This window comes from Spinacia oleracea, chromosome 4, assembly GCF_020520425.1.
Source record: "Spinacia oleracea cultivar Varoflay chromosome 4, BTI_SOV_V1, whole genome shotgun sequence".
Classification (NCBI taxonomy): Eukaryota; Viridiplantae; Streptophyta; class Magnoliopsida; order Caryophyllales; family Amaranthaceae; genus Spinacia; species Spinacia oleracea.
The window spans coordinates 6,286,669-6,407,972 of record NC_079490.1 but is presented as its reverse complement, the minus strand read 5'-3'; the positions used below and the strand labels follow the sequence as shown (position 1 = coordinate 6,407,972).

General features: G+C 36.2%; 13 protein-coding genes and 1 pseudogene across 20 annotated transcripts; 7 read left to right on the top strand and 7 right to left on the bottom strand.

Moving 5' to 3' along the window:
- Window positions 1-9,221: 9,221 nt before the first annotated feature.
- Window positions 9,222-13,550, top strand: LOC110792934 (AP-3 complex subunit mu). Its single transcript, XM_021997754.2, has 8 exons — window positions 9,222-9,489; window positions 9,678-9,777; window positions 9,886-9,996; window positions 10,871-10,960; window positions 11,480-11,727; window positions 12,095-12,304; window positions 12,614-12,821; window positions 12,985-13,550. The coding sequence occupies exons 1-8, from the start codon at window positions 9,455-9,457 to the stop codon at window positions 13,228-13,230; spliced, it is 1,248 nt and encodes a 415-aa protein (XP_021853446.1). The 5' UTR covers window positions 9,222-9,454; the 3' UTR covers window positions 13,231-13,550.
- A 409-nt stretch (window positions 13,551-13,959) lies between these two features.
- Window positions 13,960-16,903, bottom strand: LOC110792927 (uncharacterized). Of its 2 annotated transcripts, none has more exons than XM_021997748.2 (3): window positions 16,736-16,903; window positions 15,645-15,876; window positions 13,960-14,581 (listed from the first exon to the last, which is right to left on the bottom strand). In XM_021997748.2, the coding sequence occupies exons 1-3, from the start codon at window positions 16,825-16,827 to the stop codon at window positions 14,177-14,179; spliced, it is 729 nt and encodes a 242-aa protein (XP_021853440.2). In that variant the 5' UTR covers window positions 16,828-16,903; the 3' UTR covers window positions 13,960-14,176. The 2 variants fall into 2 exon arrangements, with proteins under 2 accessions (XP_021853440.2, XP_056682685.1); XM_056826707.1 differs by having other exon boundaries at window positions 15,738-15,876.
- Window positions 16,904-17,792: 889 nt separating this feature from the next.
- LOC110792935 (psbP domain-containing protein 1, chloroplastic) lies at window positions 17,793-21,339 on the bottom strand. Its single transcript, XM_021997755.2, has 3 exons — window positions 21,139-21,339; window positions 19,605-20,039; window positions 17,793-18,142 (listed from the first exon to the last, which is right to left on the bottom strand). Exons 1-3 carry the CDS (start codon window positions 21,313-21,315, stop codon window positions 17,921-17,923), a joined length of 834 nt encoding a protein of 277 aa, XP_021853447.2. The 5' UTR covers window positions 21,316-21,339; the 3' UTR covers window positions 17,793-17,920.
- A 2,235-nt stretch (window positions 21,340-23,574) lies between these two features.
- Window positions 23,575-29,247, top strand: LOC110792936 (alkaline/neutral invertase A, mitochondrial). The gene is made up of 6 exons (XM_021997756.2): window positions 23,575-24,609; window positions 25,071-25,236; window positions 25,455-25,666; window positions 26,612-27,105; window positions 27,197-27,245; window positions 28,535-29,247. Exons 1-6 carry the CDS (start codon window positions 23,896-23,898, stop codon window positions 28,856-28,858), a joined length of 1,959 nt encoding a protein of 652 aa, XP_021853448.1. The 5' UTR covers window positions 23,575-23,895; the 3' UTR covers window positions 28,859-29,247.
- A 2,426-nt stretch (window positions 29,248-31,673) lies between these two features.
- On the top strand, window positions 31,674-32,726 carry LOC110792929 (uncharacterized). Its single transcript, XM_021997750.2, has one exon. It carries the CDS (start codon window positions 31,674-31,676, stop codon window positions 32,724-32,726), a length of 1,053 nt encoding a protein of 350 aa, XP_021853442.2.
- A 4,045-nt stretch (window positions 32,727-36,771) lies between these two features.
- LOC110792937 (putative pentatricopeptide repeat-containing protein At1g56570) lies at window positions 36,772-40,751 on the top strand. 6 transcript variants are annotated; one of them, XR_008918976.1, is made up of 5 exons: window positions 36,772-37,625; window positions 37,716-37,774; window positions 38,543-39,968; window positions 40,085-40,175; window positions 40,276-40,751. XR_008918976.1 is itself a non-coding variant. In XM_056826975.1 (3 exons), the coding sequence occupies exons 1-3, from the start codon at window positions 37,175-37,177 to the stop codon at window positions 39,755-39,757; spliced, it is 1,725 nt and encodes a 574-aa protein (XP_056682953.1). In that variant the 5' UTR covers window positions 36,772-37,174; the 3' UTR covers window positions 39,758-40,751. The 6 variants fall into 6 exon arrangements, 2 of the variants coding, with proteins under 2 accessions (XP_056682953.1, XP_021853449.2); XR_008918974.1 differs by having other exon boundaries at window positions 36,773-37,774; XM_056826975.1 differs by having other exon boundaries at window positions 38,543-40,751.
- A 945-nt stretch (window positions 40,752-41,696) lies between these two features.
- Window positions 41,697-44,006, bottom strand: LOC110792922 (pentatricopeptide repeat-containing protein At3g22690-like). The gene has a single exon (XM_021997743.2). The coding sequence runs from the start codon at window positions 43,984-43,986 to the stop codon at window positions 41,971-41,973; it is 2,016 nt and encodes a 671-aa protein (XP_021853435.1). The 5' UTR covers window positions 43,987-44,006; the 3' UTR covers window positions 41,697-41,970.
- A 1,352-nt stretch (window positions 44,007-45,358) lies between these two features.
- LOC110792938 (protein AGENET DOMAIN (AGD)-CONTAINING P1) lies at window positions 45,359-55,080 on the top strand. The gene is made up of 3 exons (XM_021997758.2): window positions 45,359-45,960; window positions 53,144-53,596; window positions 54,648-55,080. Exons 1-3 carry the CDS (start codon window positions 45,535-45,537, stop codon window positions 54,666-54,668), a joined length of 900 nt encoding a protein of 299 aa, XP_021853450.1. The 5' UTR covers window positions 45,359-45,534; the 3' UTR covers window positions 54,669-55,080.
- A 4,483-nt stretch (window positions 55,081-59,563) lies between these two features.
- LOC110792924 (uncharacterized) lies at window positions 59,564-60,386 on the bottom strand. The gene has a single exon (XM_021997744.2). It carries the CDS (start codon window positions 60,321-60,323, stop codon window positions 59,730-59,732), a length of 594 nt encoding a protein of 197 aa, XP_021853436.1. The 5' UTR covers window positions 60,324-60,386; the 3' UTR covers window positions 59,564-59,729.
- Window positions 60,387-66,029: 5,643 nt separating this feature from the next.
- LOC110792939 (intermediate cleaving peptidase 55, mitochondrial) lies at window positions 66,030-75,493 on the bottom strand. Its single transcript, XM_021997759.2, has 14 exons — window positions 75,298-75,493; window positions 74,563-74,637; window positions 74,173-74,436; window positions 73,893-73,985; window positions 73,352-73,558; window positions 72,858-72,961; window positions 71,795-71,861; window positions 71,611-71,718; window positions 71,055-71,147; window positions 70,133-70,229; window positions 69,909-69,979; window positions 69,734-69,789; window positions 68,553-68,613; window positions 66,030-66,422 (listed from the first exon to the last, which is right to left on the bottom strand). Exons 1-14 carry the CDS (start codon window positions 75,346-75,348, stop codon window positions 66,315-66,317), a joined length of 1,455 nt encoding a protein of 484 aa, XP_021853451.1. The 5' UTR covers window positions 75,349-75,493; the 3' UTR covers window positions 66,030-66,314.
- A 6,312-nt stretch (window positions 75,494-81,805) lies between these two features.
- LOC110792941 (rhodanese-like domain-containing protein 6) lies at window positions 81,806-93,116 on the bottom strand. Of its 2 annotated transcripts, none has more exons than XM_056842776.1 (9): window positions 92,608-93,116; window positions 92,363-92,427; window positions 88,871-91,734; window positions 88,192-88,390; window positions 86,925-87,006; window positions 84,672-84,754; window positions 83,863-83,995; window positions 82,917-83,094; window positions 81,806-82,721 (listed from the first exon to the last, which is right to left on the bottom strand). In XM_056842776.1, the coding sequence occupies exons 3-9, from the start codon at window positions 89,382-89,384 to the stop codon at window positions 81,997-81,999; spliced, it is 1,914 nt and encodes a 637-aa protein (XP_056698754.1). In that variant the 5' UTR covers window positions 89,385-91,734; window positions 92,363-92,427; window positions 92,608-93,116; the 3' UTR covers window positions 81,806-81,996. The 2 variants fall into 2 exon arrangements, with proteins under 2 accessions (XP_056698754.1, XP_021853452.2); XM_021997760.2 differs by having other exon boundaries at window positions 88,871-89,400.
- Window positions 93,117-95,104: 1,988 nt separating this feature from the next.
- On the top strand, window positions 95,105-100,593 carry LOC110792931 (dirigent protein 10-like; annotated as a pseudogene).
- Window positions 100,594-106,886: 6,293 nt separating this feature from the next.
- LOC110792942 (importin subunit alpha-4) lies at window positions 106,887-115,351 on the top strand. Its single transcript, XM_021997761.2, has 10 exons — window positions 106,887-107,281; window positions 109,083-109,179; window positions 109,312-109,403; window positions 109,491-109,622; window positions 110,028-110,213; window positions 110,303-110,466; window positions 110,605-110,683; window positions 111,726-111,854; window positions 112,304-112,431; window positions 114,558-115,351. The coding sequence occupies exons 1-10, from the start codon at window positions 107,060-107,062 to the stop codon at window positions 114,937-114,939; spliced, it is 1,611 nt and encodes a 536-aa protein (XP_021853453.1). The 5' UTR covers window positions 106,887-107,059; the 3' UTR covers window positions 114,940-115,351.
- A 655-nt stretch (window positions 115,352-116,006) lies between these two features.
- LOC110792943 (pentatricopeptide repeat-containing protein At1g07740, mitochondrial-like) lies at window positions 116,007-117,789 on the bottom strand. The gene has a single exon (XM_021997762.2). It carries the CDS (start codon window positions 117,678-117,680, stop codon window positions 116,274-116,276), a length of 1,407 nt encoding a protein of 468 aa, XP_021853454.2. The 5' UTR covers window positions 117,681-117,789; the 3' UTR covers window positions 116,007-116,273.
- Between the last annotated feature and the right edge of the window lie 3,515 nt (window positions 117,790-121,304).

Sequence of the window (121,304 nt, the reverse complement as noted above, 5' to 3'; positions counted from 1 at the left end):
TAGGAGTTTCATTTTGTTAATTGAAATTGGGCATATAAAATATTTAAGACAACCTTAGAGTTCAAGTTTGTTATTCATATCCGTATTCATTATATGACACTAATTCTTAGAAAGATGATAATATTATAATAATATAATTGATAGTACATGTTCAACTATTATAAGATTTTCTATATCGGTTATCAGAAAATGCATGCAAAGATTCATTGAATTACAAATAATAAATGATCAAAGGTAAACATTCGTTATAATTAACCGCATCCAGTATATGACATAATTTCTAAACAAAAATTGATACTATTACAGAGTACTATAGTAAAAAAAAAAATTATACACTCTTAATCACATATACTTGATTGATTTTCAAATTTATTTGTATTCTAATTATCCAATATCAGTAGACTACTTTTAAGTTTTTATAAAAATCCTGCTATGTATTCCATATAATGGATTATTTTTTTATAAAAAGATAATCTTATATTTGTCATATTTGTTACAAGATTATAGAAAATATAATTTACAAAATAATTCCCATGTGTAGAATGCTTTTTTTTTAAGGAAAATATAATCAAATATATTTATGAGTTGCAAGTTAACAAAATAATTATAGAGTCAAATACTTTCTTTCTTTTTTTAGTATTTATGTATATCTATAAGAGAAAATTAGAGACCGGCATTTGTCAGCTCCACATTGATTTCCTCTCTTTTAGTATAGTATATAGATTAATAGATAAAATGGTAGTATTATGTAAATATTTAGACAAAGTCAACAAAATTCTACGGAATCCATAACTATGTTCATCATACAGTATTAATAATCATCAAAAAGTTAGAAAAAGTATAGCGATGTGTGAATATAAAAGCTAATGTAAAAATTAAAGAGTTACATCTAAAAAATTGAGGAATTACGTAGTAGATAGATTAGATTACGCAATTTTTGCTCATATTTAAGGAAGTTACATACTTTTTTTAAAAGTAGTAAAATATTACTATCATATCAATGGCGGTGATAATTACCGAATTTAGTTGCTAAATATAATACGTCTATAATAAAAAAAATAGTACAACCATTGGAGGCTATAAATATCGAATTTAGTTGTTAAAATTTTATAGAGTACTACAGTAATTTTTTTATACACTCTATACATATTGTATTGATTTTCTAATTTATTTGTATTCTAATATATTATGTAAGTACAAATCGGTAGATTACTGTAAACTTTTTTTTATAAATATCCTACTACGTACTCCATATAATGGACTAATTTTTTATAAAAAGATAAGCACATTGGTTATTTGTTAACAAATATAGAAAAGATTTTACAAAATATTCCCCAGGTATAGAATGATATCTTTTTTTAGGAAAATGGAATCAAATACTTTATAAAGTGAAAGTTAACAAAATAAATTTTTTGTTTAATTTTTTTTTATATCTATAAGAGAGGCCAATCAATGAGTGACATTTGTCATCACCACATTGATTTCCTCTCTTTTAGTATAATATATAGATATAGATACAAACTCTACCAAGTGTTTAATTCGAATAGTACAAACTTTGTACCGTACATTGTCATTACCTTATTGCTACACATACTATTCGAACTAAACACTTTGGTTAATTATGACAATGTACGGTACAAAGTTTATAATAGAGTGGTATTATATTTGCTATAAAAGAGACCATGTATAGTACTGAGCATCACTTTGGTTATGACAATGCTAGTATTTGTAATCATGAATGTAAAAATTACTATCCCTAAAAGTTGTTTAATACCTTAAAAATAGAGTATAAACACTTGATAGACCATAATCAATAAATAAACTTTGTAGACCATAATCAATAAATACTTTGTATACATAATAATGCACGGCCACTTTCATTAAAGTTATGATGCTTAAGTTAAATTGCCGAATAAGTTAGTTAACCACATTGATTTCCTTTCATTTACTATAGTTTATAGATATCAGATATATATATTGAAGATCCAATAATGTATATATAGAATAAAATATAATGGAAAAGTAGTCATATACTTTGTAAAATGTAAAGAAATCCATGTTATATATAAATAAAATCAATAGTACATTTAGTTAATCGTATATGCATATATAGTTTCCTTGCATTTAGAAAATATAATATTATGTAGTCCATAATAGTTTTTTATTTAGAGATAGTTAGAGAAAAATAATATTTTTTTTGCTATGACAATGTACGGTACAAAGTTTATAATAGAGTGGTATTATATTTGCTATAAAAGAGACCATGTATAGTACTGAGCATCACTTTGGTTATGACAATGCTAGTATTTGTAATCATGAATGTAAAAATTACTATCCCTAAAAGTTGTTTAATACCTTAAAAATAGAGTATAAACACTTGATAGACCATAATCAATAAATAAACTTTGTAGACCATAATCAATAAATACTTTGTATACATAATAATGCACGGCCACTTTCATTAAAGTTATGATGCTTAAGTTAAATTGCCGAATAAGTTAGTTAACCACATTGATTTCCTTTCATTTACTATAGTTTATAGATATCAGATATATATATTGAAGATCCAATAATGTATATATAGAATAAAATATAATGGAAAAGTAGTCATATACTTTGTAAAATGTAAAGAAATCCATGTTATATATAAATAAAATCAATAGTACATTTAGTTAATCGTATATGCATATATAGTTTCCTTGCATTTAGAAAATATAATATTATGTAGTCCATAATAGTTTTTTATTTAGAGATAGTTAGAGAAAAATAATTTTTATTTTATTTTAAAGAGAGGCGAATCAATGAGTGACATTTGTCATTACCACATTGATTTCCTCTCTTTTAGTATATTATATAGATTGTCTTCATTGGGCCAAATTATGGTGGACCTTAAGAATCAACCCAATCGAGGATCTTTTTGCCCTACAAATGACCAATTATTATTGATGGCACTCTACTCGCGTTGTTAAACACCTAGAGCATCATCGAGTGATATAATTTAGTCCACTTGACTCAATGTTATGACACTACAACAAGTATAGTAGACAAGGGGTAAGTAAGGGTCGAACTCTCGGGGATCAAACGTTTTCTACACTAGCAAGAACACATGTAGCTACTAGCACACTTCACAACAAAAACAATCGTTGGTTGGGTTGTTTGCACAACTTGTCACTAAGTGCACAAACAGAGTATTCTATACCAAGGGATAGAACTAGGGAAGTGGGATTCCACCTAGTATATCTATGAAAAGTCAATGACTCTTTTACTCTACTGAAGCATGAATAATTGGCAAATTAAAAGTTACTCCGTAGTTTAGGGAGCATTGCACAATACTACAAACCATTCCTACCCGATGGTCACGATGTGGTTCAAGAGTCTAAGTTGTGTTTCTGATTTCCTACCTAGGTTCCTGATGGTCACAGTGACAACTAGGTAAATAGAAATGAAGCTAAGCACCCACTATAATCACGCTTTTATGGTCAACATGAAGAACAAACGCTTTCCCGTGTTAAGGAAGTATTTTCGGTGTCAACGGCTCCACGCTCAATGCCTATCAGATAACAACTATAGCACATGAATCACAACTTTTCCTTGGGGTTTGGAACAAGCAAACAAACAAGCCAGACCAACCTAAGTCCATCTTGCAGGCTCACACCCTTCACACCAAAATTACATTAAAAAAAAACACACACAGAGAGAGAGAGAGAGAGAGAGAGAGAGAGAGAGAGAGAGAGAGAGAGAGAGAGAGAGAGAGAGAGAGAGAGAGAGAGAGAGAGAGACAAACCTATAAATGAAAGCAATAAAGAGATTAAGCAATAAACAACCAAAATTACTTGAATTGAAAGAGGAGATCTTCTCATCAAAGTGCAGAATCCAAAAGATAAATTAAAGCAAATTAAAAGTTATACCAGAAATAAATAAAGTGGTGAGAGTGCGTAACCCAAGAGAAAATAAAATGAGAGAAAATAAAGTCTAATACACACTCCACATAAGTGGGTTTTAGGGTAACATTCAATTTATACTAAGGGGGAACATGTACCCAAAAAGTGGGGTGACTGTCATGCTTCGCACGGTCTTCATCAGAGTTGCACGACCCATGCAATGTAACACGATGGGGGAGGAGTAGCAGCGCTGCACGTTCCGTGTAAAATGTGCACGACCCGTGCAGAGGGTCGTGCACCACCAGATACTACACGATCCATGTCGAATCGTGCACGATCCTTGCACAATTATCCTTGGTTGAAGCTCCTCCAATGCGATACAAGGGCTGCATGGTTCGTGCAAGCTAGGACCATACCCTAGCTGCCTAGCTGCTTCACTTCTCTTCTACTTCTCTCCCATGGATAAATATCGTGCATCCTTCAAGCCCAAAGATCAGATTTAGTGCAAGATTTAACTCATTCTTTTCTTCCTTCATGAGAGCATGATAGTTATGAGGTGTGAGGAAGAGGATGACGCGAAACTTGTACTCGAACCCCATTGGCGTGGTTAATCTCTCATTTGAATTAGCGGGACATTCATACTCCGGTGCGTCTCTTTAGCTTGGATGAAAATAGAGAAAGAGAAGCTCTCCGTAAAAAACAAACAAAGAAATGCAATAGAGTAAGACAACTCAAAATGCAACTAAACTACGCTCAAATGTACAAAAACATAATGCTAATTGACTCCTAAAGATGTGCATATTACAAGCACATCGATTATATATGTTCCTACAATTTGAGTATTCATTAGGAATTTTTAGTCCATTCATTCCCGTTTAGGGTTGCATCTGAGACGGCCTCAAATAACCCTAACAATGCATCCAATAGTGTGGGAAACAATACTTGACAAGATTCTATCTACTTATACCTTTCTTTTTTTGGAGGGAAGTTCCCCTCCTATTCCCAATATTTTTAGTTTTTCTTGGAAATAGTATTTTTTTATATATATTTTCCTAAAACATATTTATGACAACACTAATCCGTTCATAGTATTTTAGGAGTTATATATACCATTTTTACCGTATTTGTTAGAGTTATATTTTCCTTTTTAATAACTTTTACATTAAAATATTACACCAAATGTCCTTACACATCCATTGTTTATTATTTTCCAATTTTTTTATGGTCTCATTGGTATTATAAACAATTGTACATGGATCTTATGCCTGTATTTTTGAATAGTAGTTGGACCACGCTAGCGCGTGCGGTCCCACAAGGGATGTAAAACTGATTAGTGAAAGTAAATTTGTAAAACTTGTATAGTAAAGACCAGAGAAAACAAAACATGAAAATCACAAATATATAAATTTTAAACACAAATACGTAGGTAATAGATATTATACATTAGATGTGCTTGGCAACCAAGATTCTTTAACTTTTACAAAAGGAGCAAAGGCAAAGAGTATTGGCCAAGAACATGAAGCATTGCCTTGCAAAATTCCTCAGTGCATACTACATTAAACTTGAAGAGTTAGGGTGATACAACATTATCTGCTAGTGCCAAACTACTCTGTAATTTATACATATAGAAACTGACACTGATGCTTAGCCACATAGACTTGGACATCATCTCCGAACTGCATTCATTCACCATCTTCCGTCTTCCAGAACAACTTGCTTGAGGGGCCACTACATAACATTCTTCCTCTAGAGTGATTTTGTGGTCCTATTTCAATCAGCAAATGCTTGGTGCGAAGCAACTCTTGGATAAACTTGAATGCCCCTTGATCATTGTACAATTTGATACAACTTAGTCTAGGGAAAACTCAAATATAAAAGCATACCGATATACTACCTCTGTTTCATAAAGATATTTACAGTTAGTATTTACATAAATATTAAGACAAAAGTGGAAAAGTTGGTTGAATATAATAAAATATGAATAAAGTAAGATAAATGTGTAAAAATGTAGGTGGGTATAAGAAAAAAAATGAATAAAGTAAGAGAAAGTGAGTGGGAAATGATAAATATTATGGGATAAGAAGGGTAGATAGTAAATTTTTATGTCAAAAAATAGAATAAAGCAAAGGGTAAAGAACATTATAAAACGGACTAAAACGGAAAATATAAAGATCATTTTTGAAACGGGGGTAGTTTAACATTGTGTTTAGAGAAAAGACAAAAAAAAAGAAGCAAATAAATTGTTAAATATACTAACAAGAAAGGGTAAAACAACTACTATGAAGTGTAATAAAAGGGAAATTGTTAAGGAAAAGACAAAAAAAAAAAAAAAAGCAAAGAAGAAATTGGGGGTAATTCAGCTTTCCTTGCCAAGTTGGGTTGGAGAGTGTTAACTGAGCCAAGGTCCTTGTGGTCTCGAGTTTTGCGGGCTAAGTACTGTGATAATCGGTGTGATATAGATATGTTTAAGGAGAAGGCTAATGCCTCCAATGCTTGGAGAGGTATTTTGAGTAGTATTGATGTAGTACGCAAAGGTGTGAATATGGCAGTAGAAAATGGCACTAAAACTTTCTTTTGGCATCATCGGTGGGCTACGAAGGAACCGTTACTTTCACTTGCTATCCAAGAACCCCCGATACACTTGCAAGATATGACAATAAAGGAAGTGTGGGATCCGAATGTGGGCTGGAAGTTCGAATTATTCGCAGATTTCTTGCCTGCAAGTGTGCTTGGAGAAGTTGCCTCACATGAACTCATCGAAGATGAAAATGCGGTAGATGAAGTTTATTGCAATGGGTCTCCATCGGGGGGATTCAAGATCAGTTATGCCTTGAAGATTATAAGGACTGAGGAAGAGTCACTACCTGATGATAGTAGAAAATGGAAGAATATTTGGAAAGTTCCTGCACCTCAAAGAGTTAGGCTATTCATGTGGCTGCTTGTTCAAGATATGTGGATGACTAATAGCAATAGGTTCACTCGTACTCTTTTAGATGATCCAAGATGTAAGGCCCGTGGAGGGGGGCAAGAGAATGGTGAGCACTTGATCAGGTTGTGCCCAGTAGCTCGTAGAATGTGGCAGAAGTTGGGGATTCCTAACGATCATGTGGTCAACGAATTACCCTTTGCTAAGTGGGTAGTAAGTAACATTGTGGGGGGTAGTTCAGTTAGAGGAGACGAATGGCCTAGGGTGTTTGTGGTTACCTGTTGGTGGTTATGGAGGTGAAGAAATGAGAGAACTTTTAATCCTTCCCCGAACATTCCTATAGACCAGTTAAGCTTTATTTTTGCTCGTGTTGGCACCATTAAGAGAGCCATGGAGAGAGATGAGCTGATGGGTAATATGGATAAAGGCTCGAAGAAGGAGGTGTACGTCAGGTGGGTTAGCCCAAGAGAGGGGTGGGTGCGGTTGAATACCGACGGTGCAGCTAAGGGAAACCCAGGAAAGGCTGGGGGTCTGATCCGAGGTTATAGAGGGGAAGTGCACGAAATGTTTGCAGTACAATGTGGAGTTTGCACTTGTACTAAAGCAGAATTGTTAGGGGTTATGAGAGGGCTTGGGATGGCTTGGAATGGTGGCCACAGGAGAGTTCAACTTACTGTGGACTCTGAAGTAGTAGTTAGAATGTTGGTGGATGAGACTCCAACCAACTCTCCGTACATTCACATTTTTCGTAAGTGTAAATCTCTCATCACTCGTCCAGGTTGGGAGGTTACAGTGAGCCATTTCTATAGAGAGGCCAATCGTGTAGCCGATTGGTTGGCTAATTATGGCGTTGAGTCAGACCAGAAATTAGTCATGTTTGAGCCGTACCGAAGGACCTTCATGCCGTTTTATTGGAGGACATAAGCGGGGTGGCTTGGCCAAGAGTGGTGCCGGAGAAGGCTGGTGGTGTAGCTTGAGTTACGGACAGCTGGTGTTATGTTTGAGTTGCTGTAGCTTTTTCTTTTCTGTAGTTCTTTAGTTTCTTGTTCCTGCGTGTTTGGGCTTCTGCCCCCTTTAATCACCAAAAAAAAATCAGGAATACCACTGTTACGTAAATAGTAATCAAAATTCAAAGCTTTATAAGTGTTAGGATTAATTTATTTACCCCACTTTCTTTTCTTATATTTCGTATTTCATTATTATAAATATATGGCAAGAATCTAAGAAAAATGTGCTTATATGGATTTGAAAAATATATGTTGAACACGGTAAAACTCTCAAATTTTATACTATTACAGATTCCATTGCAAATATCTCTAAGGCATGTTCCTTTGGACTTAATTTCAGTTCAGTTCAGTTCAGGTCCGTTCAGCTCACTTCAATTCACTTCATTTAGTTCGGTTCAAAACAACAACACCGTGTTCATCTCCGTCTCTAATTATCTTACTTTATTATTTTGTTTATTATTTTAATGTTAAATATTAGTACTATTAATTATATTGTGGTGTTCATCTTTATTTATTATTATTGTTATTATTATTACTATTAGGATTACCATTACCGTTATTATTATTATTTGTTATCTATTATTTTACTATTCATTCAGTTACATCAATTTAATTTAGTTTAGTTTAGTTTAGTTCAGCTTCATCCAGTTCAGTTCAGTTCAACTAAAAAAAGCTCGGAAGAACGACCTAAATATGCATGATAACCAATTATAAAATTATGATATTTTAGAAATATACACTAAGACGAATAAAAAAGTCTCACATAAATATTACTCTGTATGTTGGAAAGAATTTAGAAGATGATGATCAATTGTAAATAGTATCTATTACTTTACTTTATATTAAAACAAACACCAGGAATGACACATGTCACTTCCTGGTGCAATTTTTTCCCGCCAAAAGCATATTTTCTAAAATATATCTAATTTATTTAGTTTTTATCAGTTTTTATAATGGTTTATGTATGGAAACAAAATATTGACTTACTAAATATGACAATAATAAATACCACCTAATAACTTGCTCAAAATTATATTATATTGAAATATTTTTGTCAAATCGGTATATCAATAATAGAAAATATATTTAGTCAATATTTTGTTCAAATTAGCATATTATGCATATAAAATATGTAACACGTAATAGGACAAAAGTTTCATATCAGATGATTAAATATGAATATGTTCAAGATTTATTAATTATGCATAAATTTTAGGAGGAGAAATATTTTATAAAAAATATGATCAAACAATAATTTTAAAATATTCGTGCATGCACGAGATATAATCTAGTTATAATTTTAAATATGACAAAAAAGTTCGCTAAAATATATAGTGATTATAATTTCTCATAGGTTAATGAGATTTATCATCAATCTTTTTAAAATTTGACCCAAAAAATGCAATGGGCAAACATTTATGGATGGAGGGGTACGTTTTTTTGCAATTTTACCCTCAACATTGACAGCAAAATTTGCACATACAAACTTTTGAAACGCTCGGTCTCTTGACTCTCTTCCCTTCGCTGTGAAATTCCACTGAAAATTTAACCTTTCGAGTTCGAAAGCTCCATCGCCTCAATCAAACGTTGAACTTCATCAAACCTCCAGGAGAGAGAAAATCTGTCTTGGAGAAACAAATATGCTACAATGCATATTCATCTTATCAGATTCCGGGTAAATTTCTTTAACTTTATAATCCCAAATTCCCCAATTCCTTCCATAATCTTCAATCTTTCAAACTAATTTCAATTACCCATTTTCTTACATCCCTTAATTGGGTATTTTGAATACTACTGATTTCATCAAAACCCATATGGGAATTTTAATATTATGAAAAAAACCCATGTTAATTTTGATTTTAGGGAGGTTATGCTGGAGAAACAGCTAATCGGCCACCGGGTTGATCGGTCAATATGTGATTGGTTCTGGGATCAAGTCAGTTCTCAAGGTGATTCATCTAAGGTATTCTTTTGTTTTTAGGTTTGTTTCATTTGATTGATTTCTGCATAATTCTTGTCAAATTAATAACCCCATAAAGTTACAATGTTGATTGTTTGGATTTTATGATAGATTCCGCCTGTAATTGCTTCTCCAACGCATTACATTTTCCACATTCTTCGTGATGGGATCATATTTTTAGCTTGTGCTCAAGTTGAAATGCCTCCTTTGATGGCAATTGAGGTGAGATTACTTGCTTTATGTTGGAAATGTTTCTATTGTAATTTGACTTCAAAGATTGACCTGAGGTGTAATTAGTTCATTATTAGTTGCCTTTAGTAGAAGTTGAATTACAATCGATGTCGAGCTTGGTAAAAGGAAATTAATCGAGACAATGATGTCACACTTGGTTTAGGGATAGTTTCATTGAACCAGATGTGATGGTGGCGTTGGCAAAACTTTTGAAGGATTGTCTACTTGATAGGCATCTTACATGCTATACTACATAGGTTTCGTAATTACTTCTTGGCATATAGGATGGGCACTTCATAGTTAATATGATTATCCAAGACCCTTCCGAGTTCCAACCATAGTGATGTGTTTGGTTTAGAGGTAGTCAAACGAGGATGTACATTCTTGGTGGATGGATGGAGTCCGATGCATTACTTGATAATGTAGTTGGTAAAGGGGATGTGGATGGAAGGGGAGGAGAGGGAGTGTAAGGTATCAGTTTTCCTTTGTTTGGATGTAATTAGATTGTGCCAGGGAAGGGAACTGAGTTTAGTTTCCATCCCCTCTCAATAATCCTTCCAAAGTTCGAACGAAGTGGAAAGAAAATTACCCTTTCCCTTTCTTCTCTCATCTTTTGATCTTATCCAAATAAGAGAATAAGTTTTCTTCTCTTTTCTGCTCTTCCCTCCTTTCCCTTACTCTCTGCACCTCTTTATTGATCTATTGGAACTTTGTAATTTATAGTGTGTTTGTCTAGAAATGAGGGGCCTGACACAGTCCTTGTGTCAGCTGAATCACATCTGACCCTTGGTTTTAGTAATTGCTTTTATCTACTTGTGATTTGAACAACATTATTGTTTTTAAACTTTAAGTGTTCCACCTTTAGTTTCTTTGCAGAGCAGCTGATGTACTTTCAGACTATCTTGGAGGACTGAACGAAGACATAATTAAAGACAACTTTGTTATTGTGTATGAGGTACTTCTAAGATCTTTGTACTGTATTTATTTCAGGATTCCCTGCTCTTCCTTTCATTTGTATTGCCATGTGGGAGTATTTGCTCAGCAACAGCACAAAAACAGACCGTAGCTCAAATTTTGAGTGTGCTTAGTTCAGTGGTTTACGACATCCTTTGAGAGTTTGAATTGTGTTTGCTGTAGAGATTTTTGAGTCGAGTAGGCAATATTTGACATTTGCTTGATGCTTCACTCTTGATCCTATCACTCAAATTTGACACTTTGGCTATTTTATTCAATGTGAAGAAGATATAATCCTTATAATAGTAAGTAGTCACAATGTGTGATTTGACATTTAGTGAATCACCCTTTCTGTATGTTATGGTTGCTTTGTTGTGGCTAGATGTTACGAAATCACCCTCAAATTTAGGCTTTTTGTTCAATATTACCTCAGTCCGTAATGTTTGTTACCCATATGTTCAAGGCTGTCTTTGGGATTTTCTTCTAACAAGAACTCAAAGTGACTCAAGTTGCCTTGCAGCTTCTTGATGAGATGATCGATAATGGATTTCCTCTTACAACAGAGCCTAACATCTTGCGAGAGATGATTGCCCCCCCAAACATTATTAGCAAAGTATTGAGTGTTGTGACTGGTAATAGCTCCAATGTAAGTAGCACTCTCCCAGGTGCAACAGCATCATGTGTGCCGTGGAGGACAACAGAACTTAAGCATTCAAGCAACGAAGTGTATGTTGATCTTGTTGAAGAATTGGATGCTATTATAAACAGGTTGGAATTGTCATTTGACTACCTCATCCCCTATATCCTGCCATTCTAATAGTGTGTTGAGGATTAGATGTTCTATGTGATGATTTTTTTTCGTTTTGACTATTCAAAGTGTTGTCGATTCTGAAGCTTTAGTTTCCGACAATTTGATTTGAGCCAAAACCCCTCAAAAATAAAAATGATTTGTGCTAAATGCTAATTTGCCATTAGCTAAATATTAACCTACGATAGATGGAGTTTAACATATACTTGGAATTATGTGAGCCTCTGGGCCTAACACATAACCATTTTATACCCGCCAGTCCGCCACTTTCCCCTGGAAATGTTGCTTATGTTGCTTGACCATATTTGCTTTGCTAATGTTTCTCAGGGATGGAGCTCTTGTTAAGTGTGAGGTTTATGGTGAGGTTCAAGTTACTTGCCATCTTTCTGGTGTACCTGAATTAACATTATCATTTGCAAATCCCAGTATCCTAAATGACGTGAGGTTTCATCCTTGTGTCCGGTTTCGACCATGGGAATCACAACAAATACTGTCATTTGTGCCACCTGATGGACAATTTAAGCTTATGAGTTACAGGTGTGTGGAATGACGCATATTCTTTGGCTACCTTATTCTCTAAGCCATTACGGCCTAGTTCGCTATCGTTTTTTGTTTTCAGTTTTCGGTTTTTTACAAAACTAAAAACCATAAAATGTAGTTTCCAGTTTTTTGTTGTCAGTTTTCAAAATCAACCTGATTACTATATGTATGACTATTTTTAAGTTCATGATTCAATCTAAATTATACTTGTATGACTTTCAAAACCAAATTTCAAAAACTGGAAACTGGCCGTGATACCGAACGACTTCGAACATCTCTTTACTTCATGTTCTTTTCTACTTGCAGGGTTAAAAAGTTGAAGAGCACCCCAATATATGTCAAACCACAGTTTACTTCAGATTCTGGTTCATGTCGTGTCAGTGTTATGGTTGGACTACGGCATGATCCTGGAAAGACAATAGATTCTATAACAGTGCAGTTTCAACTTCCCTCTTGTGTGGTATCTTCTGATCTGATTGCAAATCATGGAACAGTTGACATCCTTGCTAACAAGGTAACACATTTATGCTATTTCAGCAATCGGTGCAAAGCTCGTATTGTCTGGTTACCTTGTCTGGTTACCTTTGATTTTTTGAATAAATGTTTTTTTTTTTCATTTTTTATATATATTTTCTCTCGGTTTTCCATATAACTTGCTTCGTACACAAAACTGTCAGGTATGTTCTTGGTCTATTGGTGGAATACCAAAGGACAAAGCCCCTTCTTTGACGGGAACATTAAAGCTCGAAGCAGGCTTTGAGAAGCTTCATGTATTCCCAACATTTGAAGCAGGGTTCCGTATTATGGGTGTTGCTCTTTCGGGCTTGAAAATAGATAAACTCGAAGTAAAGAATGTAACAAATCGGGCTTACAAGGGTTTCAGAGCTCTAACTCGAGCAGGGGAGTATCAAGTGAGGTCGTAAAGTTGAAAGTTCAGAATCTGTCACTGGCCCTTTTCATTGGTCTTTTCGAAACTATGCAGAAAAGAGGGTGTTTCCTCTTTGAAGCTTTGCAGAAATCAGGGTGTTTTCTTGTATTCCAAACATGTAGGGAATTGCATTACCCTGTGTGACTCTTTGTAAATTTATGTAAGCCATGTTGAGGCCTTTTGGTGTGTAATAGAGTAGTTGATTTGTTTATTTATGAGAAATTTGTATCAGTCTGTAAAATTTCAGAAGGAAATAGAGATCCGAAGAGGTAGAAACAAAATTCAAGTTTTGGACTCTCTTCAGTTACCAGTTTACCACTGTAATTCCGGTTAATGCTAGCAATTAGACCTGTCAAAAATTGACCAGACTCGAAACCCGACCTGAAACAGACCCAAAAATAATGGGTATTGAACAAAATTTTGTGACCCATAACCGATTTTTTCCAAACCCGGACAACCTGAAAAGTAATGGGTCAAATCCCGACTGAACTCGTTTTTGACATGACCGATAAAAAATCGTTGTATTTATATTAGACGTTGGGCGGGTTAGGTCAGGGTCGGTGTAGGTCAAAAGCTAGTCGGATAATAAAATGGTCAGTTTTAGCGGGTCAAAGCGGGTTGCGGGTCAATAACGGGCTGATAGTAGGCGGGTCAATAAACGAACAAAGTAAAATTAACATAAAGAGAGCCATATGCGAATACAAGTGAATACAAACTATTTAGTTTTCAAAATTATTGTATTATAAGTTCGGCCCTATATTGACCTTGTCCAATAAAAGCCCTACCCAATAAAAACCCTATTAACATGACCAAACCCAATCCCCATTGAGCTACCATATCCAAAACCAGGTCTAATTTATAATAATAAATGAAATTACGAAGGAATTTCAAGCACACTACAAAAAAAATCACACAGGAAAAAGTTGTCCAACATCAAAAGATCAGTAAAATGTACTATTAGTAATTCCTTCTTGTGCAACTTTTGTAGACCTAGTAGTTTTAGCATTGTTGTTAACATAATTAACATTCCATTCAAGCCTCTTCATTTCCCTATCTTTCTTCCTCTTCTTTACATGTTCATGCATCTCAGCAGCTGCTGTTGCAGAATAGTGAGCTTGAAAGCTTCTAATTATGATTCTTACATCGCTTTTGATAGATGATAACGCCGTAAATAGAGCTACTAATAACATGAATGGAGAAACTTGGACTGAGCAACTCGATTTTTGGTTCATGATTTCTTTAATTAAGCCCCATATAAGTAGCAACATCCCAAATAAGCTTAACCTGTTGTACTTTAGCAGACCAAGTATTGCTCCGAAAACACAGAAGTAGCTTCCTGCTAATATCTACATAAACAACAGTCCACAGAAAATTCAAGTTACAAATGTGTTGGAATGATATAGGAGTGCTAAGTAGTGACTGTAACAAATTCTAGATGACAGTCCATAGACAATTTTCGCGTTATTAAATCTGTTAGAATGACATATATAGGACATGGGAGTGCTAAGACATCTGGATGACAGTCAGACAATTTTCGTGTTACTAAACCTGTTAAAGTGACATAGGAGCAGTGGCGGATCTAGGAATTTAGGAATGGGGGTACGAAACTAGACTTGATTATAAAAATAAAAATAAAAATGCTCTACATGAGTTATTGATTCATTCCACTACATGTTAGTGTAACGACTGAAACTTATTTAATAAATTGTAATAATTAAATACATATGTAGTAGGAAATTTTTTAAAATTTGTAAATCTGTTGTAATATGTGGAGGGAGGAATGAATAACTAAATTTAAGAGACCATGTCTTCAAATAACTGGTCTCTAGTTTATAAATGAAACTTTGAAGCTACAATTCCAGTGATTAAAAGCCAGGTGTTTTAAATTAGAGGTCTATTAGTTTTAGTGAAGAATTAGACAGCTATATGCGGTCTCTATGTGACAGCTATATGCGGTTTCTTATGTGACAGCTATATGCGGTTTCTTATGTGACAGCTATATGCGGTCTCTTATTTGCGGCGCTGGGTATATTTAGTATTAAATAAGAGACCGGTTCCTTAATGTAACTGATCTATTAACTTTACAGATTCGTTTTTTTCTTGTTTTAACAGAGAGGGTACATTCTGCACAAGTGCATAGGAGTACATTCTAAGCAGTGAGTGTAACAAAATTACTTCACAACATCAATTGTAATTAAGTCTGCAATACTCTGAAAACATCAGCATGATACAAGTTATTCAAAGATTAAGACTTCATTCTTTTCACCAGTTATTCAAAGATTTAGACTTCGTTCTTTTCACCTGAATTTACTTTATGTAGGTGAAAACAACATAATCTAAGTCATAAGATCAAAATTCAAACTAATTAGACTTGCAGCAATATTATGATACAAGTCATTATAAACATACCTCAAGATGCCTAAGATCAATGACTGCAAAAGCCTCTTTTACATGAGTAAAATTATAAACATCCAACAAATCATCATAACTAGGAATGCTTACACCATTGATGACAGCATTCACAATCGATCCTGGATAAAGAAGGATCTTCACAAATGAAACAGGCAACATTTCACTTGCTATTAGTTGAGAAGACGTTACTTGGACCGGATTTATGCATATTCCACTTCGACATGAAACCCTGAAATTCATCACCAAGCAAAACATGGTTTATACACCCGGGTGCACAATGCTCACTGTGCACCCTATTTTTGAATGAACATATAGTTCAAATACAAAGAACATAATGTTCACATCCAAAGAACATATAACCAATGAACATATAGTTTAAATCCATAGAACATATAGTTAAAATACTTCACTAGTACATGTACATCGAAATCATTCTCCATGTTCATTAGATTTTCAATAAATGTTCAACAGGGTACACAATGAGCACTGTGTACCCGGGTGTATAATCCAAATTGCGCTTCACAACTGAGTAACATACGAAAGATTTGCAATTACAAATCAATCCACTAATTTTAACCTTAGAGAAAATACTTCTTTGTAGTTATACAACGAGTATCATGTTAACACCATCAATTATTATGTTGTGTCCGTCTGCTGGAAATGGGTAGTTGTGTAACAATTATTCTAGTGTTGTAATTTGACAACTTGTCGACAGAGATGTGTTTTTATCATCTTCGTCATATTTAGCACATGGGTTACCTAATATCTAAATCGGAAAAGTCGTAGCAATAAAAGAGCATTTAGCTAATACACTCTTAACAAAACGGAAAAAAAAAAACACGCTAAAGTGTGCAACGATCATTTTCTAGACTAAAAACACATTGTCACCCTACTAACATTTATGTCAACAATTCAATGCAATTCAATTAAATCCCAAAAGGCCAAAACTCCAAAAGTGTGACAATTGAATGAAATGTGAGCAACATTGACAATTCCTACCATTAATTTACAAATGTATCAAATTTTTAAATAACATGGAAATTAAAATTGACAAGAAATAATAAAATGTAAAAAGGTGAGTAATGTACCTAAAGAGAGGGACTTGAAAGATGATGAGAAGGAAATAAAGACGAGAAGCAATTGAAGAAATGGATTTTGCCCATTTTCGAGAAGAACTCATGTTTGTTTTTGCATTTTTCTGGTTTTGGTTTCTTTTCTTAGTAACTGACTTTTAGTGAACCCTTCTTTTCAACCCATTTTTGGTAAGTCAACATATTCATGGTTGGTTACTTGGTTAGTGGTTATGCACTTTTACAATCCATGGTGCTTTTCCAGCAATGTCAACCGACCACGTGTTATCATATCAACCATCTATTTTTTGGGTTTTTCCAGCTACTTTCTGTTTCTCAAAAAAAAAAAAAAAAATCCGTCTGTAAAATTTCAGAAGGAAATAGAGATATGAAGAGGTTGAAAAAAAAACCAAGTTTTGGACTCTCTTCGGTCACCACTGTAATTTCAGTTAATGCTAGTAATTACCCCTGTCAAAAATTGACCAAACCTGAAAATTTTGGGTATTGAACAAGATTTTGTGACCCATAACCCAATTTAAACCGAACCTGAAAAGTAATGGGTCGAAATCCGACTGAACCTGTTTTTGACCCGACCGATTAAAAATTGTTGTATTCATAATTTATAAATGTAATTATAAGAAATTTTAAGCATATCAAGCACGTTGTTGTTACTATTGATGGGTGTAAATGTGTAATACGATTTTGATTTAAATCATACACCATTTTATGGTTGAAGTTGACTAAATATAAACTTGTGTGTGTAAATTTGTTAATTTGTGCGCATATTTTGTATACTTATTACCCAAATTAATGAAAACATAATACGTAGTACTCCATATATGTTTTAAAATATCTCAACCCTTTGGGTCGACCCGATCCCGAAAGTTATGGGTCTTGAACAAGCATGTGTAAACCCGAACCCGAAAGCAAATTTTCACAACCCGACCCGTTTGACAGGTCTACTAGCAATGGATACTACTGAAATCATTTTCTGCAATTCTGCTTTCTCTCCCTGTGATTTTATGAGAAGCAACAATTTGAAGAGAAGCAAATACAAGCAATTGCATTCATGATCTTTACAAAATAGCTACTTCGTATATAACAGTGTAATTGCAAAATGATACAGCTTAGATAGACTGCAAAATGTGGGCTATGGATGTAATTGTGAAAGAAAATGGCTTCCAAGCATAATTAATAAAGAGATTAAGCTGTAATCTTGTTTACTCTGAAGGAATCCATTGCTTGACGAATATTGCTTCCTCCTTCTCTGAATACATCTTCTGGTGCTTGTAACCTCAACTCATATAGCCTGTTGTTTTCCACTCCGAGAACAGAAAGGTACCTTCGATCCCATTCAAGCCTAACCTTTCGATCCTCAGGCATCACGGCCAACTCGTTGTTGTTGGCATACGATTTGACATTCACCTGTTTTTATGCCATCAAAGTGTGTCAGAAGGGAAAACAGTAACATCCCTAATATAAATGAGCTAGTAGTCCAAAACTCCAAATTCAACAGCAAAAACCTAAATTTTCTGTAAGTCATAGACATGCTAATTGACTTGAAAAGACCATGAGTGTCACGGTCTGAATGTTTTGACACCGGATCCGTGCGGCGCCCTCTTGCCTATTGGCGGCAAGGAGGCAAGCCTTGTGCGGAATGAGTGTCTTGTGACTCGTAGGGGCACGAGTAAGCGTCTAATCCGAAAGGGGCACTCTTGCCTATTGGCGGCAAGAGCGAGGGTCGAGAGTCGAACGGGGCGCTTGTGTGCGCACAGCGGGCACAAGCGGGACCGTCGACGAGAGTGTATCTGTTTTGAGGGGGACTTTGTTGGGTCTTAGAAAGCTTAAAAGCATGCGACAGCACAATATCTATAAAGGCTAGCAACAACACATGAATTAAGCAAAGACAACTTCTGATGAGAGGTATTGGTTCATACCCCTCATAGAGGTTTATTTTGAATTAGCTAAAACTTGTCAGTGAACACTGGAATTACAGTAACATAATAATTCTCCCTAAAGCCTAGAAAACTATTAGAAAGATCCTAGAAAGCAATAGAAAGGAGAAATACAAGTAAAGGAAGGTTGGATTCTAACAATGAGTTTGTGACTATAACTTCACTTGAGGACTCCATAAACCAAAAGCACCCATTGGCAATTTCACTACACTTCACTAAGGCTCTATTTGTTTGGTAGGGTGTAAAACATTTTCCGGGAAAACGGTTTTCCTCTATTTTCAATTTTACATTGTTTGGTTTGAGGTGTGTAAAACCATTTTCCCTAGAGTAAAGTTGCTCTCCCAATGATGGAAAACCATTTCCCCTTCAAAATGAAGGGAAAACAGTTTTCCTTCCTTTTCCTTATATGTCTTATACACTCCTCTCACTACCTGTTTACTTTCTTTTTCTTTTTCCTTTTCGATTTTCTAACATGGAACCAAACAACGGAAAACAAATTTTGGAATTGTGTCTTCCATTGCAAATTGTTTCCATGAAAACCATTTTACACTGAAAATGTCTTACACGGTTACACCCAACCAAATAGAGCCTTAAAACACCAATCACTTTCCTTTTCCTAGCTCCCAACCCCCACCCGCTGCAAAAAGAAGGGGGAAAAACACTTTCTCTGCCATTTGGGAAACTAAGGATTTATTGACCATAACTTCACCTAAAGACTCCATAAACCAAAAGCACCTATTGCCAATCCGACCAAGCATATTTCATACTTCACTGACCACTAATGCTATTTAGCTGGTCAAACCAACTAAGTGACTAACACATTTAAAATTTACCAAATGCGTAGTTAATCCAATTAGCTAAGTAGCTAGCCAACACATGACCTGAACAAATTATAACAATATACTAAGATTTTAGATCAGTAAGGCCCTTACTTCAATTTGATAATAGAGCCTCCCATCATCAGCAACCCTAGAAGATGTTGAGACAACGTTTGCTTCACGCCTAACACCAAGTCTTGTAGACATGAACTCTGTTAGGTACTGCTTCAGTACGTTCTTCCCAGCTTCTTCTGGTGGGCCCAAATCCTCAACACTCTTGTACCTAGATGACGAGGGTGAAGATATATTCACAGACATATTTTCATCAAGAACAAAAGGATCCCTGAAGAATATGTCTGCCCCAGCACCTTTAACTTGAATCCAGTTCTTAGGGTACGTTAAGGAATAACCATCAAAGAAATCTATATACTCTCTAAAACCAGCCGACTGTTCAGCAAGTGCAGGGTCATGGGTTATGATTTGTGTGGCAATGCATCCTGAGAAAAGCCCCGCCAATGCGTTCCTTCTTGAGACGGCAAAAGCTGTAGTCTGATTATATGGTAGAAAATGTCCTGTGAGAAACCCATTGCAGTAATAATGCAAGTGTTACTAATGAAAGAAATGAGAATCATTGAAGAAGCTAAGCAATGAGTGAATGAACCTATTGATGTAGGATAAAAAACAATACAAGAAAGCTAATCAAAAGTTCAAAACATCCTAAAATACACCAACAAGACTAGGGTTGAACTCCGTGAGAAACATGGGCTATAGACTTATAGTAAATACTCCCTCCGTTTCATAAAGTTCTTAGTTTCTTACCACTTACCGTTTAAGTCCGTATCAAACTTCTATTTATAAGCTGATCAACTCCATCAAAAATCACAATTTTTTTTGCTTCTAGTAAATACTCCCTCTCTAACACATTATAGAGAAGGAATGTATAGATAGAGTGTTTCCTTAGCTTTGTTTTACACTTTTGGGTGAGAAAAGCCAAGCTTCTGTTATCTTTTATTGGATAGTTGTAGCCCAGTAAGATAGTTATCTTTTGTGTGTTATCTTTGTAATTTATCTATAGAATACAAAGCACAGGTTCCACAACCTCCAAAGAAGCCAAGTAATCAATAATGCAATATATCCTGGCAATTCAAGATCTTTCTCTCTATTTTTCAGCAGATATTTTGAAAAAACTAACAACAGTTCATGTATTTTCAATAGCAATAAGAGATCTTTCCCTATATTTGTAACGCCGGACTCGAATACGGGTGTCGGACTCCAGCATCATTATGCAAGTTGATAACCACAATTAGAACTCTTTCATGGTTTGTCACACTAAATTCTTGGGGATAACCACATGATGTTGGGAAATGGGAAGTCCAACTTAATCGGAATTTCAGATGAAATCTTATTAGACTGTCAATTACTCCATAGTATTTTCTAAGCTAATTTCCATACTAGGTTGATTGTTCTTATCATACCCTTTTAGCAAATATACCAAACAAATACGGCTCAAATTGTGCAAGAAAACCCACCAAAAATAAAAAATTTAAGCAATTAATAGGCAGAATTATGAGTAATAACACTACCCATAAGCTAAAAATGAACAATCAGTAAAAAAATTGAAGAGGATAGGAGATTGCAAAAAGCTTACAGTTTGAGCTTTGCAAATTGTCCTGAATTCTGGCTTCAATCGAGGAGGTAAGTGCGGGGAAACAAACGAGCCCATTTGAAGCTTGGAGGAATCGGTGGTGGTGGTGGTGGGTACATAGCTACCACAAGAAGAGAGAGAAGGCGCCGGTAGTGATTTGAGGAAGACGATGGACGCCATTTTCGTTATCTACTTACCAGTCTAGTCTCTCTCTTGCTTTTAAGGGCGCGTTTGTTTTCAGAGTATTTCCGGGCCGGACCGGACCGGGCCGGGTCAAAATTCAGGCCGGGGTTTATGCTCAAACCCGCTATTTCAGGCCTAAAACATTGGGCTTTCGGACCATTTCGCGCCGGGGACAAATTTATAACTAAAAAATATAGTTTTACGTTTCCCAACCCCGTCAAATTTTAAAAATTTTTGGGTCGAGCCAGCGGGTCTGGCTATTGTTGATCGGGGCAAATTTATAACTAGGGCAATACGATAAATTATGTACATATGATTCTATTTCAGGTCTTGGACTCTTGGGTAAGGGGTATCACCTCCTTAATACCTTACCAACTAAGTTGGTTGACATCCACAGAATAATCATAACAATTTGACTGTATGTTCATCAGTTAAAACATAAGATGGTCTCAATTGCTTAATGAATAATGACTTGTTTAACCGAACGGATTTTTATGCATCCATCTACAGTTAGTCGATTACGAAAGTATTTCCCGTGAAATAAGGTTAACAAGCTTTTTTTTTCTCGTCATTGTCTGCCCAAATAAATCGTCTAATTTATTTGTCAATGTCATCACACACCAACCTTTATATTTTTAGCCGTTTTGACAGAGTAATAAGTCGTGGTAGACATGTCGATTTGACCAAGTTAATTCAATCTATAAGAGAAAGATATTTGATTTTCTAACCAGACAATTGGGATCAATTTTCTTACAAAGGTAATTGAAGGGAAAATGTTTGGTTGACCCTAAGGGTTAGCAACCCTTAAGATACATATAACATAAAATAATATATAAGTGTAATTAATTGGAGAGAGAAAGTGTTGTAAGGTGAGTTTCAATGCATTTGTAACCAATCATAATTCAATATTTAAAGGGTTAGCAACCCTTAGAGTTACTCTATCATTGTCCTAATTGAAGGTACAATATGTTACTAACTCAAGGCACTCCAAGATACGTCCCTAAATGGAATGTTGATTCCATTCCCAATGCAGGGGTAGTCATAGAATTAACGTTGTTGGAGAAGTGAACTTTTGACTTAGGGAAACTAACTTTCTAACTCGAGGTCAATATGCCGAGGCAGTCATGAATGCCTCAACAAATAATATGACTTTCACATGTGAAATGATGTTAGACAATAATTACAACGTGATGTTTTCATTTCATCTTATGGAAATAATGAGAATTGCGAATAAATACTTAAATAGGTAGGTATTGCCTACCGAGATAGAAATGTTTATTGAAAAACGCAAATTTAAATTTTCAATGTTCGCAATTTAAAATTAAAAAATCATAAAGTTGTATTTCATAAGAATATTTGAGTTTAAACTCTTATGCTCCTTATGTTTGATTGTGTGATTAATCTTTAGGTCTTGTTTGCTTAACTTTATTATCATTTATTTCTGAAAAATAAAAAACCTCCATAAAAATTAATTAAGTATATAAAATAAGTACTATCCGTGTTCAATTGGCAAAAAAATAATTTTTAATGTTTTCTAAAAGGTTAAATAAACATGTTTACGCCAAAATAAGTTAAAATCAAGTTAGTTAAGTTGAATGCACCACTACTATCTTGTTTGATCCCCCCCCCCCAACAAATGCGTTGGAGGATCGAAGGACTACTCATACAAGTAATTGTTTTGCTAATACGCAATATGCTTCATTCATATAATCACACGGCAACTAAACATGGTTGTTTAATGTGCTTCATTCATATTCACATGACAACTAAACATGGTTGTGGGCTCGAGCGGTCAGGCCGATGTGCCTTGGGACTAATAGGCTCGACCCACGTCAAAGCCACTAGTTTCGTGTTGTGTAGGTGTCGAAGATTTCAAAAGGACGGTATAGGCACTGCCTAAGCCCACGCTACTATTGCATTTACGTCCCTATGCTTAATTATAATCATTTTAACGTGGTTTGTTATGATTTTTTTAAAAGAGTGTAGGCCGAGCATACCTATTACTTCGTACACGTGTTGGGTTTTCGTGTTGGGCCGTGCCTTTTCGTGTTGGGCCGTGCCATGCTTTGGACTGGCACAGTCCAGTGCCATCATTAATGACAATATGTATCGGCTTTTGCGAAGCCAATCAGATGTCAACACATGGCTTATTACCAATGGATCTTAACAGAACAACCCTTACATGACACGTGAACATGTAATTGCTCCTTAATCCATTTTATTAATCCGTCAATATCAAAGCAAAATGGTGGGGGGGAAAAAAACGACGACGTAAAGCGCGAGAATAAAAAACTGGTACGCTTCTTTCTTTCTTCCCTAAAAACAGGAGCCCATCTATAAAAACGCAGCCTTGAATTCATTTCCTCTCTCCAAATCTTCGGACAATTTTGACTCATACTTTGCCTTATTCGCAAGATTAATCATCCCTGTAAGTCCTAATTGTTCGTGTAATTTTTTTCCCCAATTGCTCGAATTAGAAAAAAAATCAGTAGCTTCAGGAATATCTTATTGATTCAGATGCGTGAATTATTTCTCATATTATCATAATTTCCAAGTAATTGTTTCTTGTTGGGGAAGATGAAATATTGTTATAGAATCCTCTCAAAATGTAGAAATCTAGCGAATATTGCTTCTCAACCTCAAATTCGCACACATTTGGTAAGTGGGAATTTATCGAATATCGAGCATAATCGCAAAATTCATAGCTACCCGATTCAATTATTTGGGTTTCGAGGCGATATTTATCAAACCCAGAAAAAATCATGCTCAAATCCACCAATTTATGGGCAATCTAGGTTTTTTTCTAGGGTTGGATTAGGTAGAAATGGATTTTTGGTTGGATTTGACCCCCCTGATGTGAGGAACTGTTCGACATCGGTTGATCATAGGGTTAACGAATCGAATTTTGAGAGTGTTTATCTGAAGGGCGGGGTACATGTTAAGCCATTTGTTGAGAAAACAGCTACAATTGATGAACATTTGATTGAGGAAAAAGGGGAAGTTATTGACAAAATTGATGAGGGTGAGAAGAAAGGGGATTTCAGGGTTGAAAGTCGAAAGAGAGAGGAGTCTGAGATTGAGAAAGAGGCTTGGAGATTGTTGCGGAATGCTGTTGTCACTTACTGCAACAGCCCTGTTGGGACGGTGGCTGCAAATGATCCAAACGATAAGACACCGCTTAATTATGATCAGGTGTTTCTTCGAGATTTTATCCCCTCGGCGCTCGCTTTCTTGATGAAGGGAGAAGGGGAGATTGTCAAGAACTTCCTCCTCCATACTTTGCATCTGCAGGTGATTCTGATTCTTATTCTAAATTAGTGTATAATGTATAAACTTCTCTTGTCTTTATCATTTTTCTCCTTGCATATTTATGTTATTGTTTGTTAGACCGTGTTGATTGCTGAGAACAATGAAATAACTTATATCTGTTCTAGAAAAACGAGAGAAGGGGGACCTATGAATTGTGAATGTTCATTTTTTCTGATAGATTTCCTTTTTAGTGATCTCAATCATGATCATGGAGCTCTGTCCTCCCCTTAGATCTTGAATAAGAAAGTATATTGTGGTATTTAATCTAAAAGAGAATGTATGAAATCAAATAAAGAATTTACATGTACAATATCTATGATTTCCTCATGCACAGTACAATTCCTTGCTTACTTGCTTTTCATTATCTAGTATCTACCTTGTATACTAGCTATTAAATGCTATAAGTACTTATTTTTGTGGCTTTCGCCATTGCATGTGCTCAGAGTTGGGAGAAAACAGTTGACTGTTACAGTCCAGGACAAGGGTTAATGCCTGCAAGTTTCAAAGTTAGAAATGTGCCTCTTGATGACAATAGCGGGAACTTTGAAGAGGTTTTAGATCCTGATTTTGGTGAATCTGCTATTGGCCGTGTTGCACCAGTTGATTCTGGTAAGAACTTATATTAATTATGAATACAAAAAAAATTCATTAAAGCGCAAGTCTTTAGACCAAGAATCGTTAGGCAAGACAATCTTATTTTCTTACCTTGCAGGCTAGCCCTTCTGTTAAAGTTAATTATATTTGGTTCAAAGGCTTACTTGTGAGAAGCTAGCCAACCGTGAATTTAAGTTAATTTGTTTTCCGTAATTATGATATTTTTTTGGTAGGATTATGGTGGATTATCTTGCTGAGGGCCTATGGAAAGCTCACTGGTGATTTCTCACTGCAAGAGAGGGCGGATGTCCAGACTGGAATTAGATTGGTGCTAAATTTGTGTTTAAGTGATGGGTTTGATATGTTTCCTACCCTTCTGGTCACTGATGGATCTTGCATGGTAGATCGACGAATGGGTATCCATGGGCATCCCCTTGAGATTCAAGTAAGTTTAAATTCTTTGGTTGGATTGAAGATCTTGAGAACCTGATGGTCAGAATGTTCTAATTTATAGCTGGGATGTTGATAGTTCGTAACCACAATGGACTATCTTCTGGTATTTGTTATGACAAGCTAGTGTATCTTTAATCTTAAAAGTCTTTTGAAGCTAAACTTCGGGGAATTTCTCTTTGATCAGAAGTAGCCTTTAATATTTTAATCAGTCTCTGGACTATATTTGACATGGAACCTTAACAGTCCATTTGGTAGCCGTAATAAATGATGAGAATGCGAATAAATCTAAATGTTATTTGGCAAGAAATAACATCATGATGTTCATGGTAATGAAAATTTGTCTCAAACTTGGTGTTTTTCTCCATAAATTTGCATTCCCACCTAATACCACCCCTAAATGGTAATGAAAGTTATAAAGAATAAGATATAATTTTTGAGTGAACTAGCATTACCATGGGAGTGGATATAGATTTTCCTTACAAAATTACCTACAAATTCATTCCCATTGACACCATTTATGGCCGGCTACCAAGCGGGCCGCTACACATTTTATTCATTTCAGCATAGGCCAAGAGCACATGAGAAAATATTTAAGTGATGTGGGAGTGTTATGTACTTGTATCAGAAGGCCAGAAGGGTAAGGAGTGACCCTCAGTTAACCCAATATTCAGTATGTAATACCTAGAGCAGAGGAATTATGTGCTATGGCCCAGTCAAGTACTGTTGCATATAAACAGGTTGGAGGTTTGGACTTCGGAGGTGGAGCCATGGAGTAGCTGTACCACTTGACCGACCTCATTCTTAACAATCTGCATTATTAACTATGAAAAGGAGTTGTATTTTTGTTTATTTAATCCAACAAACATCATTCCTTTTGTTTTTTGTTTGGATATGATGAAGTCATTTCTAATTTATAATCCATGATTTTTCTCAACAGGCATTATTTTATTCAGCTCTGCGTTGTTCCCGTGAGATGCTAGCAGAAAATGAAGGATCTAAGAATCTCATCAGGGCTGTCAATAATAGACTGAGTGCTCTCTCTTTTCATATTCGAGAGTATTATTGGGTAGACATGAAAAAGATCAACGAAATTTACCGATATAAAACAGAAGAATATTCAATGGATGCTACTAACAAATTTAACATCTACCCTGAACAAATCCCTCATTGGCTGATGGATTGGATTCCAAGTGAAGGTGGATATATGCTTGGTAATCTTCAGCCAGCTCACATGGATTTTCGATTCTTCACACTTGGAAATCTTTGGAGTATTGTTTCTTCCATGGGTACTCCAAAGCAAAATCAGGCAATTTTGAATTTGATTGAAGCCAAGTGGGATGATTTTGTTGGGCATATGCCTCTGAAGATATGTTATCCTGCTGTAGAGAATGAGGAATGGCGTATAATCACAGGCAGTGACCCGAAGAACACGTGAGTTTATTTTTTTAGACAACCTCTCTGATTTAGGTAATTTATAATCTCTGATTATTTGTTGACATGAATTGATTTCTTGTTCTCACAGCCCTTGGTCGTATCACAATGGTGGATCTTGGCCTACGTTACTCTGGCAGGTAAGCTTGAATTTGGTTTTAGTTTACTAAAAGCATTATCTTAAGCCATGGAAATGGCATTATGCATCCTTTTGGCCACATGAACATGGTAGCTAGCAGGTGTTTTGTTACCTGCTTGACTGCAGCAGATTAGGGCTATTTGTCACAAAATTTCTTTCGACAAGGTCAATTTGGTTCAGGATATAAACAGCCTGGAAAAGACTTGTGTGTCTGTCCACGTTGAAAATTTTTACCCTGTATCTGTCTTGCCACCTGTTCCCTTAATATATAAACGAGAGTCTGTTGGTGAACTAATATTTGTTAACTTGATTGTAGATTTGCATTTTGATTGTGAAGGTGGCTATGCAGTATTGTGTTGCCGTTGTCTGTATTGAATTGTAACATTGTGGCATTTCTATCAGTTCCATGTTATTGGATCATATGTGGGCTGTTGCTATGATAGGTTGCTGCAGCGGAAGTAAATCACCTCCGTTGCAATTAGAATTTTGTTCAGCCTATGTTCATCCTATTGTTTTTGGGAGTGCATCAACAATATTTCTTATGTTGGATAGGCCTCCTTCAGTGAATTTGAAATTGTCATTCATCTTTGGTCTAACATCTCCAGCTCCTTCAAAAAAAAACAATAGTTGTAGATAGATCTCAAAAAAAAAAAAAACATCTCCAGCTCCTTCAAGGTCTAAGTGTCTAACATCTCCAGCTCCTTCAAGATCATAATTTTTTTCTCCTGCCCCCACCTTGTTGTAGATAGATGTTATCAAGAACAATAGTTGAAGTTGTGCTGCACATGTATACACACGGAGTTTGGGATGAGTATGCGAACAGTCAAAAACCTTAAAATGACTTCTGAGCCCCAGGAGTCATGGGCCATGACATCAATAAATACTTGTTGAAAACTCAGCTGAAGATCATTTCACTATTAAAAGTCAAAATTACCTTAAAATTTTCAGAAAGCTACTAAAACTCTTCATGTATATCTCCTAGGTTACATTTATCTCTACTCCTCAACCAAATTTGATATGCCAAATATAAGCTGTACCTCTGTTGTTCTTCCCTTCCCCCTTGATCTCTTCCTCCATTGATGTACTTTCTGTTTCGTGTCTAGCTCCTCTTTCAGGTCCGTTTCCCATAGATTGGGTTAGATAAGTTTGATCTGGTGCTCCAATAATGAACCTTTGTTTTTGTGTCTGTTCACTGGATTGTATTAAAGAAACTTATTCTGTCTGCAGATGCAGAACCATATGTGTGTGGTTTTCGAATAAACCATCTTACCTTTTACTATCTTATTTCAGTTTACATTGGCGTGTATGAAAATGGGTCGAACAGATCTAGCAGAAAAAGCAGTTGAGATGGCAGAAAAACAACTTCCTGCAGATCGATGGCCTGAATATTATGATACCCGTCATGGCAAGTTTGTCGGAAAACAAGCACGGCTTTACCAAACGTGGACAATTGCTGGGTTCCTCACTTCCAAAATGCTACTGCAGAATCCAGATATGGCATCTCTGCTGTACTGGGATGAAGATTACGAGCTCCTCGAGATTTGTGCTTGTGGGCTAACCAAAAATGGCCGCAGAAAGTGCTCTCGTTGGGCTGCAAAGTCTCATATTATCTAGAATTTTTGGAGGTGAAAAAAGAGATTGTATAGTTACATATTCTTAGCTAGAGAAATGGGGGTGGTTTTTTCAGTCCCTCTCTGAAAATTGATAATCAGCTGCTTAATTTGGGAAGTTTACATCGACTTCTATATTGGAAGCTCTGATCATATTTTTGTATATACTGTGACAGAAGTTTACTGAATACATTTAGGGTAATCTACAGAGAAAAATAGGACAGAAATTGATACAGACAACTGAGTTAGTTGGTTACTGTTCTTTAGTTCTACAAGTAGCTTATTTCTTTTTCTAAATGTTTCGTTCAAACATCCATTTCTTTGTAAAAGTTGATATTCTCTGTAAGTTATGAGTTCAGAAATCTGTTGTATTATGTTTGTCGTGTTGAATAAGTTTTTTCCATTCCCGGGTTTGTCAACTTTAAGCAGTGTTACAGCAACTCATGCTCATTAGTTTTTTTTGGAAGGTATCATCTTGACAAAAGTCTAGGAAAATATTGTTATTAAAAATAATCATTTGACATTTGGACCATAAAACGGAATTGACCCAACACTCTTTTATACATTTTATAATATCATTAGGATCCACAATAGTAATATACGAAGTAAATAAGGTAATATATATTTTGAAACGTAAAATAGGAAGCAAATTGGCATGGACAACATTTTCCTTTGAGTATGACGCATATACCTAAATACTTCGTATTTGTTAATGATGCTTGCATTTTTACTTTCTCTTTTGATGTTTGTGAATTTAAATTTGCTAAGATACCTTGTAGTAAAGCGGCACACTGCATGGTTAAAAGTTAAAACATCATTCTCTTTTGAGAAAGCGATTGTTTGGACGGAGGAATGTCTCTGTCCATTATCCTTATTGTCCTTGCGGATAAAGTTTTTATTGAATAACCTCGCTAAGTTTTCTATACAAAAAAAAAAATTCCTGTTCAGAAACAAAGTATGAATGCCCACAAAAGTTGAATACATTCTACTCCTTCATTTAATGCTTCTCTTGAATTTCTTTCACCTATGTATAGGGGACGCATGTAGGTGTTGCAATATTTGACTATAGTACCTAAGAGTATACTCCCTCCGTCCCGGAATACTCGACCCGGTTTGACCGGCACAGAGTTTAAGGGACTTGAATTGACTTATTTAATTTAATAGGTAGTAGTTGATAGTGGGGTATTATTTTAATGTAGTTAGTGGGAGGTGGGTTAAGAGGTGGGGTTGGGGGAGAGTAGGAGTTGAATTTTTAATTATTTTTTGTGTGGAGTAGGGGGTAGGTGGGTTAATAGGGGTGGGGTGAGAAATGATTTAATATTGTTAGAATATTTCCATTTTTAGAAACAGGTCAAGTATTAAGGGACGGCCCGATAAGGAAAACAAGTCAAGTATTCCGGGACGGAGGGAGTAGTAAAACTTGCACTATAAATAGAGGGGAATGCAAAAGAGCAAACCCGGTAGAAAACTTTCCATAGTTATTTGCTTGTAACTTCCTTGCAAAACTATCTGTTTTCATCTCATTTCATAACACGTTATCAGCACCAATTTTCCTCGGGTATATTTTTTACCTGTTACTCAATTTTTTTTTATAAAATGTAGTATATATTCTTAACAAAATATTTTGAGGAGTATGCTCTATAGTTGCCCATATTTGGGATCCTCTATATCAGAAACTCTAAACACCCGTTTTAATCATAAAAGAGAGTTCACATTGCTACCGGTATTATGATCAACTTGGTAAAAGGAGAATATGCTTGTGTACTACATTTATGACACTTGGTTGTTTTTTTTTTCTTTCTCATTCATGCATAGTTGTATATATGCACTCTTACGTACTACCTGCATGCATAATAATATTAGCCATGCATTATCATTACATATATATATATATACTATTCCTTTTCATGCCTACATGCATATAGCTAGACTATACTTAAAATAAAATAATTTTTTTGGTAAAAACGATGTAGCCTTTATTTTCAGCTACATCTTTATTTTTTTGTTTTTCGAACCCACGATCTCTTAAACAGACTAGGGTTCTCGGACCATTACGGCTTGCATCCCGGGGGATATCTTTTTACCATTTTAATTCTATATATCCATTATTTCTTTTCAAATCCACAGTGATATTTTTTTTTTGCAGTAAGTAATAAAACTATTAACCTCTTTAGACTATAATATACCAGTTTACTGTAACAAATTGTATAATACAATCATGATTTATCCCCTATAAAAGGGGGATTACCCGTCCCATTTTCACCACACAACATCTTATCTCCTTCTTACTTTTTATCCAAAACCACACAAAATTTTCCTCCTCCAATTTTCCGATCAAACATGTTTCCGGCCGGCAACCCCGACCCTCCACACGTCTTCAGCTTCGAGGAAGATTTAAGAAAATTAAAACAATATTTTGTTTTAATGATGGCCTTAGTAGTCCTTCTTATGGCATTAATGATTTTCATAATTTTCAACAAATGAAGATCTCCATTTTTTTTGTTTATTTCCGGCAAGTAAGAACAAAATGCATAATTTTTGTAGTACTTCATTCTCCATGTTGATGTATTAATTGCATTTTGTCGCATTTTTAATTTTTTTTACCATATGTATAATATTATTATTAATGTTATCATTATTTTTTTTCGCCTTTAATTAACGTCATTACCATGAATTATTTGATTTATTTATGTGGGATTCATAATAATAAACTAAGGGGGAGAAGAAAACATAAAATTTTAATAGTTAATTATTATGAATATGATTAATTAATTATAATCTTGATTACTAAGTTTAATGATTATTTGATTGTAGTTAAAATGGGAGATTTGATGAAAAGACAATTCAATGTGCTAGAATTGTCTGGGCACAATTTTCTGGAATGGACTGTTGATGCACAGATGAACTTAAAGGCCCAAGGACTGGATCATACCATAAAAGATATAATGGTTCCAGGCACCACAGAAATCAAAACTGCCACCGAGCAGGAAAAAGCCAAAGCCACAGTCCTCATAAGGCATCATTTACATGATAGCCTGAAAACTGAATATCTGATGGTGGAGAGTCCCAAAGAGTTGTGGGATAGTCTTAAAGAAAGATATGGACACCATAAAAGGGTGCTCCTGCCAAAGGCTCAATTTGACTGGACTAATCTGAGGTTCCAGGATTTTAAATGTGTTAGTGAATATAATTCCACGTTATTCAAAATTGTATCATTGCTGAGATACTGTGATCAAGCGGTCACAGAAGATCAAATGATAGAGAAAACCCTATCCACCTTTCATGCGAATAATATTCTATTGCAACAGCAATACCGAGAGAGGGGCTTTAAGAGATATTCTGAGCTGATTTCTCTATTGTTGGTTGCTGAACAGAATAATGATCTTCTGTTAAAGAACCATAATCTTAGACCAACTGGGTCTATGGCATTCAATGAAGCGAATGCCGTTGAAAGCTCAAACCCACCTGAGGCAAATGTTGCCCATAGAGGTGGACGTGGAAGATTTAACCACCGCGGTAGAGGACGCGGAAACCACCGTGGCCGTGGTCGTGGTCGTGGCAGGGGTTATCTGGGCCCTAGAAATAATAATCACAAAGGGCATCAACAAGGAAATCAAAAGCACACCCCCTCAAAAGAGAAAGACACATGTTTTAGATGTGGTATGACTGGCCATTGGGGGAAAACATGTCGTACTGCAAAACATTTGGTAGATCTGTACCAAGCCTACATAAAAGGCAAAGGAAAAGTTGCTGAGGCAAATTATGTAGATGAGGAAAATCCCTCAGGGCCAAGCTTTGATGTATCTGATTTCTTCAATGATAACCTTGACAGTGGCAATGATCTGATATTTGGGGATAATAGTAACATATAAATACCCCATCTAAACTATGTCATGTATCGTTTTTTTTTATGTATTTTTCGATTACCTTGTTGTGAATTTCTAATTTTCATGAATAAAGTATTTTATTATAATCGTTTCTCTAAACTAATTGCATATTTATTTATGAAGATATGAATCTACCTGAAGTTGATTCCAAGTACCAATGTCTTCTGGACAGTGCAGCAACACATACTATCTTAAAAGATAGGAAGTATTTTTCAAAACTAACAATGTACCAAGCAAATGTCAATACAATTTCCGGGACAGCAAAGCTAATAGAAGGATCCGGAAAAGCATGCATTGTGCTCACAAATGGAACAAAATTGACTATTAATGACGCTTTATATTCGAGTAAATCTCGAAGAAATCTCTTAAGTTTCAAAGATGTGCGTCAAAATGGATATCATCTAGAAACAATGACAGTGGATCAAAAAGAATATTTATGCCTCACGGCAGAAAAATGTGGCAAGAAACATATTTATGAGAAATTGCCAGCATACTCTTCAGGGCTATATCGTATGGATATACGGCCAATTGAAATAAATATGATATCTAACAAGAAGTTTGATAACAAAAATTTGCTTACATTATGGCATGACCGTTTCGGTCATCCTAGAACAAGAATGATGCACAAGATTGTAGCAAATTCAATCGGGCATTCAATAAGGAATGTTAAAATACCCCGATCAAATGAATTGACATGCTCTGCATGCTCGCTTGGCAAACTGATTATAAGGCCATCCAAAAACAAAATTGCCACTGAATCTCCATCATTTTTAGAAAGAATTCAGGGAGACATCTGCGGGCCAATTAATCCTGCAAGTGGACCATTCAGATATTTTATGGTATTGATCGATGCTTCAACACGATGGTCACATGTGAGTCTCTTGTCAAGTAGAAATGTTGCATTTGCAATTCTACTTGCCCAGATCACCAAATTACGAAATCAATTCCCAGACCACACAATAAAGAAAATAAGACTCGACAATGCTGGGGAATTTACATCCCAAACTTTTAACGATTATTGCATGTCGATTGGGATTGTTGTTGAACATCCAGTGGCTCATGTACATACACAAAATGGTCTCGCTGAGTCACTGATCAAGAGGCTACAATGGATTGCAAGACCATTGTTAATGCAATCAAAGTTACCATCATCTACTTGGGGCCATGCTATTTTACACGCGGCAGCATTAATAAGATTGAGACCGACAGCTTATCATGAGTTCTCACCTCTACAGTTGGTATAAGGTCGAGAACCAAATGTCTCACATCTAAAAATATTTGGTTGTGCCGTGTATGTTCCCATTGCTCCACCCCAACGCACAAAAATGGGTCCACAAAGAAGGCTGGGAATTTATGTTGGGTATGAGTCCCCATCCATAATTAGATACCTTGAGCCAATGACTGACGATTTATTTAAGGCAAGGTTTGCTGACTGTCATTTTAATGAGTCAGTATTCCCAGCCTTAGGGGGAGAGAAAGTGGACCCACGGAAAAAGGAGATTGAAATCATATGGAACGCAACACAACTATCAATATTTGATCCACGAACAAATTCATGTGAACAAGAAGTTAAGAAAATTGTTCATTTACAAAGTGTTGCAAATCAATTGCCTGATGCATTCACGGATACAAAGAAAGTGACAAAGTCACATATTCCAGCAGAGAATGCACCTGCACGCATTGAAATTCCCACTGATAATAAGGCCATCGAAAATGAGTCTATGGCACGACGAAAACGTGGAAGGCCATTTGGTTCAAAAGATTCTAAACCAAGAAAAGTAAAGAGGCATGATGGAGTAACAAATGAAATCAACATTGATCCTCCAAAAGAAGGTCATGAAAGACCAAATGAAGAGGAAAATATTGATAAAGATGATCCTCCTAAAGAAGAGGAAGAAAATCATAAAGAAGTCGATAACGATGAAATTTCAATGAACTATGTTTCAACTAAGAAACATTATAATCGAAAAAACGTTATCATAGATCAAATATTTGCTTACTCCATTGCAATTGAATTGATATCTGATAATGATGACCCTGAACCAAAAACAGTGGATGAATGTCGTCGCAGACATGATTGGCCAAAATGGAAAGAGGTAATTCAGGCAGAATTGAAATCCCTTGAAAAACGAGAAGTTTTTGGGAAAATATCCACTACACCAAAGGGTGTAAAACCTGTCGGACACAAATGGGTATTTGTGAGAAAAAGGAATGAGAACAATAAGGTTACAAGATACAAGGCAAGGCTAGTTGCCCAAGGCTTCTCTCAAATACCAGGGATTGATTATGAGGAGACATATTCTCCAGTAGTTGATGCAACTACACTAAGATTTCTGGTAAGCTTGACGGTTTCGAAAGAACTGCAAATGCGATTAATGGACGTTGTGACCGCATATTTATATGGGTCACTTGACGCAGGCATTTATATGAAAGTCCCTGAAGGACTAAAATTACCAGAAAACCACAAACCTAAAGAAATGCTTTCCATAAAGCTGAAAAGGTCACTTTATGGGCTAAAACAATCTGGAAGAATGTGGTATAATCGTCTTAGTGAATACCTTGTGAAAGAAGGATTAAAAAACAACCAAATCAGTCCCTGCGTTTTCACTAAGCGATCCCAGTCAGGATTCGCTATCATTGCAGTATATGTGGATGATTTAAATATCATTGGAACTCCAAGAGAACTTGAACAAACTGCAAAATACTTGATGAAAGAATTTGAGATGAAAGATCTTGGAAAAACCAGATTTTGTCTTGGACTACAAATTGAGCACTTGAAAGAGGGAATTTTTGTCCATCAATCAAATTACACAGAAAGGGTACTAAAACGCTTTTACATGGACAAATCACATCCAATGAATTCCCCTATGATCGTTCGATCTTTGAATATGAAAGATGATCCATTCAGACCTCGAGAAGAAAATGAAGAAATTCTTGGTCCTGAAGTACCATATCTAAGTGCAATTGGCGCTTTAATGTATTTAGCTAACAATACTAGACCCGATATTGCTTTTTCTGTGAACTTGTTAGCCAGGTATAGCAATTCGCCAACAAAGAGACATTGGAATGGAATAAGGCATTTACTCCGTTATCTACGAGGAAAACCAGATCTTGGTCTACTCTATCAGTCAAGAAAAGAGGCTACTCTCGTTGGATATGCAGATGCTGGATACTTATCAGATCCACAGAAGGCCAAGTCACAAACCGGATATTTGTTCACTTATGGAGTTACTGTAATATCCTGGAAATCGACAAAACAAACATTGACTGCTACATCATCAAACCATGCAGAATTGATTGCTCTTTATGAAGCTAGACGAGAATGTGTATGGCTCAGGTCAATGATCAGTAATATCCAAGAAGAATGTGGAATGAACTCGGTAACAGAAAATCCAACTGTCATCTACGAAGACAATACTGCATGCATCGCACAAGTAACTGAAGGATACATCAAAGGTGATCGAACAAAACACATATCCCCAAAGTTGTTCTTCACACACGATCTCCAGAAAGAAGGAAAGATAAACGTCCAACAAATTCAGTCGTGTGACAATCTTGCTGATCTGTTTACCAAATCCCTTCCTTCAAAGAGGTTTGAGCAGTTGGTACATAAAATTGGAATGCGTCGTCTTCGTGAGCTATATTAAATTGAGGGGGAGTATTATATGCACTGCACTCTTTTTCCCTTCGATCAGGTTTTTATCCCACTGGGTTTTTCCTGACAAGGTTTTTAATGAGGCAGTATACAAAGGCATATAAACTCATGAAATTATACTCTTCTTCCCGAACTATGGTTCTTATTCCAATAAGGTTCTAATGAGGCAACTAATATCCCAATGAAGAGTGGACATTCAAGGGGGAGTGTTGAGAAACAAAGTATGAATGCCCACAAAAGTTGAATACATTCTACTCCTTCATTTAATGCTTCTCTTGAATTTCTTTCACCTATGTATAGGGGAGACATGTAGGTGTTGTAATATTTGACTATAGTACATAAGAGTATAGTAAAACTTGCACTATAAATAGAGGGGAATGCAAAAGAGCAAACCCGATAGAAAACTTTCCATAGTTATTTGCTTGTAACTTCCTTGCAAAACTATTTGTTTTCATGTCATTTCATAACAATTCCAACCATTTTTCGTTGAGTATTTTGTTTTCCCACACAAAATGAACTGATTTTTTTTTTTTTTTGGGAAATAAGAAAACACTCTCATATTTTTCAGCGAAGGTTTAACTTTAAAATGCACTAATTTAAAATGTGAACCATACTCTTCTTGTTCCTAGCTTCTGGGTTCTGACTTCTGACAGCTTCAATGGCTTCCCTCCAAATTCTTCATTTCTTCACAAAATGACTTCCGCAAGTCAAACCTGTAAAATTCAAATTCCATACTGTTTGTTTTCTGGGTTTTTATTTTTGACGTTGCACACAAGAAATGAACACTATCAAACCATCTTCCCCTTACATTCGTCCAATCCCATCAATGGTTCTCAATGCACTTCATTGTACCCAATCTAAACCTAACCCATCATTCTCACCCAAATACCCATCAATTTTAGCTACTAATATCATCAAATCATACTTTGACAAGGGTGTAATCAAGGAAGCACGCAAACTGTTCGACGAAATGCCTGACAGAGATGTTGTTACCTGGACGGCCATGATAACTGGTTACACATCCTGCAATTACGAATCCTTTGCTTGGAATATATTCTATGAGATGTTGAAGGAAGGGGTTAAGCCGAATGCATTTACAGTTTCCAGTGTGTTGAAGTGTTGTAAAGGGATGAAGTGTTACTCTTGTGGGGCTTTGGTTCATGGACTTTCTGTTAAGCATGGTTTGGTGGGTTCCATTTATGTGGATAACTCTTTGATGGATGTTTATGGTACGTGTTGTAGTTCTATGGATGAGGCATGCTTGGTTTTTCGCGATGTCTATCCGAAAACTAGTGTTTCATGGACAACTTTGATTGCAGGATACACTCATAGAGGTGATGGATATGGTGGACTAAGAGCTTTCCAGCAGATGTTATCTGTAAGTATTTAAAAGCTCAAATATGAGGTGGTATCTTTGTTGTTTACAGTTTGAAGCTTAGTGCAGTGCTTGTGTTTCTGCTTGATTAGTAATGTCATTTCATGACATTGCATATTTAACTGACTAAAAGGTCCAATTAATCAAAAATTAAGATGCTTTGAGTACTAAGAATCTAACAGCCTGTTTGGTAGGTGATGATAAATGGTGGTAATGGAGATGAACTTAATTTTGCAAGGAAAATATCATTCTAATGTACATGGTAGTAGAACTCCATCTCCGAACTTGTGTTTTTCTTTCCATTACTACATAATACTACCCCAAATGGTAATGGGTGGTAATGAAAATCCAATTTCACCTGTATGGAGCCACCGTTGCAGCATTTGTGTTATGGAGAAAAGGAGATACTTTGGGGTGAACTAGCATTACCATGAGCATAAACATAAGACTCACTGTACAAATTCGCATACTAATTTTTAATTCCCATTACCACTTACCAAACAGGTTGTACATGAGGAAATGAAGGTGTCTTTATCCACTAATATAACATGAATGAGTGCACTTGAAGAGTTGAAATCTTCGCCATATGATGACCCTTGAAGCTTATGTTATGTTTGTCATGCGATCAAAAGTGAAACTTGAATGTGGCAGTGGCCTTCAGGGTGAATTTTATTGTGATTTTACTTCCGTAAATGCCAAATAAATGTTTGAATGTTTTCCTCAATGGAGTAGGCTTGTGCTATTTCCTCATACTCATTTAGCTTTTATCAGGAGGGAGCTGAGCAAAGTGCATTTAGTTTCTCAATTGCTGTAAAAGCTTGTGCTTTGACTGGCGCGAGTTCCCATGGCGGGCAACTACATGCCACAAGTGTTAAATATGGACTTAATTCAAGTCTACCTGTCATGAATTCCATTATAGACATGTATTGTTGGTTTCAATGTCTATCAGAAGCTAGTCAATGCTTCAATGAGATGCCTCAGAAGGACATAATATCCTGGAACACTTTGATTTCTGGCTACAAAAGATCAAATTCTACCATGTGTCTTTCTCTATTTACCTCAATGGAGTCACAAGGTTTTACTCCGAATTGCTTCACATTCACGAGTGTTGTAGCAGCATGTGCCGATTTATCAATTTTAACTTGTGGGCAGCAAATTCATGCAAATATTCTCCGTAAAGGTCTTGATAGGAACATGGCAATAGGGAATTCCCTCATAGATATGTATGCAAAATGTGGAAGTATTAGTGATTCAAGGAAAATATTTGAGTTGTTGTCTTTTAAAGACTTGGTTTCTTGGACCTCTATGATGATTGCTTATGGAGTACATGGTTATGGAGTGGAATCTGTCAAATTGTTCGACGAAATGGTGAAATCAGGCATCCGTCCTGATAGAGTCGTGTTCATGACTGTTCTAAGTGCTTGCAGCCATGCTGGTCTTGTAAATGAAGGTCTTATGTATTTTGACTCAATGAAAACAGAGTATAATATAATTCCAGATCAGGATATATACGGATGTGTGGTAGATTTACTGGGGCGAGCTGGGAAAGTTGAAGCAGCTTATGAACTGATACAAAATATGCCGGTAAATCCCAATGACTCTGTTTGGGGGGCACTTCTTGGATCTTGTAAGGCACATAAGCTTCCAAATCTGGGTAAGTTGGCTGCCCAATTTATGTTAGAGGCTAAGCCGGATATGGCTAGGACTTACCTGTTGCTGTCAAATTTGTATGCATCAGAAGGGGAATGGAAAGATTTTGCGAAAATGAGGAAATTAATGAAAGGATTAGGAGGTAGGAAAGAGCCTGGTTGTAGTTGGATTGAGTTGAAAAATGATGTTTACAGCTTTGCGGTTGGAGATAAGGTAGGGCCTCAAACTGAGAGGGTTTACGAGGTTTTGAGCATGATGATTCTGCATATGGAAGTAGCAGGATATGTTCCTGATATAGACTATTCTTTACATGAATTTGAAGACGGGATATCATGAAAGGCACACTCTGATCACATGTTCAGTAACGCTTATACATGGATTGCATCTGTTTATACATGGATTGCATCTGTTTTGTGGGAGAAAATTGGAAATCTGGGTTGCATAGCAAATTGTTGCAGAATGAGTGTTGACTGAAGGAACGGAGCGTTGTAGAATATAGGACATGGAAGTATAAATCAAGTCATTCTGGAGGATTTGTCAACCGAAGGTGAAATTTTCATTTCTAAGCAAACATTTCAGAGCAGGAACTCAGAAACACATACAATTATACAAAGTTACATTCTGAATCATCTATCCTTTATCCTTTGGTAACATTTTATGCAGGGTTGAGGACTTGAGGCCTCTGTTATCGAACTATTTGCTGATGCAGATTGCTTGATTAAATCCACTCAAGTTTTGTCTCATTCTCATCATAGTAAGTTTGATCCTGGAATTGTGGTAGCTCAAGCAGGTTGTTTTGGAAGCAGGAAAACCTAATAGTAAGTTTGATCCTGACATTATCTGAAATGTGCCAGAATATTCAGAGTATTTGTTCTCTGAAAAAACTTTCACAACTGGTTATTGGAGGAAGCGAGGAAGCCCAAAACTTATATTTAAGAGAATTTGCAGAAGTGGAAACTGTTGAGTTTAGGAGCATTTTGTTTGCATCTAAAGGAGAGAAGCGCAAAGAGAGATGATTGGGGAAAGGTCACTTGAAAGAATTATGGAACCATCAACTCAGAAATCAGATAGATGCCACTCAGCTGTACTTTGTGCATGAAATTTCTGAAATCCTGATATTTCTCCTTTTGAGAAGGTAAATAACCTGTATAACTTCCTTCTATGTCTCGGATTCAAACCAGCAGGCAGCAGTCATCATAGGCTGCCATGGTTTCAGAAAAGATATTATTCGCATTTTGTATAATTTCCACTCTTTTTGTATAAGAAATCTCCCATGTATACTCACTACACATCCACAGAAAGCTGTTTCTTCATGTCCGAATTTCAGTAATTCTCGATTGTTTTATGGCATGGCTTTCCAGTTCAAATTTGGAAAGCAATCCCTTCTGTACATAGGTGATCAAGATTCAGGCCCGGCCGGGATTTAACGCAAAAAATCATCCCCAAACCCATAAATTTGGAGCGGGCTTTCCGGGCCTTAATGGGCTTTGGATCATGCTTTAGCACAAAAAATCATGCGCAAACCCGTTAACTTGGACAAGCTTTCCGGTCCTGAATGGGCTTCGGGCCGGGCTCAGGCTTTAGTCTTAAAAGGCGTGTTTTAGGTTGTCAAAACCCGTACTTTTTCGTGTTGGGTCGGGCTGGTTTATAGTTAGGGGTGTAAATTGGATGGACTGGATTTTGCAGTCCAAATCCAATCCAAAATTTTTTGGACTTGGATATTTGAGTCCGAGTCCGATCCAAACTTTTATCGAGTCCGATCCATGAAAAGTTTCTTGAATCCGAATCCAGTCCAATCTGGTCCATTTTTTTTTTAGAAAAGAAACTTCATTTTAAATTTTTTTATATAAAAAAGTAAATTCAAATGGTTCGATCATAATGCAAATAATATTGCTACCGACTAACTTTTCTGCCACATAAAACAAAATGTACGAGTACTAAATATTGGGTATGAAATGTTTTAATACCTATAACGACAAGACTCTTCCATAAAGCTTAAATAACTAGCCATTAAGCAATAGATATAATTGTAAATAACAATATGTCTTACACATCAAAATACTTGGCCAAAAAAAGTTTATAGTTCTTAAAAAAACAAAATTTTAAAATATATTAAAGCTCAATAATCAACCATCACAACCGACGAGAAAAGCAAAGAGAAAGAGGTTGATGTGGGTTTTATATGGAATGTAATATTTTGGTTGTTTTTTTTGTTGCACATAGTTATTAAAGGCCCAAATATCACATATTTCACAAAACTTTTAAAGTGCATATGTTTATCTATAAATAATATCATAAAACTTTTTATTTAATTGGATTTTTGGACTACAAAAGGTTGAGTCCAAGTCCAGTCCAAAAATAATTGGACTTGGTAATTTGAGTCCGAGTCCGAGTCCGATCCAAATTTTTACAAGTCCGATCCAGTCCGACAAGTTTGGACTGGATTGGATTGGACTTTGGACTTTTCTTAATCCACTTACACCCCTAGCTATAGTTGATCAGGTTTACTCCTGTATTTTGCTTGTATTGTCTTTGTTATATGACATGGATCAAGAATATCCATTGCCTTGAATTAAACTCCATCCTGGAGCTTTATCTGTTCCATACATTCCCATTTTTTGCCAGATCTCAAGTACATCACCCCAATCACCTTTCGAAGCACAGATATTAGACAACATTACACGAACCCCCTCATTCTCAGGATGCAGCTCAACAAGCTTCCTTCCAACCCGTTCTCCCATAACGTTATCACCGTGTTTCTTACAAGCACCAAGAAGTGCACCCCAAGTGGTCATTTCAGGTTCCATTGGCATATTCACTATAAGTTCCTCTGCTTCTTTGAGAAAACCCGCCCGTCCAAGAAGATCCACCATGCATCCATAGTGCTTCACATTCGGTTCTATACCGTGATCTCTAACCATGGACCTGAAATGGTGTTGCCCATCATCAACTAATCCCATATGGCGACAAGCTCCAAGAACTCCTGTAAAAGTTATCTCATTCGGAATCACACCATAGTTTATCATCTCTGAGAAAAACCCGAGTGCTTTATCAGCAAATCCATTCATGGCTAAACCAAGAATGATAGCATTCCAAGTAGAAACAGAAACAGAAACCACTCTGTCATCCATTTCATGAAACACTTCTACTGCATTTTCAACACATCCACATTTCATGTACATGTCTATCAAAGCAGTACCAAGAATGTCACTAATTTCTATCCCATTTTTTCTCATGTAAGAATGAATCCACTTTCCTTGATCAAGTGCAGCTAAGTTGGTGCAGGCTGAAGCAACACTAGCTAACACCGCTTCATCAGGGTTAATTTTCCCTTCTTGTTGCATTTGTTGGAACAATTTCAAGGTCTCAGAAAACTGGTTATGTTGAGCATACCCAGATATCATTGAACTCCATGAAACTACATCTTTCATTGGAATGATGTTAAACAATGATTGAGCTTTTTCCAGAATCCCACACTTCATGTACCCAGATAACATCGAGTTCCAGGATACCTGATCCAACTTCTGGCTGCTTTGAAACAGCTTCTCAGCAGCCATTATATCCCCACATCGAGCATATAAGTGAATGCAGACATTCTGTAAGTTTACATAAGAATCAGCCCCGATTTTGATAGCTAACCCATGAATCATTCTTCCTGAATGAAGATCATACAAGTTGGAACATACAGAAATGCTACTTAAAAGAACAACCCCATCCATTAGAACTCCATTAGTCACCATTTCCTTGAACAGAGATAGAGCTTCTTGATAAAACTCGTTTTTCTCGTAACACGAGATCAGAGAACTCCATGAAACCTTATCCCTCTCTCTCATTTCATCAAATAATTGGCGTGCTTCAGCTACATGACCCAATTTACCAAACAAAACAATCATTGAATTTGCTGTAAATATATCCCTTTTCGGCATCAGATCATACAGCTCTTTGGCTGCTTCTAAATCTTCACTCTGAATGTACCCTGCTAGAATTGAGTTCCATGAAACTGAATCTAACTCAGGACTTTCATCAAACACTTGGCGTGCATCTCTCATAGAGCCACAAACAGCATACATCTTGATCAGTGTGTTCCTCACATAGATGTCAGAATCAAAACCCATCTTCCATACATGCCCATGAATCGCGTTCCCTCCTAATTCTGGAAACCGAATAGAGCAAGCTTGAATCAGAATAGGATAAGTATAACTATCAGGACTAATATTACAGTATCGCATGCTTTTATACAAAGTGATGACATTCTGATTCAAATTCCTGACTAAATAAGCCTTCGTCATGGTATTCCAGATAAACCCATTTGAATTCTCAAGCTGATCAAATATTCGGCGAGAGTAATCAAGATTAGCGAACGACAAACTTGCCGAAAATTGAAGGATTCTGCTCGCGGCGTAAGTGTCTTTTATAAGGCCGGTGGAGATTGTTTGACAAAGGATTTCATTGAATTGGAACAAATTTTGGCAATTGGACAAATGGGTTTCTAAAATTAAGGAGTTGATTGTGGTTTTTAATGCAGATTTAATGGCGAAAGGCAGGTTTTGCCTTGCCATGTTCATGGGTGTTTGCAGCTGGTTGAGAACTGTGTGTTTGTGTTCTGGTGTAAGACTTCAACTAATAAATATTCAAACTTATTGTCGCGGTAAAAGTGTCCCGCCAAATTAAATTTACCGTTTAACTTCCAAGATGTTATTTTTAAGGGTCAGGCTAATTCTGGATCTTCCAACCATTATAAGTTTGGATGTGTGACTAATAGTCTAATACTATCCTTACATATTCTTATCTAGTTGACACATTGCTTTAGTTACATTTGTCAATATACGAAATATAATTTATTATTATTAATATATTTAATTAGGATTTTTTGTCATTTAACACCTTAAAAAAACTAGTTTTTGTAATTTAACCTTACTTATTTTTTATTGTTTTTAAACACCTTAAAAAACGAAATTTTTTAGATATCAACACCACTTGACGATTTTTGTTAGAAAAAACATTAGTTTTTAACTATGCTAAAGTTCCCAAGGCATGATATGGTGGTAAACAACTCCTTCTACCATCAAATTATGATTTGGAAATTATAGCAAGATTAAAAATCAACGTTTTTTTTCTTATGGAAATCGTTAAGCGGTGTTGATTTATAAATTTTTAGATTTTTAAGGTGTTTAAATATAATAAAAAATAAGTAAGGTGTTTAATTACAAAAACTATTTTTTTTAAGGTGTTAAATGGAAAAAAAATCCATTTAATTATGTAAAAGGAAAAATTACAAAAAGTTAGTATTTTAAAAAATATTTAGTAAGACAAATTTAGCAAGATTTCACATGACTATATTTCATTTTACGCATAAGCAACAAAATTTGGACAAAAGATGATGTATGAATGTTGCTAAAGTCAAAGTGTGTCAACTAAATAAGAACAGATGAAGTACTTAAGAGTGAGATTGGTTTTCCCAATCTAAATCGAAATGTGGGTCAAAGACCTTGGTTTTATGGACCAAATGTATCTAAATAGAAATGTATTATAGAGTAAAACTTAAAGATGGTTGTGGGTCGTGTTTCGTGTTAAGTCCACAAACCTTAGACCTCAAATAAGCCTACCCTATTCTAAACCCATTAGCTTCATGTCGTGCTCAAAATTTTGAGAGGACCATCGAAGCCCGTGTGCCCTCATTGTGTCATGTCGTGCTTACGTCCATTAGCCTAAATTAACTCAATTTTACGTGATTTATCGTACCAGATCACTTTGTAATTGGCCTTATCATACTTCTTGTAGTGTTATACTATTTCATATCTATACCTTATTGGGCTTTTTTATTATCGGGTCAAATAGGACCGAAGGCCTGAACCAAGCTAAACTTAAAATTAACTTAAAAACAAGTCCAAAAGAACATGATTTGACTATTGCCCTAAATAGCAAAAACTAAAACCCTAACTTACTTTGGTCCTCACTCTTCTCCAACACCCTCATTTCACAATAACCCCATAGTTGTCTCCCTCCTCAACTCTATATCAAACCCTCAATCTCTTTGTATTTCAATCTCACTTCAACACCCCTGTTTTCCCCTGCTTTCTACACCAAAACCCAGCATACATAGACTGATAGACATGTCTGATTTCCAGTTCAAAAAGGGCGCAAAAGTCGAAATCAGCATAGATGAAGATGGTTTTCGTGGGGCATGGTTCTGTGGAACAGTGGTTAAAGCACCAGCAAAAAATGACAAGAAAGTGTTGATTGAATATGAGACATTGTTGGCAGATGATGAATCAACCCCTCTAAAAGAGAAGGTCGATTTGGTACAGATTAGACCAACTGCACCAAGGGAAATCAATAGGGTTTTTAAATTGGATGAAGAAGTTGATGTTTCCTATAATGATGGGTGGTGGGAAGGTGTGATCACTCAAGTTCTTCAAGATAATCAATACTCTGTGTATTTTAGACCTACAAGAGACCAACATGAGTTCAAGGACTCAGATTTGCGGCTCCATAGAGAGTGGGTTCATGGAAATTGGGTACCTCCATTGGAAGATGAGGTATGGATTTTTTTTTTATTGTTTAATTTTTGTGAATTAAGTGTTTTTTTAATTCTTTTTTTAATTGTACCATAGTATAGAACAATGGAGATCTTATTGGATTGGATTTGTGATATTTTCAAAATATCAAGTTATATAATTTTTAATTATGGGTAGTGCATTTGTAACCCTAAATTGAATATAGGGTTGTCTAAATCAATGGTGGCTTGTGTTAATTTTGGACACAAACAACTTTTATTGGTACTAACAACTACCCATTTGTTTTGTTTTGATATAATGGTTACATTTGATTTTTGACACTATTTACAAATTTTAATTTGATGTTTATTTGTGATATATATAAGGAAATAATAGTGTTATGGTTTTGATTCGTCTCGATGTGTACTTTGAAATATCAAAATTTTGTACTTTTTTTACAAATACAAAATTAAAGACACGGAGTATTAATTTTGAATATTTTGAACAACCTCCGGGGTTCGTTTCGGATGTATTTTGGGATCAAACTCTCTTGTAACTCTTTAAACTCTCTTTAATTTTATCGTACCATATTTACATTAGCAAGCGTGAAAAGTTAAAGTGTAACCATTAAATCGAATCAAAGGGAGTATGTTCGTTGGTACTAAATTAGTGCACAATTGATACAAACTAAGTATTGGTACACTTATTTGTTGGCACCAATAAGAATCTCTGGTTTGTTCGTACCAATAGACTTGATTCACATAAATAGTTCCAAAAGACCACTTGCATTGGACGCAAGCCATTATCATTTCAGATTTCCCCGAAAATATTATGCATTGTTCTCGTTTATGGGTTAAAGAAACACCATTCTTTTTCTAATCTTTTTCTTTCAATACATAATAATAGGGCATATTTGATTTTGGGGTCAAAACTTGATAAGTTTGACCATTTATTTAGTAGAAACTATATTGATTTACTATGAAAACACACTTTTGCTAGGCTCATCTCAACCAATACTTGGATAAAGGTTGAAAATTATTGTAGTTTTATAATAAAAGTCAAATTAGGTTGTGCACTTAAGAGTCGAGATCATTACTTTTCCCTATAACATTTTGATGGCCTAGCTTATGGTGGAATCACTTTGGTGATATGTATTTTTAATATTCCCACCATGGTGTCATAATCAAGTCGGATTGGGTTTCTTAATTGAATTTGACTTCTTTCTAATTGTGTTTGATATTATTACTTCTTATGATAGTTCCAATTTACACTTTTCAAGTTTGCCAATGCACATTTTGCATCGTTCTTATTTCTAATTCTGCATTAATAAAAATTATAAAATTTTGATATTATTAAAGTATTCATTGAATCAAATCAAACAACACCCCAAATGAATATGTTTTTTCTTATGTATTAAGAAATAATTTAGAAGATTCTCTTCAATTATGAATAGTGTCAAAATTCTAAATTGGAACATCATTGTGGAACGGAGGGAGTACTTTAAGGTGGTGTTATTTGAATTAAATTGTAGTGTAGGGTACCTTGTGAGTACTTGATGTTCCTTTTTCTTTTTTGTTTAAGTATATTGGGTGATAATTCCCTAAGTCAAATGACAAAATGTGAAAGGAAAACATGCAAAAAGTCTTTGAGGATATGTGTGAAATTACATTGCATAGAGAGCATAGATGATTCACACTTACCCCTTCCCTTTTTGACATGGTTATGGACGAATTGAAGAGTTCAATTCAAAACTGTATGCCAAGGTGCATGTTGTTTGTAGATTATATTATTATTAACTAATTGACAAGTTCAATTCCAGTATACCATGGTGCATGTGGATGAGACAAAAGAATGCGTGGAAAGTGAGTTGGAACTGTGGATACATACTTTGGAATCCCGTGGCTTTAAGTAGAGCAGAAGTAAGATAGAACGTTGGAGTGTAAGTTTAGCGAGGGAGGCAGAGACGATCCACCTTTGATGGGAGGACTTTCAAGGTGCAAACTTCTTCCGATATCTAGGATCTATTATTAAAAAGGAAGGGGGGTTGGTCGGAGATGTTGCCCGGTTGGAAGAGTGCTACGGGGTTTCTATGGCATGCCCTATAGACCGAAGGGAATTTCTATGCCAATTAGACTTGCATGTTATATGATACATAATGTTGGGTTGGGAGTTGGGACTTCTGAAACAATGTCACACTCATAAGATGAATGCGACGAAGATACGTATATTGCGTTGGATGTGTCGCCATACAAGAAAACTTTGCTTTTGGAATGAGGTAATTAGGAAGAAAGTAGGGGTTACACCGAGTGAGAACAAGATGATGGAAAATCGATTATGGTGGTTTAACCATGTAAGACGAAAACCAAATGATGTGTTGGTTATAAGGCTCAAAGAGTGGCAAACTGACGAAATTGTGAGTGGTAGGGGAAGACTAAAACAAATTTGAAAGAGGGTGATAGAGTTCAGTATGAATTTATTGGGGATTGAAGAAAATATGGCTTGAGATAGAGCGGATTGAAGGGAGATAATATATACCGCCAACTTAACATGACTTGTTTTTCTATTTTCCATTGCAAACCTTTTTTATTTTATTTTTAGCATCCTTGTCTTTTTTGTTTAAACCGACCATGTTTTTTTGTTCCCTATTTTTCATGTCTCGTTACTCTCACAATCTCATCCTTACTTTCTCAATTTTATGTGTTTACTCTCTTTAACATAAACTTTTACTTTTTTATTTCATGTTTCACGGACGGTTCATATTAGCCGACCCCTAATCATTTGGGACTAATTGTTGGTGTCCTAGAGAGCATAGATGCGAGCTATAATTTATTATGTTGGACAAGTTAGATAAGTTAGTTCAGACGAGTTCATATAAAATAAGTCGAATAAAACGGAGTCTATACATACTTCTACTAAGGAAAAAAGAGCCTTATCTTGTGTTTTGCTTAAAATAACCTTTTTTTTTGTTGAATTTGTTTTTATTTTTAACTTAGCTTATGTTTGTGAGAAACACTTATTTCTGTTTCAACTTATTTAAATTAGTTGAGGAGAACATATTTTAACAGAGCTTTTGGGGTGGAGTGGTGAACATACTATTATAGGTCAATTACATGCAAGTTATATGTCAAGCTAAACGTAAGACTAGCAATTCTATGAATACATAAGTAAGTTCAATAAAGGCTGATTTCTTATCCTTTTAGATGAGCGAATGGAATATCTACACGGCTAATTGAAAAATCAAGTCTTTGTTTTTTTGTTTGTTATCCATACAAGAATGGATCGTTTGAGGAATGAGATTATTAGGAAGAAAGTGGGGGTTGCATCGATTGAGTTTAAGATGATGGGAAATCGTTTAAGATGGTTTGGGCATGTAAGCAGAAGATCAAGCGATTCCCCGATTAGGAGGCTAGAAGGGTGGAAAAGTGATAGAATTTCAAGGGGTAGGGGAACACCTAAGAAAACTTGGAGGAAGGTGATTGAGCATGATATGAGCCTAATTGGGATTGAGGAGAATATGACGTTGGATAGGACAGAGTGAAGAGAGAAAATATATGTTGATGACTTCATTTGACTTATACATCTTCCATTTTGACTCTTTTATTTTTCCTTGTTTTTTTTGTTTTTTTAAATGCTATTTTAAAATGTGCTTATTTTACTTATATTTGTTTTAAACTATATTATCCCTTATAATAATTTTATGTAATATATAGTTTCATTAATTCCACTTTCTTCCTCTTCATTTTTTATTCGTATAATTTCCCGCTTTTTTCTTGTTTGATTTGGTTACAATGACGATCTCCTATGACGATTCATGTTAGCCGAACCCAGTGTTTAAAAAAGCGCAAAGCGCACTAAAGCGATATGAGTCCTAGAGCTTAAGCGCAAAGTGCGAGCTTCATCGAAGTGAAGCGCACTTTTTAAGAATTCAAGGTTTCTTTACCATTATAGATAAAAACACATAAATATCAGATTTTCTTCCCTATTGCTCTTTGTTTTAACAAAATAAAGAATATAACATAGTGTTTATCATGTAATATCCACTAGGAAACAAATATGCTATGCTATTTCCAAAAGGATATGTCATCTTCTTTTTTTCTTTTCTTTTGGACTCTTGGCCCACTTTCTATTGTTAAGGATTAATAGGATGTGGTCCAATAGACAATAACAACATATAAAAAAAAAAGCTTTTAATGTGAAAACTTTAAAAAGAAGAAGAATTTCAATGAAGCTCAAAAAAGCGCGCTTCATACGTCTTTTGCGCTTCATGCGCTTAATTGCGCTTCAGTGCGCTTTTTCACAAACGCTTCGCTCAGACCTGATTAAGCCCTTTGCCCTTGAGCTTCGAGCTTCAGCGCTTTAAGCGCGCTTTTTTAAACACCGACCCCAAATCATTTTGGGACTAAGGTTTTGTTGTTGTTGTTGTATCGTAAGAGTCATGGTTTTCCCTTTGGGCGTAAGGCTATGATTTTGTTGCATAAGAGCCGAATTTGTTGCATTCATAGTAGAGGTACGATGTGCTAACTTTGGGTCTACCATTAATGGTTCACATAACCAATGTTGAATAAGGTCTACTTGCATGGGTTTTAAGGAGGATGCATTTCGCCGAAGTTTCTTTAGATTTTATGAGGAAGCTTCAATTATTGATGACTTGTCATAACCTTAAAGCTCCGTTGAGGTTGAAATATTGTTAATTTCCTTAATTTGGTTATCCCCACTCCTTGTTATCTTGTGAGACTTGTTCTCGTCATATTTTTAGCTTTGACCTTCATTGGGCTTGTGTAGTTATTATACTTGTTAAACTTGGTATGGTGACCACTCCACCTTGTATATAGTTTATTACTAGATTAAGTCTCGTACACGTACGGATATTCAAAATTTATTACTCCCTCTGTCCCAAAATTATTGTCCTGTTTTCCAAATCGGACGTCCCAAAATTATAGTCATGTTTTTAATTTTGGCTATTAAGGTCCCCACTTTCTCATGTACTATATTAATTAAAAATGCATTAAAAACTCCACCCATGTACTATATTCCATTTTTCAATGTACTATATTCTCTTTCCATGTACTTTATTCCACTTTTCCATGCAACTCAATCATCCTTTGTACTTTATTCCATTTTTTATGTAATGTATTCCATTTTTCTTAAAATTTGTATTTTTGGTCAAACGGGACTATAAATATGGAACGGAGGGAGTATTTGACTAGCTTTTTTATAAAATATTTAACTGAAATATTTATCTTTTGAAGCTAATTAATGCGTAACTAATAAATCTTAAACGTACTCGTACATATTATATATTTTAGATGTTATATATGATAATTTGACCAAAATATTTGATATGCTTAATATGTTAATCTGACCAAAATGTTGAGTAAATATATTTTCTATAATTGATATGTCGATTTGACTAAAATATTACCAAAATCGTTTAATGTTGTAATATTCTGTAATCTTATACTGTATTTTTCTTCCATAAATAGTAGTTTATACAAAAAAGAGAAAGTAAATAATAAATAAAGTAGATATGTTTTTCCAAAAGGGTTTTTTGGCGGAAAAAAAGTTGCACTAGGAAGTGACACGTGTCATTCCTGGTGTCTGTTTTAGTATAATGTAATAGATCTTGCACCACAAGCCCATAAATTTTGCTAGCTGAGTATTTTTTGTATATTGGCCTTTGAAGTATAGTTTACAATCACTAGGAGTATGAAAACTATGCTTTTGCAATGTTTCTTTGCAAAAGCTTTATGAAATAACAATAGCCTCTTTTAGGGATTGGGTTTGTCAATGCTTTACGACCTCTTTAATATCAATTCTTGTAATAAATAGGATTTGATATGTGATCTAGTTGTTGTGTTGATTTTAAGCATCCGCATTTTCTACTTTTAACAAGTGTGATGTTTCTATGTTAGACCTTATCCCCTTCCTAGCATCCCTTTGCTCTTGTTTCTTGTGCCTTCTCTAGGCACTCTTAGTTATGTATGTTGCTAACCGATAAGAATGCACTAGTACTACATATATGTGTGCGCAGCGTATCTAGATGTATTTGTTAGGTTTATTCAATAGGAGAGATAGTATGCTACTTCTTTTGTTCCATGTTACTTGACACACTTTGACTGGACACACTGGCCCATATTTTCATTTGTTTGGAACATTTGTTTTCATACATTAAAAAAATAAGATGGTCAAAGTGAGGTGTGAATTGTGCAAAAAAGTCAAAGTGTGTCAAGTAATTTGGGATGTAGGGAGTAGTTGTTGCTATGTTATCACAAGATGTTGGGTTGAGGTATATCATAGCTAGGTATATCATAGCACTTATCTGTAGTATATCTATCATATAAGTGTGTACGTGCATCACTGCATAGAGAGGTATTTGGTACAAATTCCGAATCAAGATGTATGTTCGTTAAGGCATGATATAATATATGCTCATTTCTAGGTAAACATATGTCAACACATGTATATTTCATTGCTAATTTAAGACAGAACATACGTAGCTAAATTTTCCCCTGAACCTTGACAATAAAGTGTAAAGTGAGGGTATTCCCGACGTTCTTCCGTTGCTTCTCATTTAGTTTCACTATAACAACTGATTCCGCCTGCCAACGAGTCCAGTCAGTACCTCTCAAAGAGGATGGCATGGAAGTGCAGCACATATGTCGGCAGAGGGTGAACTTGAGGCCCCTTGTCTTAGTGATTTTCTGGATTGAAGGCTACACCAAGACTTGGCAAATGATTCCATATCAATTATCAATAATGTTCATCTTAGGGATGTCTAAGAGCTTCTGAGATCTAAATGGTCCTATATGGTTAATGATATTCCGAATGTGGAAGGCCTAACGAGTTGGACTAAAAATTTGAGATAGGTGTTTCTTAGATTTAACTTAAGATATGGCTATTTTCATTTACAGCAGTCAGGCTTGAGTTCAGTTGGCTCATTTCCTGAGCATCTATCATATGCAAGAGCCTTCCATATATCAGCAGCTCATGAATAAAGCCATGTATTTCCATTTGGGTTGTGCTTGGATTATCTGAAACATTGTCACTCAAATATGAGCAGAATATAAAATCTATGAAAATAATTCTTGCTACTTCTTTTGTGATAACCGGATTAGCAAAAACTTTATCAGATTCCATGCATGATTATTGAGTTGTTTTTGTTTCCATTTGCTAGAGTAAACTGATTATAAGAAAGTTTATTTTGCAACAATTGACACTTTAACAGGCAGTGCGGCCAACAGAAGAGAAGATTCACGAGGAGAAAGAAGAGAAGACTTTCATCAAAGGAAGCTTAATTGAAGTAAGCAGTGATGAAGATGGATTCGAGGGTGCTTGGTTCGCCGCATCTGTTGTTGAGGTGATTGGTAAGAACAAATTCCTTGTAGAATACAGGGATCTAAAAACAGATGATGATAAAGAGTTTGTGAGAGAAGAGGTTGATGCCCTGCATATCAGGCCATGTCCTCCAAAAGCTGGAAAAGTTGACAATTTCAAGGAGTTTGAAGAAGTTGATGCCCTTTATAATGATGGGTGGTGGGTGGGAATAATTTCCAAAGTCCTTGATCACTCAAAATATCTAGTTTTCTTCAAGACCACGGACGAGGAACTGGAGTTTAAGGGTGACGAACTGAGGGTTCATCAAGATTGGATTGATGGGAAATGGGTTATGGTTTCTAAGGTATACTACCTTCGTTTCAAAATGATCTTTACACTTTACTTTATTCTATTTTTGAACATGAATATTACTACCTTATTCTTCTTACCCCACGATATCTACATTTTTCCACTTTCTTTTACTTTATTCATTTTTTTTCTTATATTCACCAGTCTTTTTACACATTTCTCCTATTTTATCCATATTTTATTATATTCAATCAACTTTTCCATTTTTGTCTTAATATTTGTGCAAATAGTAACGTAAAGATCTTTATGAAACAAAGGTAGTAACAGTTATACTGAATTGTTGGCAAAGTTTTTTCCCCGGTGTAAAACATTTTTTGCATTCATTTTCATTATGCTGCTGCATGGAAGAGGTTGAGCAGTCTCGATTAATTTGACTGCAAGTCCTTATTTCTCGTTACTGTGTACTCGTTCACAGAGAAAAGGAAGCTTGGTTAATTCCTAGTTCCATTCACTTGGAAATTCGGAAGAGGAGTTCCAGATTCCTTCATACTATATGCTTACGATGTTGGTGTATATTCTTTTTGTTTTTTATTTTTGGTTAAATACGGTACCATCACATTACTTAAACAGAGTCTGAGGCATATCCGCATATAACCTATGTTCTTTTTGGTTATTAATGGCTTAATGGGACTATGTAATATGCTTTCCCATATTAGTTGGACTGATATAATTAGAAGATGATTAGTTTGATTGCACTTTTATCTTCACTATGATTTTTACAGGCTGAATATACGATGTAGCTGTATGTTCTTTTTGGTTATTAATGGCTGAATGGGACTATGTATTATGCTTCTCCATATGAGTTGGACTGATATAGATGAGTTTTGATTGCAGTTTTATCTTCACTATGATTTTTACATGGTTTGGTTTTTTGCCTGAGTATAGCCCGGCCTACCCCGTTTAAAATCATATTAGGCCCAGCCCATTTAACTTTGGCCCAACCTGACCCTAACCCATTAGCTTCACTACTGCTGCACATATTTGCTCAAACAAGTTTAACTGTTTCTGTTACCGGAAGTTAATATATTACCGAACTCATTTTGCAGGCCCTGGACTTATCAGGTTGAAGAGACTGGTCTACCTCGAGAGTGTGCTGAACTGATCCATGAGTAAGTAACCGTTGTATTTATAATCTGAAATATTATTTTGTTCATAGTCATTTCAAGGCCATGCACGGAATGAACATGAAGTTCTATTATAGATTTGACATCTCACTTTTGCCGATTTGCTGGAGGTTAATTAGTAAAATGGCTCCTCACTTAATATGATCTCTGTTGTAATGTCTGTAGGGGTTCGGGTCTGATGGCCCGAATTGTAATGGTTGTAATGTAGACTATCTGTTAGCTGTGGCATCTTCTTCCCTAGCTGATATTTTTGTGTATATTTTCGACTTTTTCATTAATTGAAAATCCCATGTAACTAAGTTGCATTCATTTCTCTGTTGTAAAATCTGAATAACAGATTATTGATTTTGTCTTAGATATCATACTTCTGGTTCTGGACTTAGTCCATGCGACAAACCACGATTCAGGATAAAAAAGAGTGGCCCGAGGAAGTTGGGCTGGGCCACACCCCGTAATCCCGTATAACTACACCGTATATAGGGCCTGGCCAATAGAACCAGTTCGGGCTGGATCAGACTCGACTAGCTCTACATACAATTGGACCAATTGGTTGTGCTAGTTTTAACTTGATTGAATTGCGTTTTTGGGGTGTTTTGATCCGGATCTGGATCCAGATCTTCAAACTTTGGATCCAGCGGATCTGGATCCATATATGTTTTGACAGATAGGATATGGATTCCATTTTTTTGATCCAAATCTGGTCCGGGTCCATTTAATAGATCTGTCTCTAAACATATTTTTTTTTTTCACTAAAAAAATATGTACTTCTTCCGTTGCGGAAATATTGCGCTATAATTGACTTTACTCCTCTAACTATTACTTAGGATCTTAATATATCAAATCGTGTGCAAGTAAAAAATTGTAGAAAAAATAATATTTAGAAAATATATATATCGATACGAATCTAACATGACCACACATGACTAAAATTTCCTTACATATGAATCGCTAGAAATGGCCAAAGTCGTAGTGTGAATAGTGTAAAAACAAATGGTACGATATTTTTGGAACGGGGGAAGTATAAATTGTTTGGACTTGTTAATCTGGATCGGGATCTGGATTTATGTATGGAAAACGGATGTTGATCTGGATCTAGTAGAATCCGGTCCAGATCCAATCTTTGCCATCCCTGTTTATGTGAAATATATTGTACATGTGCGAGTTGGTAGTTGGATAGTTACAGTTTATGGGTGCATTAAGTTTAGATGATGGCCATCTTTATCTAATGGTTCTATTTTCGAAGCATTAAAACTCTGAATTTATGATGAATTAGCCAAAACAGTTGAGGACAGGGACAACTGTGATTGCATCATGCAGTATCTGTTGGATGGTCAAGACGTGAACCTTTCCGCAAAAATGAAAGGACTCTAGAAAGGTTTCTTTTGTTACGGTAAAAGTCCATCCGTAGTGGAAGGACGAGAACCAGAATTGAACCCTATGAGATCAAGTCTCTCATTGTTCTTCGATAGCGAAATGCAAAATTTTCAATTTTTAATAAATACTAAATCAAATTAGACTCTCGTTGTTTCTCGGTATTAGCCAAGCTTGTAACTAGCGTTCTATTATTGAACCAAATTACATGATCACACTAGATATGCGGCCCAAGGCATTCGCTTCGGTGCATATGCCGGTCGTTTTTCTTCTAATTTAATCGGCAAAGTATTTTGGCACATCCCATGTGAGATCATTGTTTTATGTGCTCTATTCATACTAGACGATCATTCTATTACATTAAAAAATGCGAATATTAACCAAGCTTGTAACCAGCGTTCTGTCGATCACACTAGGTATGCGGCCTGAGGCATTCACTTTGGCGAATGTGCCATACTCATTTGGTGTCTAGTTTAATCGACACAGTGACTTTGACACACTCTATGTGAGATCACAGTTTTATATGCTCTATTTACACAAAGGTGTGTCAAAATCAATCTTCAATTGGATAAATGTTCATTGTACAAATTATATTGTTATGGATTGACGGTCGGTTTTGAAATATAACAGCTTTTATTGCCGCATTTAATAGTCGGCTCCACTAGAATTCTCCTACATCTATCTTATGAATAGCATTTTTTTTTATTTTTTTTATCCAACTTCTCTAGAATACACCGCTTCTCTCTCTAAAAAAATTCTCCCCCTTCTCTCTTCAACCACCGTCTAATACACCGCTTAATTTCTTCAAAAATTCTCGCCGGCGATCGGTGATTTTAGATCGCCATCGTCGGCGAGGCTTGTCTTTTAGGTAGTTTTTGTCTTTTAATTTAGATCCCGTCGGCCAGATGGTGCTCTCAGAAGGTTTTCATGGCCCGGTCTCACCTCGGGTTGTCGGCGGGCTAGGTTTAGATTTTGTTGTAGGTATGGCGTGGTGGCTATCATCAGGCCTTGTATCATCGACGGTGGCCTTGCTGCTCCTCAAGGTTTTTGGGTCAGTCGGCCCTCACCTTCTTTTGTTGGTGGTTTATTTGGTTATCGCCGTCTCGGTCGGTTCTGAAGGTGGTTGGGTGTTCTCGTCGGTGGCGTGGTGGGCTCAGTCGGATCCAGGGATTCTTACACCGCCTGGTTCGGTGGTGGTTGGGTTGCTTGGGCCGAATCTCTTTTCCACCGCCTCCACCGCCCTTCTTGTCGGGTTGCTCTGTCTTTGCAGCTTCTCAGGAGGTTTTTCTGACCGTTTCTTTGGTGCCGATGGGTTAGTTCTTGTAATGGTTTCCTTCTTTTTGTTCTTAATTAGTGTTTGTGTCTGGGTTTTGTTTAGTTTGCTTTGGTATATGGAGGGTTTGGGAGGGTGTCAAAGTTTTGATTGCTTGTTGTTCTATAACCTTGTTGGTTTAATCCTGCTATGGGTGTTCCCTCAGTTGGGGGTAGTTTGTTTTAATTGGTTGCTCCATGTGAGAGAAGAGATTAAAGAGGTTAAGGTTTTGGGGGTTCAAGGGTAGGATGTGGAGGGTAGATTTCAGGTTCCAAATCATGTATTTTGGTTCCTTGGCTGGTTTGTGCCGCTAGTGGATGTTCAAGGCAGTGTCTTAAGTATGTTGCTTGTCTTAGTTGTGGGTGTATGTTCTTCAGTTCAGGTTGCCAAGTTCGAATGGGGGTGTTCAAGGATCACCTCCTCTTTGTGTCTGGTGATGGCCAGTCCAACCATCGTTGTTAATGAAATCTTGAAGGAGGCTCCTCAATTGAATAAGTTGAGGGAAGCAAGTTTCTCCTCGGTGAGGCATTCTCGTAATCCGGGGATGTCGTGTGTTGAGTTACTAGGAAAAGTAACTCACACTGTTGGGTCCCAAGATGTTTGTTCCTTAGGGACTTGGGATTGTGTCATAGGCGAATATCAGTTCTCGCCTAGTGAGTCATGGCAATTTGGGGTTGAAGGCATCTTTAGCTCGCATCGTTATCCATTGTTAGGGTCTTCTGGATTATTGGTTATGTTCCTTCGTTGCGTCCGGCTTCAGTTTTCCCGGCTTTCTCGGTTTCTTCCGTTCTCCAAAGGGTGGTCGCATTTGCTAGTTGGTGTTGTCATCGTTATTGTTGATAACAAGCAGGTAAGGTCTAACAGGGTTTGTGTCACAGGTTCTAGTTCTTATAATAAAGGATGGTGGTGGCATGCTCTCCTCCGTAGTGGTATAACCAAAGTTTGTAATTTAGTTTGCGGCATGTTGTACCTTTTTATAGTTGTTTAGGTTGTAATCGTTATTTCGTTAATTGAATCCTTTGTCAAAAAAAAAAAAAAAAAAAAAAAGAATAGCATTTTTTTTTTGCTAAAAACAGATAAATTGCCATTTGTTTGCATCAAATATTCAAATCTTGTCCTACTTGTTGACATCTCTTTTTAATTAGTTGAGTCTATACCAACTTATGTAGTTATGTAGCTTTTCATTCGGTTACGTGTTTAACCATCTTTATGAATCACAAACATTCCTGTTTTATGTATGTGTGACACTGACCCCTTTTTTGTTTGGTTTAATTAATCATCCGATCAAGTAATACGATGAATTACCCTACAAACATCTTATATTTAGTACGGAGTACATTATTTAAGAAAAATTACAGAGTAGTAACAAATCAAATACTCAAATCTTTATTCAGGGGCAGAGCCAATGTAGAAAAAATGGGATCAATAGACCCCACTTGAATTGTGAAAATTTAGAATTTTCTTTATATTTTAAAGACTTTCTTCAAATTTTGTTATAAAATTAATTATTTGAACCCACTAAAATCTAAATTTCTATTTTGCGCCCACTAAATATTTTTTCTAGATCCGCCACTGTCTTCATTTCCTACTTATTGACATCTTGTTAGGTATCAAACTCATTGTTTTAAAACGCGTGATACTTAGCTAGAATTCAATACTCGAAAATAGTTGTTCGATTGCTCATATGAAATCTAAAGTGGTAACTCGTCAAAAAAAACCCTTTTAAAGGGCATTTGATTCAACCGGTGGCTTTAAGACAATCATGTTAGGTATCAAACTCATTGACAACTCGTAATTCCTTGAATCCGATACTAAAAAACAGTTGAAAAAACCTTTTAAGGGGCATTTGATTCAACTCGTGGTTTTGAGACAATCATGTTAGATATCAAATTCATTGACAGCTCGTAATTCTTTGAATTCAGTACTCGAAAACAGTTGAAAAAACCTTTTTAAGGGGCATTTAATTCAACTGGTGATTTTAATACAATCCTATTAGGTATCAAACTTATTGGCAACTTATAATTCCTTTGAATCCAATACTCGAAAACAGTTGAAAAAACTTTTTTAAGGGGCATTTGATTCAACTGGTGGTTTTAATACAATCCTATTAGGTATCAAACTTATTGGCAACTTATAATTCCTTTGAATCCAATACTCGAAAACAATTGTTCGATATTCAATTGCTCATATCAAATCCAAATTGGTAGATTAATTTAGTAACATAGAACTTAATTAAGTTTGACAAATAAAAAGAGTGAGCAACAAAACTGCCCTCTTATACTCTCTTAATTAGTACATTTCTAATCAAACAGTTAAACAAACTACACATCCTTAATAGCCAAATTCGCCACTCCCGCCTCAACCCCATTGACACTCTTCACACTCGCAACATCACCACCACCACCACCACCAACGACAGCATCATCAACCTTAACCTCCTCCTTCTTCTCTCCGGCGTCCTTCCTCAACACCTTAGTAACCGCCTCCGCCTCCTCAACAACAAACGCCTCCGTCGGAAACACCTTCGAAATCCCCGTAGGATTCCTAAACACGATCTTCGCACTTTCGGGGCTTTCGACAGTGATTTCCGAAATCGTCACCCACAAAAACAACTCCTTCGCCTTAACACCGGTAAGCTTCTTTATCTTACAAGGCTCGACGTAAGCAGTGACCTCAGATGCGTAACTTACAAGCTTCCCAATCTTCTCGAATTTGTGCTTGATCTCCTTCTTGTGTTTTAGCCATACAAAACCCGTTTCCTCGATGTACCCGCATTCGACCACGTCTTGGAGTGGGAGAAGCCCATTGGGCAGGCCCACTTCTCTTAAGAGCCTCTTTGATTGGGCCAGGCATACGTCGTTCCCGTAGTATAGCTCCGTCGCCTTGGCCCGGATTTCGTCGGTAATTTGAGACATTATTGGATTTTATTGCTTTTTTTTTTAGAGCTTTTTTTTGTTTCTAGAGGAAGAAGATGAGCTGAGGGGAGGGGAGGGGAAGGGGTTTGTTATATATAGGGAGGGGGTTACAAATTTACCCTTGGACTTGAATAATATTTACAAGATGGAGAATTTGGGTGGTGGTTGGATTGTTGAAATTTAATTACTGACATCATTAATTGTTTCTTTTTCTAGATCACCTCACTCTTCTTATTGTGTATGTAAGATCCATGAGTCCATTCCCTTTTTTATGAAAACGATTTTGAATTTGTTTTTATGCCTTTTTTTGATGGAGTGTTGTCAGTGAAGGGTTTGTGTTAGATTGTGTAAACTCACAGCGTTGGAGTGTATTTTATTGATTATATATATACAGTGTCGTGCATTAGTTTTAATTGCGTTAGTAAATTTAATGTGAGTATTATACAATTAACTTTGTAAGAGAATTCTACTCTTTATCAGTTTGCTTAACGATAGGCTTCGTACTTATCTTAAGAAAATTCTATTCTCTATCAGTTTGTTTGACAATATATTAATTACTTCGTATATCTTAAGAATTATATCTTCTATCAGTTTATCTTCTATCAGCTTTTCATTTGTATGAACTTGTAGAGCGAGGTCGTTGACTAATTGACTAGAGACAGGGGCGCCATGATATGTTTAATTAATAAATATGCACTATAAAAGCATATGTTTAATATAACTCAAGTGGTTATTTTCCCGATAAGTTAGAGCTCATTTGGAGGTACAATCCCGATAAATATGCACTAGAGATGTTCTTTGTTCGGTTATTGGGCCACCCGGACCCTTCCAATATTGGGTTGTAGTCGGGTGATGGATGAGTTTAGTTTAGGTCATGGACTCGATCGTGGCCCTCCTAGGGTTGTAATGGTTGGTTTTGTGATTATAATTTAAAAGAATTTTAATGTTCAGATAGAGCGGATTAATGTCCAAAAATAGAAACATTAAGCATATAAAAAATGCATGTAGATGGTTATTCCATAGATTTTTAACTTCAAACACAGTTTTCTTATTGCTAGTGCAGTAACTTTAGACATTGTACAAGTTTTGAGTGCACGATTTAAATTCATTGAAGAAATGGGAAGTTTGTGAAACTTGGAAAATCTTTGGTAGGTAACATCATATTAATATAATGTCGTGACTTGACGATACATCCCTTATTTGATAGTCATGTGTATTCCCGTTTTTGAATGCAGAATACCAGGCATGAAAATGAATTAATTGCATTACTTGCTGTTAAATTTTAGTGCTAGGTAGATATCTATTTCGATGATGTTAGTAGGGATGGAAATATCCAGTAGATGATCAAATAACCCGGTCACCCGCTCTAATTAAACGGATGAAAATCCGAAATAAATGGATGAAAAGCGGGTGATGGATGCGGGTCGGATGCGGGTGATGTTTTTTCATCCATCACCCAACCCACCACCCGTATATCATCCGATCCATCATCCGATCCATCACCCATTTATTTTATATATATTATTTTATTTTTGTTTTAAACATAAAAATGTGTTAGTAAATCCATTATTTATTAAAGTTAGTGTTTGTTTAATTTTTTGGGTTACAAGTTATGCATGATGAGAAACAATTATATGTTTCGGTAGTAAATATCGGTATATAAGATTTTTTTTTTTTGGGTTAATTATTATGCATATTCTAAGGTGGTGACATTTTAGTGGTTAATAGTTTTCACCCGAATATCACCCGGTTCACCCGCGGGTGATGGATGGACGGAATGCGGGTGATGAGTAAAGTGGGTGACGGATGGACCGGGTGGAGCGGATGAAGGCAGGTGATGGATGTGGGTGATGCTCCACCCGATCCAAATCCCACCCATTTCCATCCCCAGATGTTAATTTAACACGGTAGAACGAAAAACCTGTCTCTAAAGGCAATTGATTTCGACACTCCTCCTCGTGAATAGAGCATAAACACCGTGCTCTGAAAACATCTTGCGGTGAATTCATCTAGTGTCATTGTCTTCATTTAGTTTGATCATCTTCTAAGACTTTATATCCCGTTGAATTTTGAGATATGTTAAGTGGCAAACTATTAGGCATTTAGGCGTTACTATTACATACTCCCTTCGTCCCGGAATACTCGACCCGATTTGACCGGCACAAAATTTAAGGAACTTGAAAATTGACTTATTTAATTTAATAGGTAGTAGTTGATAGTGGGGTATTATTTTAATGTAGTTAGTGGGAGGTGGGTTAAGAGGTGGGGTTGGGGGAGAGTAGGGGTTGAATTTTTAATTATTTTTTGTATGGAGTAGGGGGTGGGTGGGTTAATAGGGGTGGAGTGAGAAATGATATAATATTGTTAGAATATTTCCATTTTTAGAAACAGGTCAAGTATTAAGGGACGACCCGATAAGGAAAACAGATCAAGTATTCCGGGACGGATGGAGTATTACATAGTACACCAGAAACCAATGTAACTATGTAAGTACTCCGTATCAAATAGACCAAATATTTTACTAGCTTAATACACCGTATGTATTGACCAAATTAGTGTGATAAAAAAAAAGATTATACAACGAAAATGAATCGACTGATTTACTAGCTCAATAGTAGGTCTCGGCTAAAGCAGTAAAGTATTACTTCCTCCATTTTTTAATAATTGCACCATCTTGGTTTTAGTACTATTCACATATTCTTATATAGTTATTTTTTGTGATTTATATGCAAGGAAAAATATATTCATGTGGGATCTTGTTAGATTCGTCTCGAAATATATTTTCAAATTATCAAAATTTTATAATTTTTCAAAATATATAATGAGAGATATCAGTGGTTAAAATAGTGCATTGGCAAGCGTGAAATCCCAGATGGTGCAATTAAAAAAAAATTGAGGAAGTATAACAGATAATGTAGTGATCCTAAACCGCCCAATTATAAACACGTACATGATGAATACAGAGTATATCAATAAACAACATAAAGAATAAAATTAAAAAAGGAGATCTCTCACCGCGTGGCATAAATAAGAGGCTGTTGAGAATATTTATTGAAAAACTTCTCTATTAAGTTTTTAGGCAGAAGATATTAATAATGATAACTGATAATCTGATAAAGGTGTGGGTGAATCCTTGATTAATAAATACCACTCCAACTGTCCATTACATTTTGGTCAAAGTTGACTTTTTGGGGTCAACTTAACAAAATTTTAATCTTATGGTATGAAAAAATGATTTTGTGGTACTAGCTAGAAATACATACTTCATACTTCCTCAAATGAAATTTTGGTGATTTTTTAATTAAGATCGATTAATAACCACTTTTAGCTTATTGGATCAATTTTTTTAAAGGTCCTAATCCAACCTGTATAATTAATTAATACATGTCTAGATAAACATTTTGGCGAGAGATTAACATAGTACATTAAATTTACTTTTAGGTACACATGCACTTATTCAAGTCCATCTCAAGAGCAAGGTTCGACTCCTATAGTCCTATGCAAGGCCTTAAAAGAGTGAAAGATGGAGTTGTAGGTCACTCTACAAATTTTTCCTCCAAATCTTTATTTTTTTCCTCCAAATCTTTATTTGATATAATTCGAACCTTGCTAGCAATTTCGTATATGATGAGGGTTAATGTAAAAGGTTCAAGTATAATTCCATATTTTTGAAAATGACCTTCGCTTTAAAATAGGAAAAAGTAAAAGGAAATTTCTGAAAATAGAAAGGTAAAAACGGGAAAAAAGTAAAAATAATACTCCCTCCGTCCCAAATTAGTTGTTACACTTTCCTTTTCCGTCCGTCTCAGATTAGTTGTTACACTTCTAAATTAGAAATGACTCCACAATTATTATATTGTCTCTCTCTTCCCACTAACATTTTTTTTGTCCCAACACCCTCTCTCATTCAATTAAAAAAATACTCTACTAACTTCTATCACATCTACTTTTTTAATAAAATAACAATTGATAACCAAACAACCACTTATCACCTAAAACTTTGTGCAAAGATAAGTGTAACAACTAATTTGGGACGGATTGAGTAACATCATTTATAAGTGTGATGCCCTATGTGGGTGAAAGCTACTACGGAGTACTTCGTACTACGTACTCCCTCCGTCCCGGAATACTTGAAACCGTTTGACCGGCACGGAGTTTAATTCATTATAATTGACTTCTTATTTAATTGAAAGGTAGTTAGTAGTGGGGTATTTTTTTTAATATAGATAGTGGGATGTGGTGGGGGGTCATGAATTTTTTAATGTTTATTTGGGATAGTAGGGTTGTTGGTGGGCCCTTAGGTAAGGTGAGAAAATAATAAAATATTATGTAAAGTTTCCATTTTTAGAAGCGTTTCAAGTAATCCGGAACGGCCGATAAGGAAAGCGTTTCAAGTATTCCGGGACGGAAGGAGTACTAATTAATTCACCTAATGCCTAAAGGCCTAGTATGGAAAGCATTGAAGACTAGAAAAAAATTTGCAAGAAAAAGAAACTATAGTTTTTGCTTTATACTTGTAAGTTGCAATCACATACTCTTATTATGCAATTTGAGGAGGATAAGGTAAACAAACAAATTAACTAAAATAAATTTACCACATACCATCTCCCTACATAATTCGTATGAGACGAAAGAGTTAGGTTTTGAGGTTTAAATTATTTTAATTAATTTGTTCATTTATCATCTCTAATCACTTCCTTAAATAGCGTACCAAAAGGTGTGTTACAAATATAAAGAAACCCGAAATTTAAGCAGTACAGAGAATCCAACCATAGCAAATTAAGACTGCAAATAAGTGGTGATGGATTGCCACAACTATTAATGAATTTAGTTCATGGGCAATATATGGGCAGCGTTTCTAATTCAATGCTATTATGCTACCACCAGCCTCCCACCTCTAATGGTACCACAAAGGGCACAAAGTATCGAGTACGTTACCACAACAAATATGATTCTACATTTTTTGTGTTAACACCTATAAGGGCGTAGGGCCTGCACCCAGGTGATAAAATAACACGACATGACCCGATCAGATCATGAGCCGAGATTCAAGATGACCATATCCGAACCCGACTCCAGTAACCATTTAATCTAGGCCGCAGGCACGACTCGTACATTTTTGTCACATATTTCAGCCCCAAGATCCACCTAGTATTATCAAGTTAAAACTTTTTAATACTAAAAAATTAATCATAAAAGAACACAAATAAAATGCATTTAACATTTTCTTGCCGATTTACTGATTATTTCACAAAGCCATTACGTAAAATAAGGGCATGAACATATATTACATGGAGTATATGTAGAACTAAAAGAATTTCGAGGCAGGTATGTCATAAAATCCATACCCACCCCCACCGTCCATGGCAAGTATGATTTTAGCCTCCATCTCTGCCTCAATCACCCCCCAAACCTTCATTCATCCCCACCTAATTAAGGTAGATGCGGGTCAAGTCTCCCACTTAACCCGTTTTACTGGCATCCCTGGGTCACCCACCAAATAAGAGTCCCTGTGCTTATGCAGATTGAATGTGAATTTTTTTTTCCAGATCACTTCGATTTTTGAAGGTTAAATCGGGTTAGTTTTTTTTACGGCCCTTAGTATATAAAGCTGTGATCAAACTATCAGATGTGACATAGCTCGAAAATTTATAGTAATACACGAGATATAAACAAAGCTTCCATGGGTGCTAGTAACATAAATGATTGAAGAATGAACGAAATGTTATTTCAAAAATTTAATCGGTACATTTCCCTTTTCGAATGATCTTCATTTACAGCTCCATAGACCATAAGCCATTAAAATGACTGATCAACCAATAAGCCACCTATAGAGTACGAGAATTTGTTTACATTTTTACACAAGAATTTTACCATAAACAAAGAAATCCCAAAAATTACTCGTTAACAGGTTCTCATCGTTAGAGTTGGGAGTGTGTTTCCCTATCAATTCCAGAAAAAAACCTAGAAAAAATTAAGGCCTCCGTCACTTTAATTTGAAGCTGCAGTTCTTATGCAATCTGATCCTGTTTGTGGGCAGTAGTCGTTTAGCATGGACTCGATGTGATTTATTTCTTTAGGCATCGACCCAGTAAGGACCTGTTTTCCAAGATCAGAAGAAGCATTAGCAGAATGATTACAGTAAATTCTGTGAATTATTAAACAAGACCAAAAGATACTCAAAGCCGTGGTTAGATCTGATGCATCCAACAAGAGATCGATCAACAAGGTCATAAATCATAATCGATATTTAGATGGAATGTCACAACAAGACAATACTAATCCCCGTTAGGGCAGGGTCTGGAAATGTTCACAAGTACACAACCTTAGCTCTACTACTAAAATTGTTATGGGTGCCTCGAATCCTCCTTGAAGAATGTTAGGTTGTTATAGTGGAAGAACCGACCAAACCCTTTGATGGTTCGACCGAACATGAAAAGAGTCAGTAGCTTGGAGATTTTGGAGCTTCGACCGAACATGTTTGAGGTTCGGCCAAACCTGTTGGAAGGTCGCCCGAACGCTTTGATGGTTCAAACAAGAAAAGAATCAATAGCTTGGAGATTCTTGAGGTTCGGCCGAACATTGGTTGGTTCGGCCAAACTTGACCTTGGTTCGGCCGGACCTGCTATAGGTTCGACCGAACCCTGCGGGTGAATTGTTTTCCTCTCCGCAAGGTTCAATCGACGTGGCATTTTCTTGTCCCTTAGATTGTTTTGATGTCTAACACTAAAGATATCAAATGTAATGAGATTTTCAGATTGAAGAGGGAGAAACACAAGTGAGGTTGAAACCCTAGGTCTAAGCATACATAGAATTCTCTCTTCTTCATCTTTGAAAATTCCTCTTTGTAATCCTTTCTCCATTGAAGAGTAATACAAGCTCCAAACCCTCCCCCATGGTGGATGTAGCTCATTGAAGAGTGAACCACCTTAAATCCTTGTGTATTGTTTAATTTCTTCATTTATTTCTTCTCATTATTCCAACATCAAATTGTCATACAAATCAACATTCAAGCCAAAAGGGTCCTTCATTTATAACAAAAACAACAGGAGAGGCTACACTATACAATAGGAATAATTTTCTCAATCAATCCCTTCATCCCCGAAATTTCTTCTCACGTGACTCTGGCACGGAGATTAAGGCTCTGTTTGTATCAATGGAAAATATGTTCAAAGGAAAATGATTTTCCATGGAAAATGATTTTCAAGGAAAAACATCAAGGGAAAATAATTTTCCTTTGTTTGTTTCCTTACAAGAAAAGTTGTAGAGAAAAAGAACATAGAAGTGGAAAGAGAGATAAATAGAAGGAGATAAAAGGAAATGTAAGGCATTAAGAGAGGAAAATGTGGCATTCCTTTTTCTCAAAAGGAAGGTTGGTTTTCCAATAAGAAAAGTTGTTTTCCACGTTTGGGGAAATTGGTTTCTAGCCTTAACAAAACAAACACAGGAAAACCGTTTTCCGGAAAAGTGTTTTCCATCAAAACAAACGGAGCCTAAGAGTAGTCAAACAGAACGAAAAAAACCAAGCAAATAGAGTTTAAAAAGTAAGAGGACCTATTGCAACCGAGATAGAAAAAGGATTGGTGTTATGGAGAGAGTAAAGTAATGTATAACCGGAAACAGAAGTGCGAAGAAAAATTTGGGACAACCCAAAGAGGAAAGTGAGAAATTCCAAGAATGAACGAAGTAACTATGTCGCTTCATATTACTTAGATCATCTTCTAATTGTATCTGATAAAAATGGCTCTTATTTCAGGCAGGAAAACGTTGATCTTAATCTGTTAGGCTCCGTTTGTTTTGACGGAAAACACTTTCCCGAAAAATGCATTTTCCTTTATTTGTTATTTTATTTTGTTAAGGATGGAAAACATTTTTCTTTTAGAAAAGAAGGAATACCACGTTTTCCTTCCTCCCTTACCCTTGTTTTCCCTCTCCTCCTATCCATAGCTCCTTTCCTCTTCTATTTTCTTTCTCTCTTGTAAAGAAACAAACAAAGGAAAACTATTTTCCCATGGTGTTCCCTTGAAAATTATTTTCCTTTGAAATGAACAGAGCCTTAGAGAATGTGTGGCTAGTAGATATTTGGACATCAAATTATGTTTCCTGGACTCTTTTTTTTCTTCCAGGGGATGTCAGTTGTTTTTTCTAATGATTCTTAAGGACAGAAGTTGACCTATAACTACACCTTATAGCAGTTACGGCAAAATTTTGGACTGGTTGAAGTTATACCTCGTAACCATTGTCTGTTATAAGGACTTCATCTTCAATCCTTATCCCAACACCTTGATACCTGCATAATATAGAACCAGTTAGTCACAACCTTGGCCTTGGCAGGAATACCGAATACATGCATGAGAGCACGAGTTCAGTCAAGATAAAGAATAGCTTTTGAACATTTAGTTTATGCAAACACTGCCAAGAATTTCCATTTACTGGTATTAAGGTTCACAGCTTCACACAATCACACAATCACACATGAGAAGTGATGAATTGTAACAATCTTGTAAACAGATCTTCTAGAAGCTCAATCTCCAAAGGGCTCCTTTTGAGATGGAAAACTTATAGTACCCTTACAAGACACTATTGACTAAAGATGGCGCTGGGCCAAGCCTCATGCTTTGCCCGCCCATAGCCCAACCCACAAGTTTACGGCCCAACCCACTAGTAAATATGGATACGCATCTTACAGCTTAAGAATGAATTAATTCATGGAAACCACATACAAACCGGTAGTTTTCTCTTACTTCAAACCTCGCCTATATAATGACTAGTCTTATATGCACGCGATGCGTGCGAATATAAGAACAAATTTGTGTTATTACATATAAACTTGAAATAACATGTAAAGAATATAATATAAATGTGATGCGTGCGAATATAAGAAACGTATAAGTTAGATAGAGCCGAACACATATAAACAGATTGATTAAAATGGTAAGAATTTATTCAAGGGGCTAAGATTGATTAAGATGCTTCTTTGGGTTGTCATTATATTCTCTATTCTATAAGGGTGGAGGGTATTTTAGTAATCCAAAGGGACACCAAAAGTCGATTTACCAAAATAACCTCACCTTTTCATTTATATACTAGAGATTCAACCACAGTAAATCCAGTAAATCCAGACGACATTGCAACAAGCAACAACCATTTCATTGACTGCCTCATTTATCACCAACATTCATTTATAAAAGTATGAATTCAAGAAAATTCATGGTGAAACAGATGCAACATAATACTCAACCCATTCCTTAATAAATGAATTTTATGGTCATGCACATAGATTAAGGACATATAACTGAGAACTACCAACTAGTGCTATTTTTTTTATAAGTGTCAATTAGGATTTGATTGTTATTTTAACATGACAAATAATACAGAATAAGAAAACTAATAAGGATTGGAGGGAATACCTCTCTGGAACATTGAAGGTAGATGGAATATATACACCTGGCTCAATTGTTATAACCTGGAGAGAAAAATACATACGTGAATTACGTAAGGTTTCTTGTTAGTTATGTGCTGGGGAGAGAGGAAAAACAAAGAAAGAAAAGAAATCAAGATGGAGAAAATTAGTCGACAACTTACAGCCCCTGGTTGCAGAGCGCGGTCAGTGCTGATCGTAGAACAATCATGTACATCCATCCCTAGATAGTGTCCTGCAGATCAGAAGCATGTGATAAGAAGCCAGATAGGAAGTTCAAGTGTGGAACACGTATCAACACTAGCTAGACAAAATATATCTGCCCAAAATGTTTCCAAAATTCGCAATCAACTTCATCTAATAAGAAACAGGAAGTAAACAGAGACACCTATATTAGTCGGATTCAGCTGATGGTATGTCTTGTAACTGCTCGGTTTATTTTTCAGTATTCCTATTTCTCGCAGTCCATTGAAGAGCCTCTGAATCTACAATTATATTAACCATAGAAATAATTAATAATTTAATATACATCAAAATGTAGCATTACCAGGTCAACAGGTGAAACTCATAGTAAAAGCATACATTCAACTATTCTACTAGGAAAGAAATCAAAGAGATAAGTGACCACTTATATACTTGCAGAAGAAATCCTATTATAAAAAATAAATTACCATCAAAGTATTTATACGAAGAAATCATACTCTTTTCTCACGGAAATATATGTAATAATTGTGGTGGATTTGAAGAAGCCCTCCATAAACATTAGCAAGACTAACTTAAAGTAGAAAGTTTCTTTTACAGAAAAAGTAGATTGTAGACAGTTATTTTTAACCACTCCAACATAGAAACAAAGACACATATTTGATTATAGGAATTGAGATTCTACAAAGTTGTCTTTTGGATGTGATAGGACTAGGAGCATGGGTGTAAACCAGGGTAACACCCCATCTAAAGCATATACGCTTTTGATGTTCTTTATGACTGCTACCTTGTGACTTGAGAATAAAGATGGATCTTTATTAGGTTAAACAAGTAGATCAATTGACAACGAATATAGAGTAACTACCAAAAAACTACTCCTCTTGTGAGCATTTGCAAATACGACGTATAGTATTAGAATGAATAAAATAAACTCCATATTTCTCATGATCCCTCCTCCACCAAAAGAAAAAGGTTATTGTTAGTTTTGACCGTGCTTGTGAGCATCAAATCTGACAACCATAGCTAAGAATCCAAAAGTTACCAAACACATGAACATATGAACTGAAAGTGCAGGCAAGTAAAAAAATAAACACCGCAATACAACATACCGAGCACTCGTGTATTTGCCGTATGCTTATGCCAGGTTTGCAGAGCTTTATACATTCTTTGTTCGTCTCCAAAATAAGATCGTAAAGCTCAGCCTGTAATCATGTGAGAAGTACACATCATCTTGGATTACAGCAATACATTTGAGAAAACAATTTCAAAATAGAATTACATTACAGGCTTCTATGTCACCATTGTGGAACCAGAAACAAGGTAAATAAGAAACCATGAGCAGAAAGATGTACATTGAATAAGATTTAGAACAAAATACGACTCTATGATACCAAAATATCTAGTAATCTTCTGGTTGAAAGATTGCATTATCTTAAAATAGAAGCCTCGAAAGACCCATTGTCCCACATACTAGTTGAGTCAACCACTCCAGTGCTGCTCTTACTTTGCAACATTTATTGCCTAACAGGCTAACACCTAATCTCGACATGATTGGTCTAAGAACCACAGACATACTGGTAGAGTGGTAGCTTTTTATCCATAAACGGGATGGAGAAGACTTTGAAAACGAGCCTCTGAGAAATCGTGATGAAACAGTTTACATACATGAGCAGGTAAAAATCTACCAAATGGAGGCCATGTACGAGTCATATCACTAAGGTAACCATGGAACTCACATCCAATATCCATCAGCACAAGCTCCCCATCACTAACCTGCAGAAAAGTTATATAGCGTCATAGAATGCATATACGCATACCTATAAAAGGATAAATGCTAAGATGAACTCACTTTACGATCATTTCGAGAATAATGTACCACGCTTCCATTAGGACCACCACCCACGACAGGGTTGAATCTAGTAACAGTAAACAAAAATATAACTCCTCAATCAATACTCTGCAGTCAATATAACTGAGGGCCAAAATTCAATGCAGGAAAGTTTGTAAAAATACTTAACACAGTACACTCTAATTAAAACAACTTCTCTAAATAAACCATCTCTTCCTATGGATATTAAAAAAAAGGTAATGGTGTGATGAGCTATGTTTCCTTCGACTCTTCACTATGTCTTCCATACCCGTGTCAGACACTTGACATTACATTCTAAGAAGGCACAAGGGTATGGAATCCATACCCGACACATCAATGCTCACCCCGACCCTTCAACTACCTTGAACCCCATGACCGTAGAAGGAAAAAAAATTAGGAAAAGGAAAGGAAAGGAAAGAAGAATATATCCTATATGTGCTCAGAAATGGCTTCAGATGAGCCCTTCAACAAGAATTGACAATCAAGCCAGCCTAAATGTGTGCATAAGTATCTGTAAATTAGAGCTCATGTGTAAAATTGCTATAATGGGTGCAAGAAAGATTAACTCATTAGAAGCATAATATTATAACTGATGCAGGAAAGATTAACTGAGAATAACAAATAAAGAACACATAGATTTATGTGGTCCACTAAGAGAGGAAGTTTTATAAATCTTGAGGAAAACTGATTACGTAAGAGGAGACCCTGTGTTGGGTCGGTCGTAGAGACAAACTAATTAGGCAGATTATAACAAAAACAGTCATATAAAAACAAGTATGTTTATTTATGTCATACACCCATGTCTTGAATAATCAGGCTTGATGTATTGGACGCTTAGATATGTACCCGCACCTATTACAAAATAAGGGGTAATTGAAAATTTTTGACGGACTTTGTCTTTTGCTAGTGTCACCAAAAATCAAACTTCTTATTAAATATTCTTTTTACCATTGGGGGGAGGGGGGGAGAGAGAAGTTAGAACATTTCGTCAAAAAACATACAATGCCGGAGAATGTTTTCAAAGGAGGGGAAAAAAGCTTACGCCATTCTTTGAGCACCTCTCATTTTGCATTCATATTCCACCTTAGCTGCCATCATACCTTCATGTGGATATGTCTTTGAATGGAACATGGTCTGCAACTGAGCCTATGTATGAAACAAAAATGGCAATTGATTTCGGACATCCAACAAAGATAGTCACATCATTCATCATTGCCATGGTAAAAGGCATGATTACTGATTTTTGAAATATAGTCTCAATAATTTGATTGAAAGCTAAAAAATTACAATTAAGAAACATAGTGGAAAGATAAAAATCAACATGACATGAATTAGAGAAGCTTGGCCTCGATAATAAACTTCTTTGTATCTTCTCAAGCAATCCAGAATTTTGAGAACCATACCTACCATAAATCTAAGTAAGACATGATAGCAAAGCCAAATGGAAACCATGCCGTTTCACAAGCGGCAGCATATAGTGCCACTTCTACAAAACAATGTCCACCCTTAAACACTTGCCAGTAAAAGAGAAATTACCTGACAAGCGATTGAAGCAGCCTTTCTCATCAGCTCAGTTTCAGCTGGTGATTTGAGCCAACGCAACTCATGAGTGTATTTAGAAAGATCTTTCACTTTCTTTTCATTAGATATCTTTTGAAAGGATTCGAAGTCTACGTAGGTTTTTGTAGCAGTCTTCACATTATGGAATACTTCAGAAGATCTTTCTAAAAGGCCTGATAGCACCTGCATTGTAAGTGGTTATAAACAAAGGGTCTATACATGAAAGTTACACCAAAACTACAGCAATAAGGAACCAATGTTGAAACTTTTTTAAGCTACATGTGTATTGCCTTCGATTTATGTATCTCTAGCTTCTCCTATTAATTTAATACAATAAGAAACATGTCAAACATACAAGTCATCCAATCCTAGTGCCCCCCTTCAACATCTCCTAATACAATACCCAAAAAAAAAATTGGAGGGAAGAGAGGAAGTTTTCATCCACACCTCTGCTAATGGAGATGGGCAGCAGAAAAAGAATTCAGGTAAGTGCCACAGAAAAACTTTGACAAAGTACCTGGCGAAGTTTGCTCATAGGTATTGCTTGATCAGCCTTGAAAATCTCAATTGCCTCATTTATGCCAGCGGTATTCCCTTCCCAAGTGATATCCTAGGATCAAATGGAATAATGTTTTCACAAGGAAATGAAATAAATGGAGCAGAAGTACACAACAGAATAATGACTACACCTTTCCTTTATCATACCAAGGAAAATCCACTATAAGAACTCACTTCCCATTCTTTTGACTGGGATTGCAGCTATTACTAGATTACGTGTTGGATTCTGTTGTACATACCTGAAGTGTTGGCTCAGGCATGAACATACACAAACCAATATCATGACTCAAAACAGCTACACCACCAGGTTGCTGACAACCAGTGATATACAAATAATCGGCATCTTGGCGATAGGTGTAAGGCACAACATCAGTCATCATCTTAACTGGGGCAGCTGCAATGATGGCAATACTCTTCTCAGGGAGGAGCTCCAACAATCTCTTTCGCCGGGAGATATATTCATCACAAGTTATACCAGGAGTCATCTCCCCTTCTTTCAGTAACTACGATAAAAATTAAAAAATTAAAAATTAAAAAGTAATCAACATTAGTTTTTGTTCCTCAAACAGGACAATTAAGAATCAACAAAAGGGAAATAAAAGGAACACATTCGCTCGAGCTAGCAATACCTCAGGGTGAGAAGCAGCAGTTGGCTGGCCAGCATCAATTATCTGTTTTGAACAATATGTCCGGCTTCCATTTGCCTAGAAAATCAAAATACCCAACACTAAACAGCTTAAATCGAGGGATAGTAATACAATGACTTATTGCTTATCAGTAACCCACTTCTCCAGTGAAAAGTCTACACTGACTCAAAATCTGAAAATAGGAAATTTCCATTTGGTCCAATTCTACAAAAACTACTCCCTAATTCGTATGCCATAACCCGCTTCTAGATTAACAAGTTTGCATCTTCCATATAAAACACTTGAAACTCCATGATCGAAAACATTGATTTCTAGAAATGAGCTGAAAAATTGTGTTCAATTAAGCAATAACAACCCAATATAGAAGGCAAAGAGATGATTAAATTTGCATAGGCATTATTTTGCACAACAAAGCACACTGAAAACTGGTTTCTACACTCCCAACAACAGAATTGAATTATTGCATCAATCACTAATGTAATTTCAATTGAGTAGACGATTTTACTGCAGGAAATGGGGGGAATTCAATCAATATAACAGGAACAAGTAACTACATAGACCCAGAAGATCATGGAACATGAAGTGATCAAAAGAAAGATTTGAATTTGAGCAATTTCAGCTATGAACCAACCATACGGGAACTGGGAATTGAACATTGAAGCTGAAAAAAAAAAAAAATCGTAAAATTACAGAAGGGGTGGGGCGCAAAATACATACTTTATTGCTTATGATTCTCTGCAACAATCTTCTGGTAAGAAATGGCGTCATTTATCAAATTGGCTCTCTGAAATGGGGATGTCGGATGACTGGATTTTAGTTAGAGGGGAAAGAAAATTTCTAAAACCCTTCACTCTAGCCTCTAGGGTTTAAGGGATGATAAACTCCGTACATGCATTTGGATAATCAATTGAAGACCAAAAAGATACTTTCAATTAGTTTGTAAAGTTTTTTTTTTTTTTTTTTTAATAATAAGAGTTTGGAAAATCTATATTATTAAAGCAGAGTGTTGGTGAATATGAGGCTTGATATATGTCACGTCAATTGCCACATCATATTCCCATTAAAAGGAAACAGTCAATCACAACTTCAATCATGCACCAATTAAGCAATAAATAAGGGGAAAAAAGAAGAGAAAAGAAAAAGGGAGAATTCAAACTATTGACAAAAAAGGAAATAGAAAATATTGTATTAAATGAATGAAATATACATACCAATAAATAAGGGAAAAAAATTAGGTTGTTTATCTTTTGAAAGGAAATTTGAATAACACAAATATAATGACTTACTATTTCGACACAAATTATTAAATATTATGAAATAATTGAAAAATAATTCCAATCAATCTAGCACATAGAAAGTCACTTTTTTAATATTCATTTAACGTATATTTAATCAATTTAATAAAAAAAATAGGTAATTCAGTTAAATGATTAAACCATACATTTTATAATTTATTACTAAAAAAGTAGAATAAGCATACAATCCTTTCCACTATCAAAAAATAAAGTATACATAACACCCCCTAGCAAAAAAAAGTAATATTGTAGGAGAGAGTAAAAAATAAGGAGCAAGGTAAAATTACTTCATCGGTAGACCTGTCAAACAGGTCGGTCGGGTCGGGTTGTAAAAAATTACTTTCGGGTTCGGGTTGAATCGGATCGGTCACTTTTTCGGGTTCGGGTTTGCAAATGTTTGTTCGGGACCCAGAACTTTCGGGTTCGGGTTGACCCAACGGGTTGAGAGATTTTAAAACGCGCATTATATTTTCATTAATTTAGGTTATAAATATACAAAATATTGGCACAAATTAACAAATTTTCCTACGAAAGTTTATATTTAGTCAAATTCAACCATAAAATGGCGTATAATTCAAATTAAAATCATATTACACACAACAATAGTAAAAACAACGTGTCAATTATGCTTAAATTTTCTCATAATCTCATTTATTACTATAAATACAATGATTTTCAATCGGTCGGGTCCAAAACGGGTTCGGTCGGGTTTTGACCCATTCCTTTTCGGGTTGCTCGGGTTCGGATAAAATCGGGTTACGGGTCACAAAATCTTGTTCAGGACCCAATGTTTTCGGGTCGGGTTCGGGTCGGTTTTCGGGTCGGGTCGATTTTTGACAGCTCTATTCATCGGTCATTTGAAGAAGATATTATTATGAAATACATGTGAGAAGATGATGGTTGTTGGCTTCGTGGTAGCTGGGAGATTTTTACTGGTGATTGTGTGGGTTATTATTAAGAGTGTAGCTCATTCGGTCGTTGGTGGATCGGAGTGAGATTTTTGTCGCCGATGGTGGGATTTTGATTGCAGTTGGGTTCGTTAGGATATTTTTATTGATGGTGTAAAATTCGTGATAGTTGGGTAAGATTTCTATCTTGGTGGTTGGAGGTGGAGGGTTAGCTAGGAAGGTAGATGATTCTGGTGGATGTGGTCGTTAGATCGAGAGGTGGTGGAATAATGTGAGGGGACCTGATCAAGGTGGCCTTAGAGTAGAGGAAAAGAAGAGACGGGGGTGGGGAAGAAGTTTGGCGGTAAGAAAGGGTAAAAGGGAGGACACAAAATTTAACTAATAAACAACACATACATAAGGGAATCAACTCAATTGATTCACTTATCTTTCTTGAAAACCTTAAAGCAAATGCTCCTTAATCTATATCTACATGCCAACAACTATATAAATAGTACATGGAGAAAAATAAGAATATATTTAGGAGGAGATCATTAAAATTGAAATAATGAAAATATGTGAAAAATGATTGTACACTACGAAAAAAATATTCTATGTACTACGGAGTATCATTTACATATACACTTAGTCAACAATATGGAAACTCGAATAAAACATCATTCTTTATGAGGGATATAGAACAGTACAACGACAAACAGTACCACGCCTCACCATTAAAATAATGAATAATTAAACGTACCATTTCAAGTGTATGAATAATTCATTTTTTAAATTAATTAAATAAAAGGAATATTGGTTCTAATAATCCAACATATTTATAAAATCAGACAAAATATATTTATTGAAGTCACATCTTGAATAATTATATGAAAATTAGTACCATTTCAAGTAAATATTTATTTCATAAAAATCAACTAACATCCATAAAATTATACAATATCTCTATTGTAATCATTCTTATAAGCGTACTTCAAACTAGCTAAATAAGTAAATCAAAACTGAAATGATATACCTAGAAAAGTCAATTGATAACAACTTTTTGATAAGCTACTTTATTATAATATGACATTTTGCCTTAGGCGTCTAACAACATTTCAATTATCTAGCATCATTAAAAAAATCATAATTACTCCTTATTTATGTTATTACTACTATAATTTACAAAGGAAGTGTTTTTAAAAATCTAAAGCACTATTTTATTTGTTTCCTAATTTATAGAAATCCTGTGCATTAGCACGGGCCCATACTAGTAACTAATTAAAACAAAAGAATTTTTTTTTTTAAAAAAAAAAAACCTTTCAATCAAAAATTCTCTATTTTATTTAATGGTGGGAACTTTCTAGAGAGTTAATTAGTTAATTTACTTTTGAAGAGATTATAGAATATTCTAGTGTTAAATGTTCCTTGAACCAAGCTAGAAGTCTATATATAGGGCATTCACATTCATTGTACAACAACCAACACAAGAATTTGTAAAGTAATTAAAGTTTTTTTTGAAACTCAGCCTGGATTACTTCTTCCTCCATTTTCCATTTCCATAGCGTATTTAACATAATAAAATTATCGGGTAATCTTGACTAGTGATCCGAGGGGATGTGATGCTATTGGAAAGAGAAACTTGAATAGTCCATATGTGACAATCTGACAAAGGGTCTTTGTGAAAAAATATAAAAAGAAAAAAGAGTATGTTTCACAAAAGAGCCTAAGAGCTCAAGTTCAACAGAAAAAATTCTCCATACCCTCCAAGTTAAAGCGTTCAATGATAATACAACAAAACAACATATGCAATATGGAATAGTGTATCATTTTACAATATGCCTATATGAATACGTAAGTATCCAAGTATCATACCGCCACTTATAATATGCAAGAAACCAAAGTAACAACAAAGATGTATCATTGCATTGGAAATTCCTTCCAGAATTCCTTTGATGAGAAAAACTTGTTCACTGAATGCTTTGATGAGATTAAACTAGTAGAATAAATTAAATTGAGTGTTGTTTGGTTGAGATCAAACCAAGTGTTTGTCTTTTCGAGGTTAGAAAGAGTAGCCGAATAAGTGAAAGAATAATGTTTGCATGAGATAAAAGAAATAAAATGTCTCGGTATTTTTGAATTTGTTGATGAGTGTAAATTACTTTCAATTAGGCATTCTTAAGATTGGTGATTTACTTTCAGTTAGGCATTGTGATATTTTTCGCGGGAGAAATTTCCACGATTGTGATTCGGATTGATAAGGGAGCTTCACCAACTCTCCTTTAATGGCAGAATGTATGCATAAGAGAAGAAGAAAACCTAGACATAGGAGAAGGAGAAAGAGAGAATCAGAAATTTCAGAGAATGTAATTTGATAAATTAGTTTTCCAAATAAAATGCATCGTTTGTTTTATACAGCTGATTCTGTAACCGAGTGGACAGCTAACAAACTTAATTTTAACAAACTCTCCTAGTTTTAAGGTATATTTTATTTAATAGCTTGTCAACTAACTTTCTCGCCCGCTAAACGCCTAAACTGATATGCAACTAACTTTAGTAAATAAGCTACATTGTAATCCCATAACACAGACGTACTAAAGTGTGAAGAGATGGCTGATATAGTGCAACTCGAAGGGATTGTTGTTGGTGGAATTCAGCTAGGATGAATTGATGGATTACTTGAATCCAACACTAAGCTTTTGGACGAAAATTGGATCAACGTACAAGCTAACATACGGTGTAGGGTTTTAGCTTGGGTAGAGATATAATAAAAGGAAATTAAATAAGAGTATTAGAGATTCCGAAGGTGGGAATAGGAATAAGCAGGGGGATAATAATGATTCCGAAGGTGGGAATAGGAATAAACAAATTTTATTTGTTTATTTGAAGGCAATGGGAGATAATAGGCGTTAGGGAATGGGAATTAGGGCACTCGATTCCCACATTTTTACGGATGGGAAACGTTATACATAATTGTAAATGATATTTCTTTTACCTTTCATTTAATATAAATCAGAAAGTGATCATTGTTAAAAAAAAGTAAGCCAATAATTTTGTTATATAACTCCATATCTTAGTCAACATACCAAACAACAATTTCCCACTTATTTCCACAAGCATGTCAAACAATGGACATGGAAATATTTAATGAATTCCCATCCACTAATTCCCAATCTATTCCCTGTTCCCTCTCATTCTCACATACCAAACGACATCAAACTCTCAAAGTAGTACGAGGTATAAATTGCAGACGTTAACCATCTGCACTTAACAAAAAAAAACATATAAGGTCCTCAAAACAACCATAAATCATTGATCATACGATTCATACCCACCTTTCATCCTTTGACAGTTTTAAGATGTGAGTATGTGAGCACATCACTACTGTAGTACTCTCTCCGTATTTATTTAAGGGGATACACTTGGCCTGACACGGGTATTAAGAAGAAGAATTGAATGAAATAAAGTACTCCGTAATAAAACAAGTGGGGTTTGGTAGATATTTTAATGAGTAAAACAAGTGAAGACCATGTCATTTTAGGGATGGGGTGTGGGGTGTAGTTCTGAAATTATTTGTTTAATAGGGTGGTGGGACATAGGATATATTAGATAGATTATTTAATTAGATGGTGGGGTTGATAAGTTATTAAAAATGACAAGTGTATCTCTTAAATAAATACGATCGGAAAAGGCAAGTGTATTCCTTAAATAAATACGGAGGGAGTATGAGACTCTGCCAGTTGCTGAGAGTCTCTCTAAAAAATTAGATTTCATTTCTTCTCTCTATACTAGATGTGGTGTTCATGCTGAAACTCGTTTACATTTAGGCTCCCTTTGGTTGGGTGTAAAACATTTTCAATGTAAAATAATTTTCATGGAAAACAATTTACAATGGAAAACACAATTCCAAAATTAGGTATCCGTTGTTTGGTTCCATGTAAGAAAAATGAAGAAACAAAAGGAAAATGAAAGGGAAAGGAAGCAAGTATTCCGTAGTGAGAAGAGTGTATAATAGAGATAAGGCAAAAGAAAGAAAAACAGATTTCCCTTCATTTTGAAAGGAAAATGATTTTCAATCCTTGAGAAATCAATTTTACTCCTAGGAAAAATGGTTTTACACTCTTTCGCAAACCAAACAATGTAAAATTGAAAATAGAGGGAAACTGTTTTCCCATAAAATGTTTTACTCCCTACCAAACGGATTCTTAGGGATTGTTGGGAATCTAGTATCATTTGGAACTATATTTTCCAAAGGCTAGCACACAAACCTTCGGTTAATTTGGTTTCATTTTTCACTTTAAAATTGGGAGGGTTAGATGCGTTTGAATGTGGGTCAAAATATGGATTGGAAGGTTTTGTTTTCTGTAGCCATTTGGCATATTTGGAAATCCAGAAATAGGGTTGTGTTTGAGCAAAAAATGATTTGACCTTTCTCAGTTTACACAACTTTCTTTGTGAACTATGTCACTAATATCTTGTTTGGTACTATCCCCACAACTGTTACAACATCCGTCACAAGTGCAGGTAAAGGAAGAATGAGCAATGCAGATGGTCAAGGTGACGAAGGCATTTCGAAGGAAGCATAAGGTTTGTTTGTTTTTGTTTTTTTTTTTTTTTGAAGGGAAAGATTAGTGCATTCATTAATCAATAGTCAAATTGTCCATGACTACGGTGCGACTTGTGCAGGCTAGGAGTACATTTTGGATACTTTTATAATATTTTGGTTGTTCATATGGTGTTGTTGATCCATATGTAATTATTTTGGCATCAATTTTTTGATGTGTGCCCCTTTTGTAACAAACTCGATTAGGCATAAGCCATAAGTAATATAGTATCCTCGTCTTTGCGTAAAAAAAAACCACCTCAATCATTGGCTTACAAAAACACCTACACATATCACATTCTAATCCCTTGAACAATTGACAGTAGAACTACAAAAGTAATCCATCATCAAAAGGCAAAACAAACTCAATATGAGAACAGATCAAGGCTAACAAAAAGTACCAAAATCGAGCAAAAAAAAAAAAAAATTGAAACTCATGAACATAAGAGTAAAATCAAACTAAACATGTACGTTAAGTCGGCAACTCATTAACAATTGGAATATCAAGGAATTTTGAGACATCTCTACCAGGTCCAGAATCTTGACTAACCTAGAGCTACTGGGTAATCAAGCTTTCTATACATTCATACAAAAAGAAGTAAATAGTTTCTAAATATCAAATAAATTCAGCGTATTATATGAATTGCCGAAGAAATTCTTTGACCTCGCCAATATAAGGAGGTCTTGTAGGAATTATATGACCAGAGTCGTGCTCAATAATCATTCTGCATCCTTCTTCAAAATATGATGATAAATCTCTGCTGAAACCAGATGATATTTGACGATCACCTCCATCCTCATTTCCAAAAACATGAAGCGAAGGGCAAGTAATGGACCCTTTTTCGTATCCTGCTAGATTAACGGCAAATCCAGAACACAATATCACAAATCTGAAACCTAATTCTAGGTTTAGGCGTTTTCTTTCAGCACACAAAAGAGACGCCATTGCAGCTCCCTGTGAAAATCCCAAAATGCCATCAAAGGGACCTTCGTTAGACACGACAGATTTCAGATACGATAAAGACTCGGGAAACCCCTCAGTCTGCTGCTGATACTGAAGAGGATCAAAGGACGAATTAATACTTTCCCAATGAATAGCTTCCTTTTGTTGGAAATCGGGAGCTACCAACCACGCAAATTTTTTGCTGCAATTTTTTGTAGGTGGAGGTGAACTTGATATGCACTCCTTTTCTGATTTACGAGGTTGGTATATAAATGGTAACTCGTGGGGAGCATTCACAAAAACAAGCTCCGCTAAGCTTTTAAGTTTTTTTGCCAATGCGGCAGTTCTTCCTTTGAAATTGGAAGCATTCTGACGAAATCCGTGAAGACACAATATCCTCAGTTTCTTCAGAGGCCCTATACAGATTAAAAAGGAATATAACAGAATTGAGTGGTATTCATAGCATCATACCAGAGAAAACAAAACGTAGCTCAAGGTGTGAAGTGATTCATATTAGACAAATCCAGTTTCATTGTGTAACCACGGAAACTTGGAAAGAGTCAGTTTTACTGTAATTAAGACAGTAAAAAATCTGAATGTGCAAACCTTACCAGGGATGAAGGGACTTTGAATCTGGTTTGTGCTAAGATGGGTTGGGCACTCAGTCGGAGCTGTTCCAATATCACATTCTGGAATTACTTCAGAACAATCATCATTAACTAGTGGAACAGACTGGGCAACTTTCCCATGTTTCTGGCACAATTCACAAGCATATTGGGCACTCTCCGTCTGAAGACACAAGAAGCCAAATAAATAAATAAAACACTAGAAAGCAGAACATGATAATTCCATAGACTAATAATTATTCAGGATAAAGGAGGCGGAAATAAGGGTTATCCAAATAAGAATTATTGTCGAGGTTTTTTATCAGGCAAAAACTCAAGTTTGGCGCAATTTAAATATCAAGGCAAAACTTCTATACAACTGGCGTATTACAAACAACAGACCTGGTCACCTTAAATCACATAAACATCAGCATCAAAATAAACCTGTTGTATACACGACCTACTGAAAGCCGATTTTATAGGTCATTAAACAACCTCCTTACATGAATAGAAGTTTTTCCTAGATAGCTTAGGGACTCTAGAGATCATAGGACTACCAGACTTGGTACCCCAAAGACAAGGCCCCCAAGATCATCCTAAAACAAGAGATGTCCTCGCCCTTCACACACAGACTGCCAGTAGCTCATTAGTAATGACTAAAAAGATTCAAACTCTTTAGTGAGATTTAAGAGATTTTCAAAGATTCACTTGGCATACATCATTGAACGCACTCCCAACCACACCGCATAAATAATTCATACGAGAACAGCTCTATACGGCTATACCAAGTAAGGGAAACCGTACAAAATTACATCACGCCGGCTTTTTATTCTCCGCAATTCACGTCACCATTCAATTAAAGTTCACTTATAAAGTGGGTGTCAAATGAGTAAACAGTAAAAGAAGGTTCAAATTCTTGTGGTGTTGAACTGTAATTATACATTACCCTTACCTTACAATCATTGCAGACCAATACAAGCATCCGGCAAAATGCACAACGACAGCGTGAAGAATAATCATCAAAAGTGGTGCCACAAAGAAGGCATTTACCCAAAATATGTTTACTTGAACTCCCAACCGAAATCCTATGCGGAGCAAAAACGACAATCAGCCAGATGAAATGATAGTATTATGATTTTTAAACAATGACATTCAAATTCCAAGCATAAATTTAGGGGAACTCTTATGTAAGGCAGGTTTTCATAATATAACAGTCCAACTCATTCCGTATTCGATTGAAATCATCTTATGTCCCACTAAAATCCACTGAGCCTATAAAAGTCGCTTCATATCCCATTTCACCTTTCACCTGTCTTAAGAAAAATGTGTGGTTTGATTTGTCTCATAATCTGCACTTCTCTACATAGGTCGCTCAGGAAACCTTTCACTCAAGACTTTCAATATGCGGGATAGACTTATTATCTCACCACTTACGCCAAAAGAACTGATTCTAGGACGCTATACGGCATGTAATATTAAAAACCTCCTGATCATGACAACTTCTCATCCTCTATTATACAAAAACTCTTCAAGATTGCAATCCTGGTTTACTTCAGGTGAAGTTTTTTGCCACACCATCAGAATGACAAGCACTTAACAAAAACTGTGGAAAGAATTATAGTTTAACAACAATGCAGAAAACTAACGTGATATTTATACTAAGTAGCTGATAATAGTCAATCCTAAAGTCGTGGCCATAGTGAAACTAAAGACTCGTTACAAAATAGATGTCGAAGATGGTTCAAAGCAAGAAAAGCTTACCGTGGGTCATAGACAAAGTTTTTTCCTTTGAAAAACCCACCATCTGGAAATTGTTCCAAGTAACGCTGTATTCCACCAAACAGCTGCAGTTAAACCACATTAGGTCAAAAGCTTAGTCTCACTAGGCTCAAAGTACGCACAATGAATTAACTAGACGACAAAGAAAACAAGACAGCACCAACAAGCTAAATAGCTAATGCAACAAAAAGTAAATACAAATAGTACATTTTGATGACGGCATGCACAAAATGAAGTTAGACATTTTTTTTTCCTGGGCACAAGTTAGCATCGCTATTTACCGACCAACACAGAGTACCACCTCCATTAAACAAAATCACGTTCAGTCGTAAAAATAAAAATATATAATTCCAGATAGAAACATGGCCGAACTGGAAAAATGAGACAAAATTGTTTAAAGCATTTCCAAACTTAAAGGCCGTGTCAAAGTATAAAACTGCAGCCTACATCCCATTAAACCAATTGATACATGAAACTGAAACTAATCTCAATTATTAAAAATGGTTACTAAAGTAGCTAATAACTAATAATCAGGACACTAAAAAACGCCACCCTGAAGTTTGACACTAACAGACACCCCCTTCTCTTTCCATGTGGCGTCATAATTATCTAAGCCAGCGAGGACAGAAGAGACAAGCAGCAAGGTACCCGGTAGGCCGGTACCCACTAAAACATGATGGCATATATAGCGGTGCTGGCAAAAAATGAAGGGATTTCTGGAGCCAAAAAGAGTAACATATAGTTTGAAAAGCTAAGATATTGTAGTGGTTGACTTCCTCTACTCTCTTCCTCAATCTAGGTAGGATATTGCCAAAGCACCTCCATTGACATAATTGTAATCATCCACCAAAATTCAGGATATGCTACTTGGTTATTGATTTTAATTGTGGCTTTCATAAAATATTTCCACTTGTGTTTTTTTTTTTTAAATTAAAAGATTTGCGTAAGTTGCAGCTCAGATTCAGATTGAAGTTAATATGAGTGGTTGTATGAAACTATGAATAGTCTACAAACATATGATCTGGATCAGGATAATACCATCGCAAGTGAGCAGACTGGCATAAATAGAATCTCGTTCTGGTATGAGCAGCCTATAAAAAGCAGTCACAGTAAAGGAAGCCCTTTATAAAGAGAAACAATTGACAGTTGAAAATTTTGTTTGTCGGCTAGGCTAGACATAAAGAACCGGATAAATCTCATTTGAAGTCTTCATTCTTCCCTACTGAGAAGAAGAACAAGGGATCGAGCAGATGAAAGAGGATTCAACACAAAAATTAGTTATAGCATGTCTAGATACACTTTCACTATGTTTCCAGGTTTTTTCAATAGAAGGCATGAATACAATGTCCAAGAATTTCATCCCATAAACCGTGGAGGGGAATTTTATTCCACATCCCTACCCCTACCCCTACCCCCTGCCCTCTTCCCCCCTGCTTACACTACCAGCGATGGTCACAGATTACCAGCAGGACTTAAAATAGTGATTGGTTAAAAATTAAAATGAACAAATAACAAAAATTGTGCAAGGGGGTAAAAGAATGTCGTGAACAGCAGAGTATCAGACAGCAAAGCTAGGTGGTTGATGAGTGTCCATCCATTAAAGTAATCTATCACAACTTTAAGTGCATGTTTGATTGTTTGGTATGAATCTAGGAAAGGAAATGGATTGGAAACATTTAAGAAGGAGAAATGGTAGTGTTAAGTGTTATCATTATTTGTTGTTTGGTATACCTAAGGAAAGCAATCATTTGTATCAAATTAGGGATTGAGCCGGATAACATTTTATTACCACAAGGTTAGGAGAGTTAGCAAATTGGTGGTAATGGAGAGTTACCCTTTGGAAATGGAGTGTGTAACCCATCTCTCATACCAAACAATAGGTAAAGGAATAAGTTAATTGATTCCATTTCCAACACTTGAAAAGTGCTATACCAAACATGCTCTAAGAACTTAATGGTTTGCCTCCAAACTAACAACAATAGGCTTATCGCTTATGCAGCTGATCATCTAGCAGTCGAAAAATAACTTTATAAATATTGATGTATAATTGAATGTTACTAAGAGAAGCAAATAATGAACAAATTCTTGTAGTGCAAAGAACTTTTTTTTATCACAAGGCACCTTCTCATAGAAAGAATTAGTAAAAATATATATAATATAAATTAAGATGACGGTTGTGAATGACTTAATTTCAAAATTGATTTCATTTAGCAAAAGAGATTATTATATGCCTACCTGAAAAACATTCTCAAAGCCAGCACCTTTCGACCTTATGTAAGCAGATGCCATCTCACACCTTATCCCTCCTGTACAATACCTGCAGTGCACAAATTGTCGGGTTAGACCGTTATAGCAGGATTCAAACAAAAATCAGAATAATTCTGACCTCCAGAAACCTAAAAAGATATCAAGCAAGGTTTTGAACGAAGCTAGTTAGAGGTAATGCTGAGATTTAACATAAGATAAGGACCGGGCAGGAACCTAGCAGGCTAGCAGCACCACTATTTCTCATATGCTAATGAAAATTTTAAATTAGTTCAAGTAAAGAAACAGTTCTTCACAGAAAAAAGATGAGCTGAATTTACTTGAGACAAGATAAGCAGCATTAGATTGAAGATACTTAGTACAAATATCCAAATCATGTGCCAGTAACTTCAAGAACTTCAAACCACCATGGCAGGATCAAAGTGGAAGTTATTCTCTAACAACTTCGCAGAACTTCATGCCGGCGGTGGAATTTAGGATGAAGTGCTTTTTGGCGTGCTTTACAGTGAAAGGATCAACCTTCACCAGTTCAGTTTTCCCATAATTTAAGATGCTTCTCTTTAACGAGTCTATAACCAAAAGGGGCTTAACATTCATTATATTTACTAAAGATACAGAAAAGGAAGCAGTCATCAGATTAAAAGAGTAGAAACTAAAGGTGATGGTCCATTTTGGTCACATGACAGCAGAGACTACTTCCCCGTCACCGTGGTATAGAATTATCTTAGCATGATACCTTTTGAAAAGGTAATTCTACAAAGAACAAGCCTCAGAAGTCAGAACCTTACCCACGAATCCACAATGTGTACAAGAAAAATCACACTTAGGGTGAAATAGGCAAGACGGTGTACCAAAACCAACCCTTGCAAATTAGAACCTTGATTTGAAAAACAATAACCCGTCTACTGTTGATTAGCTCATTACCATTATATGGGAAAAAAGTAGGACGAAGAAGCTTAATCTTCAAAGACTCTATAGATTATGTGGAAGAAGATTCAATTCCTCAGGGAATATTTCAGGTATTAGGTGAACGGAGACCACTAAGGGCGTTATAAATCAGGGAAAGGCCGTGTTTGAAAACACGATGGTCTTTTGTTCTTCAGAAATCTTATACCTTCCCTACATGGTGATATCTCCTTCTTGACCCACTGAAAAAGGGGAAAAAAATGTTCTACATTGCTTAACCAATCCCCCAAAAAACAAATTGTAGAGCATGAAGTTCGGCCTTCAAACTTACATGAGGACACAATTGCCACGCAGCTTCTCAGCATTACTGTCTATCCAAGCAGGCAAATCACTATACTGCCTTGTAACTGGATCCAAAGTCTCAACTTCAGGAGATTCAAACTTCCCAATTCTTGTCTCATACAAGTTCCTTGCATCCAGCAGAACAAGCTTTTTAAAGTCGATTGGTGATTCTTCTTTCAAAAGTTCTCCTTCCAAACACAATAACATTTATACTGCCAATGAGTATCAGATCAAGACAACCGCCAAAATACCCCCCAAAAAAACATTGATACAAAAAAAAAACATAAAACTTAACTCCATCTAACTTTTATAGTCCACTTTTCTACTTTGAGATGTCCCAAAATAGTAGGCCGCTATCCATATTTATAGTAAGTTAGATTATGAATTATCCCATATTAATCCTACATTTTCTTCAAAATCCGTTCCAAAGTATCATAATGAAACCCTTATTCTCAACAATTAAGTGTGTTATCAATGATCAAAGTTTGTATTTTATGCACCATATCTCATTTCTTCACATAATTAAAACTTGGAAATGCGATTAAAATACACATCAATAAACAAAAAATGATCAATTCAACACACAAATAAACATGAACAACACATTAACAATCAATTAAAGCTGAAAAATCCTTCAATACACAAAAGATAAACAAATGCATATATACCAGAATTCTTAAGAACGGAGTGAAATTGAAGCGCAGAAAGATGCCGCCCAGCTTCGGAAATCGAAGGAGTTTTCACCAACGGATTAGACGAAAGAGTGACCAACTCCTTAACAATTCGAATGGAGAGAGAAGTGAAACCGCACTCTTTCGCAACCTCCATACTCAAGGCTTCATCGTAGGAGGCGATCTTGAAGTCGGTACCTTCAAAATATCCGCCATAACCGTCGAGGAGGGCGGCGATGTGGTTGTGGAGGTGAGAGATTTTACCGCCGATTGTGACATTGACGCCCTGAGGAGCGAGTCGGACTCGGCCGAGGAGACCGAGTGAAGAACAGTTTGACTCGTAGAAGGTGAAGAGTTGGTTTAGGTCTTCGATGGGAGAAGAGGTGTACTTGTAGTATAGTAGGACTCCTTGTTTTTCTTCTGCTTCTGTAGTTTCTGACATTGAAGAAGAAGAAGAAGCTATTTTCTCTGTTTCTCTCTCCTCTGCGTGGAGCTTAACAATAGCGGCCATTGATGGAGAAGAATTGCTGAAAATGGAGAGGATGGGAAATGGGCCGCGTAGCCCAGATATGTTAAGGCCATGCTAGATAGAAGCCTAATTTTAAAATGAACCGGGCCCATAATATATTTATTGTTTTTTTTTCTTTGGAGTTGAAATAGCTACCCATCTTTTGTAGGTGGGTATAATATATTTATTGTAGATCACGCCTAAAACAAAGTAAAAGTTGCTTCTAATTTATTTTCGGACAATAATAGAGTGACCCTAAGGGTTGGTAACCATTTCAATATTGAATTTTGATTGGTTACAAATGCATTGAAAGTTTACATAGAACACTTTCTCTCTCCAATTAATTATGCTTATATATTATTTTACGGATTTTTCATGAAATACTCTTGAATTTTAAAAAAATTCACCAAATGCCCCTCGACTTTCAGAAATTCACCAAATGCCCTCCACTTTTTAATAAATACACCGGATACCCTTAATGAGTATTTTCTGTCAATTCCGTTAGATTTTCGTCAACTTTACCCTAATTAAACTCTATTAATCCATATTTATCTAATTAACCTAATTAAATTTAAAAATAAAAAGTCAAAAAAAAACTTATTTTCCTTTATTTTTTCCCCTTATGTTTTGTTCTCACCATCTTCCATTCTTACTCCCAGATGAAACCATGGCAGCCATGGTAGCTCACCATCATGGTCATCCCCTTTCTCTCTCTTCCTCCCCTTCACTACCCCTTATTCCTCTCTCCTCTTATCTTCACCACCACCACCTCTACGAGCCCCTGCCAACTGCCTTTACCACCACCCGCTGGCGCGCCCTTCCATTCGTCGCCGCTCAATCTCTCTCCTCCCCCCTTCATTCTTCCTCTTCTCCTCACCATTGAAATCTGAAGATCAATTAATTGCCTACTTGGGTATTCCATTCTTCGATCAATCCCTAATTTTTAATCTAACCAGTAACCAATTGATAAAGAAAATCAAGGGTTTTTGAACAAGATCTTCAACCCCATCTTCCTGATTCGAAGAATTCAAAGAATTCGTAGAAACTTGATTAGTTTGAGGTGGGGTTTTGGAGATCAACTTCGCAACAAGATTGCTGTCAGAGATTCCAATATCGGTGGAGATTAACAAGCATGAATTGGGTTTTCGAGAGTGAGGTCGATTGCAAAATTGGGTTTGATTACAATTGTGAAACTCGTCTTTTTTCCATGATGAAACCGAGGTGAGGAGGTGAGATAAAGAGAAAAGGAAGAAGAGTATGGTAAGGTGGGGTTTGAAGAACATTTTTTCTTCTGGAATAAGTGTTGAATTAAATTCAAGGGGTTGATCATAGATTCATAGTTAAAGGGTTCAAGAAAATGGAGGCAAAGAAAAGAGGAAAAAGGAGAGAGAAAGAGAATGAGTGAGGGGGTTAGTCTAATCTAACTGGTTTGTGGTGCTGGGGAAGACAAAGGTGAAAGCTTCAAGCTTGAACTATGTTTACAGTTTTGACTTTCAAGACAATCCTCCTACTTTGGGTTGGAAATTTTTTTTTTTTTTAAATAGTTAATTAGGTTAATTAGGAGTTAATTAGTTTAGTTAAGGAGAAACTTAACGGAAAAGTTAACGGAGCTAACGGAAAATTGTCATTGAGGGCATCTTGTGCATTAAGTTCATAAATAAGGGTATCTGGTGTATTTGTTAAAAAAGTGAAGGGCATTTGGTGAATTTCTGAAAGTCGAGGGGCATTTGGTGAATTTTGCAAAAATTCAGGGGTATTTCATGAAAAATTCGATTATTTTATGTTATATGTATCTTAGGGGTTGCTGACCCTTAGGGTTAACCAAACATTTTCCTTTATTTTCGGTGTTTTATGCTTAAATAATGTGATTTTATTTAGTCAAATGCTCACTTTAATATGTAGGGCTACTTTGATTCACAAATGGAAACTACGGAGTATCTTTTTAAAAGATTGTTGTAACGCCCCGACTTCCAAACACCATTAATTAGGTTAATTATCTTTAATTAGCAGCGGAAACCCTAATTTAGTCGGAGCGTCACTTGCCGTATCTCCCTCGTGGGAAATACAAGGCGACATAACCTTTTACATTTACTGACTACTGTTGAGTAACAGTAACTATACTTCACTTCGATTAATTCTTTAAAAAATTTCATTGAAATCTAAGTAAACCTTAATAAATATTTCTAACATGTTTAACGTTAATTTAAAAATCTAACTCAAATCGTGAAATCAAACTTAGAGTTTAATTAATATATCCCTTCATTACTAATGACATAGTTATCTTTATTAAACATCGATCGTGAATTTGATGGTTGCATCCTCACTCTAAGGCATCCCACGATCTTCTTCGTACCTAAAACAAAAGCAATATCGTGAGCCGAGGCCCAATAACATACTACCCTAACAGCGTAACCTCATTTCAATTTATTTTATTTACTTTGCAATCAGGGAGAATAGAACATAGTAAAACATTTTCATAAATGCAATAAAACATTATTTATAACTTGAAACTTTGATAGTTCCCATTATCTTTCATAAAACCTTCATTTTACTTGGTAACTGACAAGTTAGCCTTGCGGGACGTCTCCCACCTTGCGATAGTCCTCAAGGAGCACTCTCCCTTGTTGGACATACGCCCGTACCTAAGTAGTTTCTCTTTTAGCTTGCGGTAACCCTCAAGGAGCACTCTCCCTTGTTGGGTGTCCCACGGTACGGCGGTACGTGCACGACCTAGAAATAGTAACCCCACTAACTGCCAGAACCGGTTACACTTTTATTTATCATGTTTCGTATCTTATTCGTAACTCATCATTCTTATAAAATCATTCATAAACACATTTGAATATCATCATGCATAAAACACACTTTGTAAACACAATTCATATCCCACAATCCATTAAAACATATCATTATAAACATATTTCATAAATTCATAAAACACAGTTCATAAGGGGATTGTGGGTGTTAGCAATAGATGTTACCTCAACCGTAGTTTATACTTCCTGTTCGATGGACCGTTCTTCCTGAGCTCCAAGTACCGAATATTCTTGTAATTTATAAATTACCCGATTAGTAACTATCCAAAAATTATTAGAATTACTTCTTTTATAAATAGTCTTTATTTAATTAATAGTACTAGATTTTTTTTAAAAAAAACATTTCAAAACATTAAACATATACGAACACACGCATAGCTACGTAATATGCTTTGTGGAAATCATCTTACCCAAAGTAAAAGGAAATATGGTTGACTTTTTGGAATATGAGGACAAAATATCAACCTTTAGTTTTGTCCTAACTAGCAAACCACAAGACAACAGATTAACAGAGGAGAGGGAGGTGGAGTTGTGTGAGCAAACGGCAGAACAAGGGTGGCGTCTAGGGTGGTCGGAACAGTCACCCGATTTTATAGCCGGCGGTCTGGGTAGCTTTTGTGGTGGCTGTTTGTATGGATTAGGAGAGAGAAAGAGGTGTTACCCGAGTTCGGGTGCGGTTTCAGTAATGGAATACTATAACTTAGACACGATATTTGCGGGTATTGGTTAATATTGGTCAGTGCTTTTTGTCTGGGGTATCATGGTGAAGATGGTGGTGGAAATAGTTGCAGTGGTGGCGGAGCCTTGGTGGCGGCGGTGGTTAGGAAACATGGGAGCTTTTAGGGACTTTAAAGGCTAATTAAATTTTCTTTAGCTTAATTTGCTACGGAATGTTACTTGGTTGAATGAGTTTGATGGCTAACTTCCATCAGTATTTATATGGAGTTGAAGAAACTAAATGACGTAAGCAATGAGATCAAGCTAATGGTTTTGCAAAAACATGGAATTTCAATACCATGAAACTTTTGTGAGAAAAAGAATGAAACCGGGGGTTCCATAACTGATGAGTAAGCCAGAATAAAAAGAATGAGTGACACTTGGAAAGCAATATTGACTTTCTTAGCTTGGTTAAACACGTATGGAAGAGTATGGAAGAAGAAGAAAGGTAATTTGTCTTCTTGGATTTATAAGGACAAAACAGTAATTTCAGTCAATTAGGCAAAATTCCTGATTTTTGGCTTAATAAAAAAAAATGAGGCTTATACTTTGGGATTTGGTTAATCGTATGTCATCAAAATAAAATCAAACATAGCTTATAAAAATCAAAATATCTAATTAATAAAAATGATAATTATATAATTGTTCTTCTAATAATACGTTTCAAAAATAAAAATAACAATTGAATTAGGTGTTTTTAAGAAGATGATAATCATTAGTATTAATAAAAATGTGTTTTGAAAATGCGGGGTGTTACAATTGTACTCCGTAGTAATCATTAAGGAACAAATGGGTCACTATATATGCAAAATGGTCACTAGAGGTGGTTGTGATAGGCTTCGGATCGTCTACATAAACACTGAAGACATGAAGTATATGAATATAAAACTCTTGTTTAGTTTTAAACTTCCAATTCTAATTTAGGGCGCTAAAGGTGAAAATTTCAATTTAGTCTCGCCGCTTCCAATGTACAATTTGGTAAAATTTTCATTTTCATTTGAAAAGTCACTTGCACCTAGGCTTTGTTTGGTAGGGTGTAAAACGTTTTCATGTAAAACAATTTTCCCCTTTTTAATCATTTTACGTTGTTTGGTTGGGTAAGGGATGAAAAACAATTTTCCATGACTCTCTCAAAGGTGGAAAACCCTTTTCCATTTGAAAGGGAGGGAAACCAACTTTCCTTCTTTCCTCCTTACCTCCCTCTCCTTTATTCCCCTCAATCTTCACCATCTTCTCCCATTTTCCTTTAAGATGCCAAACAAAGGAAAACTAGTTTTACCTTGAAAAATATTTTCCATGAAAAATCATTTTACAATGAAAACGTTTTACACCATACCAAACGGAGCCCTAATTCATTTTATCTCCAACTTCTAGGCCACTCCCAATGGCCAATACCCTCTCTTTCTCTACCCTCTAGCTATAGAGACCAACAAATTTCCTCCGAAATTTCCAAATTCCTACTTCAATTAGTTCTCCCTTTCTACTTCTCCCTCAAACCTTCTCCGTCTCACTTTTTTTTTCTTTCCAATAGATGTGGGACAGAAATCTCGTCCTAGCGTATTCATTTTTGCATTATTCACATCCTCTAGTTTCAGGTGATTTGTATTCTCAAAATATCAAATTTGTATACGGTTAACTGAGGCTTTTGAGTCACTTAAGTTTTTGATGGGAATATCCCATCACGACTCCTGCCATGCTTCAAGTGGGATAGCCAAATTAGTTTATCACCTACTTTCTAAAGCCTCTTCTAGGAGCATATGGTATGCTTAGGGTGTCCGAATGAAGTTGTCACCTCTCCGGATATGGTAGTGGTTTATGTTTGGATCTCTCTAATACGTTTATGTTTCCTGGAAGGGAATTAGAAAAATGCAACTATTATATTTTTCTAAAACTATATCTTACGCCGTATCTTCAAAATGCAACCATCTTTGTCAGTTCTTTTAGATTCCGGTAAATTTTTCTGGGCGAATTGACAGATTGTGATGTTAGTCCATCAATTAATCAAAGATCCACACTGGATCCGAGGTCGGTTTACAAGTATAATAAAAGACGGGCCTTGCCAATGGAATTATGTTTGATGGACTTTGTCACTTATCCCTGATTGAAAAATATAGTAGTGGTTAGTGGTTACCCAGATGCAACCGTGGCTGAGATCCAAGATGCAACTTTTGTAGTGTGGTAGTGTGAGCTGTTACAATAGCAACTTAGCACCTGAAAGTTCCATTTAATTATTTTCCAAATGGAGATTTTGAGGTTTAGCTAGGTTCCCTTTTTCTAACCAACACACCACAAGACGATTGAATGGGCTAAGAACAACTACTCCACCCCCATCAACTCCATCTTGTTATTATTCTTGAAATCACTTCGCCTGCATATATAAACTCAAATGATAGACTCCATATTCATCAATCAATCAAGACAAAGCCAATCAGCTAGCTCCTACTAAAAACACACTGCTTTTTGAAAATTACCAATGGCTTTCTCATTCAAGAGCCAAATTTTCCCACTCACACTCCTCTTTCTTATTGCATTTGTCACCTCAGCTCGAATCCTCGATGAAGTGATTGCATCCGTCCCCGAGGATAATGCCCCAGTTGCTGATGAAGCTCTAGAAATTGCCCCAAGAGTTGGGGTTTCAGGCGCCGACGGAGTCTCTGCCCCTGGAGGAGGGGCTACCAGTGGAGCCTCTACCACAAGAGGTGGGGATGCCAGTGGAGCCTCTACCATAGGAGGTGGGGCTGCCAGTGGAGTCACTTCCACATGAGGTGGAGCTGTTGGTGGAGACGCTGCTACAGGAGGTGGAGCTGTTGGTGGCACATAGAGCTCACCCTGATTTAATTTTTTTTCATGCATGACATCCTAGGAGGATCTAACCCTACCGCAAAAGCAATCACTGGTGTTGTAGCCAACCCTACTGTTAGTGGGCAAGTCCCATTTTCTAAGCCCAATGGTGCAATCCTCCCTAACAAGAATGGTGTCCCTCATAATAATGGTAACTCCGCCATCATCAACAACAACAATGTCCCCTTCCTCACCGGACTTGGTGGTGTCTAGGGGTGCTTATGAGCTTACAGAACTCGCGAGTTACTCGAACTCGACTCGGTCAAAACTCGGTCAAAGCTCGACTCGAGCTCGAGATCGACTCGAAAATCTAACGAGTCGAGTTGAGTTACTCGATACTCGACTCGAGAAGCTCGTGAGACTCGAATTATTTAAACATATATAATTTTTCTGAAAATATGAATGTTTTATTTCAACACTTTTACTCATATATTTAAATGTTTTTCCTACAAAAATAAAGAAAAAAAATATATATAAAGGGAGATAAAATAATCAAAGAACTAATCTAAACCGTTCATCTAGGTCCTCTAGGAGATCTAGAGTCTTCTTTAGTCTCTCCAAGTCTCCAGTCTCCACTCTCCAATATTTCACTCTCAAACCCTAGTCAATCTCGAACTACAGACTACCGTCGTTTCCTCCTCAGTCCTACCCGAGCTCCATATTCTTCAAAGCAAAGCACTCTTGACTCGTTCTCATAGTCTCATCTCTTTCTATCACTCTTTCGACCGATCATCTGCATTTCTCAAGGTTAGTTTTTACCATCATCTCTTTGTTTTTCATCGTTGTTTAGTTCTTTACTTATTTGTAATTTATGTGAATTATGTGATGATTTATTGGAAAAGTTGAATGGCCTGTTATTTTTTTGTAGATTTATTAGTGGGTGAATGGTGATTGTTGGGTGATTCTAATTAAAGAAATCATGGAGCACTCGTAGCAGCGAATAGTCTCTGTGTTTCTATGGTTTTTGACTTGTTTATTAGATTGATTTTAATTTATTTAATTATAGAATGTTCCACAAAAACATTCGTGGATGAGTTAAGTGATTACATCCATTTTAGCTTATTAAGCTACTTTGCCTTCTTCTTGCTTTACTAATTGAAATAACCATTATTATCATGGTAGATTACATTATTAAAGAGTATTGTATATATTCATGTACTTCGTATGTGGAGGTAAACTATTCAATTTTTTGGAACCCAATTAGGCCTAGTTCTTTTTAACATTTTTTTTACGAGAATTCAAGAAAAGTAAGTGCTACATATGCCATACTAAGTGTAGACCAGCTTAATTTTACTAGTTCTAAATTTCTAATACCAAACAAAGCACACCCTTATACAGTCAGTCAGTTAGTGTTTTAAAATTGCATCTTTTAGATGACAAATTTGTTTTTGAGATGACAGATTCATCCTATACTAGCTTACAAGCAGCCTAAATCTATATCATTTATCAGTGTCATTAATTTGGTTGTTTATTAGCTTGTATGTACTACTGTAATAGCATTCTTAATGTATTTAGTGACGTATAATATCGTTCATATGTATTTCAGGATGACCAATTCTTCAAGTGGACCACAAGCATCGTCAACGCCTGTAGGCTCTTCAAGAGTAGAGGAGTTTAATGTGAATCCTGAGGATTTGTTTCCTATGGAACCAAATGAAGATGAAGGTGAAGATGTGAATGCAACAGGTGGTGAGCACACTCCCAGCACTACATCGAAAGAAACAGAGGTAGAAAACTCATTCCAAGCTTACAAGAGACCAAGAAGATCAAAAGTCTGGAATGATTTTCTTGAACCTGAATTAATCAAAGGGAAATGGAAAGTAAGGTGTAAGTATTTCAACAGTCCTCTTTCGATCTTGGTATCTAAAAGTACTAGTCATTTGAGTCGACATGTTTGTCCGAATAAGACGTTGCATATGAAACAACAACAATTGATTAACTTTATGCCATCTGATAAAAGTGCTGGTGCAAACCATTCTGAATTTGTTAGTGCTTTGCATAATGGTAAGTTTGACATGATAAAGACGAGAGAGGGGATAGCACATTGGATCACCATGCATGAGCATCCTTTCACTACTGTAGAAGAGGAGGGCTTCAATTTGATGCTAAAACGGGGAATACCACAATGGACAAGTGTGTCTCGTCACACTATAAGGACAGACTCCTTCAAAGTGTACGACATTGAGAAGAAGAAACTGAAAGCATTGTTGAAAACAGTAGATCGAATTAGCTTGACTACAGATTTGTGGCGATCAAGGCCTCAAAAGATCGAATACATGGTTTTAACAGCTCATTTTGTAGATCCGCAATGGAAGCTTCAGAAGCGGGTGCTCAATTTTTTCCACTTGCCTCCTCCACGTAAAGGTCCTAATATAGGAGATTGCATCTTAACATGCTTAAGAGAGTGGGAAATTGAAGACAAAGTAAGTGTGCTTGTATTTTTTTTCCTACTACTCAGTATGTATTAGTTGTGATTGGAGTCTTAAACTAATGAAATGTTTTTTTGAATCTCTTAGATTTTCACAATCTCGGTGGACAATGCAACTGCAAATGATTATTGTATTCAGATTTTGAAGGATAATTTTGCATCTAATGGAAGGTTGTTATGCAATGGAAGGTTATTTCATGTGCGTTGTTGTGCACATATCCTCAATATAATGGTTCAACATGGGCTTCAACAAGTGAAGAGCATCATTGAAAGAGTACATGACAGCGTGGACTTTTTGAACTCAAGTGAAGCACGACTTAAACGGTTTGGTGAGCTTGTTAGCCAATACAACTTGCAATCACGGAAATTAGTCCTTGAATGCAAGACTCGCTGGAATTCAACTTATGATATGTTGGATTGTGCTATCAAGTTTAGAAAGGTATTTCCTAGATATGCTTTACATGATAATAGTTATGATTGTTGTCCTAATGATGATGAGTGGGAAAAGATTGAAAAATTGCTTCAAGTCTTAAAAGTTTTTAAAGACACTACTAACATCATATCAGGTTCAGAATATCCAACTTCTAACTTGTTTCTTACTGAGGTGCATAGAGTTAAAGTCTTGTTGGATCAAAAAGCTGAGTCTCCTGATGATTTTGTTAAGAGTATGGTTCAAAACATGAAACAAAGGTTCGACAAGTATTGGGGTGAATGCAATATGCTTATGTCAATAGGAGCTGTATTGGACCCAAGATTAAAATTGAGGGTTCTAGAGATTACATTCCCCAAACTGTTTCCTTCACATGTAGCTCGGGAAAACATTAGTAAAGTTAGAGAACTAATATATCAATTGTATGACGAATATGTGAGAATGCATTCTTCCTTTACTGATGAAGAAAGTTCAGAATGTGAAGTTGCTTCAAGTGTTGTGGAAGGAGGTAGTTCCGTAAGTGGTTTGTCAGAAATTTTGCAATCGGTTAGATGTGGGCAAGTAGTGGAGCCTAATAAATCCGAAGTCGATTTGTATTTTGATGAAGGGCTTTTCATTACTCAAGATTCTAAATTTGATGTCTTGTCTTGGTGGAAAGAAAAATCAATGAAGTACCGAATTTTGTCTAAGTTAGCGGTACAAATTTTAGCAGTTCCCATCACCACTGTGGCTTCTGAGGCAACTTTTAGTGCTGGGGGTCGTGTAATAGATCCTTACAGAGCAAGGCTTTCACCAGAAACAGTGCAAATGTTAATATGCACAGGTGACTGGTGCAGATCCCTCCATGGAGTGAAAAGAAAGAACAAGGTATGAATTACTTTTTTATCGTAATTTATGTCTTTGTTGTTTTCCCTGAACATTTATATCTTAAAATTTGATACTATTGCAGAACAAAGATGAAGATCAACCTAAAGAAATTTTCATTCCGGTACCTTCGAAGGAATCCGCAAGCTGATGTCAAAATTGAGTACTATTTGCATTTGTTGTATTGAAAAAATAATGTTGTGGAATAATTTTTCTTTAATATTTTTATTGGGATATTTTCATGTGTTTAATTCAATTAAGTTGTTGATTTTTTATTATGAATTATGTATTATATCTTAAAATAGCACTTTTATAATAATAAGATGCTAAGAAACGCAAATGGCATCTATTTAATGTAAACACAGGTTTGATTTTGAAAATCGAGCTCCATAATAATACAAGCTTGAATTCGAGTTTGAATTCGAACTTGAATTCGAGCTTGAATTCGAGTTCGAGTCCGAGCTTGAATTCGAGCTTGAATTCGAGTTCGAGTCCGAGTCGAGTTTGAATTTTGGTTTTCGAGTTCGAGTCGAGCTCGAATTTTCGAGTTTTTCGAGTTTTCGAGTTCGAGTCGAGTTGCACCTCCAGCATTCGAGTTCGAGTCGAGTTTAGCAAAACTCGAACTCGACTTGCTCATAAGCATGCCTAGTGGTGTCAACTCTAATGCGATACAGAACAGTGGTAACAACTACGTTGGAGGGAATGGATTCCCAGTTGTTAATGGAGCACAACTCTCTTTAGGAACAAGTCTGCAGCAGCTAATGTTTGGAACTATGATAGCAGTTGTGATGAACTCACTGAAGGTCATGCACTCAACTTAGGTATGGTAGGTCGGGCTCAGGGTTTTATGTATATAACTCGGTATATGGAAAGACCCAAACCATGACCATTACTGCTATGTTCCAAGAAGGTGGTTATCATAACAGTATCAACTTCTTTGGGGTTCATCAGACTGTTGTCTCTGAATCTGTTGTTGTTGTCATGGGTGGAACCGAAAAGTATGTCAATGCCAAGGGATTTGCTGTCGTAAAAACACTCCCTCCTGTCGATCAGCAAGAGAGTGATGGCCTTGAGACCGTACTCGAGTTCTCGGTTATATGTACAAAAAAAAATTAATAGGATAGCTTGTAAAGCTGCTAAATTGCTAGTCTCACTTAGCTTGATTTCTCTAATAGGTATAAAGATTTAGTGAGAGCTATACAAAATACACAACAAAAATATATATGATAAGTTTTTCATGTAGTGCTTCCCCGATCTATGACATTTTGGGTCTATGACATTTCGAGTCAATGAAGGCATCAAGATTGATTTGGGAGATTTTAAAGACCATAAGACTTACATTCGTCAATCAAGAGTTTTATTCCTAACTTCTCAAAATTGCCAATCTCCAAAACTTAGCTCATTTGCACCTATCACTAAGTCCTTTATTTATATCGAACAAAGAAAAATCAAGGTATGAAACTACTGAAACATAGGATGCGTCTAGAAGATAAAGCATGTTCAAGATTCAGAAAACATTATTGTAACAATTTCAAGAGTAAGATAAAGAGAATGAAATACATTGTGTTATATACTCCTCTCCCTATATGACCAAATACAAGGTTAGTCTTTCCCTCCTCTTCCTATACGACCAAATATCCTCATCTAAATGCATTGTGCGACTGAAACACAAAAATCGAATAACATAAACACTGTCTATATTCATTTTTTGAAGATAAACAATCTCCACATATAAATTAAACTCAAACCCACAAAACAACACAAATTTTCACATAATTCAGGTCAAATGCAAAAAGGACATGGAATACTAATACATGAGAAAAATGACATTGAATACTAACTCATGGGTTATACCTTTAAGTTAGATTTTGCGAGGCCAATAACTCTAGCTAGTGACCTTCCATCTGCAAATGGTTAGGCAAAATATACAATTTTTATCATGACATAAATTTCATAGTACAACATTACAGGAACATCTAAGAATTATGAAAATGTTTTATTGTTTTTTGTTGGTAAGTAAATTTTATTAATCAAAAAGCATAAAAATCAAACCTCGTACAACCAAAGCCCTCACAATATCAACAGACAAGAGGAAATAAACAACCAAAGCCACAAATACAACAACCAGGGTCACACAACGAAAAAAACTGTAATTCAATAAACTATACAACTGCAATACGGAGTATTCAACTACTCATGCGCAGAAGAAGCATGCTATTACGTTATGCCTATTACTATGAACAAAAATTATCAAAAAAACCCCTTAAATTGGACATGACGAAGCAAAATTATAAATCATGCATTTAACTAAACAAACTGATGCTAAAAAGAAGGGAACAATCAACTACTCAAGAAAAATCGAAATCGAGAAAAACCAAGCTTATGGATTTTTGAATTAACTACTCACCCCTGAATCATGGGACTCTTGAATTGGGTGGCCATTGCTCCCACCAAATGTCATCACCGGGGATGTTTGAGAAGCCGATGTCACTTTTAGGACTTGATGTTCAAGTTCCCATAACTCCATAAGCTATCCTTCGCCTTGCTCATAGACCCGCCTGTTGCCAAGCCTCCGGCTATCACTCCAATGTAGTCTCCCGTATCATCACTAGGGGACTCCTTTTCTTTGGCTTTTTCTTTTGGGGGAGGATTCTTCCTTAAGTAATTATTCAGGTTGCCCTTGCCGGCCAAGTGATACAGTGCCCTTTTCAGCTCCCTACAGTTCTGTGTGGTGTGCCCGCACTCGTGGTGAAACTCTCACCAAAGTGACTTGTCTCGCTTTGCTTCGGGCGTACGGATTGCAGGTGGCTTAGGGATGATGTCTTTTCCTTTGAGATCAAGGTAAATCTCTCGCCTATTGCGGTTATACCTCGGATCCTCACCATGGTTGTCAACCATAACTGACTTTTTGAGGGAGGGTTGAGTTTGGTCGTGGCTGCCGTTTTCTTTCTTCTTATTGTCAGATTTTGAGGTCTCTCCCCAATTGGGCTTTTTTTTGCCTTGTTCCACTCTCACCATCCCAATTGATCTTACAAATATTTGTGGCTTGAATGTGCATTTGGGCCTTCTCCATTGCTTACTCGAGGTTGGACACCCCGGACTTGATCAACTCGAATTTGAAGTCATCTGGCTGAAGCCCCGCCAAGAGGGCTGCGAACTTGGTTTCGTCCTTGAGATTGTGTATCTTTAGGACTTCTTCATTGAACCTATGGATATAGTTGCGAAGGTTCTCCGTCTCTCCCTGTCTGACCGCCATTAAGTTAACACTTGTCTTTTGATGTCTTCGACCTGCAACAAATTGGCTGATGAATACCTTTTCAAGCTCACTGTAGCGCTTGATACTCCCATTTGGCACGTTCTTGTTGAACTAGATAAGTGCAAGACCCTTCAAGGATGTGGGGAAGTACCTGAACCAAGCAGCTCCACACCTAGTCTGGAAGTTCATCTGAGCCGCATAGGCAGCCATGTGCTCTTCTGGATTAGTAGTTCCATCGAAAGGCTCGATGGTAGGGACCTTCACTTTGTCTCGGCGGGGGGTGTTCATTATTTCTTGGGAGAAGGGAGTGAGAGCCTCTTGTAATGATGAAGTATGCATACGCCTATCATCTCTTGGTGGAGGGGAGCCCCATCTTCCTCTTAGGGAGGTATGTCTACCTCTGCTCTTTGGGAGAAGCGAGTATGTTCGCTCACGGCGTGGAGGGCTCCTTCCTATTCTTGAGGGTGAACGATGCCTTGGATGATGAGAAGGTGAATGAGCTCCTGGCTGTTGATCGGGGGGTGAAACCCTTATCCTCGGGGAATGGCCTCTAACCCGGGTAGGGGGTGAGTGACGTCTAACTCGGCTGGGGGGTGAGTGACGTCTCCTTATAGGAGAAGGTAAGTGCCTCCTAGGAGATGTCCTACGGGAGCTGACATCGATCGATTCGACTTGCCTTGAAGGAGTGGGGTGGTCTCGTGCGGAGGCAGTAGTCTTAGCACTAGAGGGGGGTAGACCTCGGGTGATCCTATCATTCCTGATGGCCTTTTGGATTGTTCGAGGCGCCTCCTGTGCAAGAGGTCTCGAGCATCAAGGTCTCCTCTGTGCAGCTGTCGTTCTTCAATTACCCGACGTGCATCTTGACTGGCCCTTGGTTGGTGAGGGCGAGGCTGTGCCCCACCCCTATCACCTAGCATGTCCATCACACTTCGAGGCTGTGCCCCGTGGATGGTATGAGATGATGTGCTCACCCTTGAGCTGATAGGGCGGTTTGGCTGTTTCCTTGAAGGTCCCTCTCCCATTCCTTGGAGGTTGCGGATAGCCTCATTGACTTGAGCAACCATATGCCCCAGGTCCTTTTTGGTGACCAAGTTCTCGGGGTGACCCTCGACATGGGGTTGTTGGTTCTCATGGTCCTGATCACCATCGTGATCATCTCCGTTCCGCGGAGTAGGCATTAACACGTAATTGGGATGAGATTCTGATCGATGAGAGGAGGAGTGTGTCCTGGTTCGTCGAGTATTAACCATGGCTTATAGTTGACTTCCCCACATACGACGCCAACTGTTTCTGCGAAGAAAATGCTAAGTGTGAAAATAAGGGAAGTCTCGTCAACCAGGGCTGTTATTTTCCTCCAATCTGGCTGTCGTTTTCCTACAAAAGGGCAAACGTAAACTGGCTCGGGGGGGTTCCCGAGAAAACCCTCTCCAACGCTCAAGTCAGGTATAGTTAGAGAGAGAAAGTAGTGAGAGAGTCAGTGTGAGAATAATTGCATACCAGAGTAATGATTAGGTGGGTCATATATATAGTAATACCGGAGGGCATTATTAGTAAATATGAGCAATTGTAGGGGTATGAAATTATGGGCCTGCAGGAGGCTGTTATTTTGGCCCTGAGATTATGGTCTGAGCCCATCAGGGGGTTTGTGTTTGAGGGTATTTGAGTAATTTCCCTTGATGGGGGGTATTTTGGTAATTTTTGTAAAAGTGGGTCACATAGGGGCCCGAACAAAAGACATTAATTAGATATTTGTATGATTTACAAATACTAACAACCCGAAAAGAATGAAGAACACTATTACTAAAACATGATACTGCGTACATAAAACGTGAACAATGTGTAAAAAATATTAACATATACTCCCTTCGTCCCATAATATAGTGTCCTTTTGACCAAAATCACAGTTATTAAGGTAAAGGATAACATAAATCATTGTTTGTACTTTCAAGATAAAGTACATGTTTTATTTAATTAGTTGTTGGACCGTGTGCTAGCGCGCACGATCCCCAAGGTATACAAATTTAGTTTGCAAAAATGTTACATAAAATACTAACATTTATAAATTTACGTTATATGCTAGAAAGCAATGCTAAAGTTCGATTTGCATGTAAGTAATAATATGAAATTATACATACGTTTACAATATTTGTGTCATTGATATTGTAGCATTCCACAAGCAACAACATTGATAGGTGAGACGAGTGGGCAGAGGAAAGCTAGGCTAGTAAGAGTGACGGAAGAAATTTGGTGAAATGAGTTATTGGGTTGGCCGTAAAAGGAAAAAGAAAAGGCAAATGAGAAAAAAAAAAAAGAAAAAAAGACAGAAGGTAGCAATATGACCAAGTGTATGAATGTCTCAACACTATTGATAAGAATAAGACAAAAGCGTGGCTGGTGGCTAGCGCCTGGCAGTGCAAGATGACCCAAACTCTGAGGGTAATATGGGATTTACACTATTATTAAGAATAAGACAAAATAGAAAATAAAGTACAAAATGGGGACATGATGGGAAAACACTATTGCGTGAATAGTAAATAAAGTATGAGACTTTATAAGTGTTAGGATTTTAATTTTATTTTTTTGATAAAAAAACAGCAATTAAACATTTTAATTATGTTTGTACGAGTCATCATCTTGAAACCACGAATGAACCCAGATTTGAGAACACATCTCCTATTCAGATGATTCTTGGTTACTAAAGAAATGTCTTGGGGCCATAAGGGTCAATAATAAGTCATCAGCTGATTTGTTTCGCTGTGAATAAAGTTTCTTCCTTCAACGATTTAAGAACCCAGAAACGAAGAAACAAAAACTAGAAACGAAAAAAACACAAACCCAAATTTAAGTACCTAGAACAAAGAAAATACGAACCCAGATTTAAGAACCTAGAAACGAAGAAACAGAACCCAGAAACTAAAAACCAGAACAGAGAGAAACAGAACCTAGAAACGAAGAACCAAAGAGCTCAAAAATTAGGATAATGGTGTAGAGGAAGAGAGAGAATTGTGAGATGAACAGAGAGAAGGTGTGAACTTAGAAGTGGGCCTTTTTTGGTATTCACCTTTGTACATACCGTTTTATTACGGCTATCAAGATATTTCTTACTTCAAAAAAATATGTGGTTAAACAGATAAATAGCGCATTAGTGCCCTACCATTATCAAATTCCTGGGTCCGCCACTGTATAGCTCCCCCATATTTTTTCTTGCATTCCAAAAATCTCAATAAAGTCCCCAAACGTTAGTAGTGGGAGTGAATTAAAGCTGTTAATTCTCCTCATTAACCCCCACATATAATGCTTATTTGCCGCCTCCGGCCATCCATATATACCCACCGCCTTCCAACAAGGGTTGTTATCACTGTTACAAACCACAACTTCAATATGATAATAGAATACCATTGGACAGTAATATTTGCATCCCGCCACCACAAACCCAATCCTCCCGATCTTCCATTACTATCGAAGCAAACACCGTTCATAAAACCACATCTATTTCGAATTACCTCCAACCTCCTAGCATCAATCTTCGTCTCCATAACAAACACCACATTTGGAATATCTCTCCAACACTAATCTTGGAGAGCCTTAACTGTCAATGGGTTGCCAAGCCCATTGCAGTTCCAGCTCATAAGTTTCATCGTTCTTCGCGGGGTTGGGTGAGGCCAACATCCGCTCGAAAAACAAATACATGGGTTGAATAAAAATCAGATAGTACGATTTTCAAAGTACAAATGTCTGACTTTTTACGGATAATATTGGCATTACAAATTCTTTATGAGGGTATTATGAGAAAAAATTAATAGTTTAAAATAGAAATAGACACATCATTAAGGGACACCGAATTAAGAAAACAGACACTATATTGTGGGACGAAGGGAGTAGGATTCTACGTTTTATTCGGAGCGTCGCCGAAATAAACACTACGGAGTAGTTAGTTTCCATTTTCGAACACACGAACAAGTAACATATCTGGATTGGGCCCCAAATAGAAATAAGTCGTTGCAATATCATTTGAGCTGGCACATTCCAAAACCAAAATTAAAACCCGAAGAATTCCTCCATTTCTCATTCCAAACCCGCCCATTTCGAAACCCAAACCCGCCCATTTCTTTTTCTTTAATTTTTATTAATTAAAAATAGAACCATCCAACTCACTCCCTTCCCACTTCCCCCCATTCACAACCTCTCCTCTTCTCCCGTCTTCCCCATTTCTCAACTTCTCGCTTTTCTCTCTCCTCCTTCTGCAAAAACTGCTCATTGCGGCATTTCGTCGAACACCTTGAAATCAATCTTCCCAGAAAAAATTACCGAAGAAGATAATCAACAATGTCGCTGCGACCTAATTCGAGGACCGAGGTGAGGAAGAAGTCCTACAAAATTGGGGTGGATGCCGACGAAGCTCGCCGTCGTAGGGAGGACAATTTGGTGGAGATCAGGAAGAATAAGAGGGAAGATAACCTGTTGAAGAAGCGTCGTGAAGGTTTCGCTCTTCCATCTCACCCTCAACAGCCCCTTAATCACGATGTTTCTCAGAATATGGAGAAGAAGGTGATAATTTCGTAAATCACACATTCATTTTTCCTCTCAATTCGGTTTTTTTGAAGTTCGTAGTGTTTCGATTTTGTGCCGATCTTTTGATTTGTTTCCTTTAATCTATGTTTTTTCAACTTTTTAATTAGGTTTAGGTTTTGGGTTTACTTGGAAAGTGTAGTTATATGCTTGATTTACTGTGTTGTGTTTGTTCCCCGAAGTTTAGTTGATGCTAGAGCTCAGATTTGATGGGTTTTGACCGAGATTGCCTATAGAGGGATAACAATGAATTGATAACTGCGATGAATGGAGTTTTGGGTTTTCTGGCAGCGGAATTTTGAATCCAGAGAGTTATGTTACTTGGATTTTGGGGTCTGGATCGGATATCAGGCGTGATCATCAATTTTGTTCGTACTGTTTGGGGGTGAGATCATTGTTGCCTATCGAGTATTTTGGGTTAGAATGAAATTCTCAAGGACATAGATCTTTGCCAAGTTAGTTTGCTAAGTTCTTTCTTTGAAGGGATGGAGATTGTGATTATTTAGATGTTTCCACTCTAACACCATGTACCTTTTACTAAATGTGAAACTTTGGGATTTAGGCATTCTAGTAGGAAGACTATTGCCGTCATGCCGTGTTTAGGAGACTAAATATGATTGCTACCAAGTTAGTTACGTGTGGGCTGCTGAATGTTCATAAACCTTAGTATAATTAATAATGGAGTTTGACGGAGACTCTGTGACACTGCTTGCGTTGTCTTTCTAGAGCTGTGAGCTAAAGGGAGTTCGTAATACTCTATGCTGAGTGGATATGTTTATTTTTTTTTGAGGGGTATAGGGTGGGATCGGAAGAATTTATTCTACTTGGGCTTGTATTCTTGTAGATGCAACATTGCAACCTGTACAACACTAAGTTATCTTTACTTTCATGGAATCTGCTGCCTTGTTGGCTTCTCCATGCATCCTACTGCTAGAAACCAAAGGAGTGCAAGGTTACTGATATGGACATCTTACACTATTATACACTGTTAATCGTGTAGTGATTTGTCCATTAGTTATTTTTTCTGGTCTCTAGTGAATATGTCTATGAGTTTATATAGTTATGTGACTTTAGAAAAAAGAAAAATATCTGTGATCACTAGATCAGGTGATTTATCAGATGTCTTAAATAATATATTGTCCTCTAAAATGGCTTGAGCCGTCATGAGAGATATAGAGAAGATGTTTCCAGTTGACTCTAAATCTTATGCATTGACCTTTAGCTATTTTTTTACAATCCAATGAGAAGCCTTGCGTATTTAGTTGTTTTTTTAATTCCATCATAATCTAAAGCCAAATATTGGCTTTAAGCTAGCCTGGAATTTCAATTAAGGGTTTATATAAGTTTGTTGTCAATAGAAGTGTGTCTCCTGTCTAGCATGCTTTTTTATTGCGATACAATATATACCTAGTATTTAAAAAAGACTTCAACACTAATTCTTTTAGTATGAGTAGTGTCAGAGTATTTAGATAAATGTCATTACAGGTAATATAAACAATGAAGCAACTAGGTTGTGAATCATTTATACTTTGAGAAATGTTTAGAGGGTCTTAAGTCTTAACTCAGTCACTAGAATTTTGCTTTAATATGGTTTAAACTTCCTTTAATCTGATTTAAACTTTTAATAGTGGTTCTTGTTTTAATATGGGCGTGTTTGGTTTTTTCAACATCCATGAGTGGGAAAATGTTGTTAGTTTCGAATGGCAACGAGACATGTAGGCAACTACTCCAGTGGTACCATATCACTATTAAACTGTCTCCTCATTCTGTTTTGTAACAGTTGGAAAGCATCCCTGTAATGGTTCAAGGAGTGGCTTCTGCTGATCCCAATATTCAGTTAGAGGCAACTACTCAATTCAGGAAGCTTTTGTCTATTGGTTAGTATGAACTCGCCACTTTGGTGTACTCTTCTGTCATGAAACACAATTTTTATATTTATTGCATTCCTGTGTAGAACGATGTCTTCTATCATGAAACACAATTTTTATATTTATTGCATTCCTGTGTAGAACGATGTCCTCCAATTGATGAAGTTATTAAAGCTGGTGTTGTCCCGAAATTTGTGGAATTTCTTGACAGGCATGATCTACCTCAACTTCAGGTGGGATCCTAGTCAATTGATTTGTCTCAGTTTTGATATCCCTTAGAGGTCACCATTTAAAAATTCATTTATTTATCTTATCTACAGTTCGAGGCAGCGTGGGCTCTGACCAATGTGGCATCTGGGACTTCGGAGCATACAAGAGTTGTAATTGACCATGGTGCTGTCCCAAAGTTTGTTCAACTCCTTGCATCTGCTAGTGATGATGTCCGGGAACAGGTGATTTTTCTTGATTTTTTTTTGTCACTTCATGTTGTACATATTTTTAGTTAACTCGATTGTAAACATGTTTTAAATCCATTGTATCTTTGTTCTTACAAAAATTCACATTGTCTCAAAGTTTGCATTGATGCCTTTATGCTCATGTCCCCAACCCTCCCCTCCACCTCTGATACGCCTTTTCTTCAATTTTCTTTTGGAGTAAAAGAGATGTTTCAAAGTGGTTACATAGGTACTTGTTAGGTGAATTAGTTCTCTTTATGTCAATTTCAGTTTTTATTTTTTAACTTTTTATATTTAAATTCTGTTTATCTCCTTTGTGCCATGGTCATGTTAATCTTTCTCAATGATGGTGTTATAAGATGTAAGACTTCACAAATTCTATCATTGCCATTTAACGCGCAGGCAGTGTGGGCTTTGGGAAATGTTGCTGGTGATTCTCCCACCTGTAGAGATCTTGTACTGGGTCATGGTGCGCTTGTGCCATTGTTATCTCAGCTGAATGAAAACTCCAAACTGTCAATGCTAAGGAATGCTACTTGGACGTTGTCCAACTTTTGTCGTGGCAAACCACCAGCACCATTTGAACAGGTTTTATATTAGCTGAGATGGCATTAATTAGATCGAAAGTTTTGAGTGAGAGGCCATGCCATTGAATACATTTTGCTTGGTTTTCTCAGGTTAAACCTGCGTTACCAGTCCTTCGACACCTTATCCACCTAAATGATGAAGAGGTTTTGACAGATGCCTGCTGGGCCCTTTCTTATTTATCTGATGGCCCTAACGACAAAATTCAGGCTGTCATAGAATCTGGTGTATGCCCACGGCTCATGCAGCTCCTTCTGTATGTTTTACTTATGTGCTACTTTGATTTCTTCTAGATATACGTGTTTTCATTTATGATGTTTTAGTTTGGGGATTAATTTATTGGAACACATTATATTGTTGACGTTGTGACTCATGTATTTTTTTCTTCGTCTAGCCATCCTTCGCCAACAGTTCTCATTCCTGCTCTTCGAACAGTTGGGAATATTGTCACAGGAGATGATAATCAGACCCAGGTACTGATCTTGGTGTGCTTATGTTTGGTAATCTTTATGCTTTCGTTGCCTATGTCAACTTGACTGTTGTAGGAAAAGTAATGACGCATTTCTCCTTTGGGACTAATGTGTGAAGGTTAATTAATTATTGGTGTAATTCATGACAATAATCAAGTTCTTTTATCTTCCGGAGGATTAGACTAGCCATCTTGTATTTGATGCCCCACTTATGTATTGAATTAAATATTTTTTTGTCGACAAAATTTATATTTAATTATTTTGGCAATAAAGAAATTTTGTTGTTGTTGTGTGCAATTAAAAAGAGCATGCAACAACCTTGCTGGAAAAGTTGAAGAGCTAATGGTTCAATTCGAGGACACATTTGCAGACGATAATCCTTGACATAATCAATTTGTCCTCGAATTGAACAATTGACTCTTCAACTTTCCCATGCAATACTGTTGTATGCTCTTTTTAATTGCGTACAGTAAAAAAAAAACTTTGTTGCCAAATAATTAAATTTTAAATTTAATTCAATACATTATTGGGGAATTAAATACACAATGACTAGTTTAATTAGCCGAAAGATGAAAAAACTTGATTATTGTCATGAATTACACCAATTAAAAATTAACTTTCCAGTTTCCCCCAAATTTTAGTCATCCTAAAAGAGAAATGCATCATTACTTTTCTACAACGGTCAAATTGGAATATAATGTAGCTTGCGTGGTAGAAATCCAGCCAACTTCTGGAGGTTGCTTTAGCCGAAGGAATTAAGAAAGGCTAGGAGTAATTTAAAATTTAATTTTTGGATTATAAGGTTGGGACATTTGTTTTAGGCTATGACATTGTGCAAGGATAATGTTAGATCATCTCCCCAGGGAATAAGTTTGAAATATAAAGATTAATGGGGGAAAAGTGGTCCAAAATGGTCAAGCCTATTCTTACCAGTAGCTATCACTTTAGGGAACTAGGGATAATATTTCATTTCCTTCTATATTTTCATGTCAAATATTTTTCTCCCACTTTTTACTTTACCTGACATGTTTTGTGGACTTTGCAGTTTGTATTAGACAACAACGTCCTTCCTTGTCTTAACCAACTTCTCACTCAAAATCACAAAAAAAGCATCAAGAAGGAAGCATGTTGGACAATATCGAATATAACCGCTGGAAACAAGATTCAAATTCAGGTGATGATTTCATTTTGCTTATATGTTCGCTTTCTTTTGTGAGGACTTTTTCTTTTACTTTATGTTTAATGTTTCAAAGAGTTAGGTGTATTAAAAATTTAAAATCTTATTGGTTGATGTGTTCCTGGAGTAACTGATTTCATGCTGGAGTCGTTATTTCTTTTGTTCCTCCTGAATCAACCAATGCTACTTCCCTTTATTCTTGCTTGTCTTATTGATATAGAGTATATGCTGAGTTAACTTACATGTTAATGCCTAAAATTGATAATGCTATAGTAGACCACGGATGTTCCAGTGTTATTTCTTTTGTTCCTACTTTGCTTTTGTTGCGTCTGTTATGATATGATTGTCAGGTTCTTCATTTTCTGCTACCGATATTGAGGGATTGTGCTAGAATGAATAAACCACATTTGTGCTAAGTTCCTGACGTTTGTTGTTCTTGTCATTAGCTTGTTATTGAGGCTGGTCTTGTTCAGCCTCTTGTGGAATTACTCCAGAATGCGGAATTCGACATCAAGAAAGAGGCTGCATGGGCAATCTCTAATGCCACATCTGGGGGATCTCATGAACAGATACGGTATGCCATACATGATCTATAGTTTCTCGTGTCTTTGTTTTATTTTCATATTGATGATGGGTTCTGCACTGCTCTCTGTTCCTTTTAGACCTCATGAAATGATGAAAGACCAATTTCTAAGATGTTAGGAAAGGAGGTCAACTTTGCCAGTTTGTCTGTCCAGTAATGGCCTTGCAGCCTTGCAGTAGGGATGGTCGGGGGGTAATACCCTATTTAACACCTTTAATTATGAATAGATGGCACTTAGCCGTTTCCCTAGTTGCCACCTCTCTGTGGATTGTAGGAGTTGATAACATTTGTGATCTTTGATACATTGTATATTTGCTCATCATATAGGATCTGAACTCAGCAGCTTAACTGTAATTACTGTTTGTGAGTTCCTGCTCTCTTCTGTGAACTAAAATACCATCTTCCCTTCTATAACCCCAGAGTTGTGTTAATAGTGATATAGATGTTGGGTATTCCTTGTGTTAAATTTGTTTGCAGTTGTCAGATCTTGAGTACCTTGAATCAATGTGATATTTGCTCATCATATAAATTGCTGTCTGCCTTACTTGCAACCAATGTGGCCATTTTCTTAGTTTCTAGTGGAAAATGACTGAGGACCAATCGATACTTAAAATCCAGCTTCCTTGAATCATGAAAGAAGCCCAAACAGCCTTTAGAAAATAGAGTAATACAACTTATACAAGTATACTGCTAGCTTATCTGCACTTAGTCACCCTTATCTTTCTCGCGTCTTTAAAAGTTTCCAAAATTATTCTTTTCGCGTTTGGTTTTAACCTATCACTCCTTTAGAAACTTCATTTACTTAAACTTATTGTGGGATGGAAATTGTGGCATTTGAAATCTGGTAACACGTAGGAACTAATTGTTTAAAAGGATACCCCCTCCCCCCTCCCAATCTCTCCTCCTCACCTGTTCTCTCTCCTGCTTTATCTCAATCTCAAATTTTAAATCAATTGCGACCCTGTATATCGTTAATAGAACTTCTCAATTCACTCATGTAATTTAGGGAATGGAGCAGCAGGGAGCATTCTTCTGCTATTAAGCTTTTGCAACCGATCTCTTTACTTGGGATAAAATTCATATATATCTTCTTCAGGAACTTGGCTGATTTGGTTTTAACTCGCTGGGTTATGGTTAATGCTCTTGGTGGTCACTGGTCATAGGCTCATAGCATGTATTGGACAATGGTTGAGAAGTCCAAAAAGTTGCACGTCCCTAGGGTTTGGAAAAAAATTTACCCTGTTACAGAAATAAGATTTCACTGTCTGAACCTGCCAATTAAATTAGGATTTTAAAGTTAGTTTATTAGTGTTAGTTTTGTTTATTTGCAGTTGTCTTGGCTACAGGTTATTGGTTTTTCTTTCATACATCTGAGAGCTATTCTTCTTGTAGTGAAATTGGTCTCTCCCCCCCACCCCCCCAATAAAGGAGGCTAGGTCTTTTTGGTGCTCTATTTTCTCCTCTTAGGTTTCCCGGAGCTTGTATTTCATCCTATTGGACAATATAATTTAGGCTCGTGTTTCTTGTGTAGGCACTGCCCCGTTCTTTCCTCATAAAAGTAAAACTAAAAAAGGTTGGTTGATTGATTTGCTACAGTAGCCAGAGCCCCTCATGTGGATACGTATGCTGTGGGACTGAAATACTGAATACCATGTGCTTCTTGACTCTATCTCAGATCTGATTAGATGCAATCCAAATTCCAAAATTCTTCATGTGGATACTTGTGTAGTTGTATTGTAGTCCTGAATTGCAACCATGTGCTGTTTCATGGGTGGACCTACATGGCCCAACTAATATAGGACCTACATTGCCTAGCTTCAAACCCTCGAGTAATTTTGAATGGAAAAATATTAACAACTTTCAATTATGTGTTATGCACCCCTAAAATCATACTGTAGTAAAATAATTCAAAGGATATAAGGTAAATTCTGTAGTAAAATTGTCAACTTGATGTCAATTTGCATTCCCCGTTTTGTAAATCCTGATCTGCTTGGCCCTATATTAGGTGCAATGCGATTACCATTTTGTGAACTTGTTATACTTGCAAGACATCTATATATCTACTCCGTATTATTGTTACGAAGTTTCATACTTTTCTGAACTTTTTGTTTCTGCAGATTCTTGGTGAGCCAAGGTTGTATCAAACCTCTCTGTGATCTGCTAATATGCCCTGACCCACGAATTGTTACGGTTTGCCTCGAGGGGCTTGAGAATATACTGAAAGTGGGAGAGGCTGACAAAGAAATGGGAATGAATGGCGGAGTAAACGTGTACGCTCAAATGATTGATGAATGTGAAGGATTGGACAAGATTGAGAACTTGCAAACTCATGATAATAACGAGATTTACGAGAAGGCCGTGAAAGTCTTGGAGAAATACTGGGCTGAGGAAGAAGAAGAGCAGAATGTTCAAGATGCTCTAACAGCTATGAATCAACAGGGCTTCAACTTCGGTGCTACACAACCCAACATCCCAGCTGGCGGGTTCAAGTTTGGGTGAACGTACGGGCTTTTGGTGATTTTAGTCCGTGTTTTTAGGCCCATACCCTACCCCAAACCCCCGCTACTGAATTTTGGAAGCCGTGTTTGCTATTTTAGTTACACCCCGTTAGAGCCAGTGTTTTGGTCTTGCTCTTACGGGTCATTGGTCTATTATGAATTATGAGTCTATTTTGTTGTGTTTCTGCGTCTCACAGGAAAAAAAATTACGGTATACTCGGAATTTGTATTTAGTTGCACAAGTGTAGTCAAAAAGTTTATTGCCATGTTTGGCTCTTTTAAGTTCTTTTGGGATTTTCAGTTTCAGGTTGGTTATTATTGGTGTCTGAGTAAGGAGAAGTTTCTTGCTGTTTTGTGGTTATGCGTTTGGCAACTACTCTTATATAATACCAAGTAGTAGTTACATTGCTGTATTTGTTCATCTTTTGGGATACAATTATAATTCATTTCAGGTTTCACAAGTGTTACCCAATATCCCCATGAATTACGTATTGGGAACGTGCGTACTGATACGTTTGAGTAATTTCGGGTTAATGTAAGTAGGTACGGAACTGTGTTTTGTGTAATAAAGAAATCTATGAATTAGGTAACATTAATTGGTTCACACTAATATTGTTTTTCAAGAAATAATGACTTGTGATGAAACTATTTCTTCCAGGTTAAATTACCGGTATGTAAACCAGTTAACCATGTGTTTATGGCATCTAAGAGCAAGAGCAGATCGGGAGCGGAATTTCGGCATGCTGTGATGTACATCACAGGGCATTTTGTGTACCATTCATTAAAAAGAAAGTACCATTTCATTAAACGGAGTACCATTACGATAAAAACATGTACCATTACGATAAAAACATGTACCATTGAAATTCAATTTATTTACAGAAATGCCCCTGTGATGTGTTTTGAAACACATCACAGCATGCCGAAATGACTTCCTCAGATCAAAGGAGGTCTTATCTTAAGATTTTCTTCATTTGCCATGTCAGCATTTCATTAATATTAAATAATTAAATGATTGTTAAGACTCTTTAAGATTCAATCAAATTTAGCTCTTCACCCATTAAATCATTTAAGACTTGCAAATTTATGTAAAATATCAATTTATTATTTAATTTAACTCACCTACCAAAGTTGAGTCTTAATTTTTCAAGACTCACTTTAAGACTTTGATAAAACTTGTCTACTTCAATGCTACAATTTCTATATGTCTGATCTTAAGACTGATGAATCATATGCCATGTCAGCACAACTCATATCTTAAGACTTGGGGCTGATCATGCTCTAAGCACACAAAAAATGTCACAACTTGAAAATACTTTAACTATTACTTTAAGCCTATGAATTTATTGAGCTAAGTTCACTCACAAGTTCAACAGTAGTATCATCACCATCACCATCACCATCACCATCACCATCACCATCACCATCACCACAGAGCTCCACAACAAGAGATTCCCATTTTGCAGTTTGAAATCTCATATTCTTCTTCTCCATTACATCCAACACAAAGCAAGCATCATCCATCTTTCCACCCTTTAGCAAGCCTGAAACTATATTATGAAAACTTTCCAACCGAGGACAGTGGTGGCTCATCAGCATAGCATGTAGGATACTCAAGCTCCTCTCATACTCACCAACTCGACAAAACCCATCAACCAACATCCTATAAGTAGCTGCATTAGGCTTACATCCTTTAATTTGCATATCAACAAGAACTTTATAAGCCTCCTCGACTTTCCCTTCTTTACACAAAAAGTTCACCAATATGTTATATATTATCACATCTGGATTTAGCTTCTTCTTCTTCATCTCATTGAACAAAGATTTAGCTTCATTAAGCTTCCCTCTTTGTGCAAGATCAGTAATCAAAACCCCAAAATTATTAAGCTGGGGTTTGCACCCTCTGTACTCCATATCAAACATCACTTTCTTGGCCTCATCATACTTCCCCAAGGAACAGAAACCTTCCATCAGAAGCACAAAATTTACTGCATTTGGGTGTGTTCCTTTACCAATCATATCATCAAGCAACTTCATACCCTTACCCACTTCACCCTTCTTACACAAAAACCCTATCAAACTATTATAAGTCACAATAGTAGGCTGCACCACTCTCTCAAGCATTTCATCAAACACCTTACACGCATTCTCTAACTCTCCCTTCACCAACCAACCCTTGATCATTATGTTAAACGAAACCGAATTCGGCTGAAAACCCAGTTCTTTACACGTCAAAAACAAATCATTTGCATCAGCAAATCGATCATTATCAATAAGCACATTAAGCAAAACATTCAAAGACTGCAAATTTCGTTCACAATTAAAGTTGGGCATTTGATTAAACAATTCAATTGCTTTCTCAACTAATTGACATTTACCATAATGCTGAATCAATGCAATAAACAGTGATTCCCGGCAACGAATACCGCGATTTTTTATGAAATCAAGAAGTGGGTCGACGAGTTCAAACTTTCGGGAGCGAGCAAGCTTATAGAGGAGAGAGGCGTATGAAGGATAGTCATGTTTGACGCCCTTTTGGGCGTACTGTGTGAAGAGAGATAAGGCTTCGTCTGGGTCATGCAGTTGCTTGAGATCGGCGAGAAATGGTATGGGTTTGGGTTTGCGACGCTTTGAAGATGGTTTGTACTTTTGACTATGCGACGCCGTAGAAGTAGATGATATGGTTTGAAATTGTAGTTTGGTGATAGGTTGTGATGTTTTGAAGGGGTGAAACTTCAACATGCCTTCGTGTAAGATTGGTTCGTGCAGGTTGTATTTTGAAAAGCACGTTTTAAACACTCCGGGAGATTAGACACATCTTGATTCTTACTCCGGAAGATTAGCTTTTTTTTCCCCTTAAATTCCACGTGCAACCTATCACTAATAAACTATAAAATTTTTACTTAACAAAAGGTGCAAAGATTTGTGTCTAGAGTTTGAGTTATATTTATGTTATGTTCACATCACACTATATGTTTGGAGTGGGATTAGGAAACTATCGTGCATATACGTCGGGGAGATTAATGAGAACCACGATTGATAACTTGTTTTAGCACACTGCTTACCCACACATCTAGGGGTGAGCAAAACAGGGTACCCTGTTGAAATTTCAGGAACCGGAACCGGAACCTGTTCCTTAAAATGAGAACCGGAACCGGAACCTGTTGTAACAGGTTCCTGAAAATGAGAACCGGAATCGGAACCTGTTGCAACAGGTTCCGATTCAGGGTACCCTGTCATGTTAAAAATTTAAGTAAAATATTTATATTTTATTGAAAAACTATCTACTTTATGGTTTGGGCTTTGATTGTTTTATAGTTTGGGCTTAAGTTGCAATTCTATATTTATATTTTCCAAAAATTAGCTTGGATTATTTTATATTTTAGGCATATGAAGCATTTTCATATGGCCCGGTTCCTTATTTTGGGTACCCCAAGTTAAAATTAGTGTGTACAGGGTACCCAATAGGGTACCCGTTCAAAAAATTTGTTACCCGGAACCGGAACCTGCACAACAGGTTCCGGTTCCGGAACCGCAGGTTCCTAACAGATTCCGATTCCGATTCAGGATACCCTGACTTTTTGCTCACATCCCTCTCACTGGTTAAAAGCAGAGCCGCAATTGCAAACATAGGTATTTAATATTTACTTATTTATTTAATCACTTTAATATACCATAATCGGCCATAATTTTCATGTAAAAAAAAAAAAAAATGGGCCATAATTTACGTGCAAAATATGTTGCAAATTATCAAATTCTATGGTATACTCCTTGCAGGTGTATATCATAGAATTCTATATTCAGTATATATGATAGAGTTTTAAGTTTTCTTTCTTATCATTTAAACACTAAAAAAAAAATCTATATGAGATAAGAGTCGAATTGACTTATAAAATCGATATTAGTTTTACGATGATTTTACAAGACTTTGTAGCCCAAGCTTGCTAAAGGTATTTATTTGAAGTAATCGTTCACCTATAAATAAACTAAACCACACACAATATATTCCTCCAATCAAAAGGTCTTGCGCGCACAAGGTGTACAGTAAATTTATTGTACACCAAGATAACTTTTATACAGTTTTGTGTAACTTTAACCTATTTTTCTGTAACTTTTATATTATAAAAATAAAAAGTAGATAGATAAACATTTTAAAGGGTTAAATGATTAATTTATACATTATTAGTGATTTTGAAGAAATAATTTTGATTCAAATGAAAAAATTTATCATTAAAAAATAGATAACTTTTACATATATAAATGTAACTTTTAAGCATTTTGAGTCAACTTTTACTCCGGTGTACAATATTTATTGTACAACCATTGTAAATAAGAATTTGTGTTCCCCCAATTCCAAACTCCAATTCCTAGTCCCAAAAAAAAACTCCAAATTCCAATATTCTTCCGTCGATTAATCGGTAAGTTTTCAAAGTTTTTGTGAAATATTCGTCGTTTTAAATTGAATTAACATACATCTAACTGATTATTAATTTCTCCCTTTTTAATTCGGATATTTCATGAAATACCCCCGAGTTTTGAAGTAATTCACCAAATGCCCATCAAGTTCCAATAATTCACCAAATACCCCTGACAATTGACTTAATGCCCCAAATACCCTTACTGATAACGGTCCGTTAGTCCGCCGTTAGCCTAGTTTCATAATTCACCAAATGCCCCTTTTTTAAAAATTTATTTCACCAAATACCCCTATTATTAAACTTATTTCACCAAATGCCCCAACCTTAAAAATAGTTATTCTGATGTTCCAACGTCTAGTTTTTTCGTTTGAAAATTAGTCGTTGCTTATTGTTGGCTTATGCCAGTGATAATATCTAAAGGCTAATTTTGAACAAACATTGTAGTACGAAGAGAAAATAATAATGTTGATTGTGTGTTCCATTCAATACAAAGCTACACAATTTATAGGTATCAAAATAACAAACTAAGCCTTATAATAAGGAAGAAAGATACTTATGAAATGAATCCAAGCAACAAAGAAGATCAATGTTCTGATTAACGAGTGGGATATCTTGAAATGACAATTTGTACATTAAACTCAAGGCATAATCCAAAGAGAAGCTAGTAGGAAACTTATTCCTGATTTACAGCTACGATGCCAATTATGAGCTTTGGATCTATTGATGTCACAAGGAAATTTGACAAGCATCGACTCATCGTACACAAATTCAACTCCACTGCTTCAACCTAGGGACGGGAAACACTCGAGGAGAATCTCAGAACCTGTTTCGAGCTCCTGTTCTAATATGGTCAGTGGAGGAACCAATTTCACTATTTTCCTTTTCCAGCAGTTAATATTAACAATTTAACATTCCTGCATTTCGATAAGCATCAACTAGCGGGCCAACTTGTACATCCAACTCTATACCAATAATAAGACCCTGCCCTCGGACTTCTTTCACATGTTGTTTGCCTCCCAATTGCTTTGCTAAGAGTTCTCTGAAGTCTTAACTTTTCTTTGCTAAAAGTACTTGCTTGCTCTCCTGAGTCCTAAGTTCTGCCTGTCCATCCCAAACCATGACATAAATAGGATTAGCCTTTCTTCATTTCAAAATCAAAGTAAGATGCCTTGTATTGACATTACAGTACCAGCCTTTTCTTCATTTGCTTCAAGTCCTATTGCATCTTACTATTTCCCCTATTTTCAGTACTTTCTCCTTCGTCTAAGCTTCCCCTGTATTGTCCTTCATGCTGTTGCCCCCTGTTTTCTTGCTCAACTACTCCCTTGCACCATCTCAGATTGTTGCAAGGATCACACTTGTAGTACAACCTTTGTGGATTGAGTGTTGTATCGGAGCTTCAGATGACAAATTTCCTATCACAATAGCAAAATTGGTTAGGTACTCTAATATATGTGGACTCATTGTGTGAGGATGATGATTTGGAAACAAAACTCATGACACAAATCTAATGCAATTAGCAAAGCAAAGAAAAACAATATCTAAATTACAAGAAACATTCAGAAAGTGGGTTTTTATAGCCAAGCAAGATCAACAGCTACTTTTCAAACGAAAAAACTAGTCGTTGGAACATCAGAATAACTATTTTTAAGTTTGGGGCATTTGGTGAAATAAGTTTAATAATAGGGGTATTTGGTGAATTATGAAACTTGGCTAACGGCGGACTAACGGACCGTTAAAAGTAAGGGTATTTGGGACATTAAGTCAATTGTCAGGGGTATTTGGTGAATTATTGGAACTTGATGAGCATTTGGTGAATTACTTCAAAACTCGGGGGTATTTCATGAAATATCCGTTTTTAATTTTATTGTTTTTCTGGTTTGGTAGTTTTATCGAATACTATAATTGAAATTGTACCAGATTTCAATAACGTAACAATAACATAATC

Bases quoted from the DNA above. Each gene is read 5' to 3' on its own strand.
- LOC110792934 (XM_021997754.2), top strand. From the start codon at position 9,455: ATGCTACAATGCATATTCATCTTATCAGATTCCGG. The intron at 12,305-12,613 runs GTGTGTGGAATG...TTCTACTTGCAG, and splicing joins TTTAAGCTTATGAGTTACAG to GGTTAAAAAGTTGAAGAGCA. The intron at 12,822-12,984 runs GTAACACATTTA...CAAAACTGTCAG, and splicing joins TTGACATCCTTGCTAACAAG to GTATGTTCTTGGTCTATTGG.
- LOC110792927 (XM_021997748.2), bottom strand. From the start codon at position 16,827: ATGAGTTCTTCTCGAAAATGGGCAAAATCCATTTCTTCAATTGCTTCT. The intron at 15,877-16,735 runs GTACATTACTCA...GATGAATTTCAG, and splicing joins TTTCAAGTCCCTCTCTTTAG to GGTTTCATGTCGAAGTGGAA. The intron at 14,582-15,644 runs GTATGTTTATAA...TTGTTTATGTAG, and splicing joins TTGATCTTAGGCATCTTGAG to ATATTAGCAGGAAGCTACTT.
- LOC110792935 (XM_021997755.2), bottom strand. From the start codon at position 21,315: ATGGCGTCCATCGTCTTCCTCAAATCACTACCGGCGCCTTCTCTCTCT. The intron at 20,040-21,138 runs GTAAGCTTTTTG...CCATATAATCAG, and splicing joins CAATTTGCAAAGCTCAAACT to ACTACAGCTTTTGCCGTCTC. The intron at 18,143-19,604 runs GTAAGGGCCTTA...GCATAAAAACAG, and splicing joins GGCTCTATTATCAAATTGAA to GTGAATGTCAAATCGTATGC.
- LOC110792936 (XM_021997756.2), top strand. From the start codon at position 23,896: ATGAAATATTGTTATAGAATCCTCTCAAAATGTAGAAATCTAGCGAAT. The intron at 25,237-25,454 runs GTAAGAACTTAT...TTTTTTTGGTAG, and splicing joins TGTTGCACCAGTTGATTCTG to GATTATGGTGGATTATCTTG. The intron at 27,106-27,196 runs GTGAGTTTATTT...TTGTTCTCACAG, and splicing joins GGCAGTGACCCGAAGAACAC to CCCTTGGTCGTATCACAATG.
- LOC110792929 (XM_021997750.2), top strand. From the start codon at position 31,674: ATGGGAGATTTGATGAAAAGACAATTCAATGTGCTAGAATTGTCTGGG.
- LOC110792937 (XM_021997757.2), top strand. From the start codon at position 37,175: ATGAACACTATCAAACCATCTTCCCCTTACATTCGTCCAATCCCATCA. The intron at 37,775-38,542 runs GTAAGTATTTAA...AGCTTTTATCAG, and splicing joins CTTTCCAGCAGATGTTATCT to GAGGGAGCTGAGCAAAGTGC.
- LOC110792922 (XM_021997743.2), bottom strand. From the start codon at position 43,986: ATGAACATGGCAAGGCAAAACCTGCCTTTCGCCATTAAATCTGCATTA.
- LOC110792938 (XM_021997758.2), top strand. From the start codon at position 45,535: ATGTCTGATTTCCAGTTCAAAAAGGGCGCAAAAGTCGAAATCAGCATA. The intron at 45,961-53,143 runs GTATGGATTTTT...ACACTTTAACAG, and splicing joins TACCTCCATTGGAAGATGAG to GCAGTGCGGCCAACAGAAGA. The intron at 53,597-54,647 runs GTATACTACCTT...CTCATTTTGCAG, and splicing joins AATGGGTTATGGTTTCTAAG to GCCCTGGACTTATCAGGTTG.
- LOC110792924 (XM_021997744.2), bottom strand. From the start codon at position 60,323: ATGTCTCAAATTACCGACGAAATCCGGGCCAAGGCGACGGAGCTATAC.
- LOC110792939 (XM_021997759.2), bottom strand. From the start codon at position 75,348: ATGACGCCATTTCTTACCAGAAGATTGTTGCAGAGAATCATAAGCAAT. The intron at 69,980-70,132 runs GTGTCTCTGTTT...TCTGATCTGCAG, and splicing joins GCTGAATCCGACTAATATAG to GACACTATCTAGGGATGGAT. The intron at 68,614-69,733 runs GTATTCCCTCCA...TATATTATGCAG, and splicing joins ACCTTCAATGTTCCAGAGAG to GTATCAAGGTGTTGGGATAA.
- LOC110792941 (XM_056842776.1), bottom strand. From the start codon at position 89,384: ATGGCCGCTATTGTTAAGCTCCACGCAGAGGAGAGAGAAACAGAGAAA. The intron at 87,007-88,191 runs GTAAGTTTGAAG...TGTGCACTGCAG, and splicing joins CGTGGCAATTGTGTCCTCAT to GTATTGTACAGGAGGGATAA. The intron at 82,722-82,916 runs GTAAGGTTTGCA...TAATCTGTATAG, and splicing joins TCAAAGTCCCTTCATCCCTG to GGCCTCTGAAGAAACTGAGG.
- LOC110792942 (XM_021997761.2), top strand. From the start codon at position 107,060: ATGTCGCTGCGACCTAATTCGAGGACCGAGGTGAGGAAGAAGTCCTAC. The intron at 109,180-109,311 runs GTTAGTATGAAC...ATTCCTGTGTAG, and splicing joins CAGGAAGCTTTTGTCTATTG to AACGATGTCCTCCAATTGAT. The intron at 109,623-110,027 runs GTGATTTTTCTT...TTTAACGCGCAG, and splicing joins GTGATGATGTCCGGGAACAG to GCAGTGTGGGCTTTGGGAAA.
- LOC110792943 (XM_021997762.2), bottom strand. From the start codon at position 117,680: ATGTTGAAGTTTCACCCCTTCAAAACATCACAACCTATCACCAAACTA.